Source organism: Meriones unguiculatus, chromosome 17, assembly GCF_030254825.1.
Source record: "Meriones unguiculatus strain TT.TT164.6M chromosome 17, Bangor_MerUng_6.1, whole genome shotgun sequence".
Taxonomy (NCBI): domain Eukaryota; kingdom Metazoa; phylum Chordata; class Mammalia; order Rodentia; family Muridae; genus Meriones; species Meriones unguiculatus.
Genome location: NC_083364.1, coordinates 39,452,925 through 39,593,994, shown reverse-complemented (window position 1 = coordinate 39,593,994; position 141,070 = coordinate 39,452,925). Strand labels below are relative to the sequence as shown.

At 44.0% G+C, this 141,070-nt stretch overlaps 8 protein-coding genes and 5 non-coding genes across 13 annotated transcripts; 6 read left to right on the top strand and 7 right to left on the bottom strand.

Moving 5' to 3' along the window:
* The first annotated feature begins 8,017 nt into the window (after positions 1-8,017).
* LOC132648548 (cystatin-A-like) lies at positions 8,018-13,497 on the top strand. The gene is made up of 3 exons (XM_060370334.1): positions 8,018-8,176; positions 10,403-10,504; positions 13,296-13,497. Exons 1-3 carry the CDS (start codon positions 8,111-8,113, stop codon positions 13,416-13,418), a joined length of 291 nt encoding a protein of 96 aa, XP_060226317.1. The 5' UTR covers positions 8,018-8,110; the 3' UTR covers positions 13,419-13,497.
* Positions 13,498-13,556: 59 nt separating this feature from the next.
* On the bottom strand, positions 13,557-13,660 carry LOC132648913 (U6 spliceosomal RNA). Its single transcript, XR_009587294.1, has one exon. It is a non-coding gene; the product is annotated as a U6 spliceosomal RNA (small nuclear RNA).
* A 12,086-nt stretch (positions 13,661-25,746) lies between these two features.
* On the top strand, positions 25,747-31,262 carry LOC132648547 (cystatin-A-like). The gene is made up of 3 exons (XM_060370333.1): positions 25,747-25,905; positions 28,163-28,264; positions 31,061-31,262. Exons 1-3 carry the CDS (start codon positions 25,840-25,842, stop codon positions 31,181-31,183), a joined length of 291 nt encoding a protein of 96 aa, XP_060226316.1. The 5' UTR covers positions 25,747-25,839; the 3' UTR covers positions 31,184-31,262.
* Positions 31,263-31,321: 59 nt separating this feature from the next.
* Positions 31,322-31,425, bottom strand: LOC132648912 (U6 spliceosomal RNA). The gene has a single exon (XR_009587293.1). It is a non-coding gene; the product is annotated as a U6 spliceosomal RNA (small nuclear RNA).
* A 12,085-nt stretch (positions 31,426-43,510) lies between these two features.
* On the top strand, positions 43,511-49,040 carry LOC132648546 (cystatin-A-like). Its single transcript, XM_060370332.1, has 3 exons — positions 43,511-43,669; positions 45,927-46,028; positions 48,839-49,040. Exons 1-3 carry the CDS (start codon positions 43,604-43,606, stop codon positions 48,959-48,961), a joined length of 291 nt encoding a protein of 96 aa, XP_060226315.1. The 5' UTR covers positions 43,511-43,603; the 3' UTR covers positions 48,962-49,040.
* Positions 49,041-49,099: 59 nt separating this feature from the next.
* LOC132648911 (U6 spliceosomal RNA) lies at positions 49,100-49,203 on the bottom strand. The gene has a single exon (XR_009587292.1). It is a non-coding gene; the product is annotated as a U6 spliceosomal RNA (small nuclear RNA).
* A 13,251-nt stretch (positions 49,204-62,454) lies between these two features.
* On the top strand, positions 62,455-70,689 carry LOC132648705 (cystatin-A-like). The gene is made up of 3 exons (XM_060370912.1): positions 62,455-62,689; positions 66,651-66,752; positions 70,495-70,689. Exons 1-3 carry the CDS (start codon positions 62,624-62,626, stop codon positions 70,615-70,617), a joined length of 291 nt encoding a protein of 96 aa, XP_060226895.1. The 5' UTR covers positions 62,455-62,623; the 3' UTR covers positions 70,618-70,689.
* A 66-nt stretch (positions 70,690-70,755) lies between these two features.
* Positions 70,756-70,859, bottom strand: LOC132648898 (U6 spliceosomal RNA). Its single transcript, XR_009587281.1, has one exon. It is a non-coding gene; the product is annotated as a U6 spliceosomal RNA (small nuclear RNA).
* Positions 70,860-79,047: 8,188 nt separating this feature from the next.
* Positions 79,048-86,935, top strand: LOC110547237 (cystatin-A). The gene is made up of 3 exons (XM_060370331.1): positions 79,048-79,298; positions 82,938-83,039; positions 86,770-86,935. Exons 1-3 carry the CDS (start codon positions 79,233-79,235, stop codon positions 86,890-86,892), a joined length of 291 nt encoding a protein of 96 aa, XP_060226314.1. The 5' UTR covers positions 79,048-79,232; the 3' UTR covers positions 86,893-86,935.
* Positions 86,936-87,032: 97 nt separating this feature from the next.
* Positions 87,033-87,136, bottom strand: LOC132648906 (U6 spliceosomal RNA). Its single transcript, XR_009587288.1, has one exon. It is a non-coding gene; the product is annotated as a U6 spliceosomal RNA (small nuclear RNA).
* A 4,373-nt stretch (positions 87,137-91,509) lies between these two features.
* Mix23 (mitochondrial matrix import factor 23) lies at positions 91,510-109,373 on the bottom strand. The gene is made up of 5 exons (XM_021634629.2): positions 109,242-109,373; positions 102,659-102,784; positions 100,269-100,415; positions 93,731-93,790; positions 91,510-91,783 (listed from the first exon to the last, which is right to left on the bottom strand). The coding sequence occupies exons 1-5, from the start codon at positions 109,290-109,292 to the stop codon at positions 91,733-91,735; spliced, it is 435 nt and encodes a 144-aa protein (XP_021490304.1). The 5' UTR covers positions 109,293-109,373; the 3' UTR covers positions 91,510-91,732.
* Positions 109,374-109,722: 349 nt separating this feature from the next.
* On the top strand, positions 109,723-133,595 carry Fam162a (family with sequence similarity 162 member A). The gene is made up of 5 exons (XM_021634628.2): positions 109,723-109,901; positions 123,361-123,483; positions 125,443-125,551; positions 130,969-131,077; positions 133,346-133,595. The coding sequence occupies exons 1-5, from the start codon at positions 109,868-109,870 to the stop codon at positions 133,436-133,438; spliced, it is 468 nt and encodes a 155-aa protein (XP_021490303.1). The 5' UTR covers positions 109,723-109,867; the 3' UTR covers positions 133,439-133,595.
* A 1,643-nt stretch (positions 133,596-135,238) lies between these two features.
* On the bottom strand, positions 135,239-136,636 carry Wdr5b (WD repeat domain 5B). The gene has a single exon (XM_021634627.2). It carries the CDS (start codon positions 136,264-136,266, stop codon positions 135,280-135,282), a length of 987 nt encoding a protein of 328 aa, XP_021490302.1. The 5' UTR covers positions 136,267-136,636; the 3' UTR covers positions 135,239-135,279.
* Between the last annotated feature and the right edge of the window lie 4,434 nt (positions 136,637-141,070).

Genomic DNA, 141,070 nt, shown 5'->3' with positions numbered 1-141,070 from the left:
ATATACATATATATATATTTGCATGGTATTAGTCTTCTTCAGCTGCTAGACTTGTCCTATAGTATGGCATAGGATGATCTGGACAATGTTCTATATATTTTATTAGGTCAATTTGGTCAAAAGAGTGAAGTTCAGAGTTCTTTTATTGATTTTGGTCTGGATAATCTGTCCAATATTGAAAATGGTATATGGAAGTCCCTTACTATCATGGTATTTCATTTGTGGATATTATTGTTTAAAACAGGGTTTCATTACAACTTGTGCTGGCCTGGAACTCATGATCACCCTGCCTCTCGCTCCTGAGTGCTGGACCGCTGTGTGTCACCATCTCTAGTACCTAACCATTACTGTATTTTAATCAGCACCCTCCATAGCTTCTAACATTTGCTTCATATATTAAAGTGGTTCGCTGGTGGTGGCACAGCTATTATGAACTCTTGACAAACCGATCCCCTCATTAAGACTTTTGCGGCCTCTTTTGCCACTTTAAATTTCAAGTCACTTTGTCTGATACAAGCCTTAGCACCACTACTCTTGTTTTCCAATTCTGTGGAATTCCTTCTTCTGTCCTTTTATTCTGTCTTTATATGCCCTTAAATTTTAACAGCTGCTACAACATATATTATAGTTGAATCTTATTTTTTTTTAATCGATTCATTCACTGTCTTTTCATTGGAGAATATAAGCCATTTACATTCATTGTAATTACTGACAGTAATGACTTATATTGCTATTTGGCTGTTTTCTGATTGTTTTGTTAAAAAAAAATCTACAAAGAAGGTGGAGGCAGTGAAAACAGGACAGTCAGTACCTTTACCACTAAATAAGACACTTAGAAATCTCCCTATAAGCTTCTGCTTCTCCTTAAAAATTTTGATTGCTTTTAGGCTACAAAGGAAGCTGGGGACTCAGTAGACAGAGTTGGGGTTCTATCAGTAAAGGGAAAAAATGTGGTGTGAGACCAGCAGCATCTTATGCATTTTGTAAACAGGAAAAGAGCGTGGAGCTCACAAACTGAAAAGGAAAGCCAGCATGTTGAGAGCAGCAGAGACCCTGAAGGACATACACTATTGTGCGACTACACAAAAGGGACACCTGACCTGAGAGGTAGTCATGTCTTAGGGAAGTGACAGCTGAAGCCAGAGCCAGGGTAGGATCTGACCAGAGGAAAGAGAGCAAGCTCAGACATTGGAAGGTGACACTGGGTCTTGGCTAAGAGCAGAAAGCAGCTCAGTACTAGAGAGGAAGACCTGAGGGCCGAGCAGAGGGATGATGGCAGAAGGAAGCCAGGGCAGGTAGGACATCCCAGACCATTTTAAGGAATTAGTGCTTACATTTAAGAGAGTGAGCAGCCACTGAGGGGCTTTCCAGGGGACAGCTTTTACGAGCTAGAGTTTAAAACTGGAGTGAAAATACTTCATCTAGTAGCAATTACTTCTAAGTGCAGGTGGACTGGCTATCCTCCATAGTGAACCAGGAGATAGGCACCCAGGCCTGTCTCTTTCCTTCCACAGGAGCGCCCTCACGTGGCCACCACATCCAGGAGCCCCAACACACACACCCCAACTGCCTGAGAAGGAAATAGTAGAGGACAGGAACTCCACAAGGAGAGCAACAGAACCAAAAAATTTGAACACAGGGGTCTTTCCAGAGACTCATACTCCAACCAAGGACTTGCATGGAAATAACCTAGAACCCCTGCACAGATGTAGCTCATGGCAGTTCAGTATCCAAGTTGGTCCCATAGTAATGGGAACAGGAACTGCCTCTGACATAATCGGATTCGCCTGCTCTTTGATCACCTCCCCCTGATGGGGGAGCAGCCTTACCAGGCCACAGAAGATGACAATGCAGCCACTCCTGATGAGACCTGATAGACTAGGATCAGAAGGAAGGAGAGGAGGACCTCCCCTAACAGTAGACTAGGGGAGGGGCATTCGTAAAGAAGGGAGAGGGAAGGTGGAATTAGGAGGGGAGGAGGGAGGGGCTTATGGGGGATACAAAGTGAATAAAGTGTAATTTATAAAAGTTAAAAAAATTTAAAAATGTTGAAGGAATAATTGGAGGGTGGTCTTCTCTTACTCTAACAAACTTAATTTCTGCCTGGAACAGCAGTTCTCAACCATGGGTTGCAACCCTGACCCTTTCACGGGAGTCACCTAAGACCATCTGCATATCAGACACTTCTCAGATGTCGTGATTCATAACAGCAGCAACATTAAAGCTATGAGGTAGCAGTGATAATAATTTTATGGTTGGGGTCACCACAACATGAGGAACTGTATTAAAGGGTCGCAGCACTAGGTCGAGAATCACTAGCCTAGAAGTACATAACTATAAACTTCTGTAAATATAACACTGAAGCTGACAAAAACATATAATGTGGTAAGACCAATAAAGTAAGAAATGTAAAAACGATCACTCCTAAAACCTTCGTAATTAAAGCGTCAGGGAGATGGCTCAGCTGAAAGTGTTTGCTCTACAAGAAGAAAGCCTGTTTGAGCCCCAATGGGGATGTTAAGGCAGGACCCTAGGGCTTGCTGGCACCCAGTCTATCTGAGTCAATGATCTCCCAGTGCAGCAGGGGACCCTGGCTCTCACTAAGGGGGAGAGAGAGTGAGGAGGACACTAGGCCTCAACCTGTCTCCACACAGATGCACACAGGCCCAGACAAGGAACATTTAACAAACACACACAAACCCTTTGGGGCACATTAGTATTCACTCTTGAAAATCCAGGTAAAAGGAAGCATTGGTAGCACATGCTACTGCACATTTGTAACCCAGTAATGCGGGGGAAGGGAAGGCTGAGGCAAGAGAATTACTGAAAATCTGAGGCTAGCCTGAACTAGCCAGACTGACTCACAGGAGCATGGTGGGCCATGCTTGTAATCCCAGCACTCAGGATTCAGATGAGAGGGCAGAATCTTTATGAATGCAAAGTCAACCTGGTCTACAGAGTGAGTTACAGGCCAGCAGTAAGGCATATATAGTGAGGACCCTATCTAAAGACACACGAAAACACAGGCATATGCATACATACACACACACGTGTGTGCATGCATACACACACACAAACACACACACACTCAGTTCCTTAAACTCCCACGAAGATAGAAGTCCAAATCATAAATTGAGTCACATCTTTACAAAATGTATTTCTTTTCCAAGTCATCATTTTTACTCAGTATCTCCTTCTTCTTCCCTTTTCCCCACACAGATTAAAATCATCCTTGCTGGAAATGATCATTTTTCCATTTTCCTAATGTTTTTTTCAAATGTTTATCTTTAGAATGAATTCTTTTAAAGAGTCAGAGAAATTTAGAGTATTCTGCTAGGCTGATTCTAATGCTTGATTAGATCCTCTAACCCAAGGGATGGCTAATCAATCTCCTGTTCACAGGTTACTCCTGAATGTGTGGGATATTAGCAGACTACTGCAGTGACACTAGCACAAACCACTCCATTCTAACAATAGATCCAAAGCACAACTTATACAGAATAACATAACAGACTGTCCTTCATTACAGTACTCCGCATGCTTCCATACCTAATTAAACTGACTTTTCAAAGGCAAGGACATTGTTTTCCACCCAGCAGTCATTTGCAATCCACCCTCCACTCACTTCCCTGACTTCCTGTTCTTTATTTTTTGCATAAAACTTGATAAAGGTTTTTTTTCCTGCCTTTCTTCTCCTGCCAAGTAAAAGCCAAATTCCTCTCTGAACATGGGCACGTTGTTTCTAACAGAGGAGCCAGAGTTAGGCTAAGAATTAAAGTTGGTCTCACCAGAGGGACTATGGAGTTCAAGCAGGTTCTACCAGAGTGAGCAACTGGCTGGCAGTGCCCTTAACCAGGCAGGAGGAGACTCCAGAGGGGAAGTTTATTAGTGAGGGGGATAAAAAAATCTACACAGGGAAGACTGTATTGAGTCAGCTGGCATGAAAACTGCACCATCAGCCGGACCTCACCTGAGAGGCTGAGAACCCAGCAGAAGCCTTGGTTCCTGAGGTTGGCTGCCTAGGCAGTGAGAGCAGTCCCAGGGCAGCTGGAACTGGAAAGGCCAGCAGGCTGGGTGCCTCAGCAGTCAGACTCCAGCAACCAAACCTGGAAGGTCCTGGAGAGCCCCTTGTCTTTAGTCACCAGGGTGGAAGCCTGGAACAGCTGACCCTGATAGCATTAGGGAATCAGGAAGATCCACGGAATAAAGCAACATGGAGGCAGAAGGAAAGCAAAGCAATCAAAAGGCCGGGTACCTACCTTCTGCCACACCATCTTTATCCAGACTCCTAGAAGCCTCTTCCAGCAGTTGGGGTGGTGTGGGTAAGGCCATCAGTGCAGTTCTTCAGGGCGCCCTCGCTACTCACGGTGATTCCAACTGTTATTAAATCTAGACTTTCTAGGACTCTAGAATTTCTAGATTCCAAATGATAATAAAACCAAACCAAATAGTGAGTCAGTTTTATGATACAAAGGGATACCAAAGCCATAGCTATGGCCACACTCAGAAAACCCTTCAGAACCAAAGCCCTGGCTTCTGGCCCAGATTTTATTGGCCTCAAACCCAAGTCACTCCAGCAGCTTTGTGGCTGCAGAGTCTGGCCTCCTGCCTGGCTCACCTGTGGTACCTCCACATTGTATCTGTATATAATATATATATGTATATATGGGGGGGTTGTGTGTTTCTCTGTGTACCCTGGCTGTCCAAGACTCCCTTTGTAGACCAGGCTGGCCTCAAACTCACAGAGATCTGCCTGCCTCTGCCTCCCAGAGTACTGGCATTACAGGCATGGACACACCACCCAACTCTTTTGTTTTTTAAACAACATTGATTATATCCCTCCAATACAATTCCTTGTTCCCCATGTCGCAAAACATTCTCTTCCTACTTTGTGTCCATGCCAGTCAGCGCTGGGATCTTGTGAAGCTGACCATAGGTGCAGTGAGTTCTTGAGTACAGTAACCTCATCACACGAAGAAGACAGTGTTCCACAGCCTTTTCTCATTCCCCATTGATGCTCATCTTTCATATTTCATTATTCTCAACCACCTCCCCTTCCTCTGACAATCTCGGGAGGAGACTATGCCTTGATTCTCACTGCACTTATTGTCTTTATTGTATGGAAAACTATAGAGAAACAACTGTTGGCCCTGGAAGGTCGTCAACCAGGTGTGGTGGCACATGCCTTTAATCTCAGCTCTTGAGAGGCAGAAGCAAGTGTAGCTCTCTGAGTTCAAGGCTAGCCTGGTCTGCATAGAGAGTTCCACTCCACCCAGAGCTACACAGTGAAATCTCTCTCAAAAAATGAAATAAAATAAAATATAGGTTTGTCAAAGCATTTCAGACTTTTGAGTCAGTGGGAAAGGATTCATCCTAATGATTTGTCATGCAAGCACATGTAAGAGGATAATAGATATCCTCTTCATTCTAAGGTTAATACTCCTATGACAGCATAGGGGAGCATGTCTGGAATCCCAGCACTCTGGGACGCAGAGGAAGGCAGGTCTCTGAGTTTGAGGCCAGCCTGATCTACACAGTGAGTCCAGGATATCCAAGGCTACAAAGAGAAACCCTGTCTCAAAACGAAACAAAACAAAACAAGAAAAAAGACAGCAGGGCAGGTTTATGGAACCAAATTTTACATAAACACAGGGAACTTTGGAAATGAAGACCCAAATACCCAGGAACAGCTGTCTATTTTTAATGTTCTTTTTTGGCCCCAAATGGACAGTTAACTTCGTGTGTGACTGGACAAGATGGTTTATGGCCTACTGGTGAAAGACTGGGTAGGTGAACAAGGAGGCTGGTCTGTTCAGATTCCTGGTCTATCTATGGTACTGGGCAGAACCCATCCTAGAATGAAGGTTTTATGACCTACTAGAAGCAAGGCAGGTAAAGCAGCCTGCTCACAGACAGCTCCTACGCAAAAGGGCAAAGGAAGGTTTAGACAAGTTTCCTAGGTTTTCAGGCTGTCTTCAGGGTAACAGGTAGGGTTCTATGATCTGCCTTGGGAAAGAAGAATTTCTCTTGGTGGGATAGGGGATTGAACCTAGTGCCTTGAGCAAGCTTGGCAAAGAGCTCTATCTCTGAGGGACATCCCCAACTTTAATGCATCATTTTCTGAGTCTGAACATCAGCAAAGACATTTCCAAGAACAAGCCATTTAAAATGGGCAGATGTTAGCACTGGGCACAGAGGCACATGCTTAGAATCCCAGAATGTGAGAGGTGGAGTCAAGAGGATCGTGAGTTCAAGGTTCAGGTGGGGAGCATGGGGAGTTGAAGAAAGGCCTGGGCCACGAAATAGCAAAACCCTGTCTCCAATGAGAATCAGTTATTAGAACTCTGCTTAGGTGACCATCCTGATAGTGGCCTCTGTCAATCTGATGGGCTTTGGTTAGAAAGGCCTTTGGAACAGACCTCTGGCACCTCACTGAAGAAAGTTCTACACTGGGTCAACTGAGGTGGGAGACCCATCCTAAATATGGATGACACCATCCCATGGTCCTAGACCAAAGAAAAGAATGAAATTGGCTGAGTGCCAGCGCCTGTTCTCCTTCAGACACATGAGACCAATTGCCTCACGCACACACCACCAGGCTGTCCTCGCTGAGATAGATGGCCTAACCCTGCAATCATGAGCCAAAGTCCAAACTGCTCCTGAAGTTCTGGCTCCTCACTGGCTTGAAGGTCAAGGTTTATGTGACCAGAGCTAGTAGGGGGGAGTCCAGGGCTTACCCAAGGAGCAGTGCTTGGGGAAATGAGAGCAGAGGGGGGCTGTCACCCCCAAAGCTCAGTCTTGGCCAACTCACAGGAGACAGAGAGCAGGGTAGGGAGGCTGCCTGACAGTGTGTCCAGCATCATTCAGCTTTGATTCATGTAGTTTTGTTTCCTTCTTCTCCAATGCATCAGATCATCTCAAAAGACAGTGGCCTCTCAAGCCAAGTTCCCTTTATTTCTTTTTAGACAGCGGAATTTCTTTTCGATAAGTCAACCCTCATGGAAATCTACAGGCTGTGTAGGCTGGTGCATGGGATTAAAGGAAAAAGCATAAGAGTCTCATGTTAAATAAAGATTACCAGTCAGTATGGGTTCTGTAAATCTAAAGAAAGGCGATTTACCAGTTAATATCTTTTCCCATTGATTTGTTTTGTCTTGTTTTAGACAGGGCCAGCCTGGGATCCATGAAATCCTTTCATCTCCCTCCCCCAACCCTCCCCACAACCCGGCCTCACAGGGTTTCTCTGTATAACCATGGCTGTCCTGGACTCACATTGTAGACCCTGAGTGCTGGGATTACAGATGAAATCCCTTCTTAAAGAGAGAGAGAGAGAGAGAAAGAGAGGGGGAGAGACTCAACAGCAGCAGAAGAAATAAAGATGTTTGCTATTTTATTCTTTGAGAATAAATAAATTTAGACACTGGAAATAAAAGTCCTCCATAGACAGTTTTACTGTCTTATAAGGTTGGGTGAATTCTAAGCAATCAGCCTTGACATTATTAAGTATTTTCTTAAAGAACTCTTTGCCTGCCTTTGGATCCCTTTCCCCTAGCTGGTCAGCCTTTCTAGCCTCAATACAAGAAGATGAACCCAGTCCTGCTTGACATGCCAAGGTGGGTAGATTCCCATGGGAGGGGGCACCAGTGGAGGGATGGATAAGTGAGAGGAAGAAACTGGGAGAAGAGGAGAGAGGGGAAATGCCTATCAGGATGTAAAGTAAATAAATTAATGGGTAAGTGAGGGAAAAAAGAAAAAAACCTCTTTGAGGTTTAACATATTTGGAAACTCAGGTTCCTCATCTGACACAACAGGATAAAGTTGGCACACAGAGAAGGGAGGAACCTATGCTAACCACACCTGATTCCTGAGCATGCCCACTTGTTCACTCCCCCCACCTCATTTTCCCCCAACCCCACTCAGCATTTCCTCTAAGACTGGTAATAAGACTTGCCTGAGGCCACACTCATTTCTTCAGTCCCTCCACTATTGTGGAAGGTGATGATGTAATACATAGGAGGAGATTTATAGGGACCTTTAAAACCCTGAGTCTCCAAGTTTGCCTGATCACTTCTTCTCAGCATCCTGCCTAGCAAAGAAGCAGCTAGCTAGCATGATCCGAGGAGGCTTGAGCGAGGCCAAACCTGCCACACCAGAAATCCAGGAGATTGTTGACAAGGTGAGTCGCTGCACTTCAGGATGAAGTTTGATCCCAAATCAAACTTTCAAAATTTGGTTCATAATTTGGCCCTGTGTTAAGAGTGTGGGAAGAAAAAGAAAACAGAAATGTGTGAGATTTGTTCAGACTTTTCTAGAGCTTAAAGAGGAATCTTAAGCCTTTTAGAGAAATTTCAGCACTCTAATTGTAAAATTGGCCAAGTTACACTGTTTACTGCAGCCTTGGTTTCCTCCTTTGCTGAAGGTGAATTTGTGCTTTTACTTACGTTTACTTACATGTGTGATCCCAGGAGCTCTGATCCACTGACTGATGGAGTGTTTTCCACCTCACTACTTGAAGCCAGTGTCTAAGGTTGTTAGGGACATCTCAGGTTGACAGCAGATAAGACTGTTAGCGATTCCTGCACTGATTCCAGATGCTTTGCCACCACACCATCGCAGTCAAAATAGAACTCAATGTTTCTAGCAAGTTAATATATGGTCCTTAACTATCACCTATATGCTAAAAATGTACTGTGTTGCATGTTTTATAACAGAGAAACACATGGGAATTACAGGCATAGTTTGCAATCTGTCATCTTATTTTCTTACATCATTTTGTTTTTCCTCCCTGAAACATCACATCACCCAGGCAGATCAGTTGTGTTTGCTGTTTGTTTGTTTGAGACATGGTGTTGCTATGTAGTCCTGGCTAGTCTAGCACTTAAGTAACCCAGGGTGGCCTCAAACTCATGGCACTTCCCCTGCCTCAACTTCTAAGTGCTGGGATTACAGACATGCACCACTATGCCAGGAACCATAGGCCTCTATGTGAGTCAAAGAGATGGGAGCCTTCGTGCGTAAGGGACTGGACATTCTACAGGCTGTCACAGGCCTATTATTCAATGACTAAATACTAACTAGTTCTCACTCGTGGGTTTATTTTAATAAATATTGGGCATTTTACTTTTGAGGAAGATAATATTAAATCTTTACATCTTCATCTGGCTTCTCCCATCAAGCTGCCGTTCTCAAACTTGCTGTGCACATGAGTCAGCAGTCGCTCTAGGTAAAATGCAGGCTATGCAGCCCGCACGTCCACATTTCATCCAGGCTCTCAGGTTCTCTGGTTGCTCTACCCAGGGTTCCCTTTCTTCTAGAACTCGATATCTGGCATCCCAGGAGGCTTGGAGGAGATGGGGTTTTCAAATAGGTTAAAAGGACTCACTAAAACCACATGCAGAAAAATGATTTCAAAAACAAATATGCACAGATGAGGCAAAGTTGCTGTGCGTGTTGCCTGAAAAATTCCCTGAGATGTTCAGATATAGATATAGATATATAGAGATAGATACACACACATAGATATCCAATGCATTTTTATCACATAATTTTTAAAAGATAGGTAACTCCCAGAAGGGCTTACCTTGCTGATGACACCACCTGTGGCCCACATCTTCAGGAATAAAATTAATTTAGAAGTGTGTGTTTGCAGCTTTGGAAAAGTAGAATGAGAAATGGACATTAACAGGATTGCCTCACTGGGAGAAGGATCTTTGCTCTTTTAAAATCCTTGACTACACCCCACCTCCCATTTGATCTTCAAAGCTGTGAGGTGGGCAAGGAGGGCATCACATCCTATTTTCAGAATATGAAACCAAGACTCGAAATGCTTGAGTCACCTAGTTAGGAAATTAACCTGCCCTTTCCACAGGGAGCTTTGCAGGTATGAGAGGAGAGACTGCAGCAAACCTGCCTCCTCTGTGGAAGCATGGCATCGGGTTTAAATCACCATTCAAGACGCCCAGCCACGACCCATTTGGTGACAGGGCGTTTCCTGAGTCTCTCCTAGGTGTCTAGTGTCCGGTGTCAGGCTACAAACCATAGAAGCTACCTAAAGGGCGATAAGACCTGGTCTGTACGCCCCAAAAATTAACAGTGCAGAGGAAATCAAGATATCTAGAGCACATTAAGAAATACAACATAATTAAACACTTTTAAACCTAATCATAGGTTAAAGACCTAAAAGGACTTTGGGGAACAAGGACAGCGTGGTGGCTTGACTTTCAGACTTCACTCCTCTGTCCCCTCTGGCAGGAGACAGCCTGAGGGGACAATTTCCAGTTAAGATTTAGAGACTTGAGCCGCCATTCTAGGCTCATCGGCATCTCTGTGGTTCCCAGGTTTGTAACTCAGCTAAGCGCAGCCAACACAGCTTAAAAGCATTCTCTCCCTTTCTCTTCATAAGATCAAACCGCAGCTGGAAGAGCAAACCAATGAGAAATACGAAACCTTCAAAGCCGTCGAGTATAAATCCCAAGTCGTCGCTGGAATCAATCACTTCATTAAGGTTAGACTCTGTCCTCAGTTACACACTGCTGGGGTGTGTTCTGTCGACCCGACTGGACCTTCGTTTAAAGAAGACACCTGCAAGTAGGAGATTCCCAGATCTGTCAGTGATAGGATATTAACCTTGCTTTTCCTTGTGAATATAGAAAGCTTTTGTACGTGCTCTTTAATTTCTAAAACTGTACAGAAAAGACGGTGTAACAGCCAGGGCATTGGCTCCCAGCCACGGCCATTTCTTCTGTTATGTGGATGTGCTTGCATGAGTCTTAGGGTATGGAATTTGGCCAGACAGTGTCTTAAAGCATTTTCTACCTCAAAATGTCCTAATTTTATATGTGTTCAAGTTAAATGCACTTAAAGGATTACAATTGTTATCTGAAAGAATAACTCTTTTCTAAATAGCTATTTTCATTCTTTAGTTATTAATATAACTTAAATACTCCTTTTTAAAAAAAATTATTTCTGTTTCTAAGTGATCTGTTTGCATGTACACCTGCATGCCAGAAGAGGGCATCAGGTCTCATTATAGACAGCTGTGAGCCTGCTTGTGGTTGCTGGGAATTGAGCTCAGGACCTCTGGAAGAGCAGCAAGGGCTGTTAGCTGTTGAGCCTTCTCTCCAGCCCCCAAATAAATCTTTTTATAGCTCAAGCAGGTCCAACTCATGACACTGCAGCTATAGTATAAAGCCATACTTAGAGTATTTTAAAAATAAATTTTAGGAGACAGAGAAACAACTCCACCATTAAGACTGAATGCTGCTCTTGCAAAGTCTCAGGCTCAGATCCCAGCACCCACCGCAGATGACCCACAACCGCTGCAGCAACAGCTGTAAGAGGCCTGACCCTCCCCACCTGTGCACACCCATACACAGAGTCACAGGAATATAATTTCTAAAAAAAAAAAAATTAAACAACTTTTATAGCCATATCAAAAAATTAAATTAAATGTCCTGATTAAGTTCTAATAGAAAAAAATACTTTGACATTCTTGTGATGACAAGGGAACCAATTAAAAAACTCAACTGTGGATAATAAATAGGTTCTGTGTTTCTCTCTATATATTACACAATGACTATCTTGATTCCAAAGATAAGAGCTATTCAAGTGACTTTACCTACTCGGCTTGGACACTGAACCAAGGCACAATGCCATTTATTTCTTCTTTTTAAGTAACTAATAACTTAAGCTATGAATTTTAATATATTGATTAAAAATAAAATGCCTGCCTCAAAACAAAACCAACCAACAAGAGAAGCAACATGATGTAGACACTGGAATCCAACAGATCTGGGTTTGAATTTGGACTCTGCCATTTACAGGGGGACAAAATTACTACACCTTAACGTTTGGTGTTTTTTGTTTGTTTATTTGTTTGTTTTTTGTTGTTTTGATGGTTAGGGTGTTTTGGTTGTTGTTGTTTTGATGCAGAGTCTATGTGTATCTCAGGCTGTCCTGGAACTCAAACACCATATTTATAACATGACCTTGAATGTCTGTTCCTCCTGCCTCCACCTCCTGAGCGCTCAGATGATAGGCACTTGCCACCTGACTTACATAGGAGGTGCTGGTTGCCCAGACCCAAGGCTTCATGCAAGCTAGGCAGCACTGTGCTGGCTAACCTCCCCAGCTCCTGAAAATTACTCTCTGGTAATCTGTGTCTGGTGGCTTTGAAACCGAGAGTGTCACACCTTTTTTCAGACCTACAATAAGAAGTCAGTGAGATCACACACACACACATACACACACACACACACACACACACACACACACTTGGGGTATGGTGTTCACACTTGCTGTATGGTACTTATCGTAGTGTTATATATATTGGTGAACTGATTAGTAGCATTTTAAGATTCAGGGAGGAAGGACTGTCAGACCATAATATCTACTGTATAACACAGAACTTCTATTGTTCCAATAAAGAACAAAGTGGCAGTTCTTACCCTGATGTTCTAGGACCTGGGTTCATGCCCAAACTACCAATGGTATTGTCACCCCTATGACATCTAAGCTCCTTTTATTTTACAAAGGAGGCGACCTGCTAGCTGTTCACGCAGTAGGTCTCAATAAATCAGAGGTATGGGGACCATACAGTCCATATTTTCTCAAGTAACTATGAGTTTCTCCTCCCAACTTGAAAGTCAGAAAGCAGACTCACCAAAAGTACAGGCTGCCCTTTGCTCCTGTTCCAGGCATCGTGGAAATAAAATGTGATTCTGGAATGAAATTTGTGCTCAGGATTTAATGAAAAGAACAATAAATTAAATCCAGCTGGAGAGAGGGCTCAGTGGGTAAGAGTGCTGGCTGCTCTTGCAGAGGACCTGGGGCTGGGTCCCAGCACCCACACGGCAGCTCACAGCCATCTCTAACTCCAGTCTGAGGGGACCTACCACCCTCTGCTAAGGTCTCTGGGCACTGTAGGCAAGGGATGCTCTTGAAGACACATGTTCATACAAATAAATTAACTAAAACCTTTTTCTAAAAGCTATTAAAAATGAACCTAGGAAATATGCCTCCTGCCATACTGTTAGTTGCTCTTTCTCTTAACACTAGGGCTGATGGGAGCTTTGTTCATTGATGCCGCCTTAGGCCAGAAGTGTGGTTTCAGGACAGCTTACCACATCAAATCTTTACAAGAGAGAAGATTTGTCATACAATGGATATCCATGTGAATAACCTCTATTCCTCCCTCCCTCCCTCCCTTCTTCCCTCCCTCCCTCCCTCCCTCCCTCCCTCCCTTCCTTCCTTCCTTCCTTCCTTTTCTGCTTTCTTTCTTCTTTTATGTTTTTCAGGTTGATGTAGGGGGTGGCCGTTACATTCACGTGAGAGCCTTCAGTGGTATCAATGATCCTGGTTTTGAACTTAGTGGTTACCAGGCTGACAAAACCAGGGATGATGACCTGACCTACTTCTAAGAAGGAAATTCTAAACTTACCTGAGTCTTCTCATTGTAAAGAGATGTGGCCATCAATAAAGAAGCATTCTTCAAATACCTGTCTTCTTCCATCATGACTCATTTATTGCATCGACCTTTACTTTCTAGACGATTATTTTAAATTACGGAACAGTTCATGAATTTGCATGTTATTTTTCCGCTAGGGCCAAGCTAATCTCTGTATCATTCCAGTTTTAATATTTGTGCTGCCAAAGAGAATACAGTGTTAATGGTTCAGAGAAGAGGTCCCACGATAAGTGATACCAACCAGAAGCCTTATAGAAACTAAGGCTTGCCTGCTATTGCAGACAGGATAGGACCGCCCTCCTTCCTGGCAGGGGCAAGCACCAGTGGCTGTCAGGCACGCACAACCCTGTGGTTGCCCAGAACCCAGCATACTGTATCTGCTTTCCTATTTGAAAATTAAGTTGGTATTTTACAAGACAGGATTTGAAACAATCCTAAACTTACAGAAAAGCTGCGCTTTCCCCCTTCCCCACTTTCCCCTCACTCTTGAGAGTCAGGTGCAGCGATTTCTCACCACCAACAGATGCTTCCTGCACTCAACTAGTGCAAACAGCAGTGTGCATTCCCACTAACAAGGACATTCTCCTGCACAGCCAGAAACCAACAACCAAGATCAGAAAATGAACACTGTTGCCATGCTAACATCTTGGCCCCAGATCCATTCAAGTTTTTCAAATGATTGCAATAATGTCCTGAATTACCAAAGGTCCAGGCCAGAAACTATAGTTTACGCCTGTGCATACACACACACACACACACACACCAGTGCATGAGTGCATGCCTCCATCACTTGTGGTCAGAAGATAACTTGGAGAAATTGGTTCTCTCTTTCCATCCAGTGGATCCAAGGCTCAAACTGAGGTAATTAGGCTTGGTGACAAATGCCCTTGCCCACTGAGCCATCTCACTAAATACCTTAACTGAATAGCTTCTATGCATACCATGCAATGCATATACCTCAAGTGTTCTGTTCAGGGACTTTGAGTATAGTCACAAATGTGTGCAAACATGACCATATCAATTTCACAAGATTTTCCACATCCAACAAAGAGAGCCCTACGGCTGTCAATCATCTAACTTCCCCCTCTCCTCTCACTCCTCACTGCTAAGCAGCCACTGCTTCCCTTTCTGCCTGGATTTGCCTGTTCTAGACATTCCATATGTATGTGTCTGTGTATACACATATATGGAATCATTTCTTTGATCATTTGTAACTGGTGTTTTTCTGTGAACAATTTTCAATGTTCATGTGACATCATTTCATTACTTGCTTATACTTAGGGCAGTTTTTTATCATATTCTATAAATACACATAATTACTATATTTGTATAACATGTTTCCTTTGCTTGTTTGTATGTTTGCTTGAGACAGATTGCTGCTATGTAGCCCAGACTGGTCCTCAATTCAACAAGTAGCCCAAGTTGACCTCTAACTCATGATCCTCCTGCCTCAGCCCTCTGAGCATGTGATTATAGACATGTACCACTTTGCCTGGTCCACACTTTCATAAATCTTATCATATTTGAAAATTATAGCTATATATGTTTACGAAGTATAAAATGATGTCTGGGTTCTTAATGCAGTGCAGAATAACTAAATCAAGCAAGGTAATCCTTCCATCACCTCAAACATTCCACATTTTCAATGACAACAGTTTAAACATTCCTTTGATGAAATCATAATGCATAGCACTCAAGTATTAGCAAGATCCAATGTTTATTCCTCTGTTGAAGACTTTAAGCCCTTTGGTTGTCACCTCTCAATCCCACCCCCAACTTTGGGCCATTATTCCCTTTGCCTTGAAGGGGTCAGGTCACAGAAGGGAAAGCATGTAGTATTGGGCTTATTTCACTCAGCACAATGTCTCCAGTTGCATCCACACCATCACGGAAGACACTTCTTCCTTCTAGAGGCCGGGCAGTGTACTGCCTTTGGCTTATTTCCTTATTTACTGGCAGACACAGGTGGGTCCTACAGCCTTCTGTTGTGGGTACAGCTTCAGTGCACAGGGATGCTCACCTTCCAGGCAAATATCCACAAGCAGAACCGCTTGCTTGTGTGTTTTGGTTTGTAAAGGAACGTCTATAATATCCACATTCATTTACATCCCCTTCACCTGTGCAGTGTTTCCTCCTCCTAGTAAGTGGCCTTACTAGCTGCTGTGTGAGGTGACACCTCACTGTCTTTTTTTTTTTTTACATCCTGGTTGTAGCCCCCTCCCTCCTTGTTTCCCCTAACACCTGCCCCTACTCCTCAGAGAAGGGGAGCCCCAACCACTCACCCAAACATATCGAGTTGCTTCAGGACTGAGCGCATCCTCTTCCCCTGTGGCCTGGCAAGGCAGCCCCACCAGGAGAAAGTGATCAAAAAGCAGACAACAGAGCCCCTGTCAGAGTCAGCCCCTATTCTCCTTACTAGGGAACCTCTATGAGGACTGAGCTGCCCATTCCCTACATGTGTGTAGGGGGCTTAGGTCCAGTCCAGGCATGTCTTTGGTCAGTCTCCACAGGCCCCCCTGGGCCCTGGTTAGTTGGTGCTGTTGGTCTTCTTGTGGAGCTTCTGTCCCCTCTGGGGTCTTCTGTCCTTTTCCCCACTCTTCCTCAAGGCTCCCTGTGCTCCACCCGATGATGGAAACAGATGCAGACCCCCACAAACTCACTGTCACTTTAATTAGTGGTTTCAAGCATGATTTTCATCCTCTGACAGCCACGTGCACAGGGCCAGCTATTCAAGTCTTTTGCCTTTCCTTCACTGGGATATTTGTCTTTCTAGAGGGTTGAGGTCCTCGTTAAGTTTGCATATTAATCTCTTATTAGGTGAGCATCTTATAAACATTTTTCCTTCATCCATATACGTCAGACACTGTATGGAACTATTTTCATGTACTCTCATTTGTCTAGTGCTTCTGTTGCCTTGTGTTTCTAGGGGGCCAAACCTAAACAACACTCCCAGGACCAATGTTGTCACCCTGGTTTTTGTCTTTTTCTAGGAGATTTTTGCTTCATTGGGTTTTGTGGGTTTTGTTTTGTTTTAATTTTGAGAAAGGCCCAGACTGCATTTGAATTCAGTCTGGAGTCCAGCTGGCCCTTGGACTCACAGTCCTTCTTAGCCTTTCAAGTATGATGGGACTGCTTGCTTGTGCCACCAGGTCCGCCAGAAATTTAAATTTTGACAGATACTAAGTTTATAAATATCCATGGGCCATAAGACCATTTTACCAACATCACTGCTTCCAATGCATGGACAAAATAGTCTTTTTTTTTTTTCTGTTCATCTCTTTAAATTTTTTGATTTGTGTTTTAGGAGTTTAGGCAGCCTTACCTCCCTCACCAAACTTACTCCTAAGAGCTTGGTGAGTGTGGGAAGCTGCTACGATGAGATTTTTCTTTTAACTTATCTTCCAGACAGGCCATTGTTAATGAGAAACACTATTGGTAGTGGTGGTGGAGGTGGTGGTGGAGGTGGTGGAGGTGATGGAGGTGGTGGTGGTGGTGGTGGTGGTGGTGGAGGTGGTGGAGGTGGTGGCTAAGCAGGATGTCACTGCAGCCGCGGAGGGCTTGGACATTATTGTGTAGACCAGGCTAATCTGACGCAACTCAGTGGTTGGGACATCAGGGCTGGGGTTTCCCTTTTTATTCCTGATTTAATCTCTAGGCACTTCTTTATTTACCTGTGTAGACTTCCTATTGATTCATCATTCTGTGTCTGTAGGGTGTACCTGTCTGGGAATTCCTCCTGGGTTCTATTTGGGGTATATAATTGTTCAGAATAACATTTCCACAATGCTTCGTATGTCTGTGGTAGCTGCTGAAATGTCTCCATCTTGATTTAGTTCTCAGTTTTTGTGCTCATTTTAGACAAGGCATGATTTACTCCTCAGTCTTTTCAAACACTGTTTCGTGTTGCTTGTTTTCCGGATTCCGTCTGTTTCTGCTATGGTCTCTATTCTTCCCCATTCTTCTGTTAACACAAGCTTGGCTTGACCCTTCCCGTCCAGACACAGAACTCAGCAGCACTTGTGAGCTTTTGATTGTGAGAACTTGTGATCATCGTTGCTCTTACAGAGGCCCACAGTGCATCCTACAAGTTTTGGTGTGCTCTTTTGCAGTTTTGGCTGCCTTCATTTTTAGATTCTTTTAAAAGCTGTTCATTGCACCATTAGTTGTTCTGCCATATTACCTAATTTTACTGTTTGTGAATTTCCAACATTCTTCCTCCTGTTAGTGATTTCTGCTTTTACAATGTTGCAATGTAATATATATATTTGCATGGTATCAGTCTTCTTCAGCTGCTAGACTTGTCCTATAAGACAATCTGGACAATGTTCTATATATTTTATTAGGTCAATTTGGTCAAAAGAGTGAAGTTCAGAGTTCTTTTATTGATTTTGGTCTGGATAATCTGTCCAATATTGAAAATGGTATGTGAAAGTTCCTTACTATCATGGTATTTCATTTGTGGATATTATTGTTTAAGACAGGGTTTCATTACAACTTGTGCTGGCCTGGAACTCATGATCAGCCTGCCTCTCGCTCCTGAGTGCTGGACGGCTGTGTGTCACCAGCTCTAATACCTAACCATTACTGTATTTTAATCAGCACCCTCCATAGCTTCTAACATTTGCTTCATATATTAAAGTGGTTCGCTGGTGGTGGCACAGCTATTATGAACTCTTGACAAACCGATCCCCTCATTAAGACTTTTGCGGCCTCTTTTGCCACTTTAAATTTCAAGTCACTTTGTCTGATACAAGCCTTAGCACCACTACTCTTGTTTTCCAATTTTGTGGAATTCCTTCTTCTGTCCTTTTATTCTGTCTTTATATGCCCTTAAATTTTAACAGCTGCTACAACATATATTATAGTTGAATCTTATTTTTTTTTAATCAATTCATTCACTGTCTTTTCATTGGAGAATATAAGCCATTTACATTCATTGTAATTACTGACAGTAATGACTTATATTGCTATTTGGCTGTTTTCTGATTGTTTTGTTAAAAAAAATCTACAAAGAAGGTGGAGGCAGTGAAAACAGGACAGTCAGTACCTTTACCACTAAATAATACACTTAGAAATCTCCCTGTAAGCTTCTGCTTCTCCTTAAAAATTTTGATTGCTTTTAGGCTACAAAGGAAGCTGGGGACTCAGTAGACAGAGTTGGGGTTCTATCAGTAAAGGGAAAAAATGTGGTGTGAGACCAGCAGCATCTTATGCATTTTGTAAACAGGAAAAGAGCGTGGAGCTCACAAACTGAAAAGGAAAGCCAGCATGTTGAGAGCAGCAGAGACCCTGAAGGACATACACTATTGTGCGACTACACAAAAGGGACACCTGACCTGAGAGGTAGTCATGTCTTAGGGAAGTGACAGCTGAAGCCAGAGCCAGGGTAGGAGCTGACCAGAGGACAGAGAGCAAGCTCAGACATTGGAAGGTGACACTGGGTCTTGGCTAAGAGCAGAAAGCAGCTCAGTACTAGAGAGGAAGACCTGAGGGCCGAGCAGAGGGATGATGGCAGAAGGAAGCCAGGGCAGGGAGGACATCCCAGACCGTTTTAAGGAATTAGTGCTTACATTTAAGAGAGTGAGCAGCCACTGAGGGGCTTTCCAGGGGACAGCTTTTACGTGCTAGAGTTTAAAACTGGAGTGAAAATACTTCATCTAGTAGCAATTACTTCTAAGTGCAGGTGGACTGGCTATCCTCCATAGTGAACCAGGAGATAGGCACCCAGGCCTGTCTCTTTCCTTCCACAGGAGCGCCCTCACGTGGCCACCACATCCAGGAGCCCCAACACACACACCCCAACTGCCTGAGAAGGAAATAGTAGAGGACAGGAACTCCACAAGGAGAGCAACAGAACCAAAAAATTTGAACACAGGGGTCTTTCCAGAGACTCATACTCCAACCAAGGACTTGCATGGAAATAACCTAGAACCCCTGCACAGATGTAGCTCATGGCAGTTCAGTATCCAAGTTGGTCCCATAGTAATGGGAACAGGAACTGCCTCTGACATAATCGGATTCGCCTGCTCTTTGATCACCTCCCCCTGATGGGGGAGCAGCCTTACCAGGCCACAGAAGATGACAATGCAGCCACTCCTGATGAGACCTGATAGACTAGGATCAGAAGGAAGGAGAAGAGGACCTCCCCTAACAGTAGACTAGGGGAGGGGCATTCGTAAAGAAGAGAGAGGGAAGGTGGAATTAGGAGGGGAGGAGGGAGGGACTTATGGGGGATACAAAGTGAATAAAGTGTAATTTATAAAAGTTAAAAAAATTTAAAAATGTTGAAGGAATAATTGGAGGGGGGTCTTCTCATACTCTAACAAACTTTATTTCTGCCTGGAACAGCAGTTCTCAACCATGGGTTGCAACCCTGACCCTTTCACAGGAGTCACCTAAGACCATCTGCATATCAGACACTTCTCAGATGTCGCGATTCATATCAGCAGCAACATTAAAGCTATGAGGTAGCAGTGATAATAATTTTATGGTTGGGGTCACCACAACATGAGGAACTGTATTAAAGGGTCGCAGCACTAGGTCGAGAATCACTAGCCTAGAAGTACATAACTATAAACTTCTGTAAATATAACACTGAAGCTGACAAAAACATATAATGTGGTAAGACCAATAAAGTAAGAAATGTAAAAACGATCACTCCTAAAACCTTCGTAATTAAAGCGTCAGGGAGATGGCTCAGCTGAAAGTGTTTGCTCTACAAGAAGAAAGCCTGTTTGAGCCCCAATGGGGATGTTAAGGCAGGACCCTAGGGCTTGCTGGCACCCAGTCTATCTGAGTCAATGATCTCCCAGTGCAGCAGGGGACCCTGGCTCTCACTAAGGGGGAGAGAGAGTGAGGAGGACACTAGGCCTCAACCTGTCTCCACACAGATGCACACAGGCCCAGACAAGGAACATTTAACAAACACACACAAACCCTTTGGGGCACATTAGTATTCACTCTTGAAAATCCAGGTAAAAGGAAGCATTGGCAGCACATGCTAATGCACATTTGTAACCCAGTAATGCGGGGGAAGGGAAGGCTGAGGCAAGAGAATTACTGAAAATCTGAGGCTAGCCTGAACTAGCCAGACTGACTCACAGGAGCATGGTGGGCCATGCTTGTAATCCCAGCACTCAGGATTCAGATGAGAGGGCAGAATCTTTATGAATGCAAAGTCAACCTGGTCTACAGAGTGAGTTACAGGCCAGCAGTAAGGCATATATAGTGAGGACCCTATCTAAAGACACACATGAACACAGGCATATGCATACATACACACACACGTGTGTGCATGCATACACACACACAAACACACACACACTCAGTTCCTTAAACTCCCACGAAGATAGAAGTTCAAATCATAAATTGAGTCACATCTTTACAAAATGTATTTCTTTTCCAAGTCATCATTTTTACTCAGTATCTCCTTCTTCTTCCCTTTTCCCCACACAGATTAAAATCATCCTTGCTGGAAATGATCATTTTTCCATTTTCCTAATGTTTTTTTCAAATGTTTATCTTTAGAATGAATTCTTTTAAAGAGTCAGAGAAATTTAGAGTATTCTGCTAGGCTGATTCTAATGGTTGATTAGATCCTCTAACCCAAGGGATGGCTAATCAATCTCCTGTTTACAGGTTACTCCTGAATGTGTGGGATATTAGCAGACTACTGCAGTGACACTAGCACAAACCACTCCATTCTAACAATAGATCCAAAGCACAGCTTATACAGAATAACATAACAGACTGTCCTTCATTACAGTACTCCGCATGCTTCCATACCTAATTAAACTGGCTTTTCAAAGGCAAGGACATTGTTTTCCACCCAGCAGTCATTTGCAATCCACCCTCCACTCACTTCCCTGACTTCCTGTTCTTTATTTTTTTGCATAAAACTTGATAAAGGTTTTTTTTCCTGCCTTTCTTCTCCTGCCAAGTAAAAGCCAAATTCCTCTCTGAACATGGGCACGTTGTTTCTAACAGAGGAGCCAGAGTTAGGCTAAGAATTAAAGTTGGTCTCACCAGAGGGACTATGGAGTTCAAGCAGGTTCTACCAGAGTGAGCAACTGGCTGGCAGTGCCCTTAACCAGGCAGGAGGAGACTCCAGAGGGGAAGTTTATTAGTGAGGGGGATAAAAAATCTACACAGGGAAGACTGTATTGAGTCAGCTGGCATGAAAACTGCACCATCAGCCGGACCTCACCTGAGAGGCTGAGAACCCAGCAGAAGCCTTGGTTCCTGAGGTTGGCTGCCTAGGCAGTGAGAGCAGTCCCAGGGCAGCTGGAATTCTTTGCTGGAAAGGCCAGCAGGCTGGGTGCCTCAGCAGTCAGGCTCTGGCAAACAAACCTGGAAGGTTCCTGGAGAGCCCCTTGTCTTTAGTCACCATGGTGGAAGCCTGGAACAGCTGACCTTCATAGCATTAGGGAATCAGGAACAACAACAGAATAAAGCAACGTGGAGGAAGAGGGAAGGCAGAGCAATCAAAAGGCCAGGTACCTACCTACTGCCACACCATCTTTATCCAGACTCCTAGAAGCCTCTTCCAGCAGTTGGGGTGGTGTGGGTAAGGCCATCAGTGCAGTTCTTCAGGGCGCCCTCGCTACTCACGGTGATTCCAACTGTTATTAAATCAAGACTTTCTAGGACTCTAGAATTTCTAGATTCCAAATGATAATAAAACCAAACCAAATAGTGAGTCAGTTTTATGATACAGAGGGATACCAAAGCCATAGCTATGGCCACACTCAGAAAACCCTTCAGAACCAAAGCCCTGGCTTCTGGCCCAGATTTTATTGGCCTCAAACCCAAGTCACTCCAGCAGCTTTGTGGCTGCAGAGTCTGGCCTCCTGCCTGGCTCACCTGTGGTACCTCCACATTGTATCTGTATATAATATATATATGTATATATGGGGGGGTTGTGTGTTTCTCTGTGTACCCTGGCTGTCCAAGACTCCCTTTGTAGACCAGGCTGGCCTCAAACTCACAGAGATCTGCCTGCCTCTGCCTCCCAGAGTACTGGCATTACAGGCATGGACACACCACCCAACTCTTTTGTTTTTTAAACAACATTGATTATATCCCTCCAATACAATTCCTTGTTCCCCATGTCGCAAAACATTCTCTTCCTACTTTGTGTCCATGCCAGTCAGCGCTGGGATCTTGTGAAGCTGACCATAGGTGCAGTGAGTTCTTGAGTACAGTAACCTCATCACACGAAGAAGACAGTGTTCCACAGCCTTTTCTCATTCCCCATTGATGCTCATCTTTCATATTTCATTATTCTCAACCACCTCCCCTTCCTCTGACAATCTCGGAAGGAGACTATGCCTTGATTCTCACTGCACTTATTGTCTTTATTGTATGGAAAACTATAGAGAAACAACTGTTGGCCCTGGAAGGTCGTCAACCAGGTGTGGTGGCACATGCCTTTAATCTCAGCTCTTGAGAGGCAGAAGCAAGTGTAGCTCTCTGAGTTCAAGGCTAGCCTGGTCTGCATAGAGAGTTCCACTCCACCCAGAGCTACACAGTGAAATCTCTCTCAAAAAATGAAATAAAATAAAATATAGGTTTGTCAAAGCATTTCAGACTTTTGAGTCAGTGGGAAAGGATTCATCCTAATGATTTGTCATGCAAGCACATGTAAGAGGATAATAGATATCCTCTTCATTCTAAGGTTAATACTCCTATGACAGCATAGGGGAGCATGTCTGGAATCCCAGCACTCTGGGACGCAGAGGAAGGCAGGTCTCTGAGTTTGAGGCCAGCCTGATCTACACAGTGAGTCCAGGATATCCTAGGCTACAAAGAGAAACCCTGTCTCTGAAACAAAACAAAACAAAACAAGAAAAAAGACAGCAGGGCAGGTTTATGGAACCAAATTTTACATAAACACAGGGAACTTTGGAAATGAAGACCCAAATACCCAGGAACAGCTGTCTATTTTTAATGTTCTTTTTTGGCCCCAAATGGACAGTTAACTTCGTGTGTGACTGGACAAGATGGTTTATGGCCTACTGGTGAAAGACTGGGTAGGTGAACAAGGAGGCTGGTCTGTTCAGATTCCTGGTCTATCTATGGTACTGGGCAGAACCCATCCTAGAATGAAGGTTTTATGACCTACTAGAAGCAAGGCAGGTAAAGCAGCCTGCTCACAGACAGCTCCTACCCAAAAGGGCAAGGGAAGGTTTAGACAAGTTTCCTAGGTTTTCAGGCTGTCTTCAGGGTAACAGGTAGGGTTCTATGATCTGCCTTGGGAAAGAAGAATTTCTCTTGGTGGGTTAGGGGATTGAACCTAGTGCCTTGAGCAAGCTTGGCAAAGAGCTCTATCTCTGAGGGACATCCCCAACTTTAATGCATCATTTTCTGAGTCTGAACATCAGCAAAGACATTTCCAAGAACAAGCCATTTAAAATGGGCAGATGTTAGCACTGGGCACAGAGGCACATGCTTAGAATCCCAGAATGTGAGTGGTGGAGTCAAGAGGATCGTGAGTTCAAGGTTCAGGTGGGGAGCATGGGGAGTTGAAGAAAGGCCTGGGCCACGAAATAGCAAAACCCTGTCTCCAATGAGAATCAGTTATTAGAACTCTGCTTAGGTGACCATCCTGATAGTGGCCTCTGTCAATCTGATGGGCTTTGGTTAGAAAGGCCTTTGGAACAGACCTCTGGCACCTCACTGAAGAAAGTTCTACACTGGGTCAACTGAGGTGGGAGACCCATCCTAAATATGGATGACACCATCCCATGGTCCTAGACCAAAGAAAAGAATGAAATTGGCTGAGTGCCAGCGCCTGTTCTCCTTCAGACACATGAGACCAATTGCCTCACGCACACACCACCAGGCTGTCCTCGCTGTGATAGATGGCCTAACCCTGCAATCATGAGCCAAAGTCCAAACTGCTCCTGAAGTTCTGGCTCCTCACTGGCTTGAAGGTCAAGGTTTATGTGACCAGAGCTAGTAGGGGGGAGTCCAGGGCTTACCCAAGGAGCAGTGCTTGGGGAAATGAGAGCAGAGGGGGGCTGTCACCCCCAAAGCTCAGTCTTGGCCAACTCACAGGAGACAGAGAGCAGGGTAGGGAGGCTGCCTGACAGTGTGTCCAGCATCATTCAGCTTTGTTTCATGTAGTTTTGTTTCCTTCTTCTCCAATGCATCAGATCATCTCAAAAGACAGTGGCCTCTCAAGCCAAGTTCCCTTTACTTCTTTTTAGACAGCGGAATTTCTTTTCGATAAGTCAACCCTCATGGAAATCTACAGGCTGTGTAGGCTGGTGCATGGGATTAAAGGAAAAAGCATAAGAGTCTCATGTTAAATAAAGATTACCAGTCAGTATGGGTTCTGTAAATCTAAAGAAAGGCGATTTACCAGTTAATATCTTTTCCCATTGATTTGTTTTGTCTTGTTTTAGACAGGGCCAGCCTGGGATCCATGAAATCCTTTCATCTCCCTCCCCCAACCCTCCCCACAACCCGGCCTCACAGGGTTTCTCTGTATAACCATGGCTGTCCTGGACTCACATTGCAGACCCTGAGTGCTGGGATTACAGATGAAATCCCTTCTTAAAGAGAGAGAGAGAGAAAGAGAGGGGGAGAGACTCAACAGCAGCAGAAGAAATAAATGAAATAATAAATGAAATAAAGAAATGTTTGCTATTTTATTCTTTGAGAATAAATAAATTTAGACACTGGAAATAAAAGTCCTCCATAGACAGTTTTACTGTCTTATAAGGTTGGGTGAATTCTAAGCAATCAGCCTTGACATTATTAAGTATTTTCTTAAAGAACTCTTTGCCTGCCTTTGGATCCCTTTCCCCTAGCTGGTCAGCCTTTCTAGCCTCAATACAAGAAGATGAACCCAGTCCTGCTTGACATGCCAAGGTGGGTAGATTCCCATGGGAGGGGGCACCAGTGGAGGGATGGGTAAGTGAGAGGAAGAAACTGGGAGAAGAGGAGAGAGGGGAAATGCCTATCAGGATGTAAAGTAAATAAATTAATGGGTAAGTGAGGGAAAAAAGAAAAAAAACCTCTTTGAGGTTTAACATATTTGGAAACTCAGGTTCCTCATCTGACACAACAGGATAAAGTTGGCACACAGAGAAGGGAGGAACCTATGCTAACCACACCTGATTCCTGAGCACGCCCACTTGTTCACTCCCCCACCTCATTTTCCCCCAACCCCACTCAGCATTTCCTCTAAGACTGGTAATAAGACTTGCCTGAGGCCACACTCATTTCTTCAGTCCCTCCACTATTGTGGAAGGTGATGATGTAATACATAGGAGGAGATTTATAGGGACCTTTAAAACCCTGAGTCTCCAAGTTTGCCTGATCACTTCTTCTCAGCATCCTGCCTAGCAAAGAAGCAGCTAGCTAGCATGATCCGAGGAGGCTTGAGCGAGGCCAAACCTGCCACACCAGAAATCCAGGAGATTGTTGACAAGGTGAGTCGCTGCACTTCAGGATGAAGTTTGATCCCAAATCAAACTTTCAAAATTTGGTTCATAATTTGGCCCTGTGTTAAGAGTGTGGGAAGAAAAAGAAAACAGAAATGTGTGAGATTTGTTCAGACTTTTCTAGAGCTTAAAGAGGAATCTTAAGCCTTTTAGAGAAATTTCAGCACTCTAATTGTAAAATTGGCCAAGTTACACTGTTTACTGCAGCCTTGGTTTCCTCCTTTGCTGAAGGTGAATTTGTGCTTTTACTTACGTTTACTTACATGTGTGATCCCAGGAGCTCTGATCCACTGACTGATGGAGTGTTTTCCACCTCACTACTTGAAGCCAGTGTCTAAGGTTGTTAGGGACATCTCAGGTTGACAGCAGATAAGACTGTTAGCGATTCCTGCACTGATTCCAGATGCTTTGCCACCACACCATCGCAGTCAAAATAGAAGTCAATGTTTCTAGCAAGTTAATATATGGTCCTTAACTATCACCTATATGCTAAAAATGTACTGTGTTGCATGTTTTATAACAGAGAAACACATGGGAATTACGGGCATAGTTTGCAATCTGTCATCTTATTTTCTTACATCATTTTGTTTTTCCTCCCTGAAACATCACATCACCCAGGCAGATCAGTTGTGTTTGCTGTTTGTTTGTTTGAGACATGGTGTTGCTATGTAGTCCTGGCTAGTCTAGCACTTAAGTAACCCAGGGTGGCCTCAAACTCATGGCACTTCCCCTGCCTCAACTTCTAAGTGCTGGGATTACAGACATGCACCACTATGCCAGGAACCATAGGCCTCTATGTGAGTCAAAGAGATGGGAGCCTTCATGCGTAAGGGACTGGACATTCTACAGGCTGTCACAGGCCTATTATTCAATGACTAAATACTAACTAGTTCTCACTCGTGGGTTTATTTTAATAAATATTGGGCATTTTACTTTTGAGGAAGATAATATTAAATCTTTACATCTTCATCTGGCTTCTCCCATCAAGCTGCCGTTCTCAAACTTGCTGTGCACATGAGTCAGCAGTTGCTCTAGGTAAAATGCAGGCTATGCAGCCCGCACGTCCACATTTCATCCAGGCTCTCAGGTTCTCTGGTTGCTCTACCCAGGGTTCCCTTTCTTCTAGAACTCGATATCTGGCATCCCAGGAGGCTTGGAGGAGATGGGGTTTTCAAATAGGTTACCTCCGTTTCATTTGTAGGAAGAAAGAGATAAAAGGACTCACTAAAACCACATGCAGAAAAATGATTTCAAAAACAAATATGCACAGATGAGGCAAAGTTGCTGTGCGTGTTGCCTGAAAAATTCCCTGAGATGTTCAGATATAGATATAGATATATAGAGATAGATACACACACATAGATATCCAATGCATTTTTATCACATAATTTTTAAAAGATAGGTAACTCCCAGAAGGGCTTACCTTGCTGATGACACCACCTGTGGCCCACATCTTCAGGAATAAAATTAATTTAGAAGTGTGTGTTTGCAGCTTTGGAAAAGTAGAATGAGAAATGGACATTAACAGGATTGCCTCACTGGGAGAAGGATCTTTGCTCTTTTAAAATCCTTGACTACACCCCACCTCCCATTTGATCTTCAAAGCTGTGAGGTGGGCAAGGAGGGCATCACATCCTATTTTCAGAATATGAAACCAAGACTCGAAATGCTTGAGTCACCTAGTTAGGAAATTAACCTGCCCTTTCCACAGGGAGCTTTGCAGGTATGAGAGGAGAGACTGCAGCAAACCTGCCTCCTCTGTGGAAGCATGGCATCGGGTTTAAATCACCATTCAAGACGCCCAGCCACGACCCATTTGGTGACAGGGCGTTTCCTGAGTCTCTCCTAGGTGTCTAGTGTCTGGTGTCAGGCTACAAACCATAGAAGCTACCTAAAGGGCGATAAGACCTGGTCTGTACGCCCCAAAAATTAACAGTGCAGAGGAAATCAAGATATCTAGAGCACATTAAGAAATACAACATAATTAAACACTTTTAAACCTAATCATAGGTTAAAGACCTAAAAGGACTTTGGGGAACAAGGACAGCGTGGTGGCTTGACTTTCAGACTTCACTCCTCTGTCCCCTCTGGCAGGAGACAGCCTGAGGGGACAATTTCCAGTTAAGATTTAGAGACTTGAGCCGCCATTCTAGGCTCATCGGCATCTCTGTGGTTCCCAGGTTTGTAACTCAGCTAAGCGCAGCCAACACAGCTTAAAAGCATTCTCTCCCTTTCTCTTCATAAGATCAAACCGCAGCTGGAAGAGCAAACCAATGAGAAATACGAAACCTTCAAAGCCGTCGAGTATAAATCCCAAGTCGTCGCTGGAATCAATCACTTCATTAAGGTTAGACTCTGTCCTCAGTTACACACTGCTGGGGTGTGTTCTGTCGACCCGACTGGACCTTCGTTTAAAGAAGACACCTGCAAGTAGGAGATTCCCAGATCTGTCAGTGATAGGATATTAACCTTGCTTTTCCTTGTGAATATAGAAAGCTTTTGTACGTGCTCTTTAATTTCTAAAACTGTACAGAAAAGACGGTGTAACAGCCAAGGCATTGGCTCCCAGCCACGGCCATTTCTTCTGTTATGTGGATGTGCTTGCATGAGTCTTAGGGTATGGAATTTGGCCAGACAGTGTCTTAAAGCATTTTCTACCTCAAAATGTCCTAATTTTATATGTGTTCAAGTTAAATGCACTTAAAGGATTACAATTGTTATCTGAAAGAATAACTCTTTTCTAAATAGCTATTTTCATTCTTTAGTTATTAATATAACTTAAATACTCCTTTTTAAAAAAAATTATTTCTGTTTCTAAGTGATCTGTTTGCATGTACACCTGCATGCCAGAAGAGGGCATCAGGTCTCATTATAGACAGCTGTGAGCCTGCTTGTGGTTGCTGGGAATTGAGCTCAGGACCTCTGGAAGAGCAGCAAGGGCTGTTAGCTGTTGAGCCTTCTCTCCAGCCCCCAAATAAATCTTTTTATAGCTCAAGCAGGTCCAACTCGTGACACTGCAGCTATAGTATAAAGCCATACTTAGAGTATTTTAAAAATAAATTTTAGGAGACAGAGAAACAACTCCACCATTAAGACTGAATGCTGCTCTTGCAAAGTCTCAGGCTCAGATCCCAGCACCCACCGCAGATGACCCACAACCGCTGCAGCAACAGCTGTAAGAGGCCTGACCCTCCCCACCTGTGCACACCCATACACAGAGTCACAGGAATATAATTTCTAAAAAAAAAAAAAATTAAACAACTTTTATAGCCATATCAAAAAATTAAATTAAATGTCCTGATTAAGTTCTAATAGAAAAAAATACTTTGACATTCTTGTGATGACAAGGGAACCAATTAAAAAACTCAACTGTGGATAATAAATAGGTTCTGTGTTTCTCTCTATATATTACACAATGACTATCTTGATTCCAAAGATAAGAGCTATTCAAGTGACTTTACCTACTCGGCTTGGACACTGAACCAAGGCACAATGCCATTTATTTCTTCTTTTTAAGTAACTAATAACTTAAGCTATGAATTTTAATATATTGATTAAAAATAAAATGCCTGCCTCAAAACAAAACCAACCAACAAGAGAAGCAACATGATGTAGACACTGGAATCCAACAGATCTGGGTTTGAATTTGGACTCTGCCATTTACAGGGGGACAAAATTACTACACCTTAACGTTTGGTGTTTTTTGTTTGTTTATTTGTTTGTTTTTTGTTGTTTTGATGGTTAGGGTGTTTTGGTTGTTGTTGTTTTGATGCAGAGTCTATGTGTATCTCAGGCTGTCCTGGAACTCAAACACCATATTTATAACATGACCTTGAATGTCTGTTCCTCCTGCCTCCACCTCCTGAGCGCTCAGATGATAGGCACTTGCCACCTGACTTACATAGGAGGTGCTGGTTGCCCAGACCCAAGGCTTCATGCAAGCTAGGCAGCACTGTGCTGGCTAACCTCCCCAGCTCCTGAAAATTACTCTCTGGTAATCTGTGTCTGGTGGCTTTGAAACCGAGAGTGTCACACCTTTTTTCAGACCTACAATAAGAAGTCAATGAGATCACACACACACACATACACACACACACACACACACACACACACACACACACACACTTGGGGTATGGTGTTCACACTTGCTGTATGGTACTTATCGTAGTGTTATATATATTGGTGAACTGATTAGTAGCATTTTAAGATTCAGGGAGGAAGGACTGTCAGACCATAATATCTACTGTATAACACAGAACTTCTATTGTTCCAATAAAGAACAAAGTGGCAGTTCTTACCCTGATGTTCTAGGACCTGGGTTCATGCCCAAACTACCAATGGGATTGTCACCCCTATGACATCTAAGCTCCTTTTATTTTACAAAGGAGGCGACCTGCTAGCTGTTCACGCAGTAGGTCTCAATAAATCAGAGGTATGGGGACCATACAGTCCATATTTTCTCAAGTAACTATGAGTTTCTCCTCCCAACTTGAAAGTCAGAAAGCAGACTCACCAAAAGTACAGGCTGCCCTTTGCTCCTGTTCCAGGCATCGTGGAAATAAAATGTGATTCTGGAATGAAATTTGTGCTCAGGATTTAATGAAAAGAACAATAAATTAAATCCAGCTGGAGAGAGGGCTCAGTGGGTAAGAGTGCTGGCTGCTCTTGCAGAGGACCTGGGGCTGGGTCCCAGCACCCACACGGCAGCTCACAGCCATCTCTAACTCCAGTCTGAGGGGACCTACCACCCTCTGCTAAGGTCTCTGGGCACTGTAGGCAAGGGATGCTCTTGAAGACACATGTTCATACAAATAAATTAACTAAAATCGTTTTCTAAAAGCTATTAAAAATGAACCTAGGAAATATGCCTCCTGCCATACTGTTAGTTGCTCTTTCTCTTAACACTAGGGCTGATGGGAGCTTTGTTCATTGATGCCGCCTTAGGCCAGAAGTGTGGTTTCAGGACAGCTTACCACATCAAATCTTTACAAAAGAGAAGATTTGTCATACAATGGATATCCATGTTAATAACCTCTATTCCTCCCTCCCTCCCTCCCTCCCTCCCTCCCTCCCTCCCTCCTTCCCTCCCTTCCTTCCTTCCTTCCTTCCTTTTCTGCTTTCTTTCTTCTTTTATGTTTTTCAGGTTGATGTAGGGGGTGGCCGTTACATTCACGTGAGAGCCTTCAGTGGTATCAATGATCCTGGTTTTGAACTTAGTGGTTACCAGGCTGACAAAACCAGGGATGATGACCTGACCTACTTCTAAGAAGGAAATTCTAAACTTACCTGAGTCTTCTCATTGTAAAGAGATGTGGCCATCAATAAAGAAGCATTCTTCAAATACCTGTCTTCTTCCATCATGACTCATTTATTGCATCGACCTTTACTTTCTAGACGATTATTTTAAATTACGGAACAGTTCATGAATTTGCATGTTATTTTTCCGCTAGGGCCAAGCTAATCTCTGTATCATTCCAGTTTTAATATTTGTGCTGCCAAAGAGAATACAGTGTTAATGGTTCAGAGAAGAGGTCCCACGATAAGTGATACCAACCAGAAGCCTTATAGAAACTAAGGCTTGCCTGCTATTGCAGACAGGATAGGACCGCCCTCCTTCCTGGCAGGGGCAAGCACCAGTGGCTGTCAGGCACGCACAACCCTGTGGTTGCCCAGAACCCAGCATGTCATATCTGCTTTCCTATTTGAAAATTAAGTTGGTATTTTACAAGACAGGATTTGAAACAATCCTAAACTTACAGAAAAGCTGCGCTTTCCCCCTTCCCCACTTTCCCCTCACTCTTGAGAGTCAGGTGCAGCGATTTCTCACCACCAACAGATGCTTCCTGCACTCAACTAGTGCAAACAGCAGTGTGCATTCCCACTAACAAGGACATTCTCCTGCACAGCCAGAAACCAACAACCAAGATCAGAAAATGAACACTGTTGCCATGCTAACATCTTGGCCCCAGATCCATTCAAGTTTTTCAAATGATTGCAATAATGTCCTGAATTACCAAAGGTCCAGGCCAGAAACTATAGTTTACGCATGTGCATACACACACACACACACACACCAGTGCATGAGTGCATGCCTCCATCACTTGTGGTCAGAAGATAACTTGGAGAAATTGGTTCTCTCTTTCCATCCAGTGGATCCAAGGCTCAAACTGAGGTAATTAGGCTTGGTGACAAATGCCCTTGCCCACTGAGCCATCTCACTAAATACCTTAACTGAATAGCTTCTATGCATACCATGCAATGCATATACCTCAAGTGTTCTGTTCAGGGACTTTGAGTATAGTCACAAATGTGTGCAAACATGACCATATCAATTTCACAAGATTTTCCACATCCAACAAAGAGAGCCCTACGGCTGTCAATCATCTAACTTCCCCCTCTCCTCTCACTCCTCACTGCTAAGCAGCCACTGCTTCCCTTTCTGCCTGGATTTGCCTGTTCTAGACATTCCATATGTATGTGTCTGTGTATACACATATATGGAATCATTTCTTTGATCATTTGTAACTGGTGTTTTTCTGTGAACAATTTTCAATGTTCATGTGACATCATTTCATTACTTGCTTATACTTAGGGCAGTTTTTTATCATATTCTATAAATACACATAATTACTATATTTGTATAACATGTTTCCTTTGCTTGTTTGTATGTTTGCTTGAGACAGATTGCTGCTATGTAGCCCAGACTGGTCCTCAATTCAACAAGTAGCCCAAGTTGGCCTCTAACTCATGATCCTCCTGCCTCAGCCCTCTGAGCATGTGATTATAGACATGTACCACTTTGCCTGGTCCACACTTTCATAAATCTTATCATATTTGAAAATTATAGCTATATATGTTTACGAAGTATAAAATGATGTCTGGGTTCTTAATGCAGTGCAGAATAACTAAATCAAGCAAGGTAATCCTTCCATCACCTCAAACATTCCACATTTTCAATGACAACAGTTTAAACATTCCTTTGACGAAATCATAATGCATAGCACTCAAGTATTAGCAAGATCCAATGTTTATTCCTCTGTTGAAGACTTTAAGCCCTTTGGTTGTCACCTCTCAATCCCACCCCCAACTTTGGGCCATTATTCCCTTTGCCTTGAAGGGGTCAGGTCACAGAAGGGAAAGCATGTAGTATTGGGCTTATTTCACTCAGCACAATGTCTCCGGTTGCATCCACCCCATCATGGAACACATTTCTTCCTTCGAGAGGCCGGGCAGTGTACTGCCTTTGGCTTATTTCCTTATTTACTGGCAGACACAGGTGGGTCCTACAGCCTTCTGTTGTGGGTACAGCTTCAGTGCACAGGGATGCTCACCTTCCAGGCAAATATCCACAAGCAGAACCGCTTGCTCGTGTGTTTTGGTTTGTAAAGGAACGTCTATAATATCCACATTTATTTACATCCCCTTCACCTGTGCAGTGTTTCCTCCTCCTAGTAAGTGGCCTTACTAGCTGCTGTGTGAGGTGACACCTCACTGTCTTTTTTTTTTTTACATCCTGGTCGTAGCCCCCTCCCTCCTTGTTTCCCCTAACACCTGCCCCTACTCCTCAGAGAAGGGGAGCCCCAACCACTCACCCAAACATATCGAGTTGCTTCTGGACTGAGCGCATCCTCTTCCCCTGTGGCCTGGCAAGGCAGCCCCACCAGGAGAAAGTGATCAAAAAGCAGACAACAGAGCCCCTGTCAGAGTCAGCCCCTATTCTCCTTACTAGGGAACCTCTATGGGGACTGAGCTGCCCATTCCCTACATGTGTGTAGGGGGCTTAGGTCCAGTCCAGGCATGTCTTTGGTCAGTCTCCACAGGCCCCCCTGGGCCCTGGTTAGTTGGTGCTGTTGGTCTTCTTGTGGAGCTTCTGTCCCCTCTGGGGTCTTCTGTCCTTTTCCCCACTCTTCCTCAAGGCTCCCTGTGCTCCACCCGATGATGGAAACAGATGCAGACCCCCACAAACTCACTGTCACTTTAATTAGTGGTTTCAAGCATGATTTTCATCCTCTGACAGCCACGTGCACAGGGCCAGCTATTCAAGTCTTTTGCCTTTCCTTCACTGGGATATTTGTCTTTCTAGAGGGTTGAGGTCCTCGTTAAGTTTGCATATTAATCTCTTATTAGGTGAGCATCTTATAAACATTTTTCCTTCATCCATATACGTCAGACACTGTATGGAACTATTTTCATGTACTCTCATTTGTCTAGTGCTTCTGTTGCCTTGTGTTTCTAGGGGGCCAAACCTAAACAACACTCCCAGGACCAATGTTGTCACCCTGGTTTTTGTCTTTTTCTAGGAGATTTTTGCTTCATTGGGTTTTGTGGGTTTTGTTTTGTTTTAATTTTGAGAAAGGCCCAGACTGCATTTGAATTCAGTCTGGAGTCCAGCTGGCCCTTGGACTCACAGTCCTTCTTAGCCTTTCAAGTATGATGGGACTGCTTGCTTGTGCCACCAGGTCCGCCAGAAATTTAAATTTTGACAGATACTAAGTTTATAAATATCCATGGGCCATAAGACCATTTTACCAACATCACTGCTTCCAATGCATGGACAAAATAGTCTTTTTTTTTTTTTCTGTTCATCTCTTTAAATTTTTTGATTTGTGTTTTAGGAGTTTAGGCAGCCTTACCTCCCTCACCAAACTTACTCCTAAGAGCTTGGTGAGTGTGGGAAGCTGCTACGATGAGATTTTTCTTTTAACTTATCTTCCAGACAGGCCATTGTTAATGAGAAACACTATTGGTAGTGGTGGTGGAGGTGGTGGTGGAGGTGGTGGAGGTGATGGAGGTGGTGGTGGTGGTGGTGGTGGTGGTGGAGGTGGTGGAGGTGGTGGCTAAGCAGGATGTCACTGCAGCCGCGGAGGGCTTGGACATTATTGTGTAGACCAGGCTAATCTGACGCAACTCAGTGGTTGGGACATCAGGGCTGGGGTTTCCCTTTTTATTCCTGATTTAATCTCTAGGCACTTCTTTATTTACCTGTGTAGACTTCCTATTGATTCATCATTCTGTGTCTGTAGGGTGTACCTGTCTGGGAATTCCTCCTGGGTTCTATTTGGGGTATATAATTGTTCAGAATAACATTTCCACAATGCTTCGTATGTCTGTGGTAGCTGCTGAAATGTCTCCATCTTGATTTAGTTCTCAGTTTTTGTGCTCATTTTAGACAAGGCATGATTTACTCCTCAGTCTTTTCAAACACTGTTTCGTGTTGCTTGTTTTCCGGATTCCGTCTGTTTCTGCTATGGTCTCTATTCTTCCCCATTCTTCTGTTAACACAAGCTTGGCTTGACCCTTCCCGTCCAGACACAGAACTCAGCAGCACTTGTGAGCTTTTGATTGTGAGAACTTGTGATCATCGTTGCTCTTACAGAGGCCCACAGTGCATCCTACAAGTTTTGGTGTGCTCTTTTGCAGTTTTGGCTGCCTTCATTTTTAGATTCTTTTAAAAGCTGTTCATTGCACCATTAGTTGTTCTGCCATATTACCTAATTTTACTGTTTGTGAATTTCCAACATTCTTCCTCCTGTTAGTGATTTCTGCTTTTACAATGTTGCAATGTAATATATATATTTGCATGGTATCAGTCTTCTTCAGCTGCTAGACTTGTCCTATAAGACAATCTGGACAATGTTCTATATATTTTATTAGGTCAATTTGGTCAAAAGAGTGAAGTTCAGAGTTCTTTTATTGATTTTGGTCTGGATAATCTGTCCAATATTGAAAATGGTATGTGAAAGTTCCTTACTATCATGGTATTTCATTTGTGGATATTATTGTTTAAGACAGGGTTTCATTACAACTTGTGCTGGCCTGGAACTCATGATCAGCCTGCCTCTCGCTCCTGAGTGCTGGACGGCTGTGTGTCACCAGCTCTAATACCTAACCATTACTGTATTTTAATCAGCACCCTCCATAGCTTCTAACATTTGCTTCATATATTAAAGTGGTTCGCTGGTTTTGGCACAGCTATTATGAACTCTTGACAAACCGATCCCCTCATTAAGACTTTTGCGGCCTCTTTTGCCACTTTAAATTTCAAGTCACTTTGTCTGATACAAGCCTTAGCACCACTACTCTTGTTTTCCAATTTTGTGGAATTCCTTCTTCTGTCCTTTTATTCTGTCTTTATATGCCCTTAAATTTTAACAGCTGCTACAACATATATTATAGTTGAATCTTATTTTTTTTTAATCAATTCATTCACTGTCTTTTCATTGGAGAATATAAGCCATTTACATTCATTGTAATTACTGACAGTAATGACTTATATTGCTATTTGGCTGTTTTCTGATTGTTTTGTTAAAAAAAAATCTACAAAGAAGGTGGAGGCAGTGAAAACAGGACAGTCAGTACCTTTACCACTAAATAATACACTTAGAAATCTCCCTGTAAGCTTCTGCTTCTCCTTAAAAATTTTGATTGCTTTTAGGCTACAAAGGAAGCTGGGGACTCAGTAGACAGAGTTGGGGTTCTATCAGTAAAGGGAAAAAATGTGGTGTGAGACCAGCAGCATCTTATGCATTTTGTAAACAGGAAAAGAGCGTGGAGCTCACAAACTGAAAAGGAAAGCCAGCATGTTGAGAGCAGCAGAGACCCTGAAGGACATACACTATTGTGCGACTACACAAAAGGGACACCTGACCTGAGAGGTAGTCATGTCTTAGGGAAGTGACAGCTGAAGCCAGAGCCAGGGTAGGAGCTGACCAGAGGACAGAGAGCAAGCTCAGACATTGGAAGGTGACACTGGGTCTTGGCTAAGAGCAGAAAGCAGCTCAGTACTAGAGAGGAAGACCTGAGGGCCGAGCAGAGGGATGATGGCAGAAGGAAGCCAGGGCAGGGAGGACATCCCAGACCGTTTTAAGGAATTAGTGCTTACATTTAAGAGAGTGAGCAGCCACTGAGGGGCTTTCCAGGGGACAGCTTTTACGTGCTAGAGTTTAAAACTGGAGTGAAAATACTTCATCTAGTAGCAATTACTTCTAAGTGCAGGTGGACTGGCTATCCTCCATAGTGAACCAGGAGATAGGCACCCAGGCCTGTCTCTTTCCTTCCACAGGAGCGCCCTCACGTGGCCACCACATCCAGGAGCCCCAACACACACACCCCAACTGCCTGAGAAGGAAATAGTAGAGGACAGGAACTCCACAAGGAGAGCAACAGAACCAAAAAATTTGAACACAGGGGTCTTTCCAGAGACTCATACTCCAACCAAGGACTTGCATGGAAATAACCTAGAACCCCTGCACAGATGTAGCTCATGGCAGTTCAGTATCCAAGTTGGTCCCATAGTAATGGGAACAGGAACTGCCTCTGACATAATCGGATTCGCCTGCTCTTTGATCACCTCCCCCTGATGGGGGAGCAGCCTTACCAGGCCACAGAAGATGACAATGCAGCCACTCCTGATGAGACCTGATAGACTAGGATCAGAAGGAAGGAGAAGAGGACCTCCCCTAACAGTAGACTAGGGGAGGGGCATTCGTAAAGAAGAGAGAGGGAAGGTGGAATTAGGAGGGGAGGAGGGAGGGACTTATGGGGGATACAAAGTGAATAAAGTGTAATTTATAAAAGTTAAAAAAATTTAAAAATGTTGAAGGAATAATTGGAGGGGGGTCTTCTCATACTCTAACAAACTTTATTTCTGCCTGGAACAGCAGTTCTCAACCATGGGTTGCAACCCTGACCCTTTCACGGGAGTCACCTAAGACCATCTGCATATCAGACACTTCTCAGATGTCGCGATTCATATCAGCAGCAACATTAAAGCTATGAGGTAGCAGTGATAATAATTTTATGGTTGGGGTCACCACAACATGAGGAACTGTATTAAAGGGTCGCAGCACTAGGTCGAGAATCACTAGCCTAGAAGTACATAACTATAAACTTCTGTAAATATAACACTGAAGCTGACAAAAACATATAATGTGGTAAGACCAATAAAGTAAGAAATGTAAAAACGATCACTCCTAAAACCTTCGTAATTAAAGCGTCAGGGAGATGGCTCAGCTGAAAGTGTTTGCTCTACAAGAAGAAAGCCTGTTTGAGCCCCAATGGGGATGTTAAGGCAGGACCCTAGGGCTTGCTGGCACCCAGTCTATCTGAGTCAATGATCTCCCAGTGCAGCAGGGGACCCTGGCTCTCACTAAGGGGGAGAGAGAGTGAGGAGGACACTAGGCCTCAACCTGTCTCCACACAGATGCACACAGGCCCAGACAAGGAACATTTAACAAACACACACAAACCCTTTGGGGCACATTAGTATTCACTCTTGAAAATCCAGGTAAAAGGAAGCATTGGCAGCACATGCTAATGCACATTTGTAACCCAGTAATGCGGGGGAAGGGAAGGCTGAGGCAAGAGAATTACTGAAAATCTGAGGCTAGCCTGAACTAGCCAGACTGACTCACAGGAGCATGGTGGGCCATGCTTGTAATCCCAGCACTCAGGATTCAGATGAGAGGGCAGAATCTTTATGAATGCAAAGTCAACCTGGTCTACAGAGTGAGTTACAGGCCAGCAGTAAGGCATATATAGTGAGGACCCTATCTAAAGACACACATGAACACAGGCATATGCATACATACACACACACGTGTGTGCATGCATACACACACACAAACACACACACACTCAGTTCCTTAAACTCCCACGAAGATAGAAGTTCAAATCATAAATTGAGTCACATCTTTACAAAATGTATTTCTTTTCCAAGTCATCATTTTTACTCAGTATCTCCTTCTTCTTCCCTTTTCCCCACACAGATTAAAATCATCCTTGCTGGAAATGATCATTTTTCCATTTTCCTAATGTTTTTTTCAAATGTTTATCTTTAGAATGAATTCTTTTAAAGAGTCAGAGAAATTTAGAGTATTCTGCTAGGCTGATTCTAATGGTTGATTAGATCCTCTAACCCAAGGGATGGCTAATCAATCTCCTGTTTACAGGTTACTCCTGAATGTGTGGGATATTAGCAGACTACTGCAGTGACACTAGCACAAACCACTCCATTCTAACAATAGATCCAAAGCACAGCTTATACAGAATAACATAACAGACTGTCCTTCATTACAGTACTCCGCATGCTTCCATACCTAATTAAACTGGCTTTTCAAAGGCAAGGACATTGTTTTCCACCCAGCAGTCATTTGCAATCCACCCTCCACTCACTTCCCTGACTTCCTGTTCTTTATTTTTTTGCATAAAACTTGATAAAGGTTTTTTTTCCTGCCTTTCTTCTCCTGCCAAGTAAAAGCCAAATTCCTCTCTGAACATGGGCACGTTGTTTCTAACAGAGGAGCCAGAGTTAGGCTAAGAATTAAAGTTGGTCTCACCAGAGGGACTATGGAGTTCAAGCAGGTTCTACCAGAGTGAGCAACTGGCTGGCAGTGCCCTTAACCAGGCAGGAGGAGACTCCAGAGGGGAAGTTTATTAGTGAGGGGGATAAAAAATCTACACAGGGAAGACTGTATTGAGTCAGCTGGCATGAAAACTGCACCATCAGCCGGACCTCACCTGAGAGGCTGAGAACCCAGCAGAAGCCTTGGTTCCTGAGGTTGGCTGCCTAGGCAGTGAGAGCAGTCCCAGGGCAGCTGGAATTCTTTGCTGGAAAGGCCAGCAGGCTGGGTGCCTCAGCAGTCAGGCTCTGGCAAACAAACCTGGAAGGTTCCTGGAGAGCCCCTTGTCTTTAGTCACCATGGTGGAAGCCTGGAACAGCTGACCTTCATAGCATTAGGGAATCAGGAACAACAACAGAATAAAGCAACGTGGAGGAAGAGGGAAGGCAGAGCAATCAAAAGGCCAGGTACCTACCTACTGCCACACCATCTTTATCCAGACTCCTAGAAGCCTCTTCCAGCAGTTGGGGTGGTGTGGGTAAGGCCATCAGTGCAGTTCTTCAGGGCGCCCTCGCTACTCACGGTGATTCCAACTGTTATTAAATCAAGACTTTCTAGGACTCTAGAATTTCTAGATTCCAAATGATAATAAAACCAAACCAAATAGTGAGTCAGTTTTATGATACAGAGGGATACCAAAGCCATAGCTATGGCCACACTCAGAAAACCCTTCAGAACCAAAGCCCTGGCTTCTGGCCCAGATTTTATTGGCCTCAAACCCAAGTCACTCCAGCAGCTTTGTGGCTGCAGAGTCTGGCCTCCTGCCTGGCTCACCTGTGGTACCTCCACATTGTATCTGTATATAATATATATATGTATATATGGGGGGGTTGTGTGTTTCTCTGTGTACCCTGGCTGTCCAAGACTCCCTTTGTAGACCAGGCTGGCCTCAAACTCACAGAGATCTGCCTGCCTCTGCCTCCCAGAGTACTGGCATTACAGGCATGGACACACCACCCAACTCTTTTGTTTTTTAAACAACATTGATTATATCCCTCCAATACAATTCCTTGTTCCCCATGTCGCAAAACATTCTCTTCCTACTTTGTGTCCATGCCAGTCAGCGCTGGGATCTTGTGAAGCTGACCATAGGTGCAGTGAGTTCTTGAGTACAGTAACCTCATCACACGAAGAAGACAGTGTTCCACAGCCTTTTCTCATTCCCCATTGATGCTCATCTTTCATATTTCATTATTCTCAACCACCTCCCCTTCCTCTGACAATCTCGGAAGGAGACTATGCCTTGATTCTCACTGCACTTATTGTCTTTATTGTATGGAAAACTATAGAGAAACAACTGTTGGCCCTGGAAGGTCGTCAACCAGGTGTGGTGGCACATGCCTTTAATCTCAGCTCTTGAGAGGCAGAAGCAAGTGTAGCTCTCTGAGTTCAAGGCTAGCCTGGTCTGCATAGAGAGTTCCACTCCACCCAGAGCTACACAGTGAAATCTCTCTCAAAAAATGAAATAAAATAAAATATAGGTTTGTCAAAGCATTTCAGACTTTTGAGTCAGTGGGAAAGGATTCATCCTAATGATTTGTCATGCAAGCACATGTAAGAGGATAATAGATATCCTCTTCATTCTAAGGTTAATACTCCTATGACAGCATAGGGGAGCATGTCTGGAATCCCAGCACTCTGGGACGCAGAGGAAGGCAGGTCTCTGAGTTTGAGGCCAGCCTGATCTACACAGTGAGTCCAGGATATCCTAGGCTACAAAGAGAAACCCTGTCTCTGAAACAAAACAAAACAAAACAAGAAAAAAGACAGCAGGGCAGGTTTATGGAACCAAATTTTACATAAACACAGGGAACTTTGGAAATGAAGACCCAAATACCCAGGAACAGCTGTCTATTTTTAATGTTCTTTTTTGGCCCCAAATGGACAGTTAACTTCGTGTGTGACTGGACAAGATGGTTTATGGCCTACTGGTGAAAGACTGGGTAGGTGAACAAGGAGGCTGGTCTGTTCAGATTCCTGGTCTATCTATGGTACTGGGCAGAACCCATCCTAGAATGAAGGTTTTATGACCTACTAGAAGCAAGGCAGGTAAAGCAGCCTGCTCACAGACAGCTCCTACCCAAAAGGGCAAGGGAAGGTTTAGACAAGTTTCCTAGGTTTTCAGGCTGTCTTCAGGGTAACAGGTAGGGTTCTATGATCTGCCTTGGGAAAGAAGAATTTCTCTTGGTGGGTTAGGGGATTGAACCTAGTGCCTTGAGCAAGCTTGGCAAAGAGCTCTATCTCTGAGGGACATCCCCAACTTTAATGCATCATTTTCTGAGTCTGAACATCAGCAAAGACATTTCCAAGAACAAGCCATTTAAAATGGGCAGATGTTAGCACTGGGCACAGAGGCACATGCTTAGAATCCCAGAATGTGAGTGGTGGAGTCAAGAGGATCGTGAGTTCAAGGTTCAGGTGGGGAGCATGGGGAGTTGAAGAAAGGCCTGGGCCACGAAATAGCAAAACCCTGTCTCCAATGAGAATCAGTTATTAGAACTCTGCTTAGGTGACCATCCTGATAGTGGCCTCTGTCAATCTGATGGGCTTTGGTTAGAAAGGCCTTTGGAACAGACCTCTGGCACCTCACTGAAGAAAGTTCTACACTGGGTCAACTGAGGTGGGAGACCCATCCTAAATATGGATGACACCATCCCATGGTCCTAGACCAAAGAAAAGAATGAAATTGGCTGAGTGCCAGCGCCTGTTCTCCTTCAGACACATGAGACCAATTGCCTCACGCACACACCACCAGGCTGTCCTCGCTGTGATAGATGGCCTAACCCTGCAATCATGAGCCAAAGTCCAAACTGCTCCTGAAGTTCTGGCTCCTCACTGGCTTGAAGGTCAAGGTTTATGTGACCAGAGCTAGTAGGGGGGAGTCCAGGGCTTACCCAAGGAGCAGTGCTTGGGGAAATGAGAGCAGAGGGGGGCTGTCACCCCCAAAGCTCAGTCTTGGCCAACTCACAGGAGACAGAGAGCAGGGTAGGGAGGCTGCCTGACAGTGTGTCCAGCATCATTCAGCTTTGTTTCATGTAGTTTTGTTTCCTTCTTCTCCAATGCATCAGATCATCTCAAAAGACAGTGGCCTCTCAAGCCAAGTTCCCTTTACTTCTTTTTAGACAGCGGAATTTCTTTTCGATAAGTCAACCCTCATGGAAATCTACAGGCTGTGTAGGCTGGTGCATGGGATTAAAGGAAAAAGCATAAGAGTCTCATGTTAAATAAAGATTACCAGTCAGTATGGGTTCTGTAAATCTAAAGAAAGGCGATTTACCAGTTAATATCTTTTCCCATTGATTTGTTTTGTCTTGTTTTAGACAGGGCCAGCCTGGGATCCATGAAATCCTTTCATCTCCCTCCCCCAACCCTCCCCACAACCCGGCCTCACAGGGTTTCTCTGTATAACCATGGCTGTCCTGGACTCACATTGTAGACCCTGAGTGCTGGGATTACAGATGAAATCCCTTCTTAAAGAGAGAGAGAGAGAAAGAGAGGGGGAGAGACTCAACAGCAGCAGAAGAAATAAATGAAATAATAAATGAAATAAAGAAATGTTTGCTATTTTATTCTTTGAGAATAAATAAATTTAGACACTGGAAATAAAAGTCCTCCATAGACAGTTTTACTGTCTTATAAGGTTGGGTGAATTCTAAGCAATCAGCCTTGACATTATTAAGTATTTTCTTAAAGAACTCTTTGCCTGCCTTTGGATCCCTTTCCCCTAGCTGGTCAGCCTTTCTAGCCTCAATACAAGAAGATGAACCCAGTCCTGCTTGACATGCCAAGGTGGGTAGATTCCCATGGGAGGGGGCACCAGTGGAGGGATGGGTAAGTGAGAGGAAGAAACTGGGAGAAGAGGAGAGAGGGGAAATGCCTATCAGGATGTAAAGTAAATAAATTAATGGGTAAGTGAGGGAAAAAAGAAAAAAAACCTCTTTGAGGTTTAACATATTTGGAAACTCAGGTTCCTCATCTGACACAACAGGATAAAGTTGGCACACAGAGAAGGGAGGAACCTATGCTAACCACACCTGATTCCTGAGCACGCCCACTTGTTCACTCCCCCACCTCATTTTCCCCCAACCCCACTCAGCATTTCCTCTAAGACTGGTAATAAGACTTGCCTGAGGCCACACTCATTTCTTCAGTCCCTCCACTATTGTGGAAGGTGATGATGTAATACATAGGAGGAGATTTATAGGGACCTTTAAAACCCTGAGTCTCCAAGTTTGCCTGATCACTTCTTCTCAGCATCCTGCCTAGCAAAGAAGCAGCTAGCTAGCATGATCCGAGGAGGCTTGAGCGAGGCCAAACCTGCCACACCAGAAATCCAGGAGATTGTTGACAAGGTGAGTCGCTGCACTTCAGGATGAAGTTTGATCCCAAATCAAACTTTCAAAATTTGGTTCATAATTTGGCCCTGTGTTAAGAGTGTGGGAAGAAAAAGAAAACAGAAATGTGTGAGATTTGTTCAGACTTTTCTAGAGCTTAAAGAGGAATCTTAAGCCTTTTAGAGAAATTTCAGCACTCTAATTGTAAAATTGGCCAAGTTACACTGTTTACTGCAGCCTTGGTTTCCTCCTTTGCTGAAGGTGAATTTGTGCTTTTACTTACGTTTACTTACATGTGTGATCCCAGGAGCTCTGATCCACTGACTGATGGAGTGTTTTCCACCTCACTACTTGAAGCCAGTGTCTAAGGTTGTTAGGGACATCTCAGGTTGACAGCAGATAAGACTGTTAGCGATTCCTGCACTGATTCCAGATGCTTTGCCACCACACCATCGCAGTCAAAATAGAACTCAATGTTTCTAGCAAGTTAATATATGGTCCTTAACTATCACCTATATGCTAAAAATGTACTGTGTTGCATGTTTTATAACAGAGAAACACATGGGAATTACGGGCATAGTTTGCAATCTGTCATCTTATTTTCTTACATCATTTTGTTTTTCCTCCCTGAAACATCACATCACCCAGGCAGATCAGTTGTGTTTGCTGTTTGTTTGTTTGAGACATGGTGTTGCTATGTAGTCCTGGCTAGTCTAGCACTTAAGTAACCCAGGGTGGCCTCAAACTCATGGCACTTCCCCTGCCTCAACTTCTAAGTGCTGGGATTACAGACATGCACCACTATGCCAGGAACCATAGGCCTCTATGTGAGTCAAAGAGATGGGAGCCTTCGTGCGTAAGGGACTGGACATTCTACAGGCTGTCACAGGCCTATTATTCAATGACTAAATACTAACTAGTTCTCACTCGTGGGTTTATTTTAATAAATATTGGGCATTTTACTTTTGAGGAAGATAATATTAAATCTTTACATCTTCATCTGGCTTCTCCCATCAAGCTGCCGTTCTCAAACTTGCTGTGCACATGAGTCAGCAGTTGCTCTAGGTAAAATGCAGGCTATGCAGCCCGCACGTCCACATTTCATCCAGGCTCTCAGGTTCTCTGGTTGCTCTACCCAGGGTTCCCTTTCTTCTAGAACTCGATATCTGGCATCCCAGGAGGCTTGGAGGAGATGGGGTTTTCAAATAGGTTACCTCCGTTTCATTTGTAGGAAGAAAGAGATAAAAGGACTCACTAAAACCACATGCAGAAAAATGATTTCAAAAACAAATATGCACAGATGAGGCAAAGTTGCTGTGCGTGTTGCCTGAAAAATTCCCTGAGATGTTCAGATATAGATATAGATATATAGAGATAGATACACACACATAGATATCCAATGCATTTTTATCACATAATTTTTAAAAGATAGGTAACTCCCAGAAGGGCTTACCTTGCTGATGACACCACCTGTGGCCCACATCTTCAGGAATAAAATTAATTTAGAAGTGTGTGTTTGCAGCTTTGGAAAAGTAGAATGAGAAATGGACATTAACAGGATTGCCTCACTGGGAGAAGGATCTTTGCTCTTTTAAAATCCTTGACTACACCCCACCTCCCATTTGATCTTCAAAGCTGTGAGGTGGGCAAGGAGGGCATCACATCCTATTTTCAGAATATGAAACCAAGACTCGAAATGCTTGAGTCACCTAGTTAGGAAATTAACCTGCCCTTTCCACAGGGAGCTTTGCAGGTATGAGAGGAGAGACTGCAGCAAACCTGCCTCCTCTGTGGAAGCATGGCATCGGGTTTAAATCACCATTCAAGACGCCCAGCCACGACCCATTTGGTGACAGGGCGTTTCCTGAGTCTCTCCTAGGTGTCTAGTGTCCGGTGTCAGGCTACAAACCATAGAAGCTACCTAAAGGGCGATAAGACCTGGTCTGTACGCCCCAAAAATTAACAGTGCAGAGGAAATCAAGATATCTAGAGCACATTAAGAAATACAACATAATTAAACACTTTTAAACCTAATCATAGGTTAAAGACCTAAAAGGACTTTGGGGAACAAGGACAGCGTGGTGGCTTGACTTTCAGACTTCACTCCTCTGTCCCCTCTGGCAGGAGACAGCCTGAGGGGACAATTTCCAGTTAAGATTTAGAGACTTGAGCCGCCATTCTAGGCTCATCGGCATCTCTGTGGTTCCCAGGTTTGTAACTCAGCTAAGCGCAGCCAACACAGCTTAAAAGCATTCTCTCCCTTTCTCTTCATAAGATCAAACCGCAGCTGGAAGAGCAAACCAATGAGAAATACGAAACCTTCAAAGCCGTCGAGTATAAATCCCAAGTCGTCGCTGGAATCAATCACTTCATTAAGGTTAGACTCTGTCCTCAGTTACACACTGCTGGGGTGTGTTCTGTCGACCCGACTGGACCTTCGTTTAAAGAAGACACCTGCAAGTAGGAGATTCCCAGATCTGTCAGTGATAGGATATTAACCTTGCTTTTCCTTGTGAATATAGAAAGCTTTTGTACGTGCTCTTTAATTTCTAAAACTGTACAGAAAAGACGGTGTAACAGCCAAGGCATTGGCTCCCAGCCACGGCCATTTCTTCTGTTATGTGGATGTGCTTGCATGAGTCTTAGGGTATGGAATTTGGCCAGACAGTGTCTTAAAGCATTTTCTACCTCAAAATGTCCTAATTTTATATGTGTTCAAGTTAAATGCACTTAAAGGATTACAATTGTTATCTGAAAGAATAACTCTTTTCTAAATAGCTATTTTCATTCTTTAGTTATTAATATAACTTAAATACTCCTTTTTAAAAAAAATTATTTCTGTTTCTAAGTGATCTGTTTGCATGTACACCTGCATGCCAGAAGAGGGCATCAGGTCTCATTATAGACAGCTGTGAGCCTGCTTGTGGTTGCTGGGAATTGAGCTCAGGACCTCTGGAAGAGCAGCAAGGGCTGTTAGCTGTTGAGCCTTCTCTCCAGCCCCCAAATAAATCTTTTTATAGCTCAAGCAGGTCCAACTCGTGACACTGCAGCTATAGTATAAAGCCATACTTAGAGTATTTTAAAAATAAATTTTAGGAGACAGAGAAACAACTCCACCATTAAGACTGAATGCTGCTCTTGCAAAGTCTCAGGCTCAGATCCCAGCACCCACCGCAGATGACCCACAACCGCTGCAGCAACAGCTGTAAGAGGCCTGACCCTCCCCACCTGTGCACACCCATACACAGAGTCACAGGAATATAATTTCTAAAAAAAAAAAAAATTAAACAACTTTTATAGCCATATCAAAAAATTAAATTAAATGTCCTGATTAAGTTCTAATAGAAAAAAATACTTTGACATTCTTGTGATGACAAGGGAACCAATTAAAAAACTCAACTGTGGATAATAAATAGGTTCTGTGTTTCTCTCTATATATTACACAATGACTATCTTGATTCCAAAGATAAGAGCTATTCAAGTGACTTTACCTACTCGGCTTGGACACTGAACCAAGGCACAATGCCATTTATTTCTTCTTTTTAAGTAACTAATAACTTAAGCTATGAATTTTAATATATTGATTAAAAATAAAATGCCTGCCTCAAAACAAAACCAACCAACAAGAGAAGCAACATGATGTAGACACTGGAATCCAACAGATCTGGGTTTGAATTTGGACTCTGCCATTTACAGGGGGACAAAATTACTACACCTTAACGTTTGGTGTTTTTTGTTTGTTTATTTGTTTGTTTTTTGTTGTTTTGATGGTTAGGGTGTTTTGGTTGTTGTTGTTTTGATGCAGAGTCTATGTGTATCTCAGGCTGTCCTGGAACTCAAACACCATATTTATAACATGACCTTGAATGTCTGTTCCTCCTGCCTCCACCTCCTGAGCGCTCAGATGATAGGCACTTGCCACCTGACTTACATAGGAGGTGCTGGTTGCCCAGACCCAAGGCTTCATGCAAGCTAGGCAGCACTGTGCTGGCTAACCTCCCCAGCTCCTGAAAATTACTCTCTGGTAATCTGTGTCTGGTGGCTTTGAAACCGAGAGTGTCACACCTTTTTTCAGACCTACAATAAGAAGTCAATGAGATCACACACACACACATACACACACACACACACACACACACACACACACACACACTTGGGGTATGGTGTTCACACTTGCTGTATGGTACTTATCGTAGTGTTATATATATTGGTGAACTGATTAGTAGCATTTTAAGATTCAGGGAGGAAGGACTGTCAGACCATAATATCTACTGTATAACACAGAACTTCTATTGTTCCAATAAAGAACAAAGTGGCAGTTCTTACCCTGATGTTCTAGGACCTGGGTTCATGCCCAAACTACCAATGGGATTGTCACCCCTATGACATCTAAGCTCCTTTTATTTTACAAAGGAGGCGACCTGCTAGCTGTTCACGCAGTAGGTCTCAATAAATCAGAGGTATGGGGACCATACAGTCCATATTTTCTCAAGTAACTATGAGTTTCTCCTCCCAACTTGAAAGTCAGAAAGCAGACTCACCAAAAGTACAGGCTGCCCTTTGCTCCTGTTCCAGGCATCGTGGAAATAAAATGTGATTCTGGAATGAAATTTGTGCTCAGGATTTAATGAAAAGAACAATAAATTAAATCCAGCTGGAGAGAGGGCTCAGTGGGTAAGAGTGCTGGCTGCTCTTGCAGAGGACCTGGGGCTGGGTCCCAGCACCCACACGGCAGCTCACAGCCATCTCTAACTCCAGTCTGAGGGGACCTACCACCCTCTGCTAAGGTCTCTGGGCACTGTAGGCAAGGGATGCTCTTGAAGACACATGTTCATACAAATAAATTAACTAAAATCGTTTTCTAAAAGCTATTAAAAATGAACCTAGGAAATATGCCTCCTGCCATACTGTTAGTTGCTCTTTCTCTTAACACTAGGGCTGATGGGAGCTTTGTTCATTGATGCCGCCTTAGGCCAGAAGTGTGGTTTCAGGACAGCTTACCACATCAAATCTTTACAAAAGAGAAGATTTGTCATACAATGGATATCCATGTTAATAACCTCTATTCCTCCCTCCCTCCCTCCCTCCCTCCCTCCCTTCCTCCCTCCCTCCTTCCCTCCCTCCTTCCCTCCCTTCCTTCCTTCCTTCCTTCCTTTTCTGCTTTCTTTCTTCTTTTATGTTTTTCAGGTTGATGTAGGGGGTGGCCGTTACATTCACGTGAGAGCCTTCAGTGGTATCAATGATCCTGGTTTTGAACTTAGTGGTTACCAGGCTGACAAAACCAGGGATGATGACCTGACCTACTTCTAAGAAGGAAATTCTAAACTTACCTGAGTCTTCTCATTGTAAAGAGATGTGGCCATCAATAAAGAAGCATTCTTCAAATACCTGTCTTCTTCCATCATGACTCATTTATTGCATCGACCTTTACTTTCTAGACGATTATTTTAAATTACGGAACAGTTCATGAATTTGCATGTTATTTTTCCGCTAGGGCCAAGCTAATCTCTGTATCATTCCAGTTTTAATATTTGTGCTGCCAAAGAGAATACAGTGTTAATGGTTCAGAGAAGAGGTCCCACGATAAGTGATACCAACCAGAAGCCTTATAGAAACTAAGGCTTGCCTGCTATTGCAGACAGGATAGGACCGCCCTCCTTCCTGGCAGGGGCAAGCACCAGTGGCTGTCAGGCACGCACAACCCTGTGGTTGCCCAGAACCCAGCATACTGTATCTGCTTTCCTATTTGAAAATTAAGTTGGTATTTTACAAGACAGGATTTGAAACAATCCTAAACTTACAGAAAAGCTGCGCTTTCCCCCTTCCCCACTTTCCCCTCACTCTTGAGAGTCAGGTGCAGCGATTTCTCACCACCAACAGATGCTTCCTGCACTCAACTAGTGCAAACAGCAGTGTGCATTCCCACTAACAAGGACATTCTCCTGCACAGCCAGAAACCAACAACCAAGATCAGAAAATGAACACTGTTGCCATGCTAACATCTTGGCCCCAGATCCATTCAAGTTTTTCAAATGATTGCAATAATGTCCTGAATTACCAAAGGTCCAGGCCAGAAACTATAGTTTACGCCTGTGCATACACACACACACACACACACACCAGTGCATGAGTGCATGCCTCCATCACTTGTGGTCAGAAGATAACTTGGAGAAATTGGTTCTCTCTTTCCATCCAGTGGATCCAAGGCTCAAACTGAGGTAATTAGGCTTGGTGACAAATGCCCTTGCCCACTGAGCCATCTCACTAAATACCTTAACTGAATAGCTTCTATGCATACCATGCAATGCATATACCTCAAGTGTTCTGTTCAGGGACTTTGAGTATAGTCACAAATGTGTGCAAACATGACCATATCAATTTCACAAGATTTTCCACATCCAACAAAGAGAGCCCTACGGCTGTCAATCATCTAACTTCCCCCTCTCCTCTCACTCCTCACTGCTAAGCAGCCACTGCTTCCCTTTCTGCCTGGATTTGCCTGTTCTAGACATTCCATATGTATGTGTCTGTGTATACACATATATGGAATCATTTCTTTGATCATTTGTAACTGGTGTTTTTCTGTGAACAATTTTCAATGTTCATGTGACATCATTTCATTACTTGCTTATACTTAGGGCAGTTTTTTATCATATTCTATAAATACACATAATTACTATATTTGTATAACATGTTTCCTTTGCTTGTTTGTATGTTTGCTTGAGACAGATTGCTGCTATGTAGCCCAGACTGGTCCTCAATTCAACAAGTAGCCCAAGTTGGCCTCTAACTCATGATCCTCCTGCCTCAGCCCTCTGAGCATGTGATTATAGACATGTACCACTTTGCCTGGTCCACACTTTCATAAATCTTATCATATTTGAAAATTATAGCTATATATGTTTACGAAGTATAAAATGATGTCTGGGTTCTTAATGCAGTGCAGAATAACTAAATCAAGCAAGGTAATCCTTCCATCACCTCAAACATTCCACATTTTCAATGACAACAGTTTAAACATTCCTTTGACGAAATCATAATGCATAGCACTCAAGTATTAGCAAGATCCAATGTTTATTCCTCTGTTGAAGACTTGAAGCCCTTTGGTTGTCACCTCTCAATCCCACCCCCAACTTTGGGCCATTATTCCCTTTGCCTTGAAGGGGTCAGGTCACAGAAGGGAAAGCATGTAGTATTGGGCTTATTTCACTCAGCACAATGTCTCCAGTTGCATCCACACCATCACGGAAGACACTTCTTCCTTCTAGAGGCCGGGCAGTGTACTGCCTTTGGCTTATTTCCTTATTTACTGGCAGACACAGGTGGGTCCTACAGCCTTCTGTTGTGGGTACAGCTTCAGTGCACAGGGATGCTCACCTTCCAGGCAAATATCCACAAGCAGAACCGCTTGCTTGTGTGTTTTGGTTTGTAAAGGAACGTCTATAATATCCACATTCATTTACATCCCCTTCACCTGTGCAGTGTTTCCTCCTCCGTGGCCTTACTAGCTGGTGTGTGAGGTGACACCTCACTGTCTTTTTTTTTTTTACATCCTGGTCGTAGCCCCCTCCCTCCTTGTTTCCCCTAACACCTGCCCCTACTCCTCAGAGAAGGGGAGCCCCAACCACCCACCCAAACATATCGAGTTGCTTCAGGACTGAGCGCATCCTCTTCCCCTGTGGCCTGGCAAGGCAGCCCCACCAGGAAAAAGTGATCAAAAAGCAGACAACAGAGCCCCTGTCAGAGTCAGCCCCTATTCTCCTTACTAGGGAACCTCTATGAGGACTGAGCTGCCCTTTGGCTACATGTGTGTAGGGGGCTTAGGTCCAGTCCAGGCATGTCTTTGGTCAGTCTCCACAGGCCCCCCTGGGCCCTGGTTAGTTGGTGCTGTTGGTCTTCTTGTGGAGCTTCTGTCCCCTCTGGGGTCTTCTGTCCTTTTCCCCACTCTTCCTCAAGGCTCCCTGTGCTCCACCCGATGATGGAAACAGATGCAGACCCCCACAAACTCACTGTCACTTTAATTAGTGGTTTCAAGCATGATTTTCATCCTCTGACAGCCACGTGCACAGGGCCAGCTATTCAAGTCTTTTGCCTTTCCTTCACTGGGATATTTGTCTTTCTAGAGGGTTGAGGTCCTCGTTAAGTTTGCATATTAATCTCTTATTAGGTGAGCATCTTATAAACATTTTTCCTTCATCCATATACGTCAGACACTGTATGGAACTATTTTCATGTACTCTCATTTGTCTAGTGCTTCTGTTGCCTTGTGTTTCTAGGGGGCCAAACCTAAACAACACTCCCAGGACCAATGTTGTCACCCCTGGTTTTTGTCTTTTTCTAGGAGTTTTTTGCTTCACTGGGTTTTGTGGGTTTTGTTTTGTTTTAATTTTGAGAAAGGCCCAGACTGCATTTGAATTCAGTCTGGAGTCCAGCTGGCCCTTGGACTCACAGTCCTTCTTAGCCTTTCAAGTATGATGGGACTGCTTGCTTGTGCCACCAGGTCCGCCAGAAATTTAAATTTTGACAGATACTAAGTTTATAAATATCCATAGGCCATAAGACCATTTTACCAACATCACTGCTTCCAATGCATGGACAAAATATTCTTTTTTTTTTTTCTGTTCATCTCTTTAAATTTTTTGATTTGTGTTTTAGAAGTTTAGGCAGCCTTACCTCCCTCACCAAACTTACTCCTAAGAGTTTGGTGAGTGTGGGAAGCTGCTACGATGAGATTTTTCTTTTAACTTATCTTCCAGACAGGCCATTGTTAATGAGAAACACTACTGGTCGTGGTGGTGGAGGTGGCGGTGGAGGTGGTGGAGGTGGTGGAGGTGGTGGTGGTGGTGGTGGTGGTGGTGGTGGTGGTGGAGGTGGTGGAGGTGGTGGCTAAGCAGGATGTCACTGCAGCCGCGGAGGGCTTGGACATTATTGTGTAGACCAGGCTAATCTGACGCAACTCAGTGGTTGGGATATCAGGGCTGGGGTTTCCCTTTTTATTCCTGATTTAATCTCTAGGCACTTCTTTATTTACCTGTGTAGACTTCCTATTGATTCATCATTCTGTGTCTGTAGGGTGTACCTGTCTGGGAATTCCTCCTGGGTTCTATTTGGGGTATATAATTGTTCAGAATAACATTTCCACAATGCTTCGTATGTCTGTGGTAGCTGCTGAAATGTCTCCATCTTGATTTAGTTCTCAGTTTTTGTGCTCATTTTAGACAAGGCATGATTTACTCCTCAGTCTTTTCAAACACCGTTTCGTGTTGCTTGTTTTCCGGATTCCGTCTGTTTCTGCCATGGTCTCTATTCTTCCCCATTCTTCTGTTAACACAAGCTTGGCTTGACCCTTCCCGTCCAGACACAGAACTCAGCAGCACTTGTGAGCTTTTGATTGTGAGAACTTGTGATCATCGTTGCTCTTACAGAGGCCCACAGTGCATCTTACAAGTTTTGGTGTGCTCTTTTGCAGTTTTGGCTGCCTTCATTTTTAGATTCTTTTAAAAGATGTTCATTGCACCATTAGTTGTTCTGCCATATTACCTAATTTTACTGTTTGTGAATTTCCAACATTCTTCCTCCTGTTAGTGATTTCTGCTTTTACAATGTTGCAATGTAATATATATATTTGCATGGTATCAGTCTTCTTCAGCTGCTAGACTTGTCCTATAAGACAATCTGGACAATGTTCTATATATTTTATTAGGTCAATTTGGTCAAAAGAGTGAAGTTCAGAGTTCTTTTATTGATTTTGGTCTGGATAATCTGTCCAATATTGAAAATGGTATATGGAAGTCCCTTACTATCATGGTATTTCATTTGTGGATATTATTGTTTAAAACAGGGTTTCATTACAACTTGTGCTGGCCTGGAACTCATGATCACCCTGCCTCTCGCTCCTGAGTGCTGGACCACTGTGTGTCACCATCTCTAGTACCTAACCATTACTGTATTTTAATCAGCACCCTCCATAGCTTCTAACATTTGCTTCATATATTAAAGTGGTTCGCTGGTTTTGGCACAGCTATTATGAACTCTTGACAAACCGATCCCCTCATTAAGACTTTTGCGGACTCTTTTGCCACTTTAAATTTCAAGTCACTTTGTCTGATACAAGCCTTAGCACCACTGCTCTTGTTTTCCAATTTTGTGGAATTCCTTCTTCTGTCCTTTTATTCTGTCTTTATATGCCCTTAAATTTTAACAGCTGCTACAACATATATTATAGTTGAATCTTATTTTTTTAATCAATTCATTCACTGTCTTTTCATTGGAGAATATAAGCCATTTACATTCATTGTAATTACTGACAGTAATGACTTATATTGCTATTTGGCTGTTTTCTGACTGTTTTGTTAAAAAAAAATCTACAAAGAAGGTGGAGGCAGTGAAAACAGGACAGTCAGTACCTTTACCACTAAATAAGACACTTAGAAATCTCCCTGTAAGCTTCTGCTTCTCCTTAAAAATTTTGATTGCTTTTAGGCTACAAAGGAAGCTAGGGACTCAGTAGACAGAGTTGGGGTTCTATCAGTAAAGGGAAAAAATGTGGTGTGAGACCAGCAGCATCTTATGCATTTTGTAAACAGGAAAAGAGCGTGGAGCTCACAAACTGAAAAGGAAAGCCAGCATGTTGAGAGCAGCAGAGACCCTGAAGGACATACACTATTGTGTGACTACACAAAAGGGACACCTGACCTGAGAGGTAGTCATGTCTTAGGGAAGTGACAGCTGAAGCCAGAGCCAGGGTAGGAGCTGACCAGAGGACAGAGAGCAAGCTCAGACATTGGAAGGTGACACTGGGTCTTGGCTAAGAGCAGAAAGCAGCTCAGTACTAGAGAGGAAGACCTGAGGGCCGAGCAGAGGGATGATGGCAGAAGGAAGCCAGGGCAGGGAGGACATCCCAGACCATTTTAAGGAATTAGTGCTTACATTTAAGAGAGTGAGCAGCCACTGAGGGGCTTTCCAAGGGACAGCTTTTACGTGCTAGAGTTTAAAACTGGAGTGAAAATACTTCATCTAGTAGCAATTACTTCTAAGTGCAGGTGGACTGGCTATCCTCCATAGTGAACCAGGAGATAGGCACCCAGGCCTGTCTCTTTCCTTCCACAGGAGCGCCCTCAGGTGGCCACCGCATCCAGGAGCCCCAACACACACACCCCAACTGCCTGAGAAGGAAATAGTAGAGGACAGGAACTCCACAAGGAGAGCAACAGAACCAAAAAATTTGAACACAGGGGTCTTTCCAGAGACTCATACTCCAACCAAGGACTTGCATGGAAATAACCTAGAACCCCTGCACAGATGTAGCTCATGGCAGTTCAGTATCCAAGTTGGTCCCATAGTAATGGGAACAGGAACTGCCTCTGACATAATCGGATTCGCCTGCTCTTTGATCACCTGCCCCTGATGGGGGAGCAGCCTTACCAGGCCACAGAAGATGACAATGCAGCCACTCCTGATGAGACCTGATAGACTAGGATCAGAAGGAAGGAGAGGAGGACCTCCCCTAACAGTAGACTAGGGGAGGGGCATTCGTAAAGAAGAGAGAGGGAAGGTGGAATTAGGAGGGGAGGAGGGAGGGGCTTATGGGGGATACAAAGTGAATAAAGTGTAATTAATAAAAGTTAAAAAAATGTAAAAATGTTGAAGGAATAATTGGAGGGGGGTCTTCTCATACTCTAACAAACTTTATTTCTGCCTGGAACAGCAGTTCTCAACCATGGGTTGCAACCCTGACCCTTTCACAGGAGTCACCTAAGACCATCTGCATATCAGACACTTCTCAGATGTCGCGATTCATAACAGCAGCAACATTACAGCTATGAGGTAGCAGTGATAATAATTTTATGGTTGGGGGTCACCACAACATGAGGAACTGTATTAAAGGGTCGCAGCACTAGGTCGAGAATCACTGGACTAGAAATACATAACTATAAACGTCTGTAAATATAACACTGAAGCTGACAAAACACATAATGTGGTAAGAGCAATAAAGTAAGAAATGTAAAAACATTCAATCCTAAAACCTTAGTAATTAAAGCCTCTGGAAGATGGCTCAGCTGAAAGTGTTTGCTCTACAAGAAGAAAGCCTGTTTGAGCCCCAATGGGGATGTTAAGGCAGGACCCTAGGGCTTGCTGGCACCCAGTCTATCTGAGTCAATGATCTCCCAGTGCAGCAGGGGCCCTGGCTCTCACTAAGGGGGAGAGAGAGTGAGGAGGACACTAGGCCTCAACCTGTCTCCACACAGATGCACACAGGCCCAAACAAGGAACATTTAACAAACACACACAAACCCTTTGGGGCACATTAGTACTCACTCTTGAAAATCCAGGTAAAAGGAAGCATTGGCAGCACATGCTAATGCACATTTGTAACCCAGTAATGTGGGGGAAGGGAAGGCTGAGGCAAGAGAATTACTGAAAATCTGAGGCTAGCCTGAACTAGTCAGACTGACTCACAGAAGCATGGTGGGCCATGCTCATAATCCCAGCACTCAGGATTCAGATCAGAGGGCAGAATCTTTATGCAAAGTCAACCTGGTCTACAGAGTGAGTTACAGGCCAGCAGTAAGGCATATATAGTGAGGACCCTATCTAAAGACACACATGAACACAGGCATATGCATACATACACACACACGTGTGTGCATGCATACACACACACAAACACACACACACTCAGTTCCTTAAACTCCCACGAAGATAGAAGTCCAAATCATAAATTGAGTCACATCTTTACAAAATATATTTCTTTTCCAAGTCATCATTTTTACTCAGTATCTCCTTCTTCTTCCCTTTTCCCCACACAGATTAAAGTCATCCTTGCTGGAAATGATCATTTTTCCATTTTCCTAATGTTTTTTTCAAATGTTTATCTTTAGAATGAATTCTTTTAAAGAGTCAGAGAAATTTAGAGTATTCTGCTAGGCTGATTCTAATACTTGATTAGATCCTCTAACCCAAGGGATGGCTAATCTATCTCCTGTTTACAGGTTACTCCTGAATGTGTGGGATATTAGCAGACTACTGCAGTGACACTAGCACAAACCACTCCATTCTAACAATAGCTCCAAAGCACAGCTTATACAGAATAACATAACAGACTGTCCTTCATTACAGTACTCCGCATGCTTCCATACCTAATTAAACTGACTTTTCAAAGGCAAGGACATTGTTTTCCACCCAGCAGTCATTTGCAATCCACCCTCCACTCACTTCCCTGACTTCCTGTTCTTTATTTTTTGCATAAAACTTGATAAAGGTTTTTTTTCCTGCCTTTCTTCTCCTGCCAAGTAAAAGCCAAATTCCTCTCTGAACATGGGCACGTTGTTTCTAACAGAGGAGCCAGAGTTAGGCTAAGAATTAAAGTTGGTCTCACCAGAGGGACTATGGAGTTCAAGCAGGTTCTACCAGAGTGAGCAACTGGCTGGCAGTGCCCTTAACCAGGCAGGAGGAGACTCCAGAGGGGAAGTTTATTAGTGAGGGTGATAAAAAATCTACACAGGGAAGACTGTATTGAGTCAGCTGGCATGAAAACTGCACCATCAGCCGGACCTCACCTGAGAGGCTGAGAACCCAGCAGAAGCCTTGGTTCCTGAGGTTGGCTGCCTAGGCAGTGAGAGCAGTCCCAGGGCAGCTGGAATTCTTTGCTGGAAAGGCCAGCAGGCTGGGTGCCTCAGCAGTCAGGCTCTGGCAAACAAACCTGGAAGGTTCCTGGAGAGCCCCTTGTCTTTAGTCACCATGGTGGAAGCCTGGAACAGCTGACCTTCATAGCATTAGGGAATCAGGAACAACAACAGAATAAAGCAACGTGGAGGAAGAGGGAAGGCAGAGCAATCAAAAGGCCAGGTACCTACCTACTGCCACACCATCTTTATCCAGACTCCTAGAAGCCTCTTCCAGCAGTTGGGGTGTGTGGGTAAGGCCATCAGTGCAGTTCTTCAGGGCGCCCTCGCTACTCATGGTGATTCCAACTGTTATTAAATCCAGACTTTCTAGGACTCTAGAATTTCTCAATTCCAAATGATATTAAAACCAACCCAAATAGTGAGTCAGTTTCATGATACAAGGGGATACCAAAGACATAGCTATGGCCAGACTCAGAAAACCCTTCAGAACCAAAGCCCTGGCTTCTGGCCCAGATTTTATTGGCCTCAAACCCAAGTCACTCCAGCAGCTTTGTGGCTGCAGAGTCTGGCCTCCTGCCTGGCTCACCTGTGGTACCTCCACATTGTATCTGTATAATATATATATATATATATATATATATATATATATATATATATAGAGGGTTGTGTGTTCCTCTGTGTAGCCTTGGCTGCCCTGGACTCCCTTTGTAGACCAGGCTGGCCTCAAACTCACAGAGATCTGCCTGCCTCTGCCTCCCAGAGTGCTGGGATTACAGGCATGGACACACTACCCAACTCTTTTGTTTCTTAAAGCAACATTGATTATATCCCTCCAGTACACTTCCTTGTTCCCCATGTCCCCAAAACATTCTCTTCCTACTTTGTGTCCTTGCCAGTCAGCGCTGGCGCTGGGATCTTGTACAGCTGACCAAGGGTGCAATGAGTTCTCTAGTACAGTAACTTCATCACACCAAGAAGACAGTATTCCACAGCATTTTCTCATTCCCCATTGATGCTCATCTTTCATATTTCATTATTCTCAACCACCTCCTCTTCCTCTGACAATCTCGGGAGGAGACTCTGCCTTGACTCTCACTGTACTGTCTTTATTGTATGAAAAACTACAGAGAAACAACTGTTGGCCCTCAAAGGTCGTCAGCCAGGTGTGATGGCACATGCCTTTAATCTCAGCTCTTGAGAGACAGAAGCAAGTGTGGCTCTCTGAGTTCAAGGCTAGCCTGGTCTGCATAGAGAGTTCCACTTCACCCAGAGATGCACAGTAAAATTTAAACCACAAAAAGTTTTTAAAGAAAAAAATTATATTTAAAGAAAGGTTTGTCAAAGCATTTCAGACCTTTGACTCAGTGGGAAAGGACTTATCCTAATGATTTGTCATGCAAGCACATGTAAGAGGGTAATAGTCATCCTCTTCATTCTAAGGTTCATACTCCTATGACAGCATAGGGGAGCATGTCTGGAATCCCAGCACTCTGGGACGCAGAGGAAGGCAGGTCTCTGAGTTTGAGGCCAGCCTGATCTACACAGTGAGTCCAGGACATCCTAGCCTACAAAAAGAAACCCTGTCTCTGAAACAAAACAAAACAAAACAAGAAAAAAGACAGCAGGGCAGGTTTATGGAACCAAAGTTTTACACAAACACAGGGAACTTTGGAAATGAAGACCCAAAAAGCCAGGAACAGCTGTTTATTTTTAATGTTTTTATTTGGCCCCAAATGGACAGTTAACTGCACATGTGACTGGACAAGGAGATTTATGGCCTACTGATAAAAGACTGGGTAGGTGAACCAGCAGGGCTGGTCTGTTCAGATTCCTGGTCTATTTATGGTACTGGGCAGAACCCCTCCTAGAATGAAGGTTTTATGACCTACTAGAAGGAAGGCAGGTTAAGCAGCCTGCTCACAGACAGCTCCTATGCAAAAGGGCAGGGTAAGGTTTAAGGAAGGTTTCTAGGTTTTCAGGCTGTCTTCAAAGTAACAGGTAGGGTTCTATGATCTGCCTTGGGAAAGAAGAATTTCTCTTGATGAGAATGGGGATTGAACCTAGTGCCTTGAGCGAGCTTGGCAAAGAGCTCTACCGCTGAGGAACATCCCCAACTGTAATGCATCATTTTCTGAGTCTGAACATCAGCGAAGACATTTCCAAGAACAAGCCATTTAAAATCAGCAGATGTTAGCACTGGGCACAGAGGCACATGCTTAGAATCCCAGATTCTGAGAGGTGGAGTCAAGAGGATCGTGAATTCAAGGTCCACTTGGGGAGCATGGGGATTTGAAGAAAGGCCTGGGCCATGAAATAGCAAAGCTCTGTCTCCAATGAGAATCAGTTACTAGAACTCTGCTTAGATGACCATCCTGATAGTTGCTTCTGTCAATCTGATGGGCTTTGGTTAGAAAGGCCTTTGAAACAGACCTCTGGCACCTCACTGAAGAAAGTTCTACACTGGGTCAACTGAGGTGGGAAGACCCATCCTAAATATGGAAGAAACCATACCATGGTCCTAGACCAAATGAAAGAATAAACTTGGCTGAGGTCCAGCACCTGTTATCCTTCTAACACATGAGACCAATTGCTTCACACACACACTGCCATGCTTTCCTTGATCTGATGGATGGCCTAACCCTGCAATCATGAGCCAAAGTCCAAACTGCTCCTGAAGTTCTGGCTCCTCACTGCTTGATGGATGGTTTATGTGACCAGAGCTAGTAGGGGGAGTCCAGGGCTTACCCAAGGAGCAGTGCTTGGGAAAATGACAGCAGAGGGGGGCTGTCAACCCCAAAGCTCAGTCTTGGCCAACTCACAGGAGACAGAGAGCAGGGTAGGGAGGCTGCCTGACAGTGGGTCCAGCATCATTCAGGGCATATATCTTTGTTTCCTTCTTCTCTGAAGCATTGGAACATCCCAAAAGACAGCGGCCTCTCAAGCCAAGTTCCCTTTACTTCTTTTTAGACAGTGGAATTTCTTTTCTATAAGTCAACCTTCACGGAAATCTACAGGCTGTGTCAGGTGGTGCATGGGATTAAAAGAAAAAAACATAAGAGTCTCATGTTAAATAAAGATTACCAGACACTATGGGTTCTGTAAATCTAAAGAAAGGTGATTTACCAGTTAATATCTTTTCCCATTGTTTTGTTTTGTTTTTTCTTATTTTAGACAGGGTTTCATATATATGTTCAGGCGAGGTTAAAAGTCTGATCCTCTGCCTCCACTTCCCAAATGATAGGATTATAGTCAGTAGGTTAATATCAGTTGATATCCCAACCATTTAAAAGGGAGGGCTTCACTTTAGAAGAATTACTGGGTGTCAAGAGGGAGGTGCTAAAAATAACACAGAATTATCCAGAGCAAGGGGACAGAGGCTTGTTGCCCACCGATTCCCTGCCTGCTGGGGCAGTTCCACCAGAGAGACGGGGGCAGATGGGGTCAGTCCTGAGTGACAGAGATGTCTGTTATTTTACTGTGTTCTGCCACATTTTAAACACTTAGAGAAATCAAGGTGAAAGTCAAATACATATATCTAAAAACACCCAAAATTCTTCTCACTAGGGGGCTGAGTGTTTAAGCTGTGCTGTGGCATATCACAGTTAGAGAGAATAAACAGAAGAAAGGGCCATGAAAGGAATTCGGTTAATTTATCTGCGTATCAATATGGGAAGACTCAAAAACATGCTACTCAGAAAAAGAGCACAAGGGCTGGAGAGATGGCTCAGTAGTTTGCAACATGAGGAAGACCAGAGTTCAGTTCCCAGCACCCATGTCAGGCAGCTCATTCATGACTCCATCTCCAGGGGATCTGACACCACTGGCCTTCTTGTGTGTGTGCACGCAATTAAAAAGAAAATCAGTATAGCATAGAATATGTGGTTATCACACAATCTGATAAAAACTGAAAGATAAAACTTGGCCACAAATTATTAAAATGGCCTACAGGGATACAAAACTCACAATGGGACTCAAGTCTGTGGATGACAAGGTTGGAGTGGAGGCTTCTTCCATCGGTGATATACATGTTTGACATCAGCACTCTGGAGGAGCCAGACCAAAGGGCTATTCTGGGCTACATAATAAATTCTAGGCCAGCTTGAGCTAAATAATAAGATCTTGTCAAAAGAAGAAGTAAAAAAAGGAAGGAAGAAGAAAGGAAGGAAGAAACTACAAAAAGCATCATGAAGTAAATAAGGCAGAACGCTGAGCTCTGAGTGAAAGAAATCTAGCTGTCTTGGGCTGGGCACGTAGACCAGCTGGGAGAGGACACACCTGGCACACTCAAAGCCCTAGGTTTAATCTCCAGCACCACAGAACCTGATCATGGCACATGCCTATGATCCCAGCCCTCTTCAGGTGGAGGCAGGAGAATCAGAAGTTCAAGGTTCATAGTGAGTTCCAGGCCAGCCTGAGATCCATGAAATCCTTTCATCCCCCTCCCCGTCCAACACCAAACGCCAACCTGGCCTCACAGGGTTTCTCTGTATAAAAATGGCTGTCCTGGACTCCCTTTGTAGACCCTGAATGCTGGGATTATAGATGAAATCCCTTCTTTAAGAGAGAGAGAGAGAGAAAGAGAGGGTGAGAGACTCAACAGCAGCAGAAGAAATAAAGATGTTTGCTATTTTATTCTTTGAGAATAAAAAATTTAGACACTGGAAGTAAAAATCCTCCATAGACAGTTTTACTTTCTTATAAGGTTGAGTGAATTCTAGGCAACCAGCCTTGACATTATTAAGTATTTTCTTAAAGAACTCTTTGCCTGCCTTTGGATCCCTTTCCCCTAGCTGGTCAGCCTTTCTAGCCTCAATACAAGAAGATGCACCCAGTCCTGCTTGACATGCCAAGGTGGATCGATTCCAATGGGAGGGGGCACCAGTGGAGGGATGGATAAGTGAGAGGAAGAAACTAGGAGAAGAGGAGAGAGGGGAAATGCCTACCAGGATGTAAAGTAAATAAATTAATGGGTAACTGAGGGAAAAAAGAAAAAAACCTCTTTGGGGTTTAACATATTTGGAAACTCTGGTTCCTCATGTGACACAACAGGATGAATTTGGCACACAGTGCAGGGAGGGACCTATGCTAACCACACCTGATTCCTGAGCACACCCACTTGTTCACTCCCCCACCTCATTTTCCCCCAACCCCACTCAGCATTTCCTCTAAGGAAGGCAATAAGACTTATCTGAGGCCACACTCATTTCCTCAGTCCCTCCACTATTGTGGAAGGTAATGATGTAATACATAGGAGGAGGTTTATGGGGGCCTTTAAAACCCTGAGTCTCCAAGTTTGCCTGATCATTTCTCAGCATCCTGCCTAGCAAAGAAGCAGCTAGCTAGCATGATCCGAGGAGGCTTGAGCGAGGCCAAACCTGCCACACCAGAAATCCAGGAGATTGCTGACAAGGTGAGTCGCTGCACTTCAGGATAAAGTTTAATCCCAAATCAAACTTTCATAATTTGGTTCATAATTTGGCCCTTTGTTAAGAGTGTGGGAAGAAAAAGAAAACAGAAATGTGTGAGATTTGTTCAGACTTTTCTAGAGCTTAAAGAGGAATCTTAAGCCTTTCAGAGAAATTTCAGTACTCTAATTGTAAAATTGGCCAAGTCACACTGTTTACTGCAGCCTCGGTTTCCTCCTTTGCTGAAGGTGAATTTGTGCTTTTACTTACGTTTACTTACATGTGTGATCCCAGGAGCTCTGATCCACTGACTGATGGAGTGTTTTCCACCTCACTACTTGAAGCCAGTGTCTAAGGTTGTTAGGGACATCTCAGGTTGACAGCAGATAACACTGTTAGCGATTCCTGCACTGATTCCAGATGCTTTGCCACCACACCATCGCAGTCAAAATAGAAGTCAATGTTTCTAGCAGGTTAATATATCTCCCTTAACTATTTCCTATATGCTAAAAATGTACTGTGTTGCATGTTTTATAACAGAGAAACACATGGGAATTATGGGCGTAGTTTGCAATCTGTCACCTTATTTTCTTACATCATTTTGTTTTTCCTCCCTGAAACATCGCATCACCCAGGCAGACTAGATTAGTTGTGTTTGCTGTTGTTTGTTTGTTTATTTGTTTGAGACAAGGTCTTACTATGTAGTCCTGGCTAGTCTAGCACTTCAGGTACCCAGGGTGGCCTCAAACTCATGGCACTTCTCCTGCCTCAACTTCTAAGTGCTGGGATTACAGACATGCACCACTATGCCAGGAACCATAGGCCTCTATGTGAGTCAAAGAGATGGGAGCCTTCGTGCGTAAGGGACTGGACATTCTACAGGCTGTCACAGGCCTATTAAACAATGACTAAATACTAACTAGTTCTCACTCATGGGTTTATTTTAATAAATATCTTGGGCACTGTACTTTTGAGGAAGATAATATTAAATCTTTACATCTTCATTTGGCTTCTCCCATTAAGCTGCCATTCTCAAACTTGCTGTGCACATGAGTCAGCAGTCGCTCTAGGTAAAATGCAGGCTATACGGCCCGCACATCCACATTTCAGCCAGGCTCTCAGATTCTCTGGTTGCTCTACCCATGGTTCCCTTTCTCCTAGAACTCGATATCTGGCATCTCAGGAGGCTTGGAGGAGATGGAGTTTTCATATAGGTTACCTCCATTTCATTTGTAGGACGAAAGAGCTAAAAGCACTCACTAAAATCACATGCAGAAAAATGATTTCAAAAACAAATATGCACAGATGAGGCAAAGTTACTGTGCATGTTGCCTGAAAAATTCCCTGACATGTTCCAGAAACCAGAGCTCTAAGGTATAGACAGGGGAATATAGTTATGTGAAATACAGAAGATAGACCAGATCTTAATGATTCCTAATGGCTGATCACCTGGTTATCTAGAAGAATTGCTCTTTTTTAGCAAGAGAGGTCATGCTGTTTCTCAGAGTGATTCAAACTTCACAGGTTCAAGTAATGCTCCTGCCTCTAGTCTCTCAAGAATCTGACCCTACAGAAGTGTGTCATCCTGCCTGGCTAGGGTAATTGTTAAATATTACCTTTTCACTAGTTCCTTAAGAATTTTATACATGCACACACACAGACACACACACACACACACACACACACACATATCCATATGTATTTTTATCACATAATTTTTAAAAGTTAGGAAGCTACAGGAAGAGCTTACCTTGCTGATGACACCATCTGTGGGCCATATCTCCAGGAATAAAATTAATTTAGAAGTGTGTTTTTGCAGCTTTGGAAAAGTAGAATGAGAAATGGACATTAACAGGGTTGCCTCACTGGGAAAAGGATCTTTGCTCTTTTAAAAGCCTTGACTTCCACCCCACCTCCCATTTGATCTTCAAAGCCGCACAGGGGCAAGGAAGGCATCACGTCCTATTTCCACATGATGAAACCAAGACTCGAAATGCTTAAGAGACTGCAGCAAACGTGCCTCCTCTGTGGAAGCCATGGCCTCGGGTTTAAATAACCATTCACAATGCCCAGCCATGAACCATTTGGTGACAGGGGCATTTCCTGAGTCTTTCCTAGGTGTCTAGTGTCTAGTGTCAGGCTACAAACCATAGAAGCTACCTCAAGGGCAATAAGACTTGGCCTCTACTCCCCAAAAATTAACAGTGCAGAGGAAATCCAGACATTAAGAGCACATTATGAAATATAACATAATTAAACACTTTTAAACCTAATCATAGGTTAAAGACCTAAAAGGACTTTGGGGAACAAGGACAGCGTGGTGGCTTGACTTTCAGACTTCACTCCTCTGTCCCCTCTGGCAGGAGACAGCCTGAGGGGACAATTGCCAGTTAAGTGCTGGGAGGCAGAGAAGCAGGCCATAAACTGTGTATTTTAGGAAGCATCTTCTCAACCACAGCAAGAACACCAGGAGACAAATACTTCAGAAAGTTCTTGTAAAATCAAGATTATAGTCGATTGGGCTCCACAGGGTGTCAGGGCAGAAGATATATTGCATCTCGAGCATGATTTGAGGGGTCCCAGAGAAAATCTCCTCTATTTTGTACTTTTATTCCCTACATTGTAAATATATGTTTATTTTCTATAAAAAAAAAAACAACCCACTGTTAAATAGCCTTAGAAGAAGAGAAAAATGTTGGCTGTTAGCAGACCCCCAACCAGGGAGGAAACGAGAGGAAAGAGGAAATGTGCCCACATACCACAGAGAAGTGCCACCTTCAGTCCCTGGGAATTGAACCCACAGGAAAGCAAGCAGAGGCTTTGGGATTGGGAGGATGTGAGGATTTTCAGGGTGACGGGTATTCCTACAGTTTGTCCTTAAGATAACATTATCCGGTGGCAAGATGGCTCAGCGCCAAAACCCACAAGGTGGAGATCATTATTGCCAGGTGGTAGTGGTGCACACCTTGAATCTTGGCACTAGGGATCTCTGAGTTCAAGGCCAGCCTGGTCTATGAAGTGAGTTCTAGAAGAGCCAAGGCCACACAGAGAAAACCTGTCTTGAAAAAACAAAAAAAAAAGGGGGGGGGTACGTAGACAGCACTATCTGAGTTGCTAAGCAGGGAGCAAGTTCATAAAATGATCTGGGGAACATTTTCAAAATAGCTGGAAGTAAAGAGGCAAACACACTCCCATGTGTGAAAAACCACAACATGTACAAGGAAAGACCAAATGAACAGACGGGTGCCGAAGCAGTTTCAGATTGCAGTGGGTGATGTTTTACTGTCTGTTCAAGTAGCCACTGCATGAGAATTTCAGGTATGTTTATCTGAGGGAAAGGAATGTTACTTGAAGGGTTATTTTTAGAAGCGAAGGCTATGATTACACATGCAAGCGTGCATGTACACTGCACATGCTCATCTTCATATCGGGAGCCTAGCCGTAGAGCACCATTCCTGGCGAACACACTGAGCATGAGTTTTGTTGGCTGGAACACCAGGCCAATACCTCACCAGCACAGCTGGGCACACCCTGGGCATTAGCAAGCCATGGCTCCCATTGACCTCGTCTACAGATGTATGCTCCTCCCTCCAACCTAAGCTTTCTGGCCAGTCACTTCTGATGTCACATCCCTGGAGAACCTGCCATTCAGCCACACCAGCGTTCTCCAGACACCGACCCTCCCTTCTTTATCAGAACGTGCCTACATCCTCTTGGTCCATGAGGGATGTTTTCCTGTACTCCTCCGCTCTGATTCCCGTGAGATCACTCCCACTGCCCTCTCTTCCAAGTTCTCCCACTGCCCTCTCTTCCAAGTTCTCCCACTATCCTCTCTTCCAAGTTCCGGATTTAGAGGCTTGAGCGGCTATTCTAGGCTCATCGGCATCTCTGAGGTTCCCAGGTTTGTAACTCAGCTAAGCAGAGCCAACACAGCTTAAAAGCATTCTCTCCCTTTCTCTTCATAAGATCAAACCGCAGCTGGAAGAGCAAACCAATGAGAAATATGAAACCTATGAAGCCGTCGAGTATAAAACACAAGTCGTCGCTGGAGTCAATTACTTCATTAAGGTTAGACTCCGTCCTCAGTTAGGCACTGCTGTGATGTGTTCTGTCGCCCCGACTGTAGAAAGACGCCTGCAAGTAGGAGATTCCCAGATTCGTCAGTGATAGGATATTTACCTTGCTTTTCCTTGTGAATATAGAAAGCTTTTGTACGTGGTCTTTAATTTCTAAAACTGTACAGAAAAAGATGGTGTAACAGCCCAGGCATTGGCTTCTGGCCACGGTCATTTCTTCAGTCATGTGCTTGCAAAAGTCTTAGGGTATGGGAGTTGGCCAGACAGTGTCTTAAAGCATTTTCCACCTCAAACCATCCCTAATTTTATATGTGTTGAAGTTAAATGCACTTAAAGAAGGATTTCAATCATTATCTGAAAGAATAACACTTTCCTAAGTAGCTATTTTCATTCTTTACTTATTAATATAACTTAAATACTCCTTTTTTAAAAAATATATTTATTTCTGTTTCTAAGTGATCTGTTTGCATGTACACCTGCATGGCAGAAGAGGGCATCAGGTCTCATTATAGAAGGCTGTGAGCCTGCTTGTGGTTGCTGGGAAATGACCTCAGGACCTCTGAAAGAGCAGCAAGGGCTGTTAGCTGTTGAGCCTTCTCTCCAGCCCCCAAATAAATCTTTTTATAGCTCAAGCAGGTCCAGCTCCTGACACTGCAGCTATAGTATAAAGCCATACTTAGAGTATTTTAAAAATAAATTTTAAGAGATGGAGAAACGACTCGACTGAATGCTGCTCTTGCAAAGTCCCAGGCTCAGCTCTCAGCACCCACCGCAGATGACCCACAACCAGCTGCAACAACAGCTGTAAGAGGCCTGATCCTCCCCACATGTGCTCACCCATACACAGAGGCACGGGAATACACATAATTTCTAAAAAAAAAAAACCAATTAAACAACTTTTGTAGCCATATCAAAAAATTAAATTAAATGCTGTCCTGATTAAGTTCTAATAGAAAAAAAATTTTTTGAAATTCTTGTGATGTCAAGGAAACCAATTCAAAAATGCATATGCAGATAATAAATAGGATCTGTGTTTATGTCTATGTAATAAACAATGACAATCCCATTCCAAAGATAAGAGCTACTCAAGTGCCTTTACTTACTCTGCTTGGTTACTGGACCAAGGCTCAGTGTCATTTATTTCTTCTTTTTAAGTAACTAATAACTTAAGCTATGAACTTTTAATGTAGTGATTAAAAGTAAAATGCCATGACAGAGCTAGCCAGCTCAACAAGAGCTCACGTCAACACGGGGATATGTGTGAGGGACAGACCAGCGAAGGTCAATCAAATTGGAGTCCCTGCTGTGTTCCAGGCCTGAAAAAAAAAAACATGTGAATGAAGCCCAGGTGTGTCCTGAGGGACTGCTTCCTTCCATGATCTTTCTTCACAGCTGGAAAAGAAAGTTTTCAGAAAAAAAATGGATTTTGTTCAAAGATAGGAAATTTTCCACCAAAACTGAGATTGTCTGAATAGCTTTGATTATCCAAATAAATACATTTCATATTCATTCCCTCAGGTATTTCTTACAAAAGCTCATCAGAAAATGATCTTGAAAGTTTTTCCCTGGACCACCCAATGGCAATACGCTCGCTCCCACCCACCCACCCAATGGGACTTGGTTCCCTCCTTCCTTTCTGCAGGCTACAGTGTGCTCTCAGCCACACTGGAGATTCCAGTTCTTACTGAGAGGATGTTCTGTCTGTCTTGAGTCCTTCTGAGAGCGTTGTAGAAAGAAGGCCCTCAGGCCTTGGTGTGAGGTCATCCTGGGTTGCTTGTTCAACTTGTTTACACTCGTTCAAAAATCTGTGAGCTCCCAAGATCTCCTCCCCTGAGCCTAACACCCTGCCCTGAACCCACAACGCAGTTAGACATACCAGGTGCTGTTCTATAATCAGGCTTCCCCTCTTCATCCAATCCTCACGAAAAATCCATGAAAAAAACCCTAAGCCATTTTCATCATGTTACCAGTCAGAAAAGTGATCCCTGCAACGTGTAAATGACTCTGGAAGCTCACACTATAGGTAGCACAGAGTCAAGATGTCCTCCTGGAGCCACGGCTGTGCCAGCTCCGGTAAGGTCAGCAGTGATGCTCTTTTCCCAGGAGGAAACAAGTGCTTGATTAAAAAGTTACACTGTGGAGTTGAGAAGAGGGACGCACCTGTAATCCCATCGCTCAGAAGAAAAGGCAGGATTCCCAAGTCTGAGGCTAGCCTGAGCTACATAGAGAGACCCTGCCTCAAAACAAACCAACCAGCAAGAGAAACAACATGGACTCTGCCATTTAATGTGGGGAGGGGGAGAGAGAATTACCACACCTTAATGTTTGGTATTTTTTCATTTGTTTGGTTTTCTTTTTTTAGTTGTTTTTGATGGTTAGGATGTTTTGGTTGTTGTTGTCTTGAGGCAGGGTCCCCATGTATCTCAGGCTGTCCAGGAACTCAAACACCATATTATAACTGAACATGACCTTGAATGTCTGTTCCTCCTGCCTCCACCTCCTGAGCGCTCAGATGATAGGCACTTACCACCTGACTTACATAGGAGGTGCTGGTTGCCCAGACCCGAGGCTTCATGCAAACTAGGCAGCACTGTGCTGGCTAACCTCCCCAGCTCCCGAAAATTACTCTCTGGTAATCTGTGTCTGGTGGCTTTGAAACCGAGAGTGTCACAACTTTTTTCAAACCGATGGTAAGATGTCAGTGAGATCACTCACACACACACACACACACACACACACACACACACTTGCTGTATGGTGCTCATCGTAGGGTTATATACATTGGTGAACTGATTAGTAGCATTTTAAGATTAAGGGAGGAAGGACTGTCAGACCATAATATCTACTGTATAACACAGAACTTCTATTGTTCCAATAAAGAACAAAGTGGCAGTTCTTACCCTGATGTTCTAGGACCTGGGTTCATGCCCAAACTACCAATGGGAGTGTCACCCCTATGACATCTAAGCTCCTTTTATTTTATAAAGGAGGCAACCTGCTGGGCATTCACGAAGTATCCCAATAAATCAGAGGTATGGGGACCATACAGTCCATATTTTCTCAAGTAACTATAAGTTTCTCCTCCCAACTTGAAAGTCAGAAAGCAGACTCACAAAAATACAGGCTGCCTCTGCTCCTGTTCCAGGCATCGTTGCAAATAAAATGTGATTCTGGAATGAAATTTGTGCTCAGGATTTAATGAAAAGAACAATAAAATAAATCCAGCTGGAGAGAGGGCTCAGTGGGTAAGAGTGCTGGCTGCTCTTGCAGAGGACCTGGAGCTGGGTCCCAGCACCCACATGGCAGCTCACAGCCATCTCTAACTCCAGTCCGAGGGGACCTAACACCCTCTGCTAAGGTCTCCGGGCACTGTAGGCAAGGGATGCTCTTGAAGACACATGTTCACACAAATAAATTAACTAAAACCTTTTTCTAAAAGCTATTAAAAATGAACCTAGGAAATATGCCTCCTGCCATACTGTTAGTTGTTCTTTCTCTTAACACTAGGGCTGATGGGAGCTTTGTTCATTGATGCCGCCTTAGGCCAGAAGTGTGGTTTCAGGACAGCTTACCACATCAAATCTTTACAAGAGAGAAGATTTGTCATACAATGGATATCCATGTGAATAATCTGCCTTCCTTCCTTCCTTCCTTCCTTCCTTCTTTCCTTCTTTCCTCCATCCCTCCCTTCCTTCCTTCCTTTTCTGCTTTCTTTCTTCTTTTATGTTTTTCAGGTTGACGTAGGGGGTGCCCGATACATTATCACGAAAGCTTTCAGTGGTATCGATGATCCCGGTTTTGAACTTAGTGGTTACCAGGCTAACAAAACCAGGGATGATGAGCTGACCTACTTCTAAGAAGGAAATTCTAAACTTACCTGAGTCTTCTCATTGTAAAGAGATGTGGCCATCAATAAAGAAGCATTCTTCAAATAACTGTCTTCTTCCATCATGACTCATTTATTGCATCGACCTTTACTTTCTAGACGATTATTTTAAATTATGGAACAGTTCATGAATTTGCATGTTATCCATCCGCAAGGGCCATGCTAGTCTCTGTATCATTCCAGTTTTAATATTTGTGCTGCCAAAGAGAGTACAGTGTTAATGGTTCAGAGCAGAGGTCGCACGATAAGCGATACCGACCGGAAAATTTATGAAAACTAAGGCTCAGGTGCAGTTGCAAACAGGTCTTTTCATTGGAGAATATAAGCCATTTACATTCATTGTAATTACTGACAGTAATGACTTCCATTGCTACTTGGCTGTTTTCTGATTGTTTTGTTAAAAAAATCTACAAAGAAGGTGGAGGCAGTGAACAAGACAGTCAGTACTTTTAACACTAAAAAAGATAGTGAGAAATCTCCCTGTGAGCTTCTGCTTCTACTTCTAAATTTTGATTGCTTTTAGGCTACAAAGGAAGCTGGAAACTCATTAGAAAGAGTTGGGGTTCTATCAGGAAAGGGAAAAAATGTGGTGTGGGACCAGCAGCATCTTATGCATTCTGAAAACTGGAAAAGAGCGTGAAGCTCCCCACCTGAAAAGGAAAGCCAGGATGCTGAGAGCTTGCAAACTGAAAAGGAAAACCAGCACACTGAGAGCTTTCAAACTGAAAAGGAAAGCCAGCACGTTGAGAGCAGCAGAGACCCTGAAGGACATACTATTTATTGTGCGACTACACAAAAGAAACACCTGACCTGAGAGGTAGTCATGTCTCAGGGAAGTGACAGCTGAAACCAGAGCCATAGGTAGGAGCTGGCCAGAGGACAGAGAGCAAGCTCAGACATTGGAAGGTGACACTGGGTCTTGGCTAAGAGCAGAAGGAGGCAGCTCAGTACTAGAGAGGAAGACCTGAGGGCTGAGCAGAGGGATGATTGCAGAAGGAAGCCAGGGCAGGGAGGACATCCCAGACCATTTTAAGGAATTAGTGCTTACGTTTAAGAGAGTGAGCAGCCACTGAGGGGCTTTCCAGGGGACAGCTTTTACGTGCTAGAGTTTAAAACTGGAGTGAAAATACTTCATCTAGTAGCAATTACTTCTAAGTGCAGGTGGACTGGCTATCCCTCCATAGTGAACCAGGAGATAGGCACCCAGGCCTGTCCCTTTCCTTCCACAGGAGCGCCCTCAGGTGGCCACCACATCCAGGAGCCCCAACAAACACACCCCAACTGCCTGAGAACTCTGATAAAATGTTGAAGGAATAACTCTAACAAACTTTATTTCTGCCTGGAACAGCAGTTCTCAACCATGGGTTGCAACCCTGACCCTTTCACGGGAGTCACCTAAGACCATCTGCATATCAGACACTTCTCAGATGTCACGATTCATAACAGCAGCAACATTAAAGCTATGAGGTAGCAGTGATAATAATTTTATGGTTGGGGTCACCACAACATGAGGAACTGTATTAAAGGGTCGCAGCACTAGGTCGAGAATCACTGGACTAGAAATACATAACTATAAACTTCTGTAAATATAACACTGAAGCTGACAAAAACATATAATGTGGTAAGACCAATAAAGTAAGAAATGTAAAAACAATCACTCCTAAAACCTTAGTAATTAAAGCATCAGGGAGATGGCTCAGCTGAAAGTGTTTGCTCTACAAGAAGAAAGCCTGTTTGAGCCCCAATGGGGATGTTAAGGCAGGACCCTAGGGCTTGCTGGCACCCAGTCTATCTGAGTCAATGATCTCCCAGTGCAGCAGGGGACCCTGGCTCTCACTAAGGGGGAGAGAGAGTGAGGAGGACACTAGGCCTCAACCTGTCTCCACACAGATGCACACAGGCCCAGACAAGGAATACTTAACAAACACACACCAACCCTTTGGGGCACATTAGTACTCACTCTTGAAAATTCAGGTAAAAGGACAAATTCGCTGAACACGCTAATGCACATTTGTAACCCTTGTACTGGGGGTTGGGAGGAAGGCTGAGGCAAGCCTGGGCGAGACAGACTGACTCACAGGGAAATGGTGGGCCATGCTCGTAATCCCAGCACTCAGGATTCAGATCAGAGGGCAGAATCTTTATGAATGCAAAGTCAACCTGGTCTACAGAGTGAGTTTCAGGCCAGCAGTAAGGCATATATAGTGAGGACCCTATCTAAAGACACACATGAACACAGGCATGTGCATAAACACAAACACGCAAGCACACACACGCATACACACGGTTCATTAAACTCCCACGAAGATAGAAGTCCAAATCATAAATTGAGTCACATCTTTACAAAATGTATTTCTTTTCCAAGTCATCATTTTTACTCAGTATCTCTTTCTTCTTCCCTTTTCCCCACACAGATTAAAGTCAACCTTGCTGGACATGATAATTTTTTCATTTTCCTTATGTTTTTTTCCAAATGTTTATCTTTAGAATGACTTCTTTTAAAGAGTCAGCAAAATTTAGAGTATTCTGCTAGGCTGATTCTAATACTTGATTAGATCCTCTAACCCAAGGGATGGCTAATCAATCTCCTGTTCACAGGTTACTCCTGAGTGTGTGGGATATTAGCAGACTACTGCAGTGACACTAGCACAAACCACTCCATTCTAACAATAGATCCAAAGCACAACTTATACAGAATAACGTAACAGACTGTCCTTCATTACAGTACTCCGCATGCTTCCATACCTAATTAAACTGGCTTTTCAAAGGCAAGGACATTGTTTTCCACCCAGCAGTCATTTCTAATCCACCTCCACTCACTTCCCTGACTTCCTGTTCTTTATTTTTTGCATAAAACTTGATAAAGGTTTTTCTTCCTGCCTTTCTTCTCCTGCCATGTAAAAGCCAAATTCCTCTCTGAACATGGGCATGTTGTTTCTAACAGAGGAGCCAGAGTTAGGCTAAGAATTAAAGTTGGTCTCACCAGAGGGACTATGGAGTTCAAGCAGGTTCTACCAGAGTGAGCAACTGGCTGGCAGTGCCCTTAACCAGGCAGGAGGAGACTCCAGAGGGGAAGTTTATTAGTGAGGGGGATGAAAAATCTACACAGGGAAGACTGTATTGAGTCAGCTGGCATGAAAACTGCACCATCAGCCGGACCTCACCTGAGAGGCTGAGAACCCAGCAGAAGCCTTGGTTCCTGAGGTTGGCTGCCTAGGCAGTGAAAGCAGTCCCAGGGCAGCTGGAACTCCTTGCTGGGAAGGCCAGCAGGCTGGGTGCCTCAGCAGTCAGGCTCCAGCAACCAAACCTGGAAGGTTCCTGGAGAGCCCCTTGTCTTTAGTCACCATGGTGGAAGCCTGGAACAGCTGGCCCTCATAGCATTAGGGAATCAGGAAGATCCACGGAATAAAGCAACATGGAGGAAGAGGGAAGGCAGAGCAATCAAAAGGCCAGGTACCTACCTACTGCCACACCATCTTTATCCAGACTCCTAGAAGCCTCTTCCAGCAGGTGGGGTGTGTGGGTAAGGCCATCAGTGCAGTTCTTCAGGGCGCCCTCGCTACTCATGGTGATTCCAACTGTTATTAAATCCAGACTTTCTAGGACTCTAGAATTTCTATATTCCAAATGATATTAAAACAAACCCAAATAGTGAGTCAGTTTCATGATACAAGGGGATACCAAAGCCATAGCTATGGCCAGACTCAGAAAACCCTTCAGAACCAAAGCCCTGGCTTTTGGCCCAGATTTTACTGGCCTCAAACCCAAGTCACTCCAGCAGCTTTGTGGCTGCAGAGTCTGGCCTCCTGCCTGGCTCACCTGTGGTACCTCCACATTGTATCTGTATAATATATATATATATATATATATATATATGGAGGGTTGTGTGTTCCTCTGTGTAGCCTTGGCTGCCCTGGACTCCCTTTGTAGACCAGGCTGGCCTCAAACTCACAGAGATCTGCCTGCCTCTGCCTCCCAGAGTGCTGGGATTACAGGCATGGACACACTACCCAACTCTTTTGTTTCTTAAAGCAACATTGATTATATCCCTCCAGTACACTTCCTTGTTCCCCATGTCCCCAAAACATTCTCTTCCTACTTTGTGTCCTTGCCAGTCAGCACTGGCGCTGGGATCTTGTGAAGCTGACCATAGGTGCAATGAGTTCTCTAGTACAGTAACTTCATCACACCAAGAAGACAGTGTTCCACAGCATTTTCCCATTCCCCATTGATGCTCATCTTTCATATTTCATTATTCTCAACCACCTCCTCTTCCTCTGACAATCTCGGGAGGAGACTCTGCCTTGACTCTCAATGTACTGTCTTTATTGTATGAAAAACTACAGAGAAACAACTGTTGGCCCTGGAAGGTCATCAACCAGGTGTGGTGGCACATGCCTTTAATCTTAGCTCTTGAGAGACAGAAGCAAGTGTGGCTCTCTGAATTCAAGGCTAGCCTGGTCTGCGTAGAGAGTTCCACAACACCCAGAGATGCACAGTGAAATTTAAACAAAAAAAAGTTTTTAAAGAAAAAAATTATATTTAAAGAAAGGTTTGTCAAAGCATTTCAGACTTTTGACTCAGTGGGAAAGGACTTATCCTAATGATTTGTCATGCAAGCACATGTAAGAGGGTAATAGTCATCCTCTTCATTTTAAGGTTCATACTCCTATGAGAGCATAGGGAGCATGTCTGGAATCCCAGCACTCTGGGAGGCAGAGGCAGGCGAGTCTCTAAGTTTGAGGCCAGCCTGATCTACACAGTGAGGCCAGGACATCCTAGCCTACAAAGAGAAACCCTGTCTCAAAACGAAACAAAACAAAACAAGAAAAAAGACAGCAGGGCAGGTTTGTGGAACCCAAGTTTTACACAAACACAGGGAACTTTGGAAATGAAGACCCAAATACCCAGGAACAGCTGTCTACTTTTAATGTATTATTTGGCCCCAAATAGACAGCTAACTGCACATGTGACTGGACAAGGAGGTTTATGGCCTACTGGTAAAAGACTGGGTAGGTGAACCAGCAGGGCTGGTCTGTTCAGATTCCTGGTCTATTTATGGTACTGGGCAGAACCCCTCCTAGAATGAAGGTTTTATGACCTACTAGAAGCAAGGCAGGTTAAGCAGCCTGCTCACATACAGCTCCTACGCAAAAGGACAGGGGAAGGTTTGGACGAGGTTTCTAGGTTTTATGGCTGTCTTCAAGGTAACAAGTAGGGTTCTATTATCTGCCTTGGGAAAGAAGAATTTCTCTTGGTGGGATTGGGGATTGAACCTAGTGCCTTGAGCAAGCTTGGCAAAGAGCTCTATCTCTGAGGGACATCCTCAACTGTAATGCATCATTTTCTGAGTCTGAACATCAGCAAAGACATTTCCAAGAACAAGCCATTTAAAATCAGCAGATGTTAGCACTGGGCACAGAGGCACATGCTTAGAATCCCAGAAAGTGAGAGGTGGATTCAAGAGGATCATGAGTTCAAGGTCCAGGTGAGGAACATGGGGAGTTCAAGAAAGGCCTGGGCCAGGAAATAGCAAAGCTGTCTCCAATGAGAATCAGTTATTAGAACTCTGCTTCGGTGACCATCCTGATAGTGGCCTCTGTCAATCTGATGGATTCTGGTTAGAAAGGCCTTTGGAACAGACCTCTGGCACCTCACTGAAGAAAGTTCTACACTGGGTCAACTGAGGTGGGAAGGAAGACCCATCCTAAATATGGATGACACCAGTCCGTGGTCCTAGACCAAAGAAAAGAAGAAGATTGGTTGAAAGCCAGCACTGGTTCTCCTCTGCCTCCTAACTTCAGACACATGAGACCAATTGCCTCATGCAACACTGCCAGGCTGTCCTCACTGTGATGGATGGCCTAACCCTGCAATCATGAGGCAAATTCCAAACTGCTCCTGAAGTTCTGGCTCCTCACTGTTTCACGGACGGTTTATGTGACCAGAGCTATAGGGGGAAGTCCAGGGCTTACCCAAGGAAAAGTTCTTGGGGAAATGAGAGCAGAGGGGGGCTGTCAACCCCAAAGCTCAGTCTTGGCCAACTCACAGGAGACAGAAAGCAGGGTAGGGAGGCTGCCTGACAGTGTGTCCAGCATCATTCAGGGTATATAGCTTTGTTTCCTTCTTCTCTGAAGCATCGGAAGGAACATCCCAAAGACAGCGGCCCCTCAAGCCCAGGTCCCTTTACTTCTTTTTAGACAGTGGAATTTCTTTTCTATAAGTCAACCTTCACGGAAATCTACAGGCTATGTCAGCTGGTGCATGGGATTTAAAGAAAAAGCATAAGAGTCTCATGTTAAATACAGGTTACTAGACACTGTGGGTTCTGTAAATCTAAAGAAAGGTGATTTACCAGTTAATATTTTTTTGTTTTGATTTAGAAAGGATTTCATATGTATGTTCAGGTGGCCTTGAATGTCTGATCCTCTGCTTCCACTGTAGTCAGTAAGATTATAGTCAGTAGGTTAATATCAGTTGATATCCCAACCATTTAAAAGGGAGGGCTTCTCTTCAGAAGAATTATTGGGGGTCAAGAGGGAGGTGCTAAGAATAACACAGAATTGGCCACAGCAAGGGGACAGAGGCTTGCTGCCCACCGATTTTCTGCCCGATGGGGCAGTTCCACCAGAGAAAAGGGGGGCAGATGTGTTCTGTCCTGAGTGACAGAGATGTCTATTATTTTACTGTGTTCTTCTGAATTTTATACACTTACAGAAATTGAGATAAAAGTAAAATACACATATCTAAAAACACCCAAAATTCTTCTCACCAGGGTGCTGAGTGTTTAAGCTGTGCTGTGGCATATCACAGTTAGAGAGAATAAACAGAAGAAAGGGCCATGAAAGGAATTCGGTTAATTTATCTGCGTATCAATATGGGAAGACTCAAAAGCATGCTACTCAGAAAAAGAGCACAAGGGCTGGAGAGATGGCTCAGTAGTTTGCAACATGCGGAAGACCAGAGTTCAGTTCCCAGCACCCATGTCAGGCAGCTCATTCATGACTCCATCTCCAGGGGATCTGACACCACTGGCCTTCTTGTGTGTGTGCACACAATTAAAAAGAAAATCAGTATAGCATAGAATATGTGGTTATCACACAATCTGATAAAAACCGAAAGATAAAACTTGGCCACAAATTATTAAAATGGCCTACAGGGATACAAAACTCACAATGGGAATCAAGTCTGTGGATATCAAGGCTGGAGTGGATGCTTCTTCTATAGGTGATATACCTGTTTGACATCAGCACTCTGGAGGAGCCAGACCAAAGGGCTATTCTGGGCTATATAATAAATTCTAGGCCAGCTTGAGCTAAATAATAAGATCTTGTCAAAAGAAGAAGAAAAGAAAGGAAGAAGAAAGGAAGGATGGATCTACAAAAAGCATCATGAAGCAAATAAGGCAGAACGCTGAGCTCTGAGTGAAAGAAATCTAGCTGTCTTGGGCTGGGCACGTAGACCAGCTGGGAGAGGACACACCTGGCACACTCAAAGCCCTAGGTTTAATCTCCAGCACCACAGAAACTGAGCATGGCACATGCCTATGATCCCAGCCCTCTTCAGGTGGAGGAAGGAGAATCAGAAGTTCAAGGTTCATAGTGAGTTCCAGGCCAGCCTGAGATCCATGAAATCCTTTCATTCCCCTCCCCCTCCAACACCAAATGCCAACCTGCCCTCACAGGGTTTCTCTGTATATCTGTGGTGTCCTGGACTCACATTGTAGACCCTGAGTCCTGGGATTACAGATGAAATCCCTTCTTAAAGAGAGAGAGAGAGAGAGAGAGAGAGAGAGAGAGAGGAGGTGAGAGACTCAACAGTAGCAGAAGAAATAAAGATGTTTGCTATTTTATTCTTTGAGGATGAAAAAAAAATTTAGACACTGGAAATAAAAGTCCTCCATAGACAGTTTTACTGTCTTATAAGGTTGGGTGAATTCTAAGCAACCAGCCTTGACATTATTAAGTATTTTCTTAAAGAACTCTTTGCCTGCCTTTGGATCTCTTTCCCCTAGCTGGTCAGCCTTTCTGGCCTCAATACAAGAAGATGAACCCAGTCCTGCTTGACCATCCAAAGTGGGTTCATTCCCATGGGAGGTCTCCCCTTCTCTGAGAATGGAGGGGGCACTGGCAGAGGGATGGATAGGTGAGAGGAAGGGACTGGTAGAAGAAGAGGGAGGGGTAATTCCTACCAGGATGTAAAGTAAATAAATTATTGAGTAAGTGAGAAAGGAAAAATACCTCTTTGAGGTTTAACATATTTGAAAACTCTGGTTCCTCATGTGACACAACAGGATGAAGTTCGCAAACACTGCAGGGAGGAACCTATGCTAACCACACCTGATTCCTGAGCACGCCCACTTGTTCACTCCCCCCACCTCATTTTCCCCCAACCCCACTCAGCAATTCCTCTAAGGATAAGACTTGCCTGAGGCCACACTCATTTCCTCAGTCCCTCCACTATTGTGGAAGGTAATGATGTAATACATAGGAGGAGATTTATAGGGACCTTTAAAACCCTGAGTCTCTGAGCTTACCTCATCACTTCTTCTCAGCATCCTGCCTAGCAAAGAAGCAGCTTGCCAGAATGATACCAGGAGGCTTGACAGAGGCCAGACCTGCCACACCAGAAATCCAGGAGATTGCTGACAAGGTGAGTCGCTGCACTTCAGGATAAAGTTTGATCCCAAATCAAAATTTCAAAATTTGGTTCATAATTTGGCCCTGTGTTAACAGTGTGGGAAGCCACAGAAAACAGAAATGTGTGAGATTTGTTCAGACTTTTATACAGCTTAAAGAGGTATCTTAAGCCTTTCAGTACTCCAATAGTAAAATTGGCCAAGTCACACTGTTTACTGCAGCCTCAGTTTCCTCATTTGCTGAAGGTGAATTTGTACTGGATGTAAGTAAAAGATTTGTAAACCTTTCACTTAAATGTCAGTAAGTCAAACCTTTTACTTACATGTGTAATCCCAGGAGCTCTGATCCACTGACAGATGTAGTGCTTTCCACCTCACTACTTGAAGCCAGTGTCTAAGGTTGTTAGGGACATCTCAGGTTGATAGCAGATAAGACTGTTAGCGATTCCTGCACTGATTCCAGATGCTTTGCCACCACACCATCGCAGTCAAAATAGAACTCAATGTTTCTAGCAAGTTAATATATGGTCCTTAACTATCACCTATATGCTAAAAATGTACTGTGTTGCATGTTTTATAACAGAGAAACACATGGGAATTACGGGCGTAGTTTGCAATCTGTCACCTTATTTTCTTACATCATTTTGTTTTTCCTCCCTGAAACATCACATCACCCAGGCAGACTAGATCAGTTGTGTTTGCTGTTTGTTTGTTTGAGACATGGTCTTGTTATGTAGTCCTAGCTAGTCTAGCACTTCAGGTACCCAGGGTGGCCTCAAACTCATGGTACTTCCCCTGCCTCAACTTCTAAGTGCTGGGATTACAGACATGCACCACTATGCCAGGAACCATAGGCCTCTATGTGAGTCAAAGAGATGGGAGCCTTCGTGGGTAAGGCACTGGACATTCTACAGGCTGTCACAGGCCTATTATTCAATGACTAAATACTAACTAGTTCTCACTCGTGGGTTTATTTTAATAAATCTCTTGAGCATTTTACTTTTGAGGAAGATAATATTAAATCTTTACATCTTCATCTGGCTTCTTCCATCAAGCTGCCATTCTCAAGCTTGCTGTGCAAATGAGTCAGCAGTTGATCTAGGTAAAATGCCGGCTACATGGCCCGCACATCCACATTTCAGCCAGGCTCTCAGGTTCTCTGGTTGCTCTACCCATGGTTCCCTTTCTTCTAGAACTCGATATCTGGCATCTCAGGAGGCTTGGAGGAGATGGAGTTTTCATATAGGTTACCTCCGTTTCATTTGTAGGAAGAAAGAGCTAAAAGCACTCACTAAAACCACATGCAGAAAAATGATTTCAAAAACAAATATGCACAGATGAGGCAAAGTTACTGTGCGTGTTGCCTGAAAAATTCCCTGACATGTTCCAATATATACACACACACACACACACACATATATATCCAATTCATTTTTAGCACATAATTTTTAAAAGTTAGGAAGCTACAGGAAGGGCTTACCTTGCTGATGACACCATCTGTGGGCCACATCTCGAGGAATAAGATTAATTTAGAAGTGTGTGTTTGCAGTTTTGGAAAAGTAGAAGGAGAAATGGACATTAACAGGATTGCCTCACCCAGAGATGGAACTTTGCTCTTTTAAAAGCCTTGACTTCCACCCCACCTCACATTTGATCTTCAAAGCTGCAAGGCAGGCAAGGAGGGCATCACATCCTATTTTCAGATGATGAAACCAAGACTTGAAATGCTTGAGAGTCACCCAGTTAGGAAATTAACCTGCCCATTCCACCGGGAGCTTTGCAGGTATGAGAGAAGTGACTACAGCAAACCTGCCTCCTCTGTGGAAGATGGCCTCAGGTTTAAATCACCATTCACGATGCCCAGCCATGAACCATTTGGTGACAGGGACATTTCCTGAGTCATTCCTAGGTGTCTAGTGTCTAGTGTCAGGCTACAAACCATAGAAGCTACCTCAAGGTCAATGAGACCTGGCCTGTACGCCCCAAAAATTAACAGTGCAGAGGAAATCTAGACATCTATAGCACATTATGCCTAAAAGGACTTCGGGGAACAAGGATAGTGTGGTGGCTTGACTTTCAGACTTCACTCCTCTGTCCCCTCTGGCAGGAGACAGCCTGAGGGGACAATTTCAAGTTAAGTGCTGGGAGGCAGAGAAGCAGGCCATAAACTGTGTATTTTAGGAAGCATCTTCTCAACCACAGCAAGAACACCAGGAGACAGATACTTCAGAAAGTCCTTGTAAAATCAAGATTATAGTCGGTTGGGTCTCCACAGGGTGTCAGAGCAGAAGATATATTGCATCTCGAGCATGATTTGAGGGGTCCCAGAGAAAATCTCCTCTATTCTGTACATTTTAAGTATATGTTTATTTTCTAAAACAAACAAACAAAAAAACAACACTGTTAAATAGTCTTAGAAGAAGAGAAAACTGTTGGATGTTAGTAGACCCCCAACCAGGGAGGAGGAAGGGAGGAAAGAGGAAAGGTTCCCACATACCACAGAGAAGTGCCACCTTCAGTCCCTGGGAATTGAACCCACAGAAAGGCAAGCAGAGGCTTTGGGATTGGGAGGATGTGAGGATTTTCAGGGTGACGGGTATTCCTACAGTTTGTCCTTAAGATAACATTATCCGGTGGCAAGATGGCTCAGCACCAAAACCCACAAGGTGGAGATCATTATTGCCAGGTGGTAGTGGTGCACACCTTGAATCTTGGCACTAGGGATCTCTGAGTTCAAGGCCAGCCTGGTCTATGAAGTGAGTTCTAGAAGAGCCAAGGCCACACAGAGAAAACCTGTCTTGAAAAAACAAAAAGGGGGGGGGCAGTATGTAGACAGCACTATCTGAGTTGCTAAGCAGGGAGCAAGTTCATAAAATGATCTGGGGAACATTTTCAAAATAGCTGGAAGTAAAGAGGCAAACACACTCCCATGTGTGAAAAACCACAACATGTACAAGGAAAGACCAAATGAACAGACGGGTGCCGAAGCAGTTCCAGATTGCAGTGGGTGATGTTTTACTGTCTGTTCAAGTAGCCACTGCATGAGAATTTCAGGTATGTTTATCTGAGGGAAAGGAATGTTACTTGAAGGGTTATTTTTAGAAGCGAAGGCTATGATTACACATGCAAACGTGCATGTGCACTGAGCATGCTCATCTTCATATCGGGAGCCTAGCCGTAGAACACCATTCCTGGCGAACACACTGAGCATGAGTTTTGTTGGCTGGAACACCAGGCCAATACCTCACCAGCACAGCTGGGCACACCCTGGGCATTAGCAAGCTATGGCTCCCATTGACCTCGTCTACAGATGTATGTTCCTCCCTCCAACCTAAGCTCTCTGGCCAGTCATTTCTGATGTCACATCCCTGGAGAACCTGCCATTCAGCCACACCAGCGTTCTCCAGACACCGACCCTCCCTTCTTTATCAGAACGTGCCTACATCCTCTTGGTCCATGAGGAATGTTTTTCCTGAACTCCCCCGATCTGATTCCCAAGAGATCAGTCCCACTGCCCTCTCTTCCAAGTTACAGATTTAGAGGCTTGAGCTGCCATTCTAGGCTCATCGGCATCTCTGAGTTTCCCAGGTTTGTACCTCAGCTAAGCAGAGCCAACACAGCTTAAAAGCATTCTCTCCCTTTCTCTTCATAAGATCAAACCACAGCTGGAAGAGCAAACCAATGAGAAATATGAAACCTATGAAGCCGTCGAGTATAAAACACAAGTCGTCGCTGGAGTCAATTATTTCATTAAGGTTAGACTCTGTCCTCAGTTACACACTGCTGTGATGTGTTCTGTCGCCCTAACTGTAGAAAGAAAGACACCTGCAAGTAGCAGATTCCCAGATCTGTCAGTGATAGGATATTTACCTTGCTTTTCCTTGTGAATATAGAAAGCTTTTGTACATGGTCTTTAATTTCTAAAACTGTACAGAAAAGGATGATGTAACAGCCCAGGCATTGGCTTCCAGTCACGGCCATTTCTTCTGTCATGTGTTTGCATAAGTCTTAGGGTTTGGGAGTTGGCCAGTGTCTTAAAGCATTTTCCACCTCAAACGTCCTAATTTTATATGTGTTCAAGTTAAATGCACTTAAGGATTTCAATCGTTATCTGAAAGAATAACTCTTTTCTAAATAGCTATTTTCATTCTTTATGTATTTATTTATTGTTTTGTTCATTCTTCTTTTTTTCTTTAGTTATTAATATAACTTAAATACTCCTTTTTTAAAAAATATATTTATTTCTGTTTCTAAGTGATCTGTTTGCATGTACACCTGCATGCCAGAAGAGGGCATCAGGTCTCATTATAGATGGCTATGAGCCTGCTTGTGGTTGCTGGGAATTGACCTTAGGACCTCTGGAAGAGCAGCAAGGGCTGTTAGCTGCTGAGCCGTCTCTCCAGCCCCCAAATAAATCTTTTTATTTATCCACATGTGCACACCCATACACAGAGGCACGGGAATGCACATAATTTCTAAAAAACAAACAAACAAATAACTTTTATAGCCATATCAAAAAATTAAATTAAATGTCCTGAATAAGTTCTTTTTTAAAATATATTTATTTATTTCTGTATATCAGAGCTTTGTCTGCATGTACAAATGCATGACAGAAGAGGGCACCAGATCCCATTATAGATGGTTGTAAGTCACTATGTGGTTTGCTCAGAATTGGACTCAGGATGTCTGGAAGAGCAGCCAGTGCTCTTAACCGAAATTCATCTGCAGATAATAAATAGGATCTCTGTTTATGTCTACGTATTATACAATGACAATCCCATTCCAAAGATAAGAGCTACTCAAGTGCCTTTACCTACTCTGCTTGGTTACTGGACCAAGGCTCAGTGTCATTTATTTCTTCTTTTTAAGTAACTAATAACTTAAGCTATGAACTTTTAATGTAGTGATTAAAAGTAAAATGCCATGACAGAGCTAGCCAGCTCAACAAGAGCTCACGTCAACACGGGGATATGTGTGAGGGACAGACCAGGGAAGGTCAATCAAATTGGAGTCCCTGCTGTGTTCCAGGCCTGAAAAAAAAAAAACATGTGAATGAAGCCCAGGTGTGTCCTGAGGGACTGCTTCCTTCCATGATCTTTCTTCACAGCTGGAAAAGAAAGTTTTCAGAAAAAAAATGGATTTTGTTCAAAGATAGGAAATTTTCCACCAAAACTGAGATTGTCTGAATAGCTTTGATTATCCAAATAAATACATTTCATATTCATTCCCTCAGGTATTTCTTACAAAAGCTCATCAGAAAATGATCTTGAAAGTTTTTCCCTGGACCACCCAATGGCAATACGCTCGCTCCCACCCACCCACCCAATGGGACTTGGTTCCCTCCTTCCTTTCTGCAGGCTACAGTGTGCTCTCAGCCACACTGGAGATTCCAGTTCTTACTGAGAGGATGTTCTGTCTGTCTTGAGTCCTTCTGAGAGCGTTGTAGAAAGAAGGCCCTTAGGCCTTGGTGTGAGGTCATCCTGGGTTGCTTGTTCAACTTGTTTACACTCGTTCAAAAGTCTGTGAGCTCCCAAGATCTCCTCCCCTGAGCCTAACACCCTGCCCTGAACCCACAACGCAGTTAGACATACCAGGTGCTGTTCTATAATCAGGCTTCCCCTCTTCATCCAATCCTCACGTAAAATCCACAAAACAAAAATAAGCCATTTTCACCATGTTACCAGTCAGAAAAGTGATCCCTGCAACATATAAATGACTCTGGAAGCTCACACTATAGGAAGCACAGAGTCAAGATGTCCTCCTGGAGCCACGGCTGTGCCAGCTCCGGTAAGGTCAGCAGTGATGCTCTTTTCCCAGGAGGAAACAAGTGCTTGATTAAAAAGTTACACTGTGGAGTTGAGAAGAGGGACGCACCTGTAATCCCATCGCTCAGAAGAAAAGGCAGGATTCCCAAGTCTGAGGCTAGCCTGAGCTACACAGAGAGACCCTGCCTCAAAACAAACCAACCAGCAAGAGAAACAACATGGACTCTGCCATTTAATGTGGGGAGGGGGAGAGAGAATTACCACACCTTAATGTTTGGTATTTTTTCATTTGTTTGGTTTTTTTTTTTTTTTAGTTGTTTTTGATGGTTAGGATGTTTTGGTTGTTGTTGTCTTGAGGCAGGGTCCCCATGTATCTCAGGCTGTCCAGGAACTCAAACACCATATTATAACTGAACATGACCTTGAATGTCTGTTCCTCCTGCCTCCACCTCCTGAGTGCTCAGATGATAGGCACTTACCACCTGACTTACATAGGAGGTGCTGGTTGCCCAGACCCGAGGCTTCATGCAAACTAGGCAGCACTGTGCTGGCTAACCTCCCCAGCTCCCGAAAATTACTCTCTGGTAATCTGTGTCTGGTGGCTTTGAAACCGAGAGTGTCACACCTTTTTTCAGACCTACGGTAAGAAGTCAGTGAGATCAAACACACACACACACACACACTCGCTATATAGTGCTCATTGTAGTGTTATATACATTGGTGAACTGATTAGTAGCATTTTAAGATTAAGGGAGGAAGGACTGTCAGACCATAATATCTACTGTATAACACAGAACTTCTATTGTTCCAATAAAGAACAAAGTGGCAGTTCTTACCCTGATGTTCTAGGACCTGGGTTCATGCCCAAACTACCAATGGGAGTGTCAGCCCTATGACATCTAAGCTCCTTTTAATTTATAAAGGAGGCAACCTGCTGGGCATTCACGAAGTATCCCAATAAATCAGAGGTATGGGGACCATACAGTCCATATTTTCTCAAGTAATTCTGAGTTTCTTCTCCCAACTTGAAAGTCAGAAAGCAGACTCACCAAAAATACAGGCTGCCCTTTGCTCCTGTTCCAGGCATCGTGGAAATAAAATGTGAATGAAATTTGTGCCCCGGATTTAATGAAAAGAACAATAAATTAAATCCAGCTGGAGAGAGGGCTCAGTGGGTAAGAGTACTGGCTGCTCTTGCAGAGGACCTGGGGCTGGGTCCCAGCACCCACATGGCAGCTCACAGCCATCTCTAACTCCAGTCCGAGGGGACCTAACACCCTCTGCTAAGGTCTCCGGGCACTGTAGGCAAGGGATGCTCTTGAAGACACATGTTCATACAAATAAATTAACTAAAACCTTTTTCTAAAAGCTATTAAAAATGAACCTAGGAAATATGCCTCCTGCCATACTGTTAGTTGTTCTTTCTCTTAACACTAGGGCTGATGGGAGCTTTGTTCATTGATGCTGCCTTAGGCCAGAAGTGTGGTTTCAGGATAGCTTACCACATCAAATCTTTACAAGAGAGATTTGTCATACAATGAATATCCATGTGAATAATCTGCCCTATTCCTTCCTTCCTTCCTTCCTTCCTTCCTTCCTTCCTTCCTTCCTTCCTTTCTTCCTTCCTTCCTTCCTTCCTTCCTTCTTCCCTCTCTCCCTCCCTTCTTTCTTCCCTCCCTTCCTTCCTTTTCTGCTTTCTTTCTTCTTTTATATTTTTCAGATTCATGTAGGGGGTGGCCGTTACATTCACGTGAAAGCCTTCAGTAGTGTCCATGATCACAGTATTGTACTTAGTGGTTACCAGGCTGACAAAACCAGGGATGATGAGCTGACCTACTTCTAAGAAATAAATTCTAAACTTACCCGAGTCTTCTCATTGTAAAGAGAGATGTGGCCATCAATAAAGAAGCATTCTTCAAATAACTGTCTTCTTCCATCATGACTCATTTATTGCATCGACCTTTACTTTCTAGACGATTATTTTAAATTACGGAACAGTTCATGAATTTGCATGTTATTTTTCCGCTAGGGCCATGCTAATCTCTGTATCATTCCAGTTTTAATATTTGTGCTGCCAAAGAGAATACAGTGTTAATGGTTCAGAGAAGAGGTCCCACGATAAGTGATACCAACCAGAAACCTTATAGAAACTAAGGCTTGCCTGCTATTGCAAACAGGATAGGACCGCCCTCCTTCCTGGCAGGGGCAAGCACCAGTGGCTGTCAGGCACGCACAACCCTGTGGTTGCCCAGAACCCAGCATACTGTATCTGCTTTCCTATTTGAAAATTAAGTTGGTATTTTACAAGACATGCTTTGAAACAATCCTAAACTTACAGAAAAGCTGTGCTTTCCCCCTTCCCCACTTTCCCCTCACTCTTGAGAGTCAGGTGCAGCGATTTCTCACCACCAACAGATGCTTCCTGGCACTCAACTAGTGCAAACAGCAGTGTGCATTCCCACTAACAAGGACATTCTCCTGCACAGCCAGAAATCAACAACCAAGATCAGAAAATGAACACTGTTGCCATGCTAACATCTTGGCCCCAGATCCATTCTGAAAGGTCAGACTATCTTTGTAACCTATGTCTTCTAAAACCTTTATTTTTGAGTTTTAGGCCCAGGTTAAGCTAAAGCCCCTTAGTAGTTTTGCAGAGAATGGAGGAATGTGACCCTGGCCATCTATGAGGACAGAGATAAGAAAGCAAGCAAGCAAGAACCTTCACTCAGCAAAAAGAATGACCAGACCTTTGTCTGCAACATAGTGTTTCTTAGCAACCAACCCAGATGGCCTCGATCCTTCTTCTGAGTAGCCTGTTACCTCCAGCCAAAACTCACAGCCCCAATTTTCAAGGATGAGCTAATTATTCCCCACCCCCACCTTTAATTGCAGCCACATCCACACTTAGCAGGACTGGAAGACTTACCAATTATCTTACCTTATAGCTTCCTCATCCAATCCTGAATTGCAAAGACTGCAACCCGTGAAAATTCCCACCCTTATCCCTTAAAAACCCAAGGCCTTTATCTCCCAGTGCCACTCTTTGCTGACTAGCAGGGGTGACCCCATTGCGTGATGGCTCAAATAAACCTCTTGCAAATTGCATCAGTTCGCTATCCTGAGTGCTCTTCATCTACTTCCTGAAAGTTAGGGTCCCCCCTTGGGCCTAACAATTCAAGTTTCTCACATTGTTGCAAAGTCAACCTGGTCTACAGAGTGAATTACAGGCCAGCAGTAAGGCATATATAGTTAAGATCCTATCTAAAGACACACATGAACACAGGCACCTACACACAAACACAAACACACACACACTCGGTTCATTAAATTCCCAAGAAGATAGAAGTCCAAATTATAACTTGAGTCACAACTTTACACAAAGTATTTCTTTTCTAAGTCATCATTTTTACTCAGTATCTCTTTCTTCTTCCCTTTTCCCCACACAGAAAAAAAGTCAGCCTTGCTGGAAATGATCATTTTTCCATTTTCCTTATGTTTTTTTCAAATGTTTAGAATGATTTCTTTTAAAGAGTCAGAGAAATTTAGAGTATTCTGCTAAGCTAATTATGTATATATACAGAGATCACAAGAAAGCTGTCTGGTTCTAATGTTTGATTAGATACTCTAACCCAAGGGATGGCTAATCAATCTCCTGTTTACAGGTTATTCCTGAATGTGTGGGATATTAGCAGACTACTGCAGTATCACTAGCACAAACTCCATTCTAACTAATAGCTCCAAAGCACAACTTATACAGAATAACATAACAGAATGTCCTTCATTACAGTATTCCACATGCTTCAATCCCTAATTAAACGGGCTTTTCAAAGGCAAGGACATTGTTTTCCAGCCAGCAGTCATTTCCAATGCACCCTCCACTCACTTCCCTGACTTCCTGCTTTTTATTTTTTGCATAAAACTTGATAAAGTTTTTTCTTCATGCCTTTCTTCTCCTCTGCCAAGTAAAAGCCAAATTCATCTCTGCACATTGGCATGCTGTTTCTAAATCCTCTCAAGTAAAAACAGCAAATCAAATTGTTGTAAGGCAGTGATTGCAGACAGGGGTTTCAGGTTTCAGGGAGTAAATCTACCATTCAAAACTGATAAAGGAATTCTATCTTTCAACTCGAAGGTTTAAATGCTATTGACACAGACTGTGTATTCATTTGTACTAACTCACTCCAAACTGAGATAAATGCTCAATTAATGTCACACTGGATTAATTCAGGCACCATAACATGATTAGATTACCTAGAAGGCACTCTGATGACATATCTGGCAGTCTGGAAAGTTCATTATGATCTCAGCCAAGAATCTGAATTTCCTCAGGAACAGCACCATCAAGATCCTGGCTATGGTTTCACTTCTATCCAGCCTTTTATCTCATGTGTTTAAAAAATTATTACAGATCAACTTTATAGAGAAGATTTTTCCAATATGGTCTTTTAGAACAAAATTTTCTCATAGAAAAGGCTACATAGTGTGGATGGGGGTGGAGAGATGGCTCAGTGGATAGAAGCACTGTCTGTTCTTCCAGAGGTCCCGTGTTCAATTCCTAACAACCACATGGTGGCTCACAACCATCTATACAGGGATCTGATGCCCTCTTCTGGCATGTAGGTGTACATGTAGATAGAGCACTCTTAAAAGGCTACAATGGTAAATGTAACTTTTTTTGTAGACCAAGCTGGCCTTGAACTCAGAGATCTGCCCACCTCTGCCTGGGGTTAAAGGTGTGTTCTACCACATGGTCTCTTTTTCTGAGGGGTCTAGGGTCTGGGGATCAAACCCAGAGCCTTGTATGGATTAAGTAAGCACTCTCCTGACTGATGCTCCCAGTCCCAAAAGGATGTATCAGTATCCCCAACCGACACCCACAGTGAATGCTACAAAAAGTTCTGTCACTGAAGCAGGGAACTGAAGCAGGTACTGCTATGACTCACTGCCAGGAGCACGATCTGATGAAGATCATCCTGCTGCAGGCTCAGGCCTACCAGACACCAGTGGAGCCAGAGCCATGTGGGCTTTAGTTTAAAGCACGACCAAATAGAATCCAAACCGGAGGACCACACACGTCCTCCCCTATTGCACCTGCGATTGTTACGTTACATGGCAAAGTGACATACTGATTAACCGAGTCGGATAAAGGAGAGCAGGAGCATGGCAGAGCCAATTACAACTCTTTGAATGCAGCTGGTCTGGCTTGCAGCAGGAAAGGAAGTCAGAGAGACGACAGCACCGGGAAACTCAACATACCGATGTTAGTGTGAAAGTGAAGGGGCCATGTGTTGCGAAACGCAGGTGGCTGCCAGTAGAATGGTACCACACAGCCAGCAAGTACATAGGGACTTGGCTTCTACAATTTGAGTCCAGATTCCAACCAAGCGCAATGAGCTCGGGAGGAGGAGTCTCACTCTAAGCTGCATTTCAGCTTTCACACCCCGAGTCAGTCCAACCTGTCTGGACTTTGGAACCATAGGACTGTGACACAGCAAATATTGCTAGTGTGACACATTTAACCAGTTAACCTGTCATGATCTGCTCTGTGCCACAGAACACTAACCCCCCACAGTCCACACTACTTTCCTTCACTGGTGGAACTAAGGGCTCTTGTTCTAGAGTCATTTGCCCCTCTCCCTTTTCTAAAGCTTCCCTTCTGTGTCATGGAAAACTGTTTAGAAAACAATCCCAACCCAAATTAGTTCTGTATATAAACAAGAAAATGTTCTTCTTTCAGGACAGGGTTTCTCTGTGTAGCCCTGACTGTCCTGGAACTCACTATGTAGACCAGGCTGGCCTCAAACTCAAGAGATCCACCTGCCTGTGCCTCCCAAGTGATGAATCTCAGACAGCCAGGTGCCATTATAGCCTGGCTCAAGATAAATGTTTCTTCTGGGAGAGAGCGGCTCACTATGCAGTCCAGGATGGCCTCAAACTTGTAATACTCATATCTCAGCCCCCACCACGGTATAAGATTTCAGCCACTTGTCACCACACCTAGCTAAAAAAGAACAATCAGATAATTTGTTTGGATAGGATCCAACCTGATTCTATCATTTTATTTTTCCCCTTTATTTTTATTTTATAAGTATGAGTATTTTGCCTGGATGATGTCTGTGCATCACATATCTGCCTAGTGCCCATGAAGGCCAGAAGAGGGACTAGATCCCCTGGGACTAGACTTACAGACAGTTGTGAGCTGCCATGTAGATGCTGGGATCAAACTTGTCCTCAGAAAGAGCAGCCAGTGCTCCTAACCACTGACCACCTCGCCAGTCTGATTCTGCTCCTTTAAAATAAACCCACAATGATAAATAGAAACTCATCTATGACCAAAAAGGTCCACCTCCACACCAACAAATCTGTAACACTCAGGCTGGCATAATGACATGGAAGCTGTGCACATTCTCAGAGAACTGACTGTCTCAACTTGCAAAGCCAAATAAATAAGTACACGGAGTCAGAAAATTATTTTAATAGTTACAAAACATTTTTTTACAGAATCAGTATAAAATAGCAATTGATTATAATTATGAGAATTAGACTTGAGGTCTTAGCTAAATGGGGCTGGATCAGCCACAGGCCCTAACCCGCTGGCTCAGAGGCCACCCTCAGAAGCCCACACTGCTGACGTCTGCCGTGCTTAGCTGATGAGATGACCGGGTCTTTCACAAACACTCTCTCTACTCATTCTTTGGAGGCTTGAAGTGAACTCGGCAGCGTTCATTGAACACCTAAGACATTCAAACAGAAACAACGTCATCCAGTCCTCCGCTTAAGTCAGGCCTGGGTATGAATTCAGATAACAGACAGGACAATGTTACCACTTTTTATCTAGGTCAATAGGCTTCGGAAACAGTAAATGTTTTAGCACACCAAATTAAGCATGATGTATGCCTTGGTAACATTCACTAGATAGTTTCAGCACCCATTTGCTGGCTGGACCTGTCTTCTGCTAAACTATGTGAATTTATATATTTCTTGTTCACCTTGCTTCCTAAAAATTGAAACAACGTATCATAAATGTCAAGAGAATGTCCCATGACTAAATGGGGCTATGCTACATAAAGTTTTCATAGGAATAACGGTTTAAAAAGAATAAGGGAGTGTTAACATTCTTATGTGAGATTTCTGATGTATGTTAAAGGAAAACACACACACATATAGCATCCTTCTATTTGTCAACAGAGGAAAACTCACTATAAGGACAGACATGAATGTCTGAAGGCATGTCCCACTCCTCCACGTGAAGACTCCACAGCATGAGGGAGATGCTCACTGTATACCTTTTAATAGCTGTGTTTGTTTTGAATTTGCATTTTGAGATAGGGTCTTCCTTTGTGGCTTGAACTTGCTATGTAGCTTGGCCTGGCCTCAAACTAAAAATCCTCCTGCTTTAGCCTCCCGAGTGCTGGAGTTACAGGCCACCATGCCTGGCTACATTTTGACTTTTCTGTGGGCTAATGATACACAGAAGAATACTCTCTCTCCATGCCTATGTGTAGTCCACTGTCAGCGTCTTGGATACTTACTTAGGTTTACTGGGAATTTAATCCCATCATATTGAATAGTACCTGGGATAGCACATCCAAAATTATTTCGCTCTTTCTACCACACTTCACATGTACCAAAGTCCTGGACTGGCTTTCAAATGCCAGTCAGTCACCAAACCCTTCTCCTACCATAGCCTCAGAATAACTTACGACTTCTTCAGAGAATGAATGGAGAATCAAACACTGAAGCAAGGGCAAGTGAAGGCTACATTTTGACAAGAAAGACAGGATAAAGAAATACCATAAGGCACTCAATTTTTAGTCTGTAATTTTTTTCACACCTCCACATGCTGGGTCTTTTTTTTTTTTTTTTTTTTAAAGATGGATGTAATTATTTAATGGCACAAGAAATAAGCTGGCTACAGGTAGGTAGAAGATGACCTCACTTATGACTTTAAAAAACAGTTAACAAGCCTGAACAAGCATATGAAAGCCGGAAGGTCATATACCAAGATACCAACACCAACTCAGCTTAATGATTAAGCTGAGAATTTTAAAAATTTTAAAAATTAAAAAAAAAAATTTTTTAATGAAAACTCTGAAACAAATTATTTCTGCACAAAAGCTCCTGAGGGGTTAAACAGTTATTAAATGCCAGAAGTCAGTCGGTGCCCAGCAGCTGATATTCCACCGCAGGAGCTCCAGCCTGAGAACGGTGGAGCTTAGTTCAGCCGCTCCTTCCTTCTGCTCGAACTTACTTACCTGATGTTCCCGCTCCACTAAATGTTACCGTGTAGTCACGTTTAATAAGACCCAGTGAATATTAACTGACACAATTTCAAAATAATGCTAGCAATTTTGGTTTTGTGAAAAGTAACTGCATAAAAGGCTAAATTTAACAAAGAACCTCTTTGAAAGTTCTCTGTTAACTACAGTAAAAACTCAATTTGCCCATAATTAGTGTTATAAGATACAAAGAATGTATGCAGCCCCACTCTGTAGTCGTCATGGAGTCTTTCGCATACCTGTAAAGCCGTTATGCTTCCACACAGGCACAAACCGTATTCACCACCCTCAGCCACTTGCTGGGTTCTCTGTTTTGCCTGAACTTCCTGCCCCCTCCCCTGGCTCCCCTTGCTTGTTCAGTTTCTCCCCTATTTCTCTATGAGAACCAACTTTATTTCCTACCTTCCAGCTCCTGTCATTTACCACTTCTTCGACATTTAGTTCTGACTGCATCCATTTCAACTGCAAGAAAGGGGGAAAAATTAAAATTCTGAATTGTAAAGAACTAGAACTATAGCTCCAGTACTGGGAACTGGGGGTGGGGTGGAGACAGGCACACCCTGGGGACCTGCTGGCTCCAATTCCCGTAAGAGAGCCTGCCTCAAAAAATAGGGTGGAGTCTACCGCAAAAGGCATCTGAAAAACTCTACCTAGCAATGTTTCAAAGCAGACACTAAGACTCATAACCAAACCCTCAGCAGAATGCAGGGAATCATATGAAAGAAGGGGAGTTAGTATGATATGGAAAGGATAGGAGCTCTGCAAGTACCAAATATATCTGGGCACAGGGTCTTTTCTGAGACTGACACTCAACCAAGGACCATCTATGGATATAACATAGAACTTCTGCTCGGATGTGGCCCGTGGTAGCTCAGTAACCAAGTAGTTTTCCAAAGTAAGGGGAACAAGGACTATTTCTAACAGGATCTCAAGGGCAGGCTCTTTGACCTCCCCCTCCCTAGGGGAGGAGCAGTCCCGTTAGGCCACAGAGGATGACCTTGCAGCCAGCCTTGAAGATACCTGATAAAACAGGGTCAAATGAAGGGGGAAGAGGTCCTCCCCCATCAGTGGACTTGGAAAGGGGCAGGGAGGAGACCAGGGAGGGAGTGTGGGGTTGGGGAGGGAATGAGGAAGTGGGATACAGCTGGGACACAGAGTTAACAAAATGTAACTAAAAAGAAAAATAAAAATTAAAAAAAAAGATAGGGTAGAGAAGTGACTGAGGAAGACTTCCCAACATAACCTCTGTTTCACACATACCAGCCCAGGCCACCAGACCCACACAGAATAAAAGGATAAGCTGTCATTTTTGTTTGAGCTCTGAGGCACTGGAAGCACTGATTCTCCAAGATTCAGACTCAAACATGTCTGTCTCAAGGTGTCCTCCAAGGCCCTGTGTCTAGGGAGATGGCCTTACTACTTCTGACAGGGAGAGAAAAGAACAGTAAAACCAGCCCAAGAATAAAAAGCTTCCCTGAAAACAACTAGAAAGTAAAGCATCTCTAATGGATGCCAGTTGTGGATATAAGCATGTTTTTGTTTTGGTCCCAGGTGTGGGATGTGGGACTGATTCAGATGGTCCATAGCAGCAGACTATTGGCCTCATGCAGGCTCTGAGAGGAGCTCTTTGCCAGCTACAGAGAGTTTAAATCTGAGGACTCTGGAGAGAGAATAAATGCCAGAGCCCAGAGCATGTGGAAGCTCCGAGAAAGAACAAGGCTGCTGCTGCTCCTGGTTGCTGTTGTGAGACTAGATAGAGATCTCCTGAAACAAGGATTAGACTGGCTCCAAGGAGCCCAACAACCCTAAACAGCAGGAAGCAGCTAAGAAACAGAACGTGTATCCCTCGCCCACTAGCTCTTTTTCTCTCCTACCTGGTGTTGGGGTGTTGGAAGAGACTGGGTGGAAGAGGGAGAAAAATATAAAAAAAACATAAATAAAAGTTTTTAAAAAGTATGCCGACAGATGCCACTATTGCTGATATAGGACAGAAAGGTGCCTCTAGCGATAAGGAGAAAAAGAAGTTCAGCTGCAGAAAGCTCATCCACAGAGAGAAAGCTGACTACTGGAAACTAGCTGACAGATGTCAGTGCCCGCCAGGGGACTGTGAGGGCTGATCTGGTGAGGTTACCTCCATCCGTTATTCCGCTGGGAAGCCTCACCGAGGGGACACTGCTCTGCCTGGGACTCCTGCTGGGGAACTCTCCCCAGCTGACTCCTGTTAGATACTTGAAGTACCCAATTCAATGATGTTCTATATGGGATGACGGTAAGACCTACCATGGAGGAGGTGAGGATGCACCCGTAGAAACTGGCCTTCAGTGTGTCCATTGCGAGATCAAGGGGAAGAAACATCTTCTGAACCTAACTCTGCAGTTACAGTGTTACCATGAAAGCGAGCTTTCAGCGCTGTTCTGCCTTCTCCTGTCTACTAAGAGTTCTGACTGCTAAAGGTCACTGACATCTGTAGGTGTTTATTTGGATGTGAAACTTCTAATTCTCAAATTCTGTGTGACCTCTGGCCCTGGAGGTATAAAAAAAAATCTAAGATGTTAGGAAGTCTGCCTAAGACTTGTAATGAAAAGAAAAACAGAAATTTGGTAACAAAAGGGCACAGATAAATCTTAATTTGCTACACTGTGCAAATATGGATTCAGTTTTTATTTAAAGAAACAGTAAATAGGTGAGAAAGATGTTAAGGGGGTGGTAAATATGAGGTAATTTTTGGTAAGAAAAGTTAAAAAGAAAGAAGCTTCTTTGTTCTATTACTATAAAAACTCCATGAAACTGCTTCCATGTTGGAACACAGAACCTGAGGTGATCTAGCTCTGAATTTCCCAGGCCACAGCCACGCATATTTAGCTCCAGGATAAACTAGCTCATATTTGAAAAGTGAGTGCATGGGGTAGGGGTGGGGGTGGGGGAACGGGAGAGAGAATGGGAATGCTTTAGATTAAAAAAAAAATTATACAGGAAGAGATAACATGATTGGAATTTTCCTAAATTGAAATGATTAAAAACAAAACAAAACCCTAACATAAAAGGCTTGAGTAGGTTGACAAGGTTTGTGGAGAATTAGCCTTAAAGATAGCATGCTTGACAATTAAAAGTTACTAAAATTCCTAACCAGCTGCAAGCTTGTGACTTCAAAGATGCCAGTTACTGTCCCCAAGTCCTCAGAGAATGAGGAAGAGCTAGAACAGCTAAAGGATTCTCTTTGGAAGATAAGACAGCTGCCATTTCCTCATCTGCTACAGCATTACTCACAGCTGCCCTTAATGGGGGGAAGCAAACCTTCCATTCACTCACTGATTGCTTCCTATGCCCCTCCCTGCAGTCCATGTGGCCACGCCTCCCAGGCACTAAGGGCAAAGGGGCAGACAGGAGGGCTGAGTAAACAGGCACAATCACTCCCAATCCCAGGGTTTAGCTGAACTTCGCCCTTCACTAGCAAGGGTAGCTCTACTCTGACTTTTCAGTATGTGACTTGTCCTGCCCCACACCTCCTGTCAACATCTTTAACAAAATCCAGGATAAGGGTGATATGGCTGCTGCGTGCTCTGAAGAAACAGAAAGCTCAAAGCTACTTAGACCCTGACCAATTATACAAAATAACTACACAAATAACAAAGTAACTATACAAATAACTCTGCCCTCATGGGGAAGGCCAAGGACTATTTTAACAGGTTCACCATCTGTAGACTCCACCACTGCCTGATGAATAATCAAGTATGAAACAGAGACCTAAGCAGTCCTAATGGACTAAGAGAGACACACACAGGTTGAGGCTGCATCTAGGAAACAATAACCGAGAAAGCACAGTAGCCTGGCCTACTTGCTGTGTGCCCTGTGCATCTGGCTACAGCTATTAAGCAAACACCAAGTTCCACAACTACTTACTATTAAAAACAAAAACTGTGTTGCCCACTGTGCTATCTTAAACAAACAATTGTTGTGATAACTGTTGGTGATCGCATAAGAAAAGTCAATGTTATTAAGAAATAACAAATGGGGGCTAGAGAGATGGCTCATCGGTTGAGAGCACTGGCTGCTCTTCCAGAGGTCATGAGTTCAATTCCCAACAACCACACACTGGCTCATAATGTGATCTGAGGCCCTCTTCTGGCAGATAGAGTACATGCAGATAGAGTATTCATATACATTTTTAAGTAGCTTTTTAAATAAATAACTTTATTAATTAAAAAAGTGGGCCAGTTAAGATTGCAAAATGGGTAAAGGTGCTTGCTGCCAAGTCTAGTGACCTGATTTTAATCCCAGGAACTCATCTACTAGAAGAAAAGACCTACACACACACACAAATAAATACTGAAAAATAACAAGTGCTCAAAATCATTCCAGAGAAGAGTATACGTATGTACACAGGTGAGACAGAGAAGGGGAAGAGACTGAAAGCAGATAAACAGCAAAGGAACATGGTGAGCATTCTGCATGTGAACTCTTTACATTGCTTTGCAACTTTTTTCTTAAGTTTGGAATTACATAAAATTGATACCTGAAAGTCCCCTAAAAAATGAGTGCAATATTCCCATTCAGAAAGCAAACAAGATAGACACCAGAAGTGGTGGAAGAGAGGGAACAGGATGGGAGCCTACCACTGATGTCCTCTAAAAGACTCCACCTAGCAGGGTATCGAAGCAGAGGCAGACTCAGAGCCAAACTTTGGACAGAGCACAGGTAGTCTTATGGAAGAAGGGGGAGATAGAAGGACCCAGAGGGAACAGGAGCCCCACAAGGAGATCAGCAAAGCCAAAAAATCTGGGCCCGGGGGTACTGTAGAGACTGATGCATCAACCAAGGACCACATGCATGGAGAGGACCTAGAACCCCCTGCTCAGATGCAGCCCATAGGCAGCTCAGTCTCCATGTGGGTTCCCTAGTAAGGGGAGCAGAAACAGTGTCTGACAGGAACTCAGTTGCCTGCTCCTTGATGATCACTTCTCCCTGGCAAGGTGACCTAGTCAGCCCACAAAGGAGGAGGATCCAGGCAGTCCTGATGGGACCTGATAGGCTAGGGAAGGAGGACTTCTATGAGTGGACTAGGGGAGAGAGATAGGGGAGGACAAGGAGGGAAGATGGAACTGGGAGATGAGGGAAGGCGCTACAGCTGGGATACAAAGTGAATAAATTGTAATTTTTTTTTATTGTGAAATTCATTATTAGCTGCTAATTCAAATTCCCACTAGCTTTTAAATCAAGTAATTGTGACATGTGAAATTGAATACATTATGAAAAAAAAAACCCACGAGGGCAATGTAATAAAATGTTGCTGGCTCTCTCTGTAATCTATGAATTCAAGCAATTGGGGATCAAAAATACTGGGGGTGGAAACTACACATATACCAAACATGGACACTTTGTATTAGCTGCTATCAGCAGCCTCTGGTGACTTAAACAACAGGGAGGGTGAAGGAAGGAAGATAAACACAAACACTATGCCACTTACATATGGGAGTTGAGAACACATGGGCTCTGTTACCCTAGTGGGCAGAGGACCCCCAGAATACCAAAGAACAACTGTTTTCCTGGTAATAAAATCCACTAATAAAAGCCACAGCAGTGACTCTGCCTCATTAACCCTATTACATAGGGAAAGCTTCCTTTCACATATCCCTGAGCGAGCACTTGACTTTTAGACTTATGCTTATTAGTGTGTGTGAGTGTGAAAGTGTGTACATGTGTCTGTGTGTCCATCCACAGGGAGCAGATATGGAGGTCAAAGGAAAACTTATGGGAATTAGTACTTATCTTCCACGGTCTGGGGTCTAGAGACCAAGCTCAGTCTCGGCAGCAGGCATCCTTTGCTGGCCCACGGTATTTTCTTAAGAACACTACAGGGATGCTTTTAAGTGTAGAAACGATAATGCAGAGAGCCAAAGAGCAGGGAGGATTGAGGTGTTGAGACTATGTGACTATATTCAACCAGTACTATGTCTTTGTGGCTGAAGAGGGCAATAGCTAGAACTTAGTAAATCTGTATTATATTCCAGCAGACTCCTACACAATGAAAGTATATTTCAAAATACAAATTCATGAAGAAATGTTTCAAATAAACCAGCAGAAACGTTTTCCACAGAGCTTCTGATGTGGTGTTGGTCGATACTGATGTTTCATCTTTAACATTAGAAAACACCACCATGTTAATTTTCCCCAAGCTGCTATAGTGCATTTGTTTATAAAGTATGCGTTTATTTCCTATACCACATCTAAGTGTGATGTAAAGCCCACCTGATAACAAGGCATTACTCTTTGGCCACTCTCCTGTGGGCGTGTTGGGGGAGGCGGGACACAAGTGTGCATATGCGAGTGGAGGCCTGAAGTTTACGTCATGTGTTTTTTCTGGACCACACCCTATTTACAGAGGCAGGGTCTCTTGCTGACCCTGGAACAAGCCAGCTTGTCCAGGGATCTCTTGTCTGCCTCTCCTGTCTGGAGTGCTGTGATTACAGCTAGCTGATAGGCCATCCAGGCTTTTTGCTGTTGGTTTAATTTATTCATTTGATGTTTGTTTTATTTTGTCTGCATGTTTGTTTGTATGCCACATGCATGTCTGGTATCCACAGAGGCCAGCAAGGGAGATCGGATTCTTTAGAACTGGAGTTACAGACAGCTGTGAGCCTGCATGTCAGTGCTAGGAATCAAACCTAGGTCTTCTGAAAGAGCAGCCAGTGCTCTTAACCATTGAGCCATCTCCAGCCCCACCCCACCCAACTTTTTACATGGGTTCTCAAAATTGAAACTGCAGTCCTCATACTTGCACAGCAAATAATTTATCCACTAACACATTCTCTCAACCCTGACCTGGTCATCTTTTAAAAACTAATAACCATACCTTACTTGAAGTTTTGTACATTAAAAGTCTATTTTAAAGGCTGTATTTGGGAAACCTTTGCACTGAAAATGGAAAGTGTGCTCAGCTTACCTTTGTCTGCTCTTTTCTAAGTTGCTTTAATAACGTCAAGTCATCCAGATTCTTTTCTCTCGCTTCTCGGAGACTGTTTACTACAGCTGAGGTCTGGGCTATACAGTTCTTTATAACTTTGTCCCTACTGATATGAGCTGCCATCAACTAAAAGAACAAAGGAATGAAAAGAAGTAGAGAAATCACATTAATTTGTTACATTTTAGTATTAGGAAAAAAAATGAGACTTGAAAAATTTAATATTTTAAAATAATTTTTAAAAATCTCTGGAAGAGAAAACCATTGTTTGGATTGTCTAAGTCATCTAACAGCAGATGAAAGGGGAAGCCTCGGAGCGTACAGAAGAAAAGCCAGGCTCCTCCTTCCACAGTCCAGGCCAGTATCTCCTGCTTCTTCCTGAAGTACCCAGCTGGGCTTGTTCTCCAGTCTCCTGAACTTGTCCTTGCACACGCTCCTCTACCCTACATCCACCCTTCCCACCACTGCTAATCTCTCTCCTTTCTTGTCTTTTCTGGTTGGCTTCAGTCTTGTGCTGCTAGCAAGGGGAAGATGTTATGAACTAAGTGATGAGGGAATTATCTTAGTTACAATACAGAAATACAAAGACGGTTATATTTAACTATGCAATCAGAGGCCTTTTCAAAAATTTAAAGAGTTGATAAAGCAAAGCTGAGGCACAGATTAGTGGCTGCATCAACTCTGTGTGTTGACTGCAAAGATAACTGGCAGAATGACTCTCATAACCCCTTTCTTAAGAGTAACAAATCCCAAAAGACAGCATTTCTCCATCTGTCTTGGGTAGCAAGGCTTAGTAATGGTTATGGTTCAAGCTCCTCTTACCGTCACATCTGAGGAGAGCTCAGTGAAATTATTTAATTTTTATTATGAGGAGCCTTTTGAGGCTAACTTTCTAAATTCATACTTTAGCTCCTATATCTTTTCCTATAAAGAAGTGTCAGCATTAGGGAATGCAAATATACCTTCGTTGGCTACAAAAGAAACTGGACCAGGAGCCACAGAGAGACTGTGAGCAGCAATGTTGGATGTTCCAGACTCCTTCAAAGAGACAACACTCAAAAAGAGGTTTTAGTGGTTCTTGTTGGCTGAGCACTTTGCAGGCCCAAAATCCAGAACAAAGTTGTTTGAAATCTAATAATGACCGCTTGGGAAAGGATACTCAAGTACATAAAACAGTACTGTTCTATGTACATCACTAATGTATGAAACTGAGGTAAAGGGAGGTTATACAAAATGCCAAGTCACAAACCTAGGATAGGAAGCAGCAGATGTGAGACTTGATCTAGCCCTGGAGTCCATACTGCTAACCGTGATACTGTCAACCCCTACATTAATAGAAGTCTGAAAATGGGAAGAACTGAATAGTAGAGATCACACAAATAGCAGGGAGGAGAGCAACAGAGTGACCACACATTTCTAGTTCTTACACCTGAAGACATAAATGAACCATCAAACAGCCCACAGTATGTGAGGACTTGGACCCACCCCAACTCGCCATGACTAAGTCTTTATAAGACACCACACCTTGTAATTTTCTAAAACCACAGGATTTACCTGATTGTTTGACAGAATGACATACTATAATGGGGGTGGGGGGGAGAACTAAGATGCCAGTAGGTGGTGATCTGAATTTAAATGATAGGAGTAAGTTGGTTCACAAAATTACTTTTTCAACACCTGAAAATTACATTTCAGATTTCAATAATGCCTTTTTTCTGACAAGAAGTCCACACAGTAACCTTGTGGTGGGAGAGCATAGAAAACCATGTGTCATTTGAACTTTAACTAACAATTTAACGGAGGGGCATCAAGCTATAGTACATCTGTACCATCATTTCCTTCTGCATTTGCAAATTCAAAGAGGACTCAAGCAGGTAATGAGCAACTCTACGCTGGAGAAGCCAAAGCATCAGCAAGGGTGACTTATTAACATCTGTGGCTTTCTCTTCCCTTTGACTATACACTTCCTCTCTCCTTCCTGATAATGGGGGGGAACATAAAGGCTGAAAGGCTTTCACTCTCCTTGCCTTCAGCTGCTTGGCCTCTTGGAATTGATTCTTGCTAAAGTCTTGACTGTTTCATGATCCCTGTGATCATCTCTGCATACTGTCTACTTAAGCAAAAGGCCATGAATGCAGAGACCAAAACAATCCTGTTCCCATTCTTTACAACCATTTCTTCACAGATTTGTGCGTACACCACACAATGTCTGGAGTTGTAGAAATCATTTGAAAACTAGTGTACTCCCATACTCAAGTGTACACAAAGACGTCATATGCTTTTCACAGTTTAGATACAAGTCAACTTCTTATTTTGTCTACAAAGAAAGGTATAAAAGAAATACAAAAGACAGGCTCAAGAGATAAACTTACAGACTCATAAAGTTGTTTACAGGTTTGGCTGGCATCAATTTTCCCTGCAAAGGAAGCTGTTGGAACCGTAGTGTTTAATTCATGTACTATTCTGTCATCAATTGTCCTCATCACCTTGAGTAATTCCTATATATTTTTAAAATAAAAAAAAAAAACACAGAAGAATATAATCTCAATGAAGTGTTAAGTGATCAAAGCTAAATATTTAAACAAAAAGAAAACAAGAGTTTGGATATTTTACAAGCCTTTTACATAGGAGGAAAACAGCCCAAACAGTACACTCAGACATCTCCGTGTTTACCACACGGTGACAGGCGGGACATGTAGTGGTGACTCTACAGGGGACTCCAGTCTAGCTCTGCAGCGCAGCAGTGAAATCCCACTGTCTGGCATGTATTTAGCAAACTGTGTCTTCCAGATCCAGCACACAGCCAAAGAGGGCTCTCCAACCACTGTACCACACTCTCCAAAACCACTTGTGCCGCCGCTCTAACCTAACTTTGCAAATGTGGCACCAGGGGACGCGAGGGCAGGACTAGTCAGCTCACAGAAGTGAAGCCGCACACCACCAGCCTTACCTTGCAGTTCTTTGACTTTCTCCTATGACTGTAGATTTATATTTTTGTGATAAAAACAGAACAAATTTGCTACTAGAGAAAAACACATACTTTGGCTCTTTAATTCATTGAAAAAGTGGGAATTAGTTCTGGCTTTTCTTTGTAACCCTGTTCACATTTCTCAAGGCTCTGCTTTCCTTCAAAGTCTCCGACTCACAAAAACCCAATCCAAAGAAAAAGACACCACAAGTTATTTACTGCTGCCGAGTGGCTGGAGATGTCGCTCAGCAGCAGAGCATGAGGCCCTCCGTTTCAGCCCAGAAGCCTACTACACCCAAGAGAGAGAACAACAGAGAGCTGAGTACTTGCACAGCACAGTCCTTCCCCACATCCTGAGGCAGCGCTTCTCACTCAATAGAGAAAGGACCAGCTACACTGTCCTCAGGACTGAGTGTCTAACCGTGTACACCTCTCTTTTTTAATGTATATTCTTAAAAGTGTGACATCTCCTACTCCCCCCCAAATAAAAACCCAGGATCACTGAAAAAGCCTCTGAGAAAACAATCTCACTAACCTACAACACACTTATCTGTGAAAACTTCCAAGTTAGCGTTTAACCTTACCATGTCTTAGAGGACCTCCCTCAACATACCACCCCATTTCTTTACTTTGTCAAATTAAACCCATTACCAAAACCAACAATTTCCTATCCCCCCTTCCCATTTGTTAAAACTCCTTATGAGTGTAATCATCTGTCAGACCTCAGGCAGTCCATGTATGGAGAAATGAGCTCGAGCTGGACTAGGATTTCTGGCCAATAAAACGCCAGTGTTCCTCAGGAACTTGTGAAACTGGCTTCCTTCTGCCAACTCTCGCGTCTGGCAGAAGGGACATTTTGTGTTTGAAAGCACAATGGCCTCCAGGCTCCCTCAGTCCCTACTCACAAGTGCTCAGTATACATCTCAAAGTTCACACTAGCCTCTTGGCTGTTCCTTCCTCCCATCCTCCTTAAAACCAGCATACACACTCTCTCTCTCTCTCTCTCTCTCTCTCTCTCTCTCGCTCACTCGCTCCCCCCCACAACTTCCTGCTATGCTCTCATGTTCTGTCTCTCTCTCCCTCTGTCTCTCAAATAGCCCTGACCATGACCACTCTTATCCATAATAAAAAACTGTCCTCTTAATCATACCAGAGTGGCCATTTCAATGGTTCACGTACTCTGCCCCCTCACATACTTGTAGAAAAATTTGAAAAGATATTTAATACCTAAAGTTAACCATTAGTAAAACATTAACAAGTTTCCTTATTATTTTTATACATTTTATGAAGTAACATTTTAAAGAATGCCATACTGTGACTATTTTGCCTGTGTTACTAAAAATGCCTTGGAGAATCCACACCCAGTGCTGGGAATCAAACCCAGGTCCTCAAGCATGAGAGGCAAGTGCTCCATCACTAACCTAGTCCAGCTTCCTTTAAGGCATTTTGAATAGTTCTATAATGTCTGTGGAGGAGTCAAACCTGTTACCAACTGTAACCACTTAAGCAGAGCATGTGCTCTAATTTCTGCTCCACCACTTCATTCACCTTAAAGTGCTGAATATTTTAATGACCTGATCATGATCTCAATACAGAAATAAAACAATTTCAAATGTCCATAACTTAGACTAATAATAAATCACAGGCAAGGACTTGTGAGAAAGTCCAACAGATAAAGGCACTTACTACCAAGCCTGATGACCTGAGTTCAACTCCCACATGGTAGAAAGAGAAAGCCACAGGTTGTCCCCTGACCTCCACTCACTTGAATACCACTGCACATGCATTCCCTTCCCCATAAATAAACTTAATGAAAACAAAACGCAAGCAAAACAGGCAAATAACACAAAATTCATTATCTTGTCTCCTTTTCCTGTAACTACATTTGTTGATAGTATTCTTTGCAAACCATAATTCTTAGGAGACATAAGAAGTCCGTATGGTTTTAGGGACAATCTCAAAATATTCCCTGGGCAACTAGCATTTTAAATAGTATGCCATATAATGTAGGATATATAATGCCCATGAGCAGTAAATTCCAAACAAATGATGACAGCACTTGTTGAGTCACAGGACAGAAAAAGCTAGGTGTGGTGGCACAAACCTGTGATCTTAGCACTCAGGAGGCTGAGACAGGAGAATCATGAGTTGGAGGCCATCATGAGCTACATAGCAAGATCCTATCTGTAGGAGGGGGAAAATACAGCAGACAGAGCCAACCTAACCTTCTACAACATGACTGCTTCGTTTCCATACCCCCTTTAAAAAAAATCTCCTTCAAGTTCTTCTTTTCCTCTGTGCACAGTGAACTTATCTTCTGAGCCCAAGTTTCAGTTGTACTTTTTGGATAGTTTCCCATGGCCAGGAAAGCTCTCGGCAACGTTCTTCGAGTGGTGTAAGGTAGAGGAGCAGAGCTCCTCCTTTCACTAACTCACTGTATTCAGACAGCAGTTGCTGACAGACACAGAGGTACTGTGGGAAAGGGAAAGTACGGTGCAGTGAACTGTGGTCAAGCTGGGGTTCAGGGCTATTTCGGGCAGGGGATCAAGAAATGCCTCTGACAAAGAGCAGGTGTTCCCTCTTATATGCAGATCATAGCTTCAAATCTTACTCCAAAGTGTTTAACCTGGGGTGCCTGAAGAGGCCAGGAAGCTAGAAATGGAACATGAGAGAGAAGGGAAAAAGGCCTTAGGGAAGGTGAGACAGTAGAACAACATGATACCAGAGTAGAGGGGGAGAGAAGGACAGAGGGCAGGCAGAGAAGACAAGGTAGAGGGAAAGGATAATTCAAACTAAGAATTATGAAAAATCCCTATTAAAATCTACTTTGTAAGTTATTTAGAAATATAATTTGCTTTTTAAAAAGTTTGAAGGGAGGTACCCTGCAAGGATGGGTATAGGTCCTCCCACAAGCCATGTATTATATGAAAATCCCAATGCCAAGTGTGGAATATCAACTATTATCATGTACAGAGTGTAATACTTGACAATGGTAATAAATGACTGTTAATGGTTTGTGTATTTATTGTGCTACACTCTCCATCATTACTTTAGCATACTTCCCTTCTACTTATACTTCAGAGATTCCCTGTTTACTGAATCCCAATTGCACCAAGAAGCCATGACAAAGACTGGCTTAAACCGAGATAAGGTTTAATTACTGTTCATATTTGCACAACATAAAATCACCTGTAGCACATTTCTCAGAACATAATCCCTTTATTAAGCAATACATGACTGTACAGGAACTGTTTTGCCTGTGTGCTATTACCTCTGCCTAGAAGTCAACTGGTATTATGGAAGGCCCGACTCATATGACCTCTTGATTTCTTTCTGAGCTTTTATGCATCTTATTTGTAACTCCAGTCTCTTCTACATGTTTGAATCCTCACTTAAAGCTCATTTTATACCCTGTCCACCATGGTATCTCCTAGAGCCTGGTAGCTGGCAGATACCTGGCAGGGGCTACCCTGTGTATCCTGGGGTACATGCTAAAGTCCTAAGTCCTTGTAGACAGGGCTTTCAGGAAAGAAAGTTAAATGAAGGTCACAACCAGGCACACACTTGTTTCAGCTACTTGAGAGACTGTGGTAGCATTTCTTGAGCCGGGACTATTAGGGCCAGCCTCCACAACATAGTGAGATCTTGTCAAATACAAACACACACACACACACACACACACACACACACACACACACGGAAATCACAGGGCAAGAATCCTAATCTACCACAACTGGGGTCCATCTTGGAAGACGAGACCTAAGTGGCCCTGCTCCAACTGCACAAACACAGAGAAAAGGTGTGAAGACAAGGTGAGAAGACAGCCTGTAAGCCAGGAACAAAGACTTCACCACAAGTCAACCCCAACAGGACCCTAATCTTGGACTTCTAGCTTTCCAAACTTCAGGAAACTATAGTTCTGTTGTTTAAGACACTGAGTCTGCAGGTATGGCAGCTTGAACAGGATGAAAAAGTACCCAGTAAGTTGTTGAGTGTATGTTAAAATGAGATTTGAAGCATGCAATTTTAAAATTTCTTTTTTGGATTATATTTCACTTTGCAAACACGGTATTTTCTGGGAGTGCTACAATGGGGAGAAACACAAAAAGCTTAAAACTCTTTAAAAATCTTTTAAGCTTAAAAACACCTAGCTGTGTGAAAACAAAATCAGAATTCCTAGTAGTTGGAACTTGACAGAAAGTGACAGGGACTGCCATGAGAAAGGCCATGAGAAAACTTTTGAAGACGAAAGCATCCACTTTGATGTTGACCTAAGTTTGCTTTACAAGAATGTCAACATCAAACTAGGAGCATTTGTAAATTCCTATAGACTACACCATATATAAGATATATACAAGATATATCCCTCCAAAACAGTAAACAAAGCCTGAACTCTATACGGCATATTTAGAAGTACTCTTTTGTTTTGCAACTGACTTTAAAACCCCTTCTCAAATTAAAAGGTTAACTAATAATTTGAGATGTGGATATGGAGAATACAGTCAGAGCAGAGATCGCAAATCACTGACTGCAGACGGTACATGAACATTCACAGTACAATTCTTTCAACATCTCATAATTATGAGCTAAAATCCTAATATTTACAATAAAAAAAAGACATGACTTCCAGTTTATTTCCCCTGGTATTCATTGCAGCACTTTCCACGGTTAGGATACATATACACAAACAGATCTGTTAGATCTTAAGAATTTTGATTAATAATTTGTGAGAATTCTAGTCAACCGTGTCTTATAATTTTACGAAAGTCATCAAAATTTAAGTGCCATACATTTAATGGTGTTTTACATTATTACAGCATCTTCATGTATGTTTTTGGTCCTGTCTGTGAAGGAGTGGAAGCAAAAATGAATGCCTATTTTACAAGGGGGTTGGAAGATATGGTAAGGCTTGCTCTGGGTAACCAGGTCCTTAGCTTTTTAGCTCAGATACTCATTATTAAATCTTTTGGCCAAGGGACTGGAGAGATGGCTCGATGGAAAAGAGTACCTGCCTGTCTTTTCTTGCAGAGGACTCAGGTTCAATTCCTAGCACCCAAAGGACAGCTCACAATCGTTTCTAACTTCTGTCCAGAGGATACAATGCCCTCTTTTGGCCTCTGGTGACTCGGCACAGATGTGGTGCACAAACATGCCGCTAATAGATTTTTTTTTTAACTTTTGGCCAAATTATTTGTCAAACAAATCGATTTAATGAGGCTGTCTTTATGAATACCACTACCTACAAACTAGTCAAAAGTACTGAGGCACTACTGATAGGGAAAAGACATGTGAAAAGAATTTTCACTATCTTTAACTAAAAATACATTTTAAAGGTCATGCTTTTCTTTTTAATTCAGCTCTAATTTAATAGCAGGACCTCCATTGCGAACTGATCAACATCAGGATCGTTATTCTTGAATTCTTGGGTGAGTATTAAGTCTTGGACCTTTGATATTTTTAGTACAAAAAGACACGTTGTTTTTCTTAAGTGTTACACCTTCTCTCGGGATCAAGAAGGCAATAGCACAGACCAAGTATTAGAACGAACCCAAGGTTCCAAATATTCTGTTTCACCAAAACAGGACCTACGCCAATCTTTTTTTTTTTTTACAATCAAGTACACGAGGTCTCTTTCACTTCTTTCTCTCCCACAAAAAAACGTCGGTTTAGAAGTAAGAAAGGAATTGCAGAAGCTGGGAACGAAGTTCAGGGACCTGCTGAACTGTTAGAATCCCTACCCACTGCTTCCGAGCTCGGCTTTACCACTCCAGAACGACCTGGAGGGCCTCAGACCGCTCCCTGCACCGAGCACCTGCGCTCCCCAAGGCCACCCCCAGCCCCCATGACCTCCACAGGCTCTCCTAAAACCTGCCGAACCGCCTGCTTCCTCCACAGTCGGTCTATCCTCCCTCCCAGGCCAAAGCACGGACTAGGATCTGGGGACAAAAGGCTGGACAAGCTTGCCACGTGAGGAAAAACCTCATCACCTGGAACTCGGCGAACTCTTCACAGTTCACACCGCCACTGGGCGCCGCCATATTGGACGAACGTGAGGACCCCGCGGCTGGCCAATCACCGCGGAGCAGAGGTGTCCGCGGTGCTGCCAGACAGCAAGTCGTGCGGGTCCGGGCGCGGGGCGGCCCTCTCCAAGCCTGTCCACTCTCTGAGCCTACGGTATACGGGTACTCGTTAATGAGGGGCGAGACCCCGAAGAAGCCGTCGAGAAACCGGGGCGTTTGGGGGCGGTGAGGGGTGGGCAATCGGTGAGAATGACTAAATGTTTAAAAAAAAAAAAAGAAATAGCGACGCCAGCACGCCGTAGGGCCCCGGGCCCCCGGTCCCTCCGCGTGGAGGACTCGGTTGCACGGCCCTAAGACGTTACTCAGCGCTTCACAGCTGGCAGGCTTCGCCCCTTCCTTTCGGCCCTCATGCCCGGGCAGGCAGGGCGCCTGGCAGCGTCCTCCGCCCGTCGCGCACGTCTCGCACGGCCGCTGCGTCACGCCCGCCCGCCCCGCCCACCTCGCCCGCGCCCGTCCCACGCCGGCACTCGGTGACTTTGAGCGCCAGCGCCTCGGCCGCGGTCGGGTGCTGTGCATCGGCGGAGCCGGCAGCCATGGGGAGCCTCCGCAGCTTGCGCCTGGCGGCTGGTGAGACGCGGAACTGCGGGCGGCCTGAGGGGGCTGAATCGCCGGTGGGGAGCGTCCTGCTTACTGCAGCCCGTGGGACGGGGGTGCTGACCAAGACCCTGGCATCTGGCTCTCCTCCACGCAACTCCCATCTTAAGTTAGCGTCTTGATGCCTCCGCCTGGTCCCCATCCTCCTGGGAGCACCTGCTCGGAGTTTTATCCCTGTAACTTGTGCTTTCCATCTTCAATTTCTCCTATCCGTTATTGTAGTTGTGCCTTCCTACCTAGCTAACGTCTCTCTCTCTCTCTCTCTCTCTCTCTCTCTCTCTCTCTCTCGTTTGCTGAGGGACTTAAAGATCTCACAGACTACAAGTAATTGTCTTAAGATATGAGTGGGAGTGCAGTCGTTTTAAACAATAGTGAGATTAAGTGTTTTGTTAATGCAAGCTCTGTACCCTGTTTTCTTAGAAAACATTGGAGCATTGGGGTGTTTTGGAGACTGGTAAGGAGAACATATTCCGCCTTGGGGAAATCTAGAGAACCTTGGAATTATCAAGTTGAGAAATCAGAAGGCTTGCGGCTTGTATCTTGAGTGTCTTTAGAGTACAACTTACTTTTTTTGATCGTCTTTATAAACTTTCATGATATATCTTTTGTTCCATGGAATCAAGTCAGTAAAGAGTTAATTTCTAAAGAAAGAACAGCCCCACGTCTTGCTATTGGAGTGATGCAAATGTACATTGTAAATGCGAATGAAGCAATGCAAAGAATAGTAAATGTAGAATAGTTGCATAATTTTGAAGAATTGCTAATGAAGAGGTTAGATTTTACCTAGTGGAAGACATGTTTCAACTGGGCAGCATTGCTTACACCCTTAAAACGCTAGCACCCACTCTACTAAGAAAGAAAGAAAAAAAAAGTCCTCATTCAATTACTGGTTTTGATTTGTATCAGGCTCTAATGCAACTAAAATCTTTTTGTGTGCATTTTTATTAAGTATTAAAAGTTTTCGGCAGAGCAAGCAAGAGAATCAACAATCTGTGGGTTATATGAAAGCCACTTAATGCTTGAAGAAACACTGAGGATAGTACTTTTCTAGACTTGAGACTGTATCATGGAAAAATCCAGTGTCTCGGAAGACATGCTGTTGGGCTGTTCAGCAAGACAGAATCCTTTGCACCATTTAGCAACAATGTAGTTTTACTTGTGATAGGGAAAAGCTTAGTAGCACACCGAGGATGTGGTGAGCAGCTGCTTCCGAGGATCTGTGACTGTCTGATGTGCTGTGAGCCCCTTCCAGTGATTTCTAAGCGCATTCACACACATCTGATTCCCACAGCAGCCCCTTCCAGTCTTTATAAACAAACATAAGTCACAGGGCTAAAGAACTTGTCCAGCACCACTCAGTTAGAAATGTGAGCACCAAGGAGACGCAGTGAATTTGGGTTATCTGTGTCCCTTGCTGCTGTTGGTGCTGCTTACTGGTATATGGGCATGTGTAAGTTAAGTTGGAGCTTTTTTTTTTCTTTTTTTGAGACATTCCTTATGTAGCCCTGACTGGTACGGAACCCACTATGTGGACCGGGTGGCCTCGAACTCACAGATGCAGTCCAGGGCTCCTTAATGTGAACAGATGTGAAGTCTGCTCGCATGAGATGCAAATGTGTCTGTGAAGCGGGAGCACACTTTCTTACACGAGCGGACTTGGAAGAACCGATGGCGTTTGCTAAGTAAATAACATTGCCCAAATGTGTGGTAGCTCAACTAGAAATGGAATCTGCACATTCTTTTCTTATCCAGAATGTTATTTGGAATAAGGGACTGTCTGGGTGAAGGACGTTTTAGATACCCACGACTCATCTTAAGCAGTACAGCTGTGTGCTAACAGCTTCTATTGGCAATCTTGGAGAGACTCCCTTTGCAAACAGTACGTAGGGTGGCCTTCTCTATCATTCTCTGCTTTATTCCCCTGCTGAACCTGGAGGCAAGCTGGCAGCTAGCAAATCCCAGTGATCCTCTCTCTGGTCTCCACCCCTCGCAGCAAGGCTGTTACAGAATAGTAGCCACACCTGGCTCTTTGCATAGGCACTGGAGAGGCAAACTAAGGTCCTTATAAGCACTCTTATCCATTGATCTAGCTCTCCAACTCCAAGACATTGTACCTTTCAATAGGGGATTGGGTCAAAAGAATGAATGGACTTAAGTCATCTAGTCCCTTAATTTAGGTAGATGAAGGAACCTCTGTTACTTTTTGCTTTTTGAGACAGGGTTGCATGTAGCCCAATTGCCCTGGAACCCTCAGCTTCCTAAGTACTAGGATATCCAGTGTGCACCACCACCCCTGGCTGGAGGAAGAAACATGAGGCTTAGGAAGGGAATTTTCTTGCTAAGGGCCATATAGGTGCAATGCTGGGACCTAACCAATATCCAGCTCCCACTCTCATTTTTTTTCCATTCCAGTTTGCCGCGTCATTGTTCTTTTGTTTGTACTTGTTTACCAACCCTAAAAGAGATCACATCCATTGTAACTACTCCGATTTTGGCTTTGCTTATCATACTACACCAGGTGGTGCCTGCAGGTCTCCACCTGAGCATGCACTGTGTGTCCCAGACACTGCTCGCTTCCTGGGGCTAGTTTACTGCAGTGAATAAACCAACCCATATACTGGAGCTAGAGAGCATACGGCATGTATTAGGCTCTCCATTACAGACCAAGTTGCTGCTGAGCTGGGTCCTGCAGCCATTGTGCACTCCCGCCCCCCACTTCAAAAGTGGTAATTGGCGGCTCGAAATCTGCTATGGTGGGAGTTACTGCTAAACACTGTAGGTCGGGGATTTTCTGCCCCCTTCCTCCCAAGAGCCAGCACACTCACGACCTTAGAACTTAAAGGGAAAATTTAATGAGGTAGGATTATCAGCCGAAGGCTCCATTGAAACAGAAAGGGCAGCGGTGACACGAGTAAAGGGAAGAGGCCCTTATGACTGGATGGTGTGGAGGGAGAAAAGGCAGCAAGGAAAATCTCAGATTACCTTGGAGGCAGTAGGAGAAAAAGTTGTGAGCTTGCAAGGAGTTTGACCTAGATGAATCTGGTAACAAGAGAAGGCTTCAAAGCATAAATCGTTTTTATTTTAAACTAAAATTAAGAGGGCAGCTGTGTACAGGTTGCCTTGCTGCAGATTGTAAAGATGCTACAGTAAGCTACATGTGAGGTGGTGGTGGATCTGGCATCAGGGAAGTGCAGTGAGGTAGGCAGTATAACTTAGGAGGCATGAATAATTTAAGATAACTTGATGAGACTAGAGAAATTACTCAGTGGTTAAAGAACAGGGTTGGAAAAGAAAAAAGAAGGGGGAGAACAGTCAGGAGATGCCCTTGAAGACCTATTAGTTGGGCAGAGAAGATGCATTACTGTGCTGTAGGTGTTACTGGGTTGTAGGTGATGATGAGCTCTCTCAGTTAAAGACCTGTGGACTTTAAGTGAGATGAGAAATACAGAAGCCTTTAGAGTGAAGTTAATTTTGAAATACGATGGGGGAAACCCTGGCGGGGATGGGGGGCCTCAGAATCAGCTCAGAGCATACCTGGACACGAAAATCTCAGCACAGAGGAGATTACCCCAGAGGGATGAAGACAGGCAGCAGCAGGTGTCTCTGCTGGAGTGGTTTTTAAGAGGAGTGGGGTAAATCTGCTAGGACAAGCTGGTAAGTCCTGGTTGGACAGGTTAGCCAGTATAGCCAAATAATGAGTTTTGATTGCTGGACCTTGGTGCTTAGTCTCAGGAATGAGTCAGTGGCCAAATAAGGGACTAGCCCTTGGGTGCTAGCATTAGGAGTAGAATCTAGTGGGAGGGGGGAGAGCAAAGCCTGTCTGCAATTCTAGAGAGCCCTTCAAATCCTTCCACAGTGGCACAAAGTAACAGTAAGGGATCCTGGCACAGCTTAAGAATGGGAAGTGGAGAAGAGTGTGAAAAAAAAGGTGGAGCTGGTGAAAACACTTGCCATGAAGGCTGATGACCTGAGCTTGATTCCTGGGACCCTCCCTCATCTCAGTGGAAGGTGAGAACCAACTCCTGCAAGTTGGCCTCTGACCTCAGTGCCACCTCATATACACAAATCAATAAATGTAAAAATAAGTCATAGGTCATTGAGATTTGAGGAGAAGGAAAATGTGCTGGTTAGTTTTTGTCAGATTGCCACAAACTAGAGTGATCTGGGAAGAGGGAACTTCGGGTGAGAATTTGCCTCCATCAAATCGGCTTGTGGGCATGTATGTGGAGTGTTTTCTTGATTGACAATTGGTGTGGAAAGGTCCAACCCACTGTGGGTGGTGCCAACCCTGGGCAGGTGGTCCTGGGTTGGTTAGGAAAGCCGGCTGAGCAATCCATGGGAAGCAAGACAATGCTTCACGCTTCCTGCCTCTACTGCTCCAGTTCTTGCCTGACTCCCTTCCTTAACAGGCTGTGATTGGAAGTGTAAGCCAAATAAGCCCTGTTCTCCAAAGTTGCTTTTGGTTAGTGGGTTCTTTTGGTTTGGTTAGGTTGTTTTGTTTTGTTTGAGACAGGGTTTCTCCATGTAATAGCCCTGGCTGCCCTGGAACTCGCTTTGTGGACCAGGTTGGCCTTGAACTCACAGATCTGCCTGCCTCTGCCTCTGCCTCCCGAATGCTGGGGTTAAAGATGTGCACCACCACAAGCAGCTTGGTTGGTGTTTTATCACAGCAACAGAAAGAAAAGCGGACAGGGAAAGATTGTTGTAGATAATGGAGGGAGGGATTGAGTTCTTGAGGAGGGATGAAATAGGTAGCATCCAGTGGCCACAAAGATGGGATGTAAAATGTGTTGGTTCAACTACACAGGGATCACTGCTGTTAGAACAATTCAGCGAAGTGCTTGGGAAGAAGCATGTAGGGAATTATGTGGTGAAGTGAGGCATGAAGGCACATGCCTCAGCCTGGCACAGTGGCGCACGCCCATAGTCCCAGCACTCGGGAGGCAGAGATAGCCAGATCTCTGTGAGTTCGAGGCCAGCCTGATCTACAAATCAAGTCCAGGACAGCCAAGGCTGCACAGAGAAACCGTGTCTGGAAAAACCAAAAAAGAAAAGAAAAAGTACACGCCTCTTAGTTATTCGTTTGGCCTATGAAAGGATGATTAGCATTTTCTTTATAGGACCTGTTGAAAATGGTGGATGTTTTCTCTGAGCTAGTGAACCCTCTGTCTTACTGTGGCATGAGCCAGGAATGTTCACTGTCTACTGGTTAAACTGTGTAAACTGTTTCTGCTTCCTGAAAGCAGTTTTTTTATATAAAGAACTTTAAAGTGTAATTCTGCTCTTTAACCCTCCACTGTCAGGGTCTGGTCTTAGAAGATAATCAGAAATACCATTAAAGATATTTATAGAGAAGTTAGAAAGCTGAGAGCACAAAAGTTCGAGACCAGCCTGAGCAACAGTGAGTCCCCCGTTTCATAGATAGATAGGTTGTGGTTAAATTCAAGTAATATCTGCGTCGAATATTATTCATCTGTCAGCGGTATTTCTAATATCTGGGGATAGTATTTATAGCATTATGTCATAAACAAGATACAGTATCTGATGATGAAAACTAGGTTGTGTGAGCATAAGAGAGTCTGGAAAGAAATGCAGCAAGCTCTTGCTGGCAGCCAAGACAGGCAGTGCTTTCACTTCTACACCGAGCCTTTTTTGTACCCTCCAAGTTTTCTGCGATGGGCAAGAGTTAGCTTTATAACTTAAAGGTGGGTTTGTGGCGTTTTTGTCTTTAAGATGGGCCGATGCTGTGTGCTTGGCGGGAAGCCGGCAGGCAGTGAGAACAGGGGCTCTGTAGAGCAAGGTGTGGCTCAGGAGGCTCTCAGATGGGAGCGGTCACTAGTTCAGAAAGAGGGATTTGTGTTCTGAGCCTGCTGGGAAGGATGAGAAAAACAGAGAAAAACAGAGTGGCAAGCCTGTTTTCTGTCATGAAGTGAAGGCTGACAGCTAAGGCCTAGAGAGTCGCAAACAGCCACTGTGGCTGGGGATGGGGGGGTGGGCAACAAGGAACAGCTCCATCCCATTGTGGTTGGACCATGAGATTCTAGTAGCATTTTAAAAATCTTTATTTAAAAAAACAAACAAACAAAAAAAAAAACTGGCCAAGTTCCCAAAGGTTTATTTATAATTTTTTTTTTTAATCTCAGAAAAATTTTCCCATGGAACTAATGTTACAAATGGTAATTAGGAGTTCAGCCAGCCTACAGAACCCAGGGTCAGTCTGTCCTGCCTTTTCCTCTGTTGTGTTTCTCATCACCTGGCTCTTCCCCGAAATCACAGCTCTGCCATTTCCTGTGTCACCCACTTGGTGCTGCAGTGTAGACATGCTTCCTGAAGTCTTCCCCTCCTGCTCCCGGGTCTATCCTGCCTTCACTTCAGGCCTGCCCTCAAGTGAATCTTTCTCACTGAAGATTTACACCTAAGACACTATTCTCTCTCTGCCCCAAGCTGTTCTGCATGTTTGGCAAAGCTTTGTGGGGAGAGGTGGTTGTCTCTGCTGCGGGGGGGGGGGGGGAGCTCGGGAGCGGCACTACTGTGAGCCGGTGTGAGCTGGTCTAGAATCGTCACTTAGTTCTGGAAAGGCTCAGGAAAAGAACGGGCCGCGTTGACGCAGCCTGGCAGGCAGCTCCCGGTGTCACGGCTACATACAGAAGCAGGGCAGAGCAGTGTCTGAAGCCAGGAACACTGCAGCTCCTGGCAGCATAGCTGTTTCCAAGCCATTGGGTCTGATCCCAGAAAGGCTCTCGGCAAGGTAATAGATCCAGTTTGTTTGCTTTGTTGTAATGAGTGTTAATGGCAGCCCAGCCTTGCTTTTCTAATATGGAAACTAAATCATCAGCGTACTCTTGGAAGTGAGCTTTGTGGACCAGATTACCAATCTATAAACAATGTAATTGCTGTAATTTACTTATTATTTTTGTTTGTTTTTTGAGATAAGATTTCTAATAGCCCTGGCTGTCCTGGAACTCACTCTGTAGACCAGGCTGGCCTCAAACTCACAGAAGTCCACCTGCCTCTGCCTCCCAAATGCTGGGATTAAAGGTGTGTACCACCGCGCGCAGTCTAACTTACTCATTCATTTCAATAAATAAAAGTGGTGGGCTGGAGAGATGGCTAAGAGGTTAAGGGCACTGGCTGCTCTTCCAGAGTTCCTGAGTTCAATTCCCAGCAACCACATGGTAGCTCATAACCATCTATGAGATCTGGTGCCCTCTTCTAGCGTGCAGGTTTACATGCAGGCAGAACATTGTATACATAATAAATAAATAAATCTTTAAAATAATTAATTAAATAAATAAATGAAAGTGCAGTATTGATGAGCTGTTTTGTAGGGACTTGGTCATCCCTGGGATACTGTATATTTTCCCCTCCTGATGTCTTAGCTTGCCCAGAAGAGCTAGGGAGATGGCCCAAGAGTTAGGAGCACTTGGTCTTACTGAGGACTCAGGTTCAGTTCCCAAGACCAATGTAGTGGCTACAACTGCTGTAACTCCAGTTCCAGATCTGATGCACTCTTCTAACGTCCAAGAGCATCAGGCACACATAAACACACAGCGCACATGTGTGCATACAGGCAAGATATTCATATGCATGAAGTTTAAATATAGATGTAAAATAAAAAACACTGATCAAAACCAACTTGGGGAGGAAATTTGGCACACATACCTCCATCACAGTGACTGAGGGAAAGCCAGGCTAGGAACTCAAGAGACAACTGAAGACTCCGGAGGAATGCTGCTTACTGGCCCGCTTTATTCCACCCAGGACCACTGTCCCGGGATCTCACTGCTCGCGGTGAGCCGGGCCCTCCCACATCTGCTATTAATCAAACATAAATAAATGAAATGTGCACAGCCTGCGGGCCATCTGACGGATGCATCGCCTCACATTTTCCCACAGGGCCTTAACTTGTGTCAAGTTGACAAACTTTCCAGGACATTCACAAAGCCTGGGATCAGCGGGGGTACGGGAGCCCAGGTCACAAATGGCCATGGTGCAGAGGGACCGTGTCACATGAGGTCACACATTAGAACCAGGCAGGGATCTTGGCTAGCTTCTGTGGGCAGTCCTGAAGGTTTGCAGCTGTCTACAAGAACCTGCATCCACAAAGCTCCTAGCTGAGCCTGAGCACCACTGCCAAGACTTAACTGTGTGGCATTGGTCCCCAGGGGTCCAGCACACAGTCCTGAGCAGCCGTTGAAGTGGATGTGGTGTCTGTTTGCATCTCAGGAGTAAGCCTTCATATGAGTACCTGGAGCTCATCCAAAATGCACGTTTATACTGGATGGGTCTGGGTGGGAACTGGGTACATTTTTAACAATGTACTGGGTACATCCTGGAAGATGCCAGCCACACTTGAGAGGAGCAAGGGCCTAGACCAGCGATTCTCAACCCCATGGGTCATGACCCCTTTCACGGGGGTCACATATCAGATATCCTGCATATCAGCTATTACATTATGATTCATAACAGTAGCAAAATTACAGTTATAAAGTACCAATGAAATCATATGGTTGGGGTTACCACAACATGACCATATATATATATTTTTTTTCTTTCTTTCTTTCTTTTGTTTATTTGAGACAGGGTTTCTCTGTGTAGCCCTAGCTGTTCTGGAACTCACTCTATAGACCAGGCTGGCCTTGAACTCAGAGATCTGCCTGCCTCTTTCTCCCAAGTTCTGGGAATAAAGGTGTGAGCCATGACTGCCTGTATCCTAAAAAAATATTTTTATTTTGGAATAACTTTACAGAAAATGTATAAATGGAACACAGTTCTATTCACCCCTGATTCAGTACATAACCATGCGCATTATCAAAACTAAGGAAGTTAACATTGGTTTATTACCGCCAACCATGATGAGGTCTCATCCACTAGCCCACTGATGCCTGCTTTCCATTCCACAACTTATTTTTAGTGTTGCATCAATTAGTGTTTGCTTGCATGTGTGTCTGTGCAACAGGGTTGGATACCCTAGAACTGGAGTTAGAGACAGTTGTGAGCTGCTGTGTGGGTGCTGGGATTTGAACCCAGGTCCTCTGGAAGAGCAGCCAGTGCTCTTGACCCATCTCTCCAGCCTTGAGCTTGATATCTTTAGATAATCAGCCAAGATTATAGGTTTTGGAGAAGACTGTCTGATGCAGAGATAAAGTGTCCTGCTCTTCACACCTTATTAAATATACCCGGGACCCGTGAGACTTGTGAATGGTGATTTCTAATTTTGGCCAGTCACTTTCTCCCTGGAGGTTGCTCTTTTCTTTCTTTCTTTCCAGAATCTGTTTGGGAGCAAATCACTAAATCAAATCAGTGGCACAGAGAGCTGCATACATTTGAATTTTCTGGAAGGAAAATGTGTCCTTCCCCATTTATTATTTATTCATTGGCATGAAATAACTAGTTATAGCCGATTACCATATATGTTTTATGTCTATAGTATGTGTGTTCTTCTATCAGCTCTTGTGTCTCCTTCTATGTTCCATTTGTTGTTGCTCACCATGTAACTCTTGACCTTATGTACCCCAGGCAGACCTTACAGAGATCCACCTGTTTCTGCTGGGATTAAAGATGTGGGCTACCGTGTTCGGCTTGTTTTTGTTTTGTTTTGTCTTGTTTTGTTTTAACAATTCCTTACTTTCTGGAATAAAAGATGTTGTATTCCCTGTGCCTCTGTGGAGATCTATTCCTTTCCAAGGAGCCTTGATTCCTTTTACTAGAGAGTGGTACTTAGGAGCCAAGACCTGAGACTAGTGTGTTCCTTGCTGCCTGAGATGCTATGATCCTGTCTGCCAAGAGGGTAGAGGGAGAAAACACATTCGTGGGATCCCCCCCCCCAATGTCTTGATTGATATTTAAAATTTTGCTCTTCGTAATGCAGTTTTAGGAGTTTTGGCAAGTGCTCTGGCTTTTTAAAGCAAACATGATCAGACTTCATAGCCAGCTTCAGAGCTTGACACCGAGTAGAGGAACACTGTCAGATAACCTACAGGTCCCTTTATGGGCACTCAGTGAACCCTCATCCATCATCACTGATCACTAGAGATTTGACATGCTCCAGGCCGCCCTGTGGTTAGTTGTCTCCAAGAAGATCTTTAAGGAGCCTGAGATTAAAAATCAAAACTGTCTCCGTGTCCCATCCTGAACTGAAGCAGATTTTATGGAAAAGGGCTACAAAGAGGGGAGCCAGTACCTCAGGCAGCCTCACTCCCAGCCACTGGTTAGCGGCAACACTCCTGTGGCAGAGGTCTTCAGACTGTGAGTCCCTAGACAGGCCATATCAGCTCTCTAGGACATGTTAGACTCATCCGTCCTCAGGCCCGCCCATACCTACTGAGTGAGAAACTCTGGCAGAGGGGTCCAGGAGTCTCTGACTCGGATACACAGTTTGAGAACCTCGCCTCTTAAAAGTAGCCTGCAGTTTTGTCAGACAAATTTATCCAGTCACAGCCTTACAGGCAGCCATGAGGCCTCATCTGGGCTTCCGGTTAGGGCTCTGGGGACTGAACACTGGTCAGCCAGGGACTCAAGCACACCCACAGGGTTAAAGGGCCAATTTTATTTTGCTTTCTGTGTTTGTAATTTTGATTCACCAGAGAATGGAAAGTTTCTGTCTTGGCTATCTGGGGCAATGTGTTCTGTCTCTCGGGGACCAAAAAGGAAAGTTAGTGAAACGTGGCCCATTTGTGCTCTCATTTAGTTATAAAATCAAATCAAGATCTCATGAAGCAGTGTGTGACTGTTTTCAGTAACAAGATTTAAAGGTTATTTTTACCCTCACCTGTCACATCTTTAACGTGTATAAATGATCATATGTGTGTATGTAGAGAGGTAGAAGTTTTTGTTGCAGAGTGTGAAGTGACAGCAAGAAAAGCGTGGGAGGTATTGCTGATCTAGGTAAACGTGTCTACCTCACATTCTGCTTCTCTCCCGCCGTTTATTCCCTTCTGCTTTCACTGGCCACTTCGTGCTCCCTAAAGCTACAAGTGACATTCTCGAAGAGACTTTTCTGACTAACTCTAAAACGTCACACATGCACATTTCAAATACATATACATGTCATGTCCTTAATTTGATGATGTCCTCCTGCATTTATATTTTTCCTCTTTGGCACTGAGCTTCCAACATACGAGGTGGGGGGGGGGAGAACAAGGGAAGGGAGGAAGTGTGCACACTAGAACGTAAGTCATAATAGCCCAATTTACCTGTTCCTTATATTGCCAAAAGTGTCCTGCACATATTCATGGTAGATACTCAGTTATTATCTGCTGAGATTGAATGACTAAATATCTCCGCATGAATTTGTGTGGCTGATGGCCACTATTCACTCTTCAGGCTCGCATTTTTGCACTCCCTCTCTCTGTCTCCGTCTCACAGGGTTTCTCTGTGTAGCCCTGGCTGTCCTGGACTCACTCTGTAGACCAGAGATTCGCCTGCCTCTGCCTCCCCCATTGCTGGGATCTCAGGCGTGCGCCACGCTGTGCCTTTGCTCTTATAATTACTACTGAAACTGAATACTGTTGGTTGATCTTCTGTTCTGTGTAGAAAGGAGCCATGAGGGAGTAACTACTTCCGTTGCCTCCACTTTTCCACTTAGAGAGCAGAGTCCATCTACCGAGCTCCAGTCCACCCCTCCAAAGAGTAGGAATGGGACAGCCTTGTGTGGAGTGTTTCCTTACAGGTCACTCTAAACCTGTGGCTCCCTGGTTTAGCCCAGTCCTAGAGACGGATGTTAGTGATGGTGGAACAACAGTGAAGTTACCTGGGAAAGCTGGGTCCGGCACTTACAAGTGGCTGAAATGGTAACTTTTATGTTATATATATTTCACCACCACTTGTAGGGTGGGGTACTGCCAACAGTAGTCCTGTGCACTAGGAGTTGTTAGAAATGCACGTTTCAGGCTAGAGAGATGGCTCAGAGGTTAAGAGCACTGCCTCCTCTTTCAGAGGTCCTGAGTTCAATTCCCAGCAACCACATGGTGGCTCACAACCATCTATGGTGAAACCTGGTGCCCTCTTCTGGTGTGCAGGCGCACATGCAGGCAGAATATTCTATAGTAAATAATTTTTTAAAAAAAGAAATAAATGCACATTTCTCGTGAGTATGATGGTTCATGCTTTCATCCCAGGATTGCTGAAGCTCAAAGCTGAAAGCCAGGCTGGGTACAGCCTGAGACCCTGTATGAAGAGAAGGAGGGCAAGGAGAGAGGAGGAAAGAGGAGAGAAGCTAGGCGTGCCGCTGACTCTGGTTGCACAAAGCTTTGAGGAGCTCAGCAGCGTGCGCTTTGTCTGTCCTGGGAAGAACCATTGAACAGTGTCTTCTCATACCCTCACGGTTTGGTAACTCCCTCTGTCAGGACTTCTGGCCCCTTGGGGCAGAGCTGAAAGGTGCTCTAAAGATCACTTCAGTGATGCAGGAACATGAACCAAACGTGTCCAGCCTGCCTCGTGTCACAGATCCTGCTAGCTGTTCCCACTTGACCTTCCAGTTCAGCCCCGGTGTCATAATGCTGCATTTCCACACACAGTGAGGACACAAGTGAGAGCAACTGCAGTTCATATCCCCTGACATGCGCACACCTGCTGCCCTTAGGCACCCCTGGGGGCCAACAAGGCTGAGGCAAAGCTGCTGTGATCACACACCTGGAAGTGGATCGAGCGGGTCCCCACACTCACAGTGAGGACACAAGTCAGAACAGCTGCAGTTCAAAGTGGGCCTGGAACATGCTGTCACAGAGGAAGGAAGCTGTCAGCAGCAACCACGGATCACACATTGAGGGAACTCAGAGGCCACCTCAGAGCTCCCTCCAAACCAAAGACATTTGAGGACCAGCAGGACGAACACGTGCTACAGTGCAGGAGCTCTTCCCACTGCTTCCCCCTCTTCGTCACCTGCAGAGGTTGTTAGAGGACTAGTAGTGTGTGGGAACTGAACCCGGTTCCTCTGAAAGAACAGCCAGTGCTCTTAACCGCTGAGCCATCTCTCCAGCCTCCTACATTGTGTCTTCTAAATGAGATAACTTCTAAAAGAGCTGAATTTTTGTTTGCTTGATTCTTTTCGATAGAGTGGCCCAGGCATACCTTGAACTCACCGTGTGACCCCGGCTGGCCTCGGATTTTGAAGTCTTCATGCCCCAACCTTCCAAGTGTTATGTCACCACACACAGAATGAGTTAATTTGTGTTTTAGAACTGAAAACTTGAAGACTTGTCCTTTCTTCCTGGTGGGGGGGGTGGTTAGACAAGGTCTTGCTGTATAGCCAGCCTGGAACACACTGTGTAGCCAGCTGGCCTGTCTCCCGATGATCCTCGCATCTCTCCCTCCGGAGTGCTGGGATTGCAAGCCCAGACCACCACACTCGGCTCCTTGCAGGCATCTCTCCTCCTAGGAAAGCATCAGATTCTTCTCTCTGAAACATGTATCTCTCTCTCTCTCTCTCTAGGACACTGTTTTAGGTTATATGAGAGAAACGCTTCCTCGTCTCTAAAGTTTACCAGGAACACTGACTTGAAGGGGATCAGTGGATTTTGCACGAAGCCACAGGAAACTTCCAAAGCTACAACCGGTAAGCTTTTACTGCTCAATTCATTTATGGACTAGATAGCCACCATGCCCACCCCTTAGAATTATTTGGAATCAAAAGAACATGATGAGGCTGGCCAGCGTTCCTACCTCACGCTCAGTCATGCCGCTACGCCTTCCTTACCGTGCATGCATTGGTTGTGTTCACGGTGGTGTATGTACGTGTGTCTGAAACTCGGAACGGTTACATGAAGCTGTTGGCAGTTTCATATAAGCACTGTGTTGTGCTGTGGAATGTTACCTATCTATGGATATGTATCTAAGGAAGTCAGAGTTTACATTGTGTGTGAGTGCAAGCAAGCACAAGCGCACAAAGCACACGCTTGTGCTCACCCTAAGGAAGCTGAGGGAGCACACCAAAATCAAAGCACGCTGGGTACCCTATGCTGGCATTAGAAATGGCTTTCATTTATTCTTTTTCATATATGTACTTTCTGAACTGCCCGCCTTGCTTACTTCCTTTCTTTCTTACTTCCTTTCTTTATTTTTGTTTTTATTTTTGAGATAGTGTTTGGTTTATCCCAGGCTGAGACACTCCAACTCACTCTGTGGCTGAGTCTCAAACCCAATCCATTTCCTCCCCTCCTACCCATTTGCCCTTAAGTGCTAGGTCATAGGAACGTAACCCACCCCTAGCTTCTCAGTCCTCTTCTCAAGTAGTTTAATTCAGTATTTTGTGGGTTGTGGGGTAGATATAAAGACACGTGTGTCGACTACTAGAGAGATGAAAGACAAACCCCTTTCCGTCCTTGCACACCTCTCTCTGGTGGGGCCTTCCCCCTCAGCCCCTGTGGCTTTCCTGTTCCTTTTGCTGTCGGTTCCTGCGGTAAAAGCAAAGATGTGGCTGGTGAGGGGCAGGAGGCACGGTGGAGCTCTCAGTCGAAGAGAAGTCTCTGAGAAACAAGGGGGTGTGTGTGGAAGTTGGCCTCCACTTGCCATCTGCTCCCTCACACCCCAGCACCTTGTGAGTCCCTCGTCCTCTTTGCTCCTCATGCTCAGTGAGCACTCTCCCTTTCGGTCTTCGGGGCTTCCCCTGTTTTGCCCTGTCAGCATGCTCTGCTCTTTCTCCAGCCCGCTTGCTTGGGCTCTTGACAGTCTGCTCTTCAGCACCCTCAGTGGCTCACCCTTCACCCTCCTTACTCATGGGACCCCCTCAGGGGACAGTCATTCAGATTTGAACAAATCTGAAATGGCGTTTGTGCCCCTTTCCTCCCTGGCTGGTTCTCTTCATAACGTCTTAGCCACAATATGCTGGTCTTACGTCCTCCAGGACTGAGGTTCTTCGGGAGTCTTTCCTTGTCTTAACTCCAGTTCAGAAGCTGTCCCCTTCCCTCTATACTAGAGCTCCTGCTTGGCCTTTCCCCACTTTGCGCTCTTCCACCCGGTGTGAAGACCGCGATGAACAGCGCCTTGCTCGCTTCAAGGCTCATCGTCTTTAATTCCTACACTTGGAAGACAGAGGCAGGCAGATCTCTGTGAGCGCCATGCCAGCTTGGTTTACCTATATAGTGAGTTACAGGATTATAGTTAAGTAAGAACCAAAAAGTGTCTCCCAAAATCCAGTGAATTGCTTAGCTAGGTGTTCAAAGTCTTTTAATGTAATCTGACCTGATTCAGCCTTTTTCTTACTCTCCTGGAGAAAGGCGAACTCTTGCTGTCACATCTCAGCCCATCCTTTCCATCTCATCCTTCCGTGTGGTGTTCTTTCCACTTCATAGTGGCTAGGCTTATACTTTACCTTATTCCTCCTGGAGTAGTGGAAAATTGGCATTCCGTGCAATCCTACTCACGAAACATGAAGCTCTGGGCTGGCCTGAATTCTCTTGGAGTTTTTGTTCAATGAGTAACTGAAAGACACAAACAGCATTTTTTTTTCCATTGCTTGATTTGAACATCAGAGTCTGAATCCGGATCCTTACCTGTCCCCCCTCCGCCCCCACAGAGTCTTACAGACACAGAGTGCCACTACACAAACCCACGGACTTCCAGAAGAAGATCCTGCTGTGGGCAGGCCGCTTCAAGAAGGAAGAAGACATCCCGGAGACCATCTCGTGAGTGCTGAGGGTGGTATGTGGCAGGCATTTCTCCCTGGTCTCTGCAGGGAAGAGCAGCATGCGTTTGAGTTCTGTGTAAAACCTTTTGGCCAGATTTAGAAACATTCCTCATCCTCTACATGTTTTCATCTTTGGTGAGAACCCAGAGCAGAGAGTGTTGGAAAACAGTTTCGTGTGTTACCCAGTGACCCGTAGACCTGTCGGGCTCTGAAGTCAGGTGATGGTTTGTTACATCTCCTGGCTCCAGAAACCTAGGAAACAATAATATGCACTGCTTTAGTTTGTTTTTAAGCTTGGCATAATGATAATAACTACATCCTACAAAATCCACTCAGGAGCATAGTAATATTTTGAGCATAATAACATTTTGACGCAGTGGCTTTAGTTTGGATCTTAAACGTACTCCAAATGCCCACACATGGTGGCAGTCTTAGGAAGTAGCAGAAACTTCTAAGAGGTGAGGCCTCACCTGGGAAGAGATGGCACACACCTTTAGTCCCGGCACTCCAGAGGCAAAGGTAGCCGGATCCCTGAGTTCGAGGCCGGCCTGGTCTATAGAGCAAGTTCCCAGGACAGCCAGGGAACATACAGACACCCTGTCTCAAAACCAAAACAAGTGAGGCCTCATGGGAAATCTTGAGGGATCCTAATCGTCTCTTCAGCGCTTTGCTTCCTTCAAGGTAGGCCGCCCTGTCCTCTCACACACTTCAACAGGTTCTCCACACAGGCCCAAAGTGGTGGACACGTTAGTCTTAGACTGTAACCTCAAAGACCCAAGCAAAGTAAACCTCACACTCCTATGCCGGTCACCTCAAGTGTCCCTCCCTGGGAGCCAGGAAGGGGTTTCCCCACCTGCCTCCTTAAGCCTGGGCTACAGTCTAGACTTTTTCAGAAGTTCTAAGTGATATGTGCAGGTCCCTCAGTCCAGGGTTTTTCAGCCTTAGTTTGCACTGTTGACACTTTGGGCTGGAATATTTTGGATTTTATAAACTTCCATGTGTTGTACTGAAAGATGCTTAGCAGCATCCCAGCCTCTAGCCTCTAGATGCCAGCAGTACTCTCTCAAAGAGTGTCTCCAGGCATTGTCACATGTCCCCTGAGGGAAACCTGTCTCAGGTAGAAATTGTGTTCAGCCTTTGCCTAAAGGCCTCTCTCTCCTCTGGGCATCCTCCTCTTCCTCAGAGTAAGGGACATTAAGTAAGTTCCCTGTCAGCAAGAAACTAATCCTGGGCCTTCTGGCTCCAGTGTCAAGTCACAGTTGAAAAAGGGCCTGGGTTCTAGCAGCACTTTTCCAGAAAGACAGGTCATGTGTGCTCTGTGTTCATAGAGCCCTGCTGCTCCTACTAGCTAGGTTACAGAGCACAGTATCTTACAGGAATCATTTCAGCAGGAAAGCCTTAGTCCTCTCTAACCCGAGTGACAGTGCCCTCCTCTAGGAAATGGGAGTGCACCAGAAGTGACGCCATCGCCCAGTTCTTACTTGTACCCTGGTCTCTTGATAACATCCCAGAAAAGACAAGGTGATCTATCCTTGGGTGGGGTGGGGTGGTGCTGTTCAGAATTTGCTGTGACGTACCATGTCTCCCTTGTCATTGGTTCCAAGATCCTCTCAGACGTGATACTATCATCCTTTTATTATTATCACTATCTGAGTATTTCTTGGGGTGGGAGGGTTGTTTTGTTTTGTTTTGGTTGGTTGGTTGTTTTTTGAGACAGGGTTTCTCTGTGTAGCTTTAGCTGTCCTGGACTCACTTTATAGACCAGGCTAGCCTCGAACTCCCAGAGATCCCCTATCCTCTGCCTCCCAAGCACTAGGATTCCAGATGCACACTAAGCACAGGGTTACTATCTGAGTATTTCGTACACATATAATGTGTTTGGATTTAATTTAGCCATCTATCCCCTTCTCTCCAATTCCTACCACATTTCTCTCCCAACCTTATGTGATCTTTTGAGATGGGTGGCAACTGTCACGGCCATCTTTAAATAAATTTTTCTTTATGAATGGTCTAAGTGTAAGCCGTGCCATTGTTTGGGACAATCATAAGACTTCAGTGGACCGATCACATAAAATCGTGTTGTATTAGTTACTTTTCTGTTGCTGAGAGAAAACATATGACCAAGGCAACTTCCAGAATAAAGAGTTTGCTTTGGGCTTGCAGTTCCAGAAGTTAGGGTCCCTGCAGAGGCAGCACACAGACTGGAGCCGTGAGCTCTGAGCTCACACCTCAAACTGTAAGCAGGAAATAAAGAGGGGGAACTGGGAAAGGCATGTGGTTTTTGAGACCTCAAAGCCTGCCCCTAGTTTCATACTTCCTCCAACAAGAACGCACCTCCTAATCCTACCCAAACACTGCCACAAACTGGGACCAAGTGTCAGGAGCCAGGCTGAGCCAAGGCTTTCTTAGAGGCCCTGCTGAAAGGACAAAATGTCCTTCTGTGTCCTTGCCTGGTGACAGACATGGCAAAGTCTAGTCTGGGCTGGGGCCAGGACTTAAGGTTTCAGTTCCTGGGAACCTGGCTTTTCCCCTGAAGACACTGGAGTTATCATTCCCAGAGCCACTGAATGTTTGATCTGTGACGCTTGAGATATCCTGTATTCATTTTGTACAACATTGCTGGATTAGCCTCCTACTGACTTCATGCCCTTGAATGACAGCTTTCTGCTGATTCTGGCCCATTCCCTGTCCCCACTGCAAACTGTCTATAAGATTCTGTACTTCCTAATAAACTTGCTTGGCATAAGCCATTACCTTATGCAAGGCCTCCTGGTCCTGACTTTCTTTATTTCCTCATCCCCATCCTTCTCCTTAGGAACCTACCACTGAAGAACAGCCTGCTGGTCTAGGTCAACCAAGTTTTCATATGCTGTAGTGCCCTGGACCAGCAGGGCTTCAACAGGGTTCCTAAGGGAGGAGAGTGGAAGGAATTGGGGAGGGGAACAAGAAGCGCAAGGAAGAAAGCCAAGTCTGTTCATCTGATCAAGGCTTCATTTATTAGAAATTTTTACCCAACTTATATAGGGAGAAGGCAGGAAAGGGGGAAGGTAATTAGCTGCTGCAGGAGACAGGAAGAGTGCTTTCATGTGTTAAATAGGGTGCCTGCAAGATACCATAGGGATGTTTTCTCAAGGATGCTCTAACAAACGGATGTCCTCACAGTCTCTCACCCATGAGTTAGGATCCTAGATAACTTTCACTAAATAGCTTTAGGTCTCCACTAAATGACCTTTGCTCGCTATTTGGCTTTGGCCTAGCAAACACCTTTTGTCTCCACTAGATAGCTTTGACTTTGGCTTCCGTAGATAGCCTTGGCTCACTAATTGACTTTGGCTTCTGTAGATACCTTTGTCTTCACTAGATAGCTTTGGCTTTGGCTTCCATAGATAGCTTTGGCTCCCGGCACTCTAGACTGTGCAAAGACATTCTTATTCAAACTACCATGCCCATAAAATGTATTTATTTCTTATTTATTTTTGTGGCTGGTAAGATCTCAGATTATCTTAGTTAAGCAGTTAAGCAATTCACCATCTTTAAGTTGTCCCTGGTTCCACTCCAGCAGGCCCAGCTTCAGTGCCTCTAGAGTTCCACATATAATTCTGCCTCCCAAGTCCCGACTCTTACATCATGTTGTATGGATGTATTCAGGGTTCTTCTCCCGCCTGGGCCTCCTCCATGGCAGTAGTATTTGAAAGCCATTTCTCTTGCTGATGTTCATCATTATATGTGCTAAGTATCAGGGGAAGTAAAAAACATTCCAATCCCATTGTTTAGAGATTATCACTTCCTGTGCACACCTGCTGGGGAGACCCCACTTGGACTCCATGTTCAGCAACTGTGTTAGACAATTTACACAGGTCCCTTCCACCATATGGGTCCTGAGAATCAAATCCAGGTCATTAGGCTTGGCTGCAAGCATCTTTACCTATGAGCCATCTTGTATACCAGCCTTCTCTTTAGAGTCTAGCACATTAGGCCTCTTTGCGTTTGCCTGAGAAATTGTCTGTTAAGGCATGTAGGTTAGTGGTCACTGGACAGATTAGAAAAGCTACATTCTAGCTGGCTGCAGTGACAGTGACTCACCCCTGTGATCTCAGCACTCAGGGAGGCAGAGGCAGGTGGATCGCTGTGAGTTCAAGGACAGCCTGATCTATAAAGTGAGTCCTGGACAGCCAAGGCCTGAACTCTTTCTTTTCTTTTCTTTTCTTTTTTCTTTTCTTTTCTTTTCTTTCTTTCTTTCTTTCTTTCTTTCTTTCTTTCTTTCTTTCTTTCTTCCTTTTTCTTTCTTTCTTCTTCTTCTCTCTCTCTCTCTCTTTTCTTTTTTCTTTGGGACAGGAAGAAAAGAAGGATAGATTCTACATTCTAGGCACATTCCAGAGAGCACAGACTCCAGTCCACTGCCATTCAGTTTTGGCAAAACCCTTCAAGACAAGATTAATATTAAGGGACAATTGATACTAATTGTTTAAGAGATTGTTTCATTGGCTTAGGCAGTCTCAAATCTATTCTTGGTTCAAGACAAAGCTAGATTAGGGGCTGGAGAAAAATACAAATTTACCTGTGTTATTTGAAATAAAGCCTAAAGTTTGGTTGGCTTTGGTTTGATTTGGTTTGGTTTGGTGGTTTGTTTTGAGGAAGGGTCTCTGTATAGCCCTGGCTGTCCTAAAATGTGCTATGTAGAATATGTTGGCCTTGAACTCACAAAGATCCTCCTGCCTCTGCTTGGGTTAAAAGCTTATGCCACTATTCCCAGCAAACATGGATTTTCTTGTGAAATGCACTTTTAGATGAGTTAATAAAAAATGGAAAGACTTTGAATTGATAACATAGCTTCTAACTTCACCCACTACATATCAAAAATCAGAGTAATCAGGGCTGCAGAGACGGCTCTGTGGTGAAGACCAGTGTGTGGAAATAGAGGTTCAATGTCCAGAACGAGTGGCATACAACCTTCTGTAAGTCCACTCCTAGGGGATCCAAATCTAACACCCTCTTCTGGCCTCCTCAGACACTGCATCAAGTTTTAAAATGGGTAAAAAAAAAAAACCCAGATTACACAAAGCATATCAAACTCTTCCGTGTTTGTTTTCTTTCTGAATTGTGTTTTTGTTATAACTTGAGCTCATAGCAGGGCTTTTGAGAGTCAAAAAAAAAAAAGAGTTCAAGGCCAGCCTGGGCTGTCAAGCAAGAAAGACCCTGTCTCAAAAAACAACAATAGCAACAACACCCACAGCAACAAAAGAGTTTTGAACTTGGTCCCCCTTCTGCAAGGTGCTGTGAGGTCCCGAGTTCCTAGCTTCTTTTTTCTGCTCACAGACATCACCACACATTTTAAGTTGTGGTGCACAGAGCATTTGATCCTGCTGCAAGTTCAGAAAGAAATGGGTTGATGGTGTCTTCTCCCTCTGTTACCAGGTTTGAGATGCTTGATGCTGCCAAGAACAGGCTCCGGGTGAAGATCAGCTATGTCATGATCGCCCTGACTGTGGCAGGATGCATCTACATGGTCATAGAGGGCAAGCAGGTGAGCGTGGGCTCCTGCTCACTCTCCCCAAAGGTGGAGGAGAGTGGCGACCGGCTCCTCCGTTCGGTCTGAGAAGGGGAAAGTCTCAGAATAGTTTGTATTAACTCACTGACTGAATGCAGTGCTTGCTGCATTCCCAGCTCTTCTGAGTGGGGACCTCATCTGCTCCTCACAGCAGCTTTGGCAGGTAGATGCTACCCTGAGAGGAGGAAACTATAGCTTAGGAAGCTTTAGCATCCTGCCGGTGAGAGAGCTCGGCAGGCAGAGGCACATGTGCATGGGCCTGAGGACGTGAGTTCAGTCCCTTCATCACAAGGCGTTAGGAGAGAAGCCACTTCTCAGAACAGCCCTGAACCTGCACGCGCACTCCATAGCACACAGGTGCCTGTACACACACAGTGAATAAAACAATAACCTTTTAAAGGAAGCTTTAGCACCTTCCCAAAGCCGTGCATCTCTCTAATGACTGAAGGGATTTCAACCTAGACATACTGAGATAAAATTGCTTCCAAGTACTGACTGTCTGTTAGGCAGCTCACTTACTGGATGTGAGGACCAGAGAGTGGGAGGCTTTCGAATCACCAGGTTTATAAGGAACCGGAAGCTTACAGATGCACCATATTATCTTCCAGACTCACCCAGTAAGTAGAAAGGCAAACGGCTTACATTAGAACAAAAACAAAGCAGAACTTCAGATCTACTTTTACATGTTACCATGTCCTATTTAACTATCTTAGTATTAAGATGTAGTTAATTTGGGGGCTAAGTGGTGGCTCAGTGGTTAGGACTACTTGCTGGCTGCTCTTGCAGAGTATGCCCAGCTTCGGTTTCCGGTACCCACATGGGAGCCTTACATCCATAACTCCACTTCCTGAGGATCTGGCACCCTCTTCTGTCCTCCACAGGTACCGTGCACACACGTGGTACATGTACGTATATGCAGGCAAATATCTGTACACATAAATACAAGTCAACTCTAAAGTGTGTGTGTTTGCTTTTAAATCCAAGCACATCCCTTGAGTATCATGTGTGATTCTGTGTCATATCTTTCACATAGATACCTTTTAACTGTTAGTACATACTTAAGTGATTCTCCTAAAGTGATTCTCTCTGAGCGACTACAGAGTAAAAGGGAAGTGAGCTCTTGATTCTCTGCACCCTGCAGTCACATAAGAACACTAGCCATTTTGTTCTGGCCTCATAGGAGCACAAAGGGCCAAATGTGCTGACCTGGGTGAAGTCCTCTTGAATATGATCCCATCCTATTTCAGCATTCCCATCTCCCCATTTGACCTCCCATTCATAGTTCTCAGACTGAAACCTTCAGAAGCCTATGTACGGGACATGTGGATTTCTAGAATTCTGAGAAATGGTTGATGTTTAAAAAAAAAAAATCTCCAGAAGCAAGTAATTCCCCCAGGATGTCCTCCCGCACCTTCCAAGGGGGTGTGCTAGAATGAAAAGCTTTTGAGCCAAATGTCATTTAGAAGAGATAATTAGTTACCATTATGTTGTCCTTCCATTGACTTTCTTTTCCCATCCCTTTCCTCCTCCCACCAAATTCTTCACATGTGAAATAACACAAATGTCAGAAGATCCCAGCTTCTGTGGTTGCTAGATTCACGTACTGGACATCAAAACTCGCCTGATTATATAAGCGTCAAAGACATTTAACAGTTCACATTGAAGCAAGAGAAATGGAGGGCTACTCTTCCCCCCCCCCCCAACCCTCCTGCTCGCCTTATCACCAATTGTTTGAAAGGTTGGAGTTTGGGGAAGTCATTAGGGGTAATATTTTGGTAAAGCCTGGGATTCCCAAACCTGAATGTTTCTGTTAGAAGGGAAGAAAGGTTCTAGAAAGGCAGAAAAAGTATTCAAGTATACATGTAATTCTGTGTCATATCTTTCACATAGATACCTTTTAGCTGTTAGTACATACTTAAGTGATTCTCCGAAAGAATTTATCCTTAGGGAAGGATAAATGAAAAGAGAAATGGAGATGAAATGGCAATTTACATTATAAAAGAGTGAAGGATGTGAGGAAAACAAGATAGGATTTGGAGAAAGAGGCTCTAAGCACAGGGAAGGAAGAGGTATGTATAGCTCTCCTTGGATGGGCTGCTGGATTCTCAGGTCAGAGAGGGGACAGAAGGTGTGTAGCGGACACTGCTGCCCAGTATCCAGGCAGCTGTCCACTCCTGTCCTCAGCACAAGGTGAGGCCGTCCTCCCCAACCTGGCATCATCTCTCCAAATTTGTTTCCTTTTAGGCTGTGAAAAGACACGAGACTTTAACAAGCTTGAACCTAGAAAGGAAAGCCCGTCTGAGAGAGGAGGCAGCTCTGAAGGCCAAAACAGAGTAGAAGTATTTGTGTTGGATTTGCAAAACCTGGGAGTAAGGTTGCCAAAACTCGCCCGCATTAGAAAGGATTTGAGATGAGACCCACTTTGCTTTGCACAGACTTATTCCACTTCCCTGTTTCTGCTGTAGAGGAACAAATAAATTTTCTTAAAGAATGACTTCTCCATGTTTTGTTCTTTGATCCAAGTAAAACATAGCCTCCCCACTTTTCAGGCAAAGTGAAAGAGGCAACTAATTTCAAATGTAGTATTAACTCTTCTTTGAAGCATCAGATGCCCTATCTAGCTTCTGTTCACATACCAAAGTTGATGTGTCTTCTGAGACCAAAAGAGTGTGGATCTTGTAGGTTTCTCTTCTGCATACCATGTCTGATGGGATGAGAGGACCAGCCGGTACACTGCCCAGGTGCATGTTGGGAAGTCAGCCTTCCAAATGCCAGGGTTACCTTTTTGGAGACTGACTTCCCAGAGACCACACACTGTATGGTGTAGCGTGCCAGTAGGCAGAGACATTCAGAAGAACCTTTGACAGTGCCCCGGCAAAGTCATGAGGGTAGTCTGGTGGAATTGCTGGGGCCAGCTGCCACCTCCTGGCTCATGGCTTGGCTCCCAACTACTCCCTTCCTTACTCCCAGGGAAATTACATTTTGTATTTATGAAAATGCCATGCCCACTCTTGTTTGATAATGTTGGAAAGTAAGCATTTCCACCAGCACGTGTTTCGTGAGCCTTGTCCTTAGCCTACCACAGTGGTTTCTGCTATAAACGGCTCCCTGCCTCTCCCACACCTAGTGCTAACAGAGGACATGTCGTCATAGCTCTCCAACACACTACTTCCCAGAGTTTAAAATATTTAGAGTTTATTGTCTACTGAGAACATGGCCCATGAAGCCATCAAAGCTGGTAACTACACTTTGAGCTTTATAAGAACTGCAGGAAAGAGAAGGAAAATAAAACTCAGCTGCCCACTGAGGCAGCAGGCAGGCAGGCAACCATTCTATTTGTAAGATGATTTCTGAATTGAATGTTAGACGGGAGTTAAGAGGTCCAACCTGACGTGTAATTTGCCTGAAAAGTCACAAAATGGCATGATCTAACAAAGTACTCACAAAGATTTTTTTTTTTTTTGGAGGTTAAAATTTTAAGATCCTGAGGAGGCAAAGGCAGGTGGGGTCTCTATGAGTTGGAGATCACCCTGGTTTACCGTAAGCCAGGCCTACATGGCGACATAGTAGGACCCTGTCTCAAAAACAATCTGGGATTCTTTAAGAATCTTAATTTAAGGGTCTGTAAGATGAGTTGGTCAATAAAGGCTCCTACTGGAAAAGCCTGAATTCACTACTTGGAGCCTGGGATGGAAGGAGAGAACCTACTCCTGAGAGTTGTCCTCTGAAAACAAACCTGACCATGACCCCAAATTGACAGATTAATTTGGCAATCTGATGTCCCAACTGTAGAATAACATCTCCAATCCTCTCACTTTGTCTTTTTGTCAGTGTCCTTAAAATTAATGGCCTCCCAAACCAGAAGCTGCAAGTCCCTCCTCCCCTCAGGCATCCTGTTCTGCCAACCTTCTGGATACTGCAAATACCCTCCCCCTCTGGAAAGCTACTGAAAGAAAGAGATGAACATAAGAGATTCCCAACAGGCCTCGAGATTAGGAATCAGAAGCTCTAGGTCCTAGACTTGCTTTTACAGTGGTCTCATTTTGCAAATTAAAATGTCTCAAACCCATACCAATCAAAGACAAATTTGAAAAGAACCACAAAACCATGTCAAAAATTCAGACTACACCCGTTCAATTTCGTTTTTATCTGGCTTTACTCATCGACTGCCGGAGACCTTAGCAGTCGCTCGTCCACAGTTTAATTGTTCTGTCATTTTCTAATGCTGCTGAAGCAATGACGTTTTCTGTAGGGTGACAAGCTGCTGAGATCACGACATCTGTGTGACCTTGTAACTTCTGTACGATCTCTTTCGTCTGAAGGTTCCAGATGTAAACCATGTTGTCCTCTGACCCAGAAACAACCCACTTTCTACCAGTAACGGAGAAACTGGCAAATATACAGTATTTCTCATTCTTGTGGCCCGTGTATGTCTTCAGGCATCGGCCTCTGCTGTAATCCCACAGTTTAAGAGTACTGTCCAAAGTTGCGGTAAGAATGTATTTACCATTTGGAGAGAATTTTACAAAAGACACAGGAGGGTTACCTTCTTCAGCGAGTGTTTTTAAACACTGGCCTGACGCAGCATCCCAGATTCTACAAAGACCATCATAGCTCCCTGACACTATCAAGGACCCATTACAATTGAACTGTACGGCAGAAATGGGGTCTGAGTGAGCAGACAAAGTCTTGAGGCACTTTCCCGTTTTCACCTCCCATATCTTCACACTCTCATCGAAAGATCCGGAAACGACGAGGTTGGATGGTGGGTTGAAATTACAGCAGAAGACGAAATCACTGTGCCCCTTCAGTGTCTTCAAACATTTCCCAGATCTCACGTCCCATAACTTTAGAGTCTTATCGTCTGAGGCGGAGACGAGACGACTAGAATCTGAAGACCAGGCAACATCTGATATTTCCAGACTGTGACCACGGAGCGTTTTCTGACATTTCCCATCATATGCTCCCCAAATTATAATTAGTGTATCGGCTGCGGAACTCGCCAGCCATTCTCCGTTTGGACTAAATTTAACTGAGGAGATGGCCGCCGAGTGTCCAGCCAGAGTACGTCTGAGGGTGTAGTTGGGTTTTCTCTGCTCGTCCCTGCGAGGGGGGCCAGAGGGGGCCGACAGCGCTCCCTCTGCTGGCAGATGCTCGGACGCCATGGCTCGGACGCCACAGTCTGCGCGGGCGTCCGGCCCCGAACCTTACAGAAGATAAAACTTGCCGTTCCAAGGCGCACAGTTTTGACGGTAATGTGGACTCGTCTTTAGAGTCGGTACCGAACCGGCGGCAAGACACGGACCACTCCCCTCTCGCTCTCTCGGTAGCACCAGAGACCACACTGGTCCACGCAGGGGTGCTGGTGCAGGACGCTGCTAAAAGACCAGGCCACCTCGCGGAGAGCCCGGGCGGAGTCGCGGTGGAAGGCCCACATCCAATGGGACCCGGCGGGCGGCGCACGCGCCGAAGGAGACCGGCGTCTGCTTCCGGGCCTCCGGAGCAGCTGAACCTGGCTTGTCCCCGGAGAGGCCAGGGTGCAGGAAGGGGCGCGGCCCGCGGGCCCTTCGGGAAGGCAGTGCACGCTGCTGGCCTCCGCACCCTTCTCTCCACGCCGAGTTCGAATGCCACGGGTCTACTGTGGCTAGGGGACTGGAGCAGAGCCAGTGCGCAGGTCGTAAAACTTGTAGTTTAAAATCTTTTATAGACGCTTAGAAAACATTCAGAGCCGCATCCGTTAGCGGTCTGTTAAAACCCAAAGTTATGGTGAGAAAAACCAGCAAACCTTTGGTTTTTAGCCCAGATCGTTTATGCTTGCGTAGAAGAGTTATCCTGGCTCTGGAGGACAAGTTGGTGGGAAGGCTGTCTCCTCAGTACGGCGAGGCTGCGTGCGACTACCCTCTTTAGCGCTACGGAAACATTTCCCTTCAGTGCATCCTTTTTCACTGGTACTTTGTGATGCACCGTCTCGCAGTCCAACCTGGAACCCTTCCTCCCGATAACTCCCATTTCCCAAGTGCTGGGGTTGCAGGTGTAGGCCATTGTTTCCATTCATGAGGAGCCAGGGACCGAGGGGCTGAGCTAGGGTTTCACTGTATCCCAGACTGGGCTAGAATTTAAGGCAATCCTGCCCGAGGCTCCAGAGTACTGGGAATTACAGGACGGCTATCACGCCTGACTGCCTAACTGTATCTTCGTTCGGTCTTGAGTACGAATCAAGTCTTCTGGCACAGCAGCAAATGCTCGAGTGATGAGCTCCCTCTCCAGCTTTTAAAAAGAAAATATATGGCAGTGCAGACCCCGGAAGTGGGGTCAGGCAGAAATCTTGAGTTGGAGGACAGCCAGGGGCTACACCGTGAAACCGTCTCAAAAAAAAAAAAAAAATTAACATATGAGGTGAGGGAGCTATGAGTGGTCAAGATTGCCAGGCATGCTGGATGGTCTCTTTACCCACTGAACCACCGGTTTTCTTGGTGGAGATAGCTCATTCTGCAGACCAGCCTAGCCTCAGACATGTGCCACCGTACCCGGTGGCATGGACTATCATTAACTCACCTTTTAGGTGTATTGTTTTGTCTGCACATATGTGTGTGTACCATGTGAATTCAATACCTTCAGAGTCAGAAGAGGGCATCCGATCATCCTGAACTGGAGCCACAAATGGTTGTGAGCTGCTGTAGGTGTGTGCTTAACCACTGAACCTCTTGTAAAGCTCGGACTACAGTGTCTTCTGATGGGGTGCGGGTGGTTAGAAACAATCTATCAATTCAAGAACTCATCCAAAGGCACATTGCATAACAAATTTTAGGCTTTGTTGCAAGTAAATATGTACTGGGAAGCCAAAAGAAGCAGATGGGCGAAACCTAGGAGCTAAAACAGGATGGTGGCAATGGCGCCCAGTTCACTACACACATCACCCAAGTGTGAGGGGAAAATGGTGCATAGATTTGATATGGTGGTAGGAATAAGATAGTTTTTGAAAGGAGGAAAAGCCACTTTTTGATGTAGGATACCTCCCTTATAAACAGCATCAAGGACCTAAAAAAAGAAAAGGCTGTGTGAACACTATACTGTTTCCCTGCTCCTCAGTTCTTCCTAAACAAAAATTATTAAACTGACTTAAAAACAAACAAACAAACAAAAAACAAAACTGTGTGTCCTTGGGTGATTCCTCCACTCTGGACTGTTCTCACTGGTTTCCTTAAGGGAAGCCACTCTTGAGACTATAAATCCAGTTCCCAAGCCTCTGCTTGGGAAAACCTATTTAGATTGAGTAGGACATTTGCCATGAACATTACCTACAACTGAACATCTTTTAAGAGCAGATGACACAAATAACTAGGGAGCTGTCTTAGCCATATTAAAAGTATCATCTTCAGCAAGTCAGATATCATTGGTTACTTTTAGGACACGTGATAATCATGCTACCCTTGTAAAATGCTATGCTTACAACTTGCTAACCAGGCCACTCCTAAGCCCTTCACTATTGTGTCCCCACTACTGTTTCTTTTGGGCTTTTCTCCTCACCTATCTAGTTCAGATGGTTGATCAGGCAGGGACCTCACTACAGCCCCTCTTCTGCACTCCACTGGCTTCCCTGGGCTGAATATGGATAAAGATATGGAAAGCATAACTGCTCTGTGCAAAAGCACTGCAGTCACCTGTATACTTAGTAATTTTCAAATGTAGATCAAGCTGGGAATGTGGCTCAATAGGCAGATTGCTTGTTTGTATTCACAAAGCTGTATAGTTTAGTCCTTAGCCATGGTGGTGCCTGCCTGTAATCCCAGCTCTCCAGCAATGGAAGAGAGCCAATTCAAAGTTATCTTCAGCTATAAAGGAGTTACAGCCAGTCTGTGCCCCAGGAGACACTACCTAAAAAAATACTGCCCCCCCCATGTAGGTAAATAATGGTCAAAAATCATTCAAGCTTTGTAGCAAATCTGTATACTCACTCTGCAATTCTGTGCTGCAGATGAATTAACAGTTCACAAGAACTGAAGCTGTTTTGATTTAAACTCACTTTTCACAAAAGTACCTAGACAGTAAACTTAAAAAGGAGAGTGGAACTGTCACAGAGTAAAGAAATATACCAACTTTTTGTTTTCATTTGTCACATAAGCCTGAAGGAATAAAGAAAACATTCTCTGCAGTGTACACAGTATGTAAAAATGGAAAAATCTCAGCAGATTTTTCCTGGCCACCTACTTCCACATCAGCTGGCCATATTAACAAAACTTCTACAGCTTTAAACGAAGCCAGAACAGATTAATAAGATGTTATCTGACATGTGTCAAATGCACTGAGGTATGTATTAGCTCGCAGAATACATCAGTATTCTTTCTTCTTTCCCTTACTGTTTTGCTGTCATAGACTTGGCATTTGACAGTGTTTCTTTTTGTAAATGCCAGGTCCTCAATGGTAATTACAAATGAAACACTATGTTGAGACATTTGCTTTAACAGTTGTCAGTTCTGGTTTCAGCCAAATTCGTGAAAGAAATCCTCTGAATTTTCTTTTGTAATCAAGCACCCATTACTATCACAGATGTATATTCCTCATTATTTATTGAAAATTTACTATGTGCAAAGCATTCACTCATGGCCTGGCAGAGTGCATTAAGTACAAAGAATCAATCGCCATTCCAAACCAAGTGTAGAAACACTCTTGGGAAAGGGCACAGGATGGTCAAATTTTCTTGAGGTAGGCAATGCCCAACAGCTGAAATAAAGGGAGAGGTCTATAGGATGATCTGCTTCTTTTAAGAAGGCAGTGCTAACTTGATACCCATGGTGCTGCTTCCAAGAAGTTATTCTGTACATTAAAGCTGTTCCCAGGGTCAGTACCTTTTATATTTTCACTTTTGTCACAAAATTCATAATCAGTCACTTGAATTCCTTCTAAACCGCTGTTATACTCATCTGGCTGTATGTAATTTTGGTACTACAGAAGGGGAAAAATGCTTGGAAACGGGGTCAATTCACCTATCTATGTAAATAGCAACTATGATCTATGACATGGGTCCATTTAAAAGTATTGCTGATAAGGAACAGTCAGGAAGGATGGTCCAATGCAAAACACTTGGCTACTGATAACTACTAAAAAAAATCTAGTGCAGGACTTCATGGGCACAGAAATGTTGCATGACCATGAAGAACATGTAAAGCTCTTCTCTTTTGGACAGCCACCCTTTTAGAATTATGACACTGGAGTGAAGTAACCTAGTAAGTCTTGACCTTGCCATCTATCACGCAGTGCTAAATACCCATCCTAAAAAGCAACTAGAGGACTGATTAAGGGAAAGCCCTTAGCCAATTACCTGGAACAAAATAGACACTAAATGAACATGATTTGCTTTTATTTGAACTAAAGGAAAACAGAAATTTCATTATCTACTCTTAGCTGAAAACAGAACTTCAACTCCACTAATATTCCTTAATTCTCTCTTACTACAAGCCTCCAGGTGATCTTATGAACAGTAGTAATTTGATACCTTGAATAAACCTTGCTAAGATTTTTTTATCTGTGTTACATATGTGCATGGACACCAGGTGTACACCTGGTCCCTGAGGAGGCCAGAAGACAACTCTGAATCCCCTGGAGCTGGAGCTACAAGCAATACGGGCCACCTGATATGGGTGCTGGGATCCAAACTCCTATCCTCTTCAAGAGCAGTACCTTTCACAACTGATGGTCCAACAGAAGAGCCATCTTTCTAGCTCTAGCAATGTGAAACTTTAAAAATGTTAAACATGTACTTTACTAAACATTAGCATATCTTAGTACTCATTCTTACAAGCTGTTCTTTCCTAACAATAAAGATTATAGAATATCATTTATATTATAATCAATATATTATACTTAATCACATCTGGTCTCCAGTTACTTTTAACTAATTTTGGATGATAGGAGACGGTAATCCGAAATACTTTCCCTATATGCAAACTGATACTCTGTTTACCTCAAACA

What these genes read in the sequence shown, in the direction of transcription:
- LOC132648548 (XM_060370334.1), top strand. Translation starts at nt 8,111, where the DNA reads ATGATCCGAGGAGGCTTGAGCGAGGCCAAACCTGCCACACCAGAAATC. An exon ending in TCCAGGAGATTGTTGACAAG is followed by an intron (nt 8,177 to 10,402) that starts GTGAGTCGCTGC and finishes TCTCTTCATAAG; the next exon opens with ATCAAACCGCAGCTGGAAGA. An exon ending in GAATCAATCACTTCATTAAG is followed by an intron (nt 10,505 to 13,295) that starts GTTAGACTCTGT and finishes TATGTTTTTCAG; the next exon opens with GTTGATGTAGGGGGTGGCCG.
- LOC132648547 (XM_060370333.1), top strand. Translation starts at nt 25,840, where the DNA reads ATGATCCGAGGAGGCTTGAGCGAGGCCAAACCTGCCACACCAGAAATC. An exon ending in TCCAGGAGATTGTTGACAAG is followed by an intron (nt 25,906 to 28,162) that starts GTGAGTCGCTGC and finishes TCTCTTCATAAG; the next exon opens with ATCAAACCGCAGCTGGAAGA. An exon ending in GAATCAATCACTTCATTAAG is followed by an intron (nt 28,265 to 31,060) that starts GTTAGACTCTGT and finishes TATGTTTTTCAG; the next exon opens with GTTGATGTAGGGGGTGGCCG.
- LOC132648546 (XM_060370332.1), top strand. Translation starts at nt 43,604, where the DNA reads ATGATCCGAGGAGGCTTGAGCGAGGCCAAACCTGCCACACCAGAAATC. An exon ending in TCCAGGAGATTGTTGACAAG is followed by an intron (nt 43,670 to 45,926) that starts GTGAGTCGCTGC and finishes TCTCTTCATAAG; the next exon opens with ATCAAACCGCAGCTGGAAGA. An exon ending in GAATCAATCACTTCATTAAG is followed by an intron (nt 46,029 to 48,838) that starts GTTAGACTCTGT and finishes TATGTTTTTCAG; the next exon opens with GTTGATGTAGGGGGTGGCCG.
- LOC132648705 (XM_060370912.1), top strand. Translation starts at nt 62,624, where the DNA reads ATGATCCGAGGAGGCTTGAGCGAGGCCAAACCTGCCACACCAGAAATC. An exon ending in TCCAGGAGATTGCTGACAAG is followed by an intron (nt 62,690 to 66,650) that starts GTGAGTCGCTGC and finishes TCTCTTCATAAG; the next exon opens with ATCAAACCGCAGCTGGAAGA. An exon ending in GAGTCAATTACTTCATTAAG is followed by an intron (nt 66,753 to 70,494) that starts GTTAGACTCCGT and finishes TATGTTTTTCAG; the next exon opens with GTTGACGTAGGGGGTGCCCG.
- LOC110547237 (XM_060370331.1), top strand. Translation starts at nt 79,233, where the DNA reads ATGATACCAGGAGGCTTGACAGAGGCCAGACCTGCCACACCAGAAATC. An exon ending in TCCAGGAGATTGCTGACAAG is followed by an intron (nt 79,299 to 82,937) that starts GTGAGTCGCTGC and finishes TCTCTTCATAAG; the next exon opens with ATCAAACCACAGCTGGAAGA. An exon ending in GAGTCAATTATTTCATTAAG is followed by an intron (nt 83,040 to 86,769) that starts GTTAGACTCTGT and finishes TATATTTTTCAG; the next exon opens with ATTCATGTAGGGGGTGGCCG.
- Mix23 (XM_021634629.2), bottom strand. Translation starts at nt 109,292, where the DNA reads ATGGCGGCGCCCAGTGGCGGTGTGAACTGTGAAGAGTTCGCCGAGTTC. An exon ending in TTAGAAAAGAGCAGACAAAG is followed by an intron (nt 93,791 to 100,268) that starts GTAAGCTGAGCA and finishes CCTTTCTTGCAG; the next exon opens with TTGAAATGGATGCAGTCAGA. An exon ending in TAAATGACAGGAGCTGGAAG is followed by an intron (nt 91,784 to 93,730) that starts GTAGGAAATAAA and finishes TGAATGTCTTAG; the next exon opens with GTGTTCAATGAACGCTGCCG.
- Fam162a (XM_021634628.2), top strand. Translation starts at nt 109,868, where the DNA reads ATGGGGAGCCTCCGCAGCTTGCGCCTGGCGGCTG. An exon ending in CAGCTTGCGCCTGGCGGCTG is followed by an intron (nt 109,902 to 123,360) that starts GTGAGACGCGGA and finishes CTCTCTCTCTAG; the next exon opens with GACACTGTTTTAGGTTATAT. An exon ending in AACTTCCAAAGCTACAACCG is followed by an intron (nt 123,484 to 125,442) that starts GTAAGCTTTTAC and finishes CCGCCCCCACAG; the next exon opens with AGTCTTACAGACACAGAGTG.
- Wdr5b (XM_021634627.2), bottom strand. Translation starts at nt 136,266, where the DNA reads ATGGCGTCCGAGCATCTGCCAGCAGAGGGAGCGCTGTCGGCCCCCTCT.